Source organism: Rhinoraja longicauda, chromosome 1, assembly GCF_053455715.1.
Source record: "Rhinoraja longicauda isolate Sanriku21f chromosome 1, sRhiLon1.1, whole genome shotgun sequence".
Lineage (NCBI taxonomy): Eukaryota > Metazoa > Chordata > Chondrichthyes > Rajiformes > Arhynchobatidae > Rhinoraja > Rhinoraja longicauda.
Genome location: NC_135953.1, coordinates 76,035,251 through 76,179,429, shown reverse-complemented (window position 1 = coordinate 76,179,429; position 144,179 = coordinate 76,035,251). Strand labels below are relative to the sequence as shown.

The window sequence follows — 144,179 nt, the reverse complement described above, 5'->3', positions numbered from 1 at the left end:
CATTGTATATTTTCAGTCACCATACTTTTTTGCTCACTGTGGCATCCAGCTGTCCACTTTCAATCCCTGCTTGTGTACCCTCATCGCGTTCTGATCCGTGGCCATGTACGAGTACTTTATCTCATTTTTCCATATGGGAAACGACTAACTTGTTAATGTGGTTGATGTTGACAGGAAAAGGATAAAAAAATACATGCACACACAAACACCTGTCATGCACCTTGGACCTCCCTGTTACTTCTGTAGTAATATCCTAGAACTTTCTATTTTTGACTTGGGAATCTCGAACAATTCATAGAATATACTGGAAGCCTGCGTCCTTGGTCAAATCTCCAGGTATTAACATGCAATGCAAGCTCTGGGTCTACTAATGCCCACACAACCCAGGACATACAGGAAGCACCTTGTAATTGTGGCATGCGGATCTGTCATCACAGGATAGTCTTATTAAAAGCAAGGGCTGAACATGCCACATCAAGGGAGCAATTTAAGGGATAAATTAAACATAGGATGTTGAATGTTGTTATTGAGCTCTTTGACAGTACAGGGCTTAGTATTGGTCTAGTTTTCCTCCGAAGATGGTGATGAGCTAAACAGTAATTTCTTGCGGGACATCGCCAATTCTTATGCTCCAGAACACTGAACATAAACGCTTTGGTTTATTCATCCGCCATCCCTTTACATCCTGGCAACATGTGTCCTCTGACCTTTCTGACTCAATCTCCATTAGCTTGCGGCCACTTTGATGCAACTTAGTGATGGTACACACCTGTTTTTTCCTCATGTAGTCGGCAAATTTCTGAGAAATTAACTGAGGCCTATTGTCTGAATATAATGTCACTGATCATGTCTTGTGAAGATTTCTATCAAAAATGCTACGCTCTTTTTCGATGTTGTAGACTTCATTATCGTATACTCGTAATATCTGCTGTAGTAATCAATTACAGCATGTATTGACTCTCCTGATGAAAGTGGGCCTAGAAAATCTACAGCAACATCTTCCCAAGGACCTGTCGGTAACAATGATCTTCGTATTGGCTCAGGTGGATTGATTCTGCTTACCATCAGATATCCATGGCATGACCTCACATGTCGTTCTATATCTTTTTCCATCCCTGCCGACCAAACTTTTATACAAAGATATCGTTTAGTTTCAACAACTCCTAAATTTCCTTCGTAAGCCAACTCGATCATCCTTGATCTCAGCTTTGTTGACACGACGATCCTGTTTCCTCTCAGCACACATCTTCCAAATATGCATAGTTCATCTCTGATTGCTGCATATGTCCTGTGTGGGCACTCCTCCCAGCTAACATCTTGTAGTTCTGGATCCTTGTCCGACTCTTCTTCTATTTCTCTTGTTCTCATTGCTCTTGGTGTAGAGTGTACTGCGACAAACCTTACAAACGATTCTGCTTCCGTCTCCAGTGTAGACCCTTGCGGCTTGACTACCTTTCTGACTCATAGTAACACCTGACACATTTAAATATGACGTCAGTTACCAATGACATCCCCCCCTTATCAAACAAAAAGGATATCCGCATCATCACATTGTAAACGGAACATTCCAACACCATTTAGGATTGGGCATTCGTTGCATCTCATAGTGCTTGTGTCTCTTGGGTAGTCTTGTCTGACATTTTGGTCTGACCACTGCCTCTGTTTGCACTGGGACTGTATTCTGATCTGTCATGTCCTGTTCCACGAGTTCATTATCTCAATTCTGGTTTCGCAGAGTCTCCACCTCAGACTCGTGCATGCCTGGCTCCTCAATTTGGTAGTCCTGAGTGTGATCCCCCACAGTCACAACTTCAGTTTGCAATGTCCCTGGACTATCACAACGGTGATACTTTTTCACATACGATATGTTTCTATCATATTTGACTCCTTCTGGTGATTGGACCGTCACCGTATTCCCTTGTCTGGACACCACTGTGTATGGTGAAAGAAGGGTGTGTCCATTTTGCGTCGAGTTTCTCTCCTCACTAGAACCTCATCTCCTGTCTGCAAAGAACTTTGATGCCCCTTTCTTTTCTGCATCACGATCTTGAATGTTGAAGACTTCATTATCGTATCCTTATAATATCTGCTGTGGTAATCAATCACAACTTGTATTGACCGTCCTGATGTAAGTGGGCCTGGAAAAACTACAGCAACATCTTCCCATGGACCTGTCGGTAACAATGTGCTTCATATTGGCTCAGGTGGATTGGTTTTGCTTACCATCTGACATCCATGGCATGACCTCACATGTCGTTCAACATCTCCTGCCGACCAAACTTTTTTATGAAGATAGTTTAGTTTCAACAACTCCTAAATTTCTTTCGTAAGCCAACTCGATTATCCTTGATCTCAGCTTTGTTGACACCACGATCCGTTTCCTCTCAGCACCCATCTTCCAATTGTGCATAGTTCATCTGTAATAGCTGCATATGGCTTGTGTGGACACTCCTCCCAGTCACCCCTTTGGATCCGCTGTCTAACATCTTATAGTTCTGGATCCTTGCCGACTCTTCTTCTATTTCTCTTGTTCTCATTGCTCTTGGTGCCGAGTGTACTGCAACAAATCTTACAAATGATTCTGCTTCTGTCTCCAGTGTAGACCCTTGCAGCTTGACTACCTTTAACAACCTGGATAGTGAGTCAGCTATATTGTTCTTTCCAGCGATGAGGATCGCTCTGTATTTGTTCTGTTGGAGACTAAGCATCCATCTTTCAATCTGGGCACACGGTTTGGATTGAACGGTGTAGATTGTCTCCAACGGTTTGTGGTCTGTCCATAACTCAAACTCGATACCATACAGGGTATGCATGAAAGTGTTCACATGCCCATACCAAAGCCAAAGCCTCCTTTTCTTTCTGGGAATATCTGGTGGATCTGACAAGAAGATTTGTCAAAATGATACGCATACAAAAGGATAAGAAGAAAAGCATTTATTTAGACTTCAAGAAATTGGTATAAAAGATATCTTATTCAATAAATAGTTTTTTCATGTAACTCATACAAAGTTAGTTTTCATTTAAGGCAGCACGGTGGTGCGGCGATAGAGTTGTTACCTTACAGCGTCAGAGACCCGGGTTCGATCCTGACTAATGGTGCTGTCTGTACGGAGTTTAGGACTGAGATGAGGAAAAACTTTTTCACCCAAAGAGTTGTGAATCTGTGGAATTCACTGCCACAGAAGGCAGTGTGGACCAATTCACTGGATGTTTTCAAGAGTTAGATTTAGCTCTTAGGGCTAAAGGAAACAAGGGATTTGGCGAAAAAGCAGGAATGGGGTACTGAATTTAGATGATCAGCCATGATCATATTGAATGGTGGTGTTGGCTCGAAGGGCCGAATGGCCTACTCCTACACCTATTTCTCTATGTTTCTGTTCTCACCATGTCTGCATAGGTTTGCTCTGGGAGCTCCGTTTTTCTCCTACATTCCAAAGATGTACAGGTTTTTCGGTGAGGGAAGGGTCTCGACCCGAAACGTCACCCATTCCTTCTCTCCAGAGATGCTGCCTGACCCGCTGAGTTACTCCAGCATTTTGTGTCTACCTTCAGGTTTTTCGGTTATTTAGTTTCAGTAAAAATTATAAATTGTCCCTAGTGTGTAGGATAGTACTAGTGTACAGGGATCGTTGGTTGGTGTGGACTCGGTGGGCCAAAGGCCCTGTTTCTGCTCTGTATCTCTGAACTAATCTAAACTAAACTGGCCCATGGATAAATCTGAAATTTTACAAACACACTTTTTCAGATGAGTTTGTTTTGTTTGCCTTCTTTAGTGAATCATTCCCAAAATATTTGCTGCATTTGAATTGACACAATACCAGGAAATTCAAATTAGGGGAAATTATATTTAGTCTTCAATATGAATCATGAACTTTCAAACACAATACATATAATCATAGGATTACTGAGTCATAATGTTGACATGTGTTTGAATATTCTCACAGCAGTGGTGGCAGGCAGCACAAAAATAAACATGAGGGTATAATCTACTTAACTTGTTCAGGAGTGCTCACCATATAGTTTTTGAGGCACAGTATCATCCACATACAAAAAACACCTTACCCCTCACGTTGGTCTATTTGCAGTGCTAAGTGGAAAAGATTCGGAGCAGTTGATTGGAACACTTAGTTTTGCTTTTATTTAGCATGCATAAAATCCAATTGGCAATTCACGTTAGGTTATGCTTATTGCTACGACTGCCATATCCTATCTCACTCTTCCTTTAAATTATAATCATTGAGAGATACAACTTTTCAGATTCATTAACTACAGAGGAAATAATAAGCTGTTCTTGATGAACGATGATTTGAGATATTATAGGAAATTAAGTATTTTGAGGCGGCCAGCTGGGTTGGTGATTTTGGTGAAAACAGGCAGCTGTGAATTGGCTTTACTGAATCAAGCTTTTGCTCATTATATGATTTCAGTCACCATACCTTTTTGCTCATAGTGGCATCCAGCTGTCCACTTTCAATCCCTGCTTGTGTACCCTCATCGCGTTCTGATCCGTGGCCATGTACGAGTACTTTATCTAATTTTTCCATATGGGAAACGACTAACTTGTTAATGTGGTTTATGTTGACAGGAAAAGGATAAAATATACCACGAGATTATGACATTAAATCCGAAAGGTTCTTCAGATTCTTAGGATTTTTAAACTACTACCCTTCACTCCTTTGACGATCTGTACCATGACAATAGACAATAGACAATAGGTGCACGACTAAGCCATTCGGCCCTTCGAGCCAGCTCCACCATTCAATGTGATCATGGCTGATCATTCTCAATCAGAACCCCGTTCCTGCCTTCTCTCCATACCCCCTGACTCCGCTATCCTTAAGAGCTCTATCTAGCTCGCTCTTAAATGCATTCAGAGAATTGTCCTCCACTGCCTTCTGAGGCAGAGAATTCCACAGATTCACAACTCTCTGACTGAAAAAGTTTTTGCACATCTCCGTTCTAAATGGCCTATCCCTTATTCTTAAACTGTTGCCCCTGTTTCAGGACTCCCCCAACATTGGGAACATGTTTCCTGCCTCTAACGTGTCCAATCCCTTAATAATCTTATATGTTTTGATAAGATTCCCTCTCATCCTTCTAAATTCCAGTGTATATAAGCCTATATATAGTGTATATAGCATGCACAGCAGTGCTGCTAGTGCAGCTTCAGTATCTCGGGTTCAGTCCTGACCTCTGCTGCAGTTTTTGAGGTGTTTGCTCACGTATCCTGGGACAGTTTGTATTTCCTACAGGTGCTCTGATTTCCTTCCATGTGCGAATGATGTGCAGTTTGGTAGTTCAGCATTGCTCCTGGTGCACTGGTGTAAGGTAGAACTGTGGGGGCTGGGGTAATGAGAACGAGGGGAGAATAGATTACAGGAAAAATTATTTGGGGAAATTAGATTGTACAGCAAACTTGCTCAGTTTCAAAGGGCCAATGGCCAACTTCTACATCACATGTAAATATAGAAATTCCCCCACAGGAAATGATGTGCTAGGAGATAGTTTTGCACTGTGAAAAAATAACTTGTCCTAGGTACGATGGCAGTATCGTACACACCCGATTCAATTTCCCCTCTGGGTATTTAACCTTAGAGAAGTGTGAAAGATAATATGAACTTACATTTCTTGGTCATATTATTCACACTTCTTATTTGAGCGTCTTATTTAAACAGTATTCACCATAAGCACTGTTAAATAAAATTATATTTTTATGTTTGCTAGCTGGATTATGAATATGTGATTATTTCTCAAATTCTAGCTGGAAAAATACGAACTCTTTCAGAGCCTCGTGCCTGAATCTGAACCCACACAAAGTACTTTGAGTACCCCTATCATCAGAGGTGTTCAATGGTTCCCCACTTCCGAGCCGGAGTTGTTTTAACACCTTTGTTCCCTGCACAGTCCTGGAGGTTCTCAGACCTCAAACAATTCTGTAATCAATTAAAATGCACTATGTTTTTAATTCTGGCCACTATAGATCCTTCACCTGATTCACCATCGCCTGCAAAAATGTACAAGCACTATTCTGCCCCACCCCCATCCACCCAGCAAAACAAATAAACAAACACATGTGCGCACACACACCTGTCTTGCACCTTGGACCTCACTATCCTTACTTCTGTAGTAATGCCCTCGAACATTCTAGGTTTGACTTGGGAATCTCTGACAATTCATAGAATATACTAGATGCCTGTGTCCTTGGTCAAAATCTCCAGGTATTCACATGCAATCCAAGCTCTGGGTCTACTAATGCCCACTCAACCCAGGACAGACAGGAAGCATCTTCTAATTGTGGCACGTGGATCTGTCATCACAAGATAGTCTTATCAAAAGCAAGGGCTGTGTACATGCATTAGAGTCCATGTTTTGAAAGGTGATAATGCTGATAAAGGTCCTTGTCACAGGGCATGCCTCAAAAAATTGCATTACCCTGTATCAATAGACTTCTGACTATAAAGCACCACTTCAAGGGAGTAATTTGAGGGATAAATCAAACATAGGATGTTCAGTGTTCGTATTAAGCTGCTTGACAGTACAGACCCTAGTATTCAATTAGATTTGCTCCGAAGATGGAGATGAGTTAAACAGTCATTTACTTTGGGATCATCGCCGATGATAGAGCACTAAGAGATCATCTGTTCCCTCTCGATATTGTATCAGTAATCAGAGCAAACGGAGGAGGGATAATTGATGAAAGAAGAAGGGGACTTATGAAGAAGATTTAGTTATGATATGGATTTTTATTCCATGCATAGGAAGCAGATTGAATGATATTTAGTAAAGACTCTCATCTGTTTCCTAAGACCAATGCTGCATGACTCTCTGTACCAGATCCTTCCACTTCACATTCTGCTTGTAAGCAGGGAGTTTAAGTTCAGCCAGATTGTCAGATTTACCAAAATGTGGTCAGTGGGTTTAGCAGTAGGCATCGTTGATGGTTGTGTAGCAGTGGTCAATGGTCCTTGGGCCTATGGTTGGGCAGGAGATGTGCCGATAGTATTTTGGTAGCACACTCTTGAGGTTGACCTGATTGAAGACCCTGCTATTATGAACAAAGCCTCAGGGTACTTTGTTTCAAGGCCATTGGTGACTGTATGTGGAAGTTTAGCGTCAGCATTGGTGGGACATAGACTGCTGTCAAGCTAACCAAAGCGAATTATCATGGTAGGTAGAAAGGACGCACTTTACCCAATTCTGTACCTAATTATCTGAAATCTGCTTCTGTTCGTTATTAAATCTCCTGCCAATGGAAATAGTTTCACTTTATTCACTCTCTCTAATGACTTCTCATAATTTTCAAGAGCCCCATTAAATCGTGCCCTGAACTTCAGTGGTCTCCGGAGAGTAATTCAGGATCTGCAATCCCCCCCAGCTCTGAACCAAAGTCCTGCAGTTTTATATCATGCATTATTTAGCCAATGAGGTTATTTCACCTGGTGTCACGGGTAGATAGGCTGGTGAAGAAATCTTTCGGCACGCTGGCCTTCGTCAGCTAGATAATTGAGTATAGAAGTTGAGACATTATGTTACAGTTGTACAAGACATTGGTGAGGCCACACTTGGAGTATTGTGTTCAGTTTTGGTCACCCTGCGATAGTAAAAATGCACTTTGCGAGAAATAATGCGGAGAAGATTCATAAGGATTTTGTCATGCTCCTCTGGTATAGGGAGAAGTTGGGGAGACTATTCCTTGGAGTGCCGGAGGCTGAGAGGTGATCTTATAGAGGTGTACAAAATCATGAAGGGGGACAGAGTGAATGCACAGAGTCTCTTTCCTAGAGTAGGGGAAGCAAGATCTAGAGGACATAGGTTTGAAATGAAAGAGGAAAGATTTAATAGGAACCTGAGGGGTAACATTTTCACACATGCGGTGGTGGGCATATGGAATGGGCTGCCAGAGGAAAAAGTTGAGGCTAATGCAGTAACAACGTTTAAAGTGCATTTGGACAGGTGTACGGATAGGAAAGGTTTAGAGGGTAGGTCCTTCCCTCTAAACCTATGCCTCTTTACTCTATGACTCTAAAATGTAGTTGGTATTACAAAGAGCACTGCATAGTCTTGGGAAATGCCAAGGAACAAGGTCCAGATCATCTGTCCTAGTGATGGTGGTGGATTGACTGCTGTTGGTCCCGCACCAAGAGTGAACAATGCTGTTGCACTCTAAACTTAATTGTGCCATTCTTAACTAATATTTCATCAAAAAGACAGGACATTTTCAACATTACAAAGTAGTGTTGACCTACATTTTGGTTTTCAGTCTCATGGAATCATCCCTTGGGCTTTTGACTCACATGTGACAGTAATGTCACTGAGTCATGGAGAAAATAGCTCAGGTGCAAATAAAATGCCTTGAATTGTTTATGAAAACAATCAAAAGTAGGACAGTTAACAATTCGATTAAAGTTGACTTGCTTTTAAATTTTACCAGCAGAGCAACTCATGTTGACAGACAAGAATGCAGCTACTGGAATCTGGAGCAGAAGGCTTGCAGGTTTGTAGGCTAATTGGCTTGGTATCAGTGTAAATTGTCCCTAGTGTGTGTCAGATAGTGTTAGTGTGCAGGGATTGCTGGTCGGTGTGGACTCAGTGGACCATCGGGCCTGTATCTCTAAACTAAACTGAACTCATCTTTGTGGTCCAGCAGTATGCGGTGAGGCAAAGGGATGGTTGATGTTTTGGGTCAAGACCCTGCAGATCAGATATTTTTACTGCATATTTTAAAATATTTTATATTATAGAGATATTTCTGGGAAGCCCAGCTGGTAAACCCAATCCATTGAGATGGTGACAATATGCCCCCTTCCTTCTTTGGCTCCAGTCCATTTGGTGCCGGCAAGCCCAAGGCTTTGTTGAATAGAAGGTTCCATAATAGAATGCTAATATACTCAGAAGTCAGAATGTTGTGCCTCTTGGAGGTCAATGGTTCAATAGTGCTTTATTTATCACATATGCAGTGAAAATCTTTTACATATAAGGCGCCGCCATGTTTTGCCGCCATTTCCACAGTCCAAAGTCTGGTTGGCCTGCGTGCCCAGAGCAGTTCCCATGAATCATCATCCATCTCCTCATCCGGCCATCTTGTGTCCCGGGGGTGCGGGCATTACCCCGATTCACCCTCCTATTGGCCCACTCCCAGCGTCCGACGTTTCCAGCTCCCTCCCGGTTCTGCCATCCGCTGTGCCTTCGATACGAATGTTCATGTGGCCCATGCCCCTTCATTGAGGTAGAAGCCATGGGTTTGGGACATGATCTTTAGGAACCCCTGATGAGTCAATGGATTGTATTTTGTGGATTGCAAATTGAGTCGCAGAACATCAGTGGTGGAGAGTTTGAATATTTAGTCTGGTGTAAAGTGTGCAGCTGTTAAGCCACCCCTGGTCTGCACTAATTATGTGATCTACACTATTTCTGTGTTAAATTTCTGTTTATTTCACATTTAATTACCTTTTTTCCTGATATTATTACGTGGACTATACATATTAAAATCTATATTGGAGAATATCTACTACAAGAATAAATAGTTCTAATTGCTTTTATCCATTTTATTCCCAATCCGTCCACATCATCTCCTTCAATTATGTATCGAGTCTATTTTTGAATTTTGCCATCCAATATTGTGTTCCAACTGTGCCCTGGCACCTGACCGGCCAACAAGCAATAGCGGGATGTCTATTCATTATGAAGGAAAGATGTTTGATGCTCCTGAGCCTTTAGACTACTTTAGACTTTACAGCGTGGAAGCAGGCCCATTGGCCCACTGAGTCTGCGCTGACTATTGATTACCCTTTACACTAGCACTTTCCCACACATTATGGACAATTTACAATTTTACCGAAGCCAATTAACCTACAAACGTGCACATCTTTGGAATGTGGAGGGAAACTGGAGCACCCGGAGAAAACCCATGGTCACAGGCAGTACGTACAAACTCTGTAGACAGTACCCATAGTCAGGATCAAAACCCTGGTCTCTGGTGCTGTAAGGCAGCAACTCTACCGCTGTGTCACTGTGCCTCCCTTGGCCTGATCTCAATGGGTTATTCTTTAAAAGAACAATGATTTATGAGCATTGTCACTGATGAGTATTGATTATTGATTAATGCAGATAATTTATCTTCCAACATAAGAGTTGGCAAAAGAAATCCACAAGTTGCATCCACAGCAAACCTTAGCAGGTTCCTCAAAACGCAGATAGTGTCCTACTGACTGACTGATGAAGGATAACTTTAGCAACAAGAAATCAGAAAGAATTTCTGCTGGCATTAGTGACGTCCAAAATGGAAGCTTTAAGTAAATGTGGAATAGGAAATTGTCACAGAAATTCCAAAGGTGCAATTGGGTCTAGATGTCAGTAACTGCGTTTAGCACTAATGGGGATGCAAGTTGTGGTACTGATGTGGCTGTTCTCCTGGTGATTGGTTACCTTTCCTATTCCATCTCATTTCATCACGTGAGGGAGGTTTAAGTATAAGCTCAGCACTTCTTGGTATTTTAAGGTCCACAACAACAGTTTTAGTTTCGAGATACCGGCATGGAAACAGGTCCTTTGGCCCACCAAGTACATGCCGACCATCGATCCCCTGTTCACATTAGTTCTATATTATCCCTCTTTCACAAGGTCCTCATACGCACTGAGGGCAATTTTTAAAAGGCAATTAGCCTACAAACCTGCATGTCTTTGAGATGTGGTAAGAAACTGGAGCACCGGGAGGAAAACTGCATGGTCACAGGAAGAGTGTACAACCTACAGACAGCTCTCGGTCAGGATCGAACCTGGGACTCTGCTGCTGTGAAGCAGCAACTACCGGTTGTGCCACTGTGCTGCCTCTTTCCTTTTAATTATTTTTCCTGTTGCCACCTCCAGTTCCATCACATGTGGGATGATGTTCTGATCAGAATCCCATGATCAGTGGCAGAGGTTTGGGTGCTGGGTCTACTGTCGTTTATTATCGACATTAACAATTTGGATGACAATGTAGTTATCATTATAAATAGATTTGTAAATAACACCAAAATTGTGGACACCAAGAAAGGATATCTAAATTTGCACAAGAATCTAGATTAGTTGGGTAGTTGGGCAAAGGAATGGCAAATTAATTTAACTCTGACAAATTTAAGGTGTTGCACTTTGGTCTGTACAGTAAACCCTCATTTTAATGGACCTCTTTATAATGGATTTTGGTTCCAGCGGACAAACGTATCGACGGCTGCCAATGGCTTACCCGGCTCGCACCATCTCCCCTGCCGCTTACAGCCCTGGTTGCTGATGCCATCCCTGGTCAGCACCTCCTCCGATTGCCTCCAGCCCCGGCTGCCCACGCCACCGCCGACCCACAAAGCTTCCTCAGCCACTTCCAGTCTGTGCCTAGGAAGCCACCATAGAGTTATATATCTATAACGCTCTAGTTACTGTTATTATACAGTGTCTTGGTCGCACTGAGAGGCAAGCTAATTATTTTCATATGTTCACAACTTTTCAGATTCATTAACTACAGAGGAAATAATAAGCTGTTCTTGATGAACGATGATTTGAGATATTATAGGAAATGAAGTATTTTGTGGGGACCAGCTGGGTTGGTGATTTTGGTGAAAACAGGCAGCTGTGAATTGGCTTTACTGAATCAAGCTTTTGCTCATTGTATGATTTCAGTCACCATACTTTTTTGCTCACTGTGGCATCCAGCTGTCCACTTTCAATCCCTGCTTGTGTACCCTCATCGTGTTCTGATCTGTGGCCATGTACGAGTACTTTATCTAATTTTTCCATATGGGAAATGACTAACTTGTTAATGTGGTTAATGTTGACAGGAAAAGGATAAAAAATACCACGAGATCTTGATATTAAATCCGAAAGGTTCAATTAAAATAGGAGCTATCTTGGGGAGTAGTGTTGACCTACATTTTGGTTTTCAGTCTCATGGAATCAACCCTTGGGCTTTTGACTCACATGTGACAGTAATATCACCGAATCATGGAAAAATGAGCTCAGGTGCAACCAAAATACCTTGAAAGGGATTTTCCTCAGGAAAAGGATAAATATACCATGAGATCTTCACATTAAATCCGAAAGGCTCTTCAGATTCTTATGATTTTTAAATTTCTACCCTTCACTCCTTTGACGATCTGTACCATGCACAGCAGTGTTGCTAGTACAGCTTCAGTATCTCGGGTTCAATCCCGACCTCTGCTGCAGTTTTTGAGGTGTTTGCACATGTTCCCTGTGACAGTTTGGATTTCCTACAGGTGCTCTGATTTCCTTCCATGTGCGAATGATGTGCAGTTTGGTAGTTCAGGATTGCTCCTGGTGCACTGGTGTGAGGTAGAACTGTCGGGTCTGGGGTAATGAGAATCAGGGGAGAATAGATTACAGGAAAAATTGTTTGGGGAAATTAGATTGCCAGCAAACTGGCTCAGTTTTAATGGCCAATGGCCAACTTCTAGGTCACAAGGAAATATAGAAATTCCCCCACAGGAAATGACATGCTAGGAGATTGTTTTGCACTGTGAAGAAATAACTTGTCCTAGGTACGATGACAGTACCGTACACACCCGATTCAATTTCCCCTCTGGGTATTTAACCTTGGCGAAGTGTGAATGATAATATGAACTTACATTTCTTGATCAAATTATTCACATTTCTTAATTGAGCTCTAAATTAAAACAGTTTTTACCATAAGCACTGTTAAATAAAATTATATTTTAAGTTTGCTAGTTGGATTATGAATATGTGATTATGCGATAAACATGAACTCTTTCAAAGCCTCATGCCTGAATCTGAACCGACACAAAGTACTTTGAGTACCCCCATCATCAGAGGTGTCCAACGGCTCCCCACTTCCAAGCAGGAGTTGTTTTAACACCTTTGTTCCCTGCAGTCTTGAAGGTTCTCAGACCTCCACCAATTCTGTGATCAATTAAAAAGGACTATGTTTTTAATTCTGGCCTGATTCACCATCGCTTACAAAAAGTACAACAACTATTCTGCCCCCCCCCCCCCGAAAACCCCCAAATAAACAAACACATGCACACACACACACACCTGTCATACACCTTGAACCTCCCTTTTACTTCTGTAGTAATATCCTAGAACTTTCTATTTTTGACTTGGGAATCTCGAACAATTCATAGAATATACTGGATGCCTGCGTCCTTGGTCAAATCTCCAGGTATTAACATGCAATCCAAGCTCTGGGTCTACTAATGCCCACACAACCCATGACATACAGGAAGCACCTTCTAATTGTGGCATGCGGATCTGTCATCACAGGATAGTCTTATTAAAAGCAAGGGCTGTGTACATGCCACTAAAGTCCATGTTTTGAACGGTGATAATGCCAGAAAAGTTCCTTGTGACAGGGCATGCCTCCAAAAAGTTGCATCACCTTGTATCAATAGACCTCTGACTACAAACCACCACTTCAAGGGAGCAATTTAAAGGATAAATTAAACATAGGATGTTGAGTGTTCTTATTGAGCTCTTTGACAGTACATGGCTTAGTATTGGTCTAGTTTTCCTCCGAAGATGGGGATGAGCTAAACAGTCATTTCTTGCGGGACATCACCAATTCTTATGCTCCAGAACACTGAACATAAACGCTTTGGTTTATTCATCCGCCATCTCTTTACATCCTGGCAACATGTGTCCTCTGACCTTTCTGACTCAATCTCCATTAGCTTGCTGTTACGTTCTGAGGCACACAGGAACTGGACTCAAACGCACGAATCACACACAAGAGTCAATTTGGAGAAAAAAAAGGCGTTCTTTAATTTCCAAATTAAAGAACACTGCGATACAAACCAAAAACCCTAAACTTACTTAGCTACAAAAACATTAGTTACAAAAATACTTACTAGCTATACTACGCTTGACAAGGACTTGGAAACAATGCGGGTAAGTCAAGAATCTATGACCGAGAGCACATGAATCACAAGACGAACTGGCACAGGACAAAGGGAGGCGTGGACTATATATACATGAGGTAAGGGCACACAGGTGGAAACAATCAAGGCGGGGCTGACAATTACAATGGCAGGAAGTCAAGGGACCTGAAATGAGATAAGAGGTAAGTTTCACCTTAAAACAGGAAGTGAGCACGAGACTTGACATGAGTGATTGTAACTTGACGAACCGCACTAAGGACAAGACGTGGACATGACGTGACATGGGAATCTAAACACAGAACATGACACAAGACTAACAGATATGACGGGACATTACAGTACCCCCCCCCCCCCTTTAGGACCGACTCCTGACGGTCCAGGCTGGTCAGGATGAGTCTTGTCAAAGTCCTTGATCAAAGTTTTGTCCAAAATGAAGCTGGCAGGAATCCAGCACCTCTCCTCAGGACCGTAGCCTTCCCAGTCGACCAGAAACTGGCGACCGCGACCTCTCTTGCGGACTGCAAGAAGTGCCTTAACTGTGTAGACCGGACCACCGTCGAGGAGCCGGGGGGGTGGAGGGGGCTTGGAGGCGGGCACGAGTGCACTTTCCTTGACCGGTTTTATTTTGCTGACGTGGAATGTAGGGTGAACCCTTAATGACCTGGGGAGTTGTAGACGGACCGAAACAGGGTTAATGACTTTCGAAATGGGAAATGGACCCACGAACATTGGAGCCAGCTTTCTGGCGTGGACGTGAAGTGGCAAGTCCTTTGTAGACAGCCATACCTTCTGGCCTGGGCGATAATGCGGAGCGGATCTGCGGTGGCGGTCGGCTGCCGCTTTCATCCGGGACTGACCCCGGAGTAGAACCCTCCGAGCTCCGTCCCAGATTCGGCGACAGCGTCGGATCATGGCGTGGGCAGAAGGCACCGTCACCTCACCCTCATAAGCCGAGAACAAGGGGGGCTGGTAGCCATAGGCACACTGGAAGGGTGTGAGTCCCGTGGCAGCCGTAGGAAGCGTGTTGCGTGCGTACTCGACCCAGATGAGATGGTCGCTCCAGGTGGTCTGGTTCTGCGCGATCAGACAGCGCAAGCAGGTCTCGAGCTCCTGGTTCATCCGCTCAGTCTGGCCATTGGATTGCGGATGGTAACCAGAAGACAGGCTGACGGTGGCACCTATGAGGGAACAAAACTCACTCCAAAACTTGGACACAAACTGAGGGCCTCGGTCCGAGACAATGTCTGTAGGGAAACCATGGATACGGAAAACGTGAGACATCATTACCTCTGCCGTCTCTTTGGCAGAGGGGAGCTTGGCCACAGCGATAAAATGTACCATCTTTGAAAATCGGTCTACCACCGTCAGGACAGTTGTGTTACCTTTGGAGGCCGGCAACCCAGTAACAAAGTCAATGGAGATGTGGGACCAGGGCCTCTGAGGGACTGAAAGTGGGTGCAGCAGGCCCGCTCGGGCTTGTCTGGAGGGCTTGCTCCTTGCACAGACAGGGCAGGAGGCCACATATTCAATAGACAATAGACAATATTCAGCTACATCCTTCTCAAGTGAAGGCCACCAAAAACGCTGTTTAACCACAAAAACAGTTCTCTTGGCACCTGGATGGCATGTGAGCAGGGACGTGTGAGCCCAGTGGATTACCTGGGGGCGCAATGTCACAGGAACAAACAAACAGTTAGTAGGACAGCCACTCGGTGCTGGAGTCTCATCATTAGCCTGCTTCACATCTGTTTCGATCTGCCAAGACACCGCTCCTACCACACGGTTAAGTGGCAGGATGGGTTCGGGTTCTCTGGTATCAGGTTCAGGGTCATAAAGTCGGGACAGGGCGTCTGATTTTGTGTTCTGGGAACCGGGCCTGTAAGACAGAGAAAAGTTGAACCTACTAAAAAACAGAGTCCATCTGGCCTGACGTGAGTTGAGTCTCTTGGCTTTACGGATGTATTCCAGGTTCTTGTGATCTGTCCATACCAGAAAAGGCTGCTCGGCCCCCTCCAGCCAGTGCCTCCTCTCCCCCAATGCGGCTCTGACCGCCAGCAGTTCTTTGTTTCCGACATCGTAATTCTTTTCTGCTGGGGTCAACTTACGTGACAGGTAGGCGCAGGGATGAATCCGGTTGTCCTTCTCCGCTCTCTGGGAAAGTACCGCCCCAATCCCCTCGTTGGAGGCATCCACCTCCACAATGAACTGTCTCTGGGGATCTGGGATGGTCAGAACAGGAGCGTTGGTGAACAATGTTTTGAGGCGCTGGAAGGCGGCTTCGGCCTGAGGATTCCACTGGAACTGGGTCTTGGAAGACGTGAGAGAGTGCAGAGGAGCAGCAACAGCACTGAAGTCTCTAATAAAACGTCTGTAAAAGTTTGCAAATCCGAGAAACTGTTGCACCTTCTTTCTGTTAGTGGGGGTGGGCCAATTGGCCACCGCACTGACCTTACCAGGGTCCATCTGGATGTGGTCGGCCGATATAATGTAGCCCAGAAAGGACATTGTGTCTGCGTGGAAGTCGCACTTCTCGGCCTTCACATACAGACGGTTAGCTAGGAGCCTCTGCAACACTGTTTTTAAATGTGTTATACAAATAAAATTGACTTGACTTGACATGACGCTCATGAGACTGTATGTCTGGAGAGAAGATAAGAATGTCATCAAGGTAGACAAAAACACACTCATTGAGAAATTCCCTGAGGACCTCGTTCATAAAAGCTTGGAAGACTGCGGGGGCATTGGTTAACCCGAACGGCATCACCAAATACTCGTAGTGCCCGTTAGGGGTATTAAACCCAGTTTTCCGCTCATCCCCCTCTCTGATTCTCACTAGGTGGTATGCATTCCTTAAGTCTAGTTTAGTGAATACTTTGGCTTTGTGCAACAGTTCAAAAGCAGAAGACATCAAAGGAAGTGGGTAACGATTCTTGATCGTAATCTCGTTTAGGGAGCTGTAATCTATGCAGGGACGAAGTGACCCATCTTTCTTGCCCACAAAGAAAAACCCCGCGCCTGCTGCCGAGGAGGGCGGGCGAATAATGCCCGTCCTCAGGGAGGACTCAATGTACTCATCCATCGCCTTCCTCTCGGGGCCGGATATGGAGTACAGTCGCCCCTTGGGAATAGGGGCCCCCGGCAGCAGGTTGATAGCGCAGTCGAAAGGTCGATGAGGAGGTAGGGTGGTGGCCCTGGACTTGTTGAACACCTCCTTCAGTTCATGGTAACAGGGTGGAACCTTCGACAGATCGGGATAATCATCATCATCATTAGAAATCTTTATTTCTTCAGATTTAAGAACATTTATTCCCAAAACCGCCCCGATCTTCCCGTAACTCACCCCTTTGTTCACTGGTTCAACAAGACACGATTGTGTGCACTCAACCCCCCATCGTCTGATCTTACCAGATCGCCAATCAATCTGAGGATTGTGTTTCTGCAGCCAGGGGAAACCAAAGACCAAGGGATGTTGAGCTGAGTCAAACAAGTGAAAAGACATTATCTCCACATGGTTAGCATTGAACATGACTTTGACAGGTTCTGTACGATGAGTTATCTCAAACAACTGACGTCCATCTAAAGCGCTCGCCACAATAGGTTGCAACAAGGGCACAGATTTAACCTTACACGATCGAGCTAGAGTCCAGTCCATGAGACTCTCGTCGGCTCCGGAGTCGATCAAAACCCCCCGAGTCACAATTTGCTGATTCAGAGTGAGGGTTGCCTGTGTCAGAGGTCGAGGAGGTAAGTCCGAAACGGGGAATTGGCTCACCAATGTCCTCCTTTTCACTGGTGAGCCACCCCTTTTACCGAGCAGTCGGCCAGACGGTGTCCTTGTTGACCGCAGTAAAAGCAGGCTCCGTCCTTCAGGCGGCGCTGTCGCTGCTCCGGAGTCAGCCTGGTTCGTCCTAGCTGCATGGGTTCCTCCGACGGCTGAGAGGACGCTGTTTTCTCCAGCCAGCGATGGACAGGGAACGATGACTTCTTCGGTGTGAAGGACCCGGAGGAGCGCCCCTGGTGATTGGGAGGACGATCAGCAGCCTGGTGTCTTTCCTTTTCCTTTATCCTGTTATCGACACGAGTAGCCCTGGTAATTAATGTCTCTAGATCACTGGGTAACTCAAAAGGTGAAAGTCTGTCCTTTATAGCCTCCAACAACCCATTCATGAATGCATCCACTTGTGCAGGCATATTCCACCCACTGTCTGCTGCAAGGGTTCGGAAGTCAATGGCATAGTCTATCACTGGGCGAGTGTTCTGTTTTAGCTGCAGTAAGACTCGGGAAGCTTCCCTAGCAGAGGAAGTGTGATCAGAAATACTGCTAAATGTTCTTTGGAAGAGGTCTAGATCCTGACAGACTGTGGAACCCCGAGACCACTCCGCAGTGGCCTATGCTGCGGCTCGTCCCGTCAAATGGGACACAATAAATGCTACCCTGGCCTGGTCTGAGGGGAAGTGTGCAGGGTTATGCTTGAAGTGGAGATCACATTGTACAAGGAATGATCTACAATTCTCCGAGTCTCCAGAGAACTTATCTGGTGAAGCCAGGCGTAGAATCAGCGTGGGGTTCGCAGGCGTGGCTGGAACAGCAGGCGGATGGCCGGCTGAAGGTTCAACGTGAGCCAGTGGAGAAGCTGCCGAGGTTGGGTCGAGACGAGCCAGAACCTGATGGAGTTGTACAGCAAGGTGGTTAATCTGGGTCGTCACTGATGACTGGAACTCGCCTTGTCTATCGTTCATCTCGCGCACCCCGTGACTGACTAAGCGCAGCTGCTCCTCCTGGTGCTGGATCTTAGTGCCCTGGTTGGCAAGGGCTGATTTCCAAATCTTAGAGTCGGCTGAGTCCATATTACGGCCAGTTCGTTCTGTTACGTTCTGAGGCACACAGGAACTGGACTCAAACACACGACTCACACACAAGAGTCAATTTGGAGAAAAAAAAGGCGTTCTTTAATTTCCAAATTAAAGAACACTGCGATACAAACCAAAAACCCTAAACTTACTTAGCTACAAAAACATTAGTTACAAAAATACTTACTAGCTATACTACGCTTGACAAGGACTTGGAAACAATGCGGGTAAGTCAGGAATCTATGACCGAGAGCACATGAATCACAAGACGAACTGGCACAGGACAAAGGGAGGCGTGGACTATATATACATGAGGTAAGGGCACACAGGTGGAAACAATCAAGGCGGGGCTGACAATTACAATGGCAGGAAGTCAAGGGACCTGAAATGAGATAAGAGGTAAGTTTCACCTTAAAACAGGAAGTGAGCACGAGACTTGACATGAGTGATTTTAACTTGACGAACCGCACTAAGGACAAGACGTGGACATGACGTGACATGGGAATCTAAACACAGAACATGACACAAGACTAACAGATATGACGGGACATTACACTTGCGGCCACTTTGGTGCAATTTAGTGATGGTACACACCTGTGTTCTTCATGTAGTCGGCAAATTTCTGAGAAATTAACTGAGGCCTATTGTCTGAATATAATTGTCTGAATGTAATATATCAATTACAGCTTGTATTGACTCTCCTGATGAAAGTGGGCCTAGAAAATATACAGCAACATCTTCCCATGGACCTGTCGGTAACAATGATCTTCGTATTGGCTCAGGTGGATTGATTCTGCTTACCATCAGACATCCATGGCATGACCTCACATGTCGTTCTACATCTTTTTCCATCCCTGCCGACCAAACTTTTGTACAAAGATATCGTTTAGTTTCAACAACTCCTAAATTTCTTTCGTAAGCCAACTCGATTATCCTTGATCTCAGCTTTGTTGACACTACGATCCGTTTCCTCTCAGCACCCATCTTCCAATTGTGCATAGTTCATCTGTAATAGCTGCATATGGCTTGTGTGGACACTCCTCCCAGTCACCCCTTTGGATCCGCTCTCTAACATCTTATAGTTCTGGATCCTTGCCGACTCTTCTTCTATTTCTCTTGTTCTCATTGCTCTTGGTGCCGAGTGTACTGCAACAAATCTTACAAATGATTCTGCTTCTGTCTCCAGTGTAGACCCTTGCAGCTTGACTACCTTTAACAACCTGGATAGTGAGTCAGCTATATTGTTCTTTCCAACGATGAGGATCGCTCTGTATTTGTTCTGTTGGAGACTAAGCATCCATCTTTCAATCTGGGCACACGGTTTGGATTGAACGGTGTAGATTGTCTCCAACGGTTTGTGGTCTGTCCATAACTCAAACTCGATACCATACAGGGTATGCATGAAAGTGTTCACATGCCCACACTAAAGCCAAAGCCTCCTTTTCTTTCTGGGAATATCTGGTGGATCTGACAAGAAGATTTGTCAAATGATACGCATACAAAAGGATAAGAAGAAAACATTAATTTAGACTTCAAGAAATTGGTATAAAAGATATCTTATTCAATAAATAGTTTTTTCATGTAACTCATACAAAGTTAGTTTTCATTTAAGGCAGCACGGTGGTGCGGCGATAGAGTTGTTACCTTACAGCGTCAGAGACCCGGGTTCGATCCTGACTAATGGTGCTGTCTGTACGGAGTTTAGGACTGAGATGAGGAAAAACTTTTTCACCCAAAGAGTTGTGAATCTGTGGAATTCACTGCCACAGAAGGCAGTGTGGGCCAATTCACTGGATGTTTTCAAGAGTTAGATTTAGCTCTTAGGGCTAAAAGAAACAAGGGATATGGCGAAAATGCAGGAATGGGGTACTGAATTTAGATGATCAGCCATGATCATATTGAATGGTGGTGCTGGCTCGAAGGGCCGAATGGCCTACTCCTACACCTATTTCTCTATGTTTCTGTTCTCACCATGTCCGCATAGGTTTGCTCTGGGAGCTCCGTTTTTCTCCTACATTCCAAAGATGTACAGGTTTTTCGGTGAGGGAAGGGTCTCGACCCGAAACGTCACCCATTCCTTCTCTCCAGAGATGCTGCCTGACCCGCTGACTTACTCCAGCATTTTGTGTCTACCTTCAGGTTTTTCGGTTATTTAGTTTCAGTAAAAATTATAAATTGTCCCTAGTGTGTAGGATAGTACTAGTGTACAGGGATCGTTGGTTGGTGTGGACTCGGTGGGCCAAAGGCCCTGTTTCTGCTCTGTATCTCTGAACTAATCTAAACTAAACTGGCCCATGGATAAATCTGAAATTTTACAAACACACTTTTTCAGATGAGTTTGTTTTGTTTGCCTTCTTTAGTGAATCATTCCCAAAATATTTGCTGCATTTGAATTGACACAATACCAGGAAATTCAAATTAGGGGAAATTATATTTAGTCTTCAATATGAATCATGAACTTTCAAACACAATACGTATAATCATAGGATTACTGAGTCATAATGTTGACACGTGTTTGAATATTCTCACAGCAGTGGTGGCAGGCAGCACAAAAATAAACATGAGGGTATAATCTACTTAACTTGTTCAGGAGTGCTCACCATATAGTTTTTGAGGCATAGTATCATCCACATACAAAAAACACCTTACCCCTCACGTTGGTCTATTTGCAGTGCTAAGTGGAAAAGATTCGGAGCAGTTGATTGGAACACTTAGTTTTGCTTTTATTTAGCATGCATAAAATCCAATTGGCAATTCACGTTAGGTTATGCTTATTGCTACGACTGCCATATCCTATCACACTCTTCCTTTAAATTATAATCATTGAGAGATACAACAAGGAAACAGGTCCTTTGCCCTCCACCCCCAAATCTGTGCTGATCAACAAATATCCATTTACGCTCATCTACCATAATCCCATTTTTAAATTTTCCTTATTTTATCACTAATTCCAAGATTCCATAATTTATCTAAAATACTAGTACTTTACAGCACTCATTTAATCAACCAACTCATACATATTTGGAAAGTGGGAAGAAATCGGATAACCTGGAGGAAACCCACACTGTCACAGAAGAACATGCAAACCCCACAAAGGCAGAATTGAACCCTGGTCTCTGGTGAGGCAGTGTAAAGTAGTGGCTCTACCGGCTGTGCCACTGTGCTTCCCTAATGAAACATTAACTGCTTTGCTCCTCAAAAATACTGACTACCCTGTTGAGAAACTGTAATGATTTTTAAAAAAAAATTTCACATCAGATTTCCAGTTTCTGCAGTATTTTCTCTTTGGATAACAGCTATAGGCATTAAACAAAGAAAATGTGGTATACTTGGATTTTCACAAGACAATTTTTAAGATGCCACATCAAAGGATATTTAGGAAAATAAAAGCTCATGATAGATGTTTGGCAGGCTAATAGGAAACAGAGGATATGTGAGTCAATTTTGGGTTGGCATGATATACTATACGGAGTTTGTTGCTGGGGCTGAAGATATTTACAATTTATATAAATAACTTGGATGAAGACAGCTGCTACATTTACTGATGACGCAACTTTACGAAAGTTGTGAAGTCATAAGAAGTTCAAGCAAATGTGGAAAGATAAGTGAGCTGGCAAAGACTTGGCAAATGGAGTATGAGGGAAAAATATAAATTTATGCATTTTAGAAGGAAAACAAAAAAAAGAAGCACATTATCCAAATGGTGGGAGATTTCAGAACTCTGAGGAGCAGAAGGGTCTGATTGTCTTTATGCTGATTTGTAAAATGTTAGCATAAAGGTATTTCAGGCATGTGTGTGAGGTAAACAAAAGAGGAAAAGAGCCGAGCGCTTGCGCGAGGCGTACAGCAAGGGGTCAAAAAATTGGAAAACTTTTGAAAATTTACACACAAAATTACCAGTTTCAAGCCTCTTTTAGTGCATTTCAAAGTAAAAACGGACATTACAAAATAATGTAAATATGTCAGTGTATACTAATAACATTTTTATTATTTTTATTGACTTTGAAAATGTTTATACTTAGTGATTTATCAAATTATTCTTTTCCTTCGCCATGCCTTTTTGTTACCTTCATGGTGCGTTTGTGTTTTGGTTTAGCTGCTGCTAATAACAAGTCCTTCTTGGATTGGGCTTTAGAGGTGGGGGCTGAATTTGGGGGCTTTGTAATCCCAATAACGTTTCTTTTTTTCTCTACTATAGCTTTATCCTTTTCCTTCGCTGCTTCTTTGTTAGCCCGTTTCATGTTTCTACAACGTCTTTGATCTACTGGGTCATGCAAGAAATCTTTCCGTGCAAAGTACTGACAGGCAGTTTTTTTTCTCACTCTTCAGATGATACTTGATGATTTGTATGGATTCTTTTTCAAATAATCATAATGCTGCGGAAAGGTACGTAAGCTTAGCCTTAACTTACCTGGGAGCAATGTGTTTGTTTTTCTGAGCTGCAGCATCTTCTTGTGTGCCTCTTTTTCAACATGGTCAACCAGCGCTACACATCCCCGACCTCCATTCTTAATTTCTTTGTCACACAGTACACACACGGCGAAGCCAGTTTTTTTTATTAGCCTTATACAGTCCAATAATTTCTGTCCAGTTTCTTGGTGGACGAAATCGAGCCATTCCCACTTCCAGTGATTTTTCACGACTTTCTTTCAAGAATCTAAGCTAATGTAGCACGCACAACCACACAGGAGAAATTTCGCGAAACTCTGCATGCGAAGGCCCCGCTGCACTGCAGATGCCGCTATGCGAAGACGGCGATGCATGATACACACAGCGAAACATACTCGTAACCACACCAGCATACACCGCACCGATCGAGCGCATGATTTGATAGTCTCGCGCGTGAGTCTTCAATACTTCTGAATCATAATTTACAGCACAAAAGAAATATGGGGCTGCAATGCGGAAAGCAATACTTTTTGATGAAGCGCACGTTCACCGAGTCTAGAGCAAATGTACAATTAGACTCGTTTACCAGTAGTTTTACACATGCTTTGTCTAGTGCATATGATAGGTTATTTATTGCAAGAGAAAGAGTCATAAAAAAACAGTCATTACAAGTCTATACATCATTTCTTTTCTTTTTTTCTTTCTTTTTTTGATCCGATTTCACTGTTGGTAAACGCAATTTTGGCAGTGAAAAAAACGGAAATCATGCAAAAACAAGGAAAATTGATTTTAAAAACGCGGAAATCCGTGGAAACAAAGAAAATTCACATGGCTGCTATTTAAGTAATTAAGAAAGCAAAAGAATGTCATTGCCAGATTAATTGATTATAAAAGAAGCATGGTTTTGCATCAGTTATACGGAACATTGGTGAAGCCACATCTGGAGTATTGTGTACTCTACTGGCCTGCCTATTTCAGGAAGGATGTTAATGTATTGAAAACAATCCAGCAAAGTGAAATAGACTGATTGACAGGAGGAAAATTTGGATAAGCCAGGTTTAGTCCTGCTAGAGTTCACAAGAGAGACAGAGGTTTGCCTGAAACATACAAGATCTTTACCGAGACTCGACATGTTTGCTCTTGCAGGATAATCGAGAACGAGGGGATCAGTGTTTCAAAATAAAGAATAGTCTATTTAAGATTGTGTGTTTATCTCTCAGAGGGCCATGAGTCTTTAGAACTCTCTCAAAGGTTGGTGGAAGTGGAGCCCTTGAGGATTTTTTAGGTGTAGAATCATAAAGCTTTACAACATTGAAACAGGTCCTTAGGGACTGTACCTGATTTTTAAATCTTTTCAGTGTCATAATCCGCCACTTCTATTCCCAGTGGCATCTTGTTCCTTATATGTATCGCACTCTGTGTGGGACAGGTTGTCCTCAGGTTCCTTTCAAATGTTCCGCTTCTCACCTTAAACCTAGTTTAAACTCCCTTACCATGGAGAAAAGACTATGGCTATTCACCTTATCTATACCCCTCATAATTTTATAAACCTCTGTAAGATTACCTCTTCAGCTACCAAGCTCCAGGGAAAATAACTCTCAGCTTATCCAGCCTTGTAAATCTTTGTTTGCACTCTTTCCAGTTTAAAGATATCCTTCCTCTGGAGGGGCGACAATAATTGTGCTCAATACTAAATTTGGCCTTACCAACATTTTGTACAGCTGTAGCATGATGCCCCAACACCTGTACTTAGTATCTTGACTGACACATCTTCACCACATTGTCTACCTGTTGCGCCACTTTCAAGGAACTATTGTTTTCAATGGTGGGGAGAGTTGCGCTCGTGATGGACTGGGCTGTCCAACTTCCTGCAGCCTCTGCATAGGAATTACTGTACCACTCCATGATGGAACCAGTCTAGAGGGCATCTTTAGAAATTTATTTGAGTAAATCTCTTTAAACTTCTAAGTAAAGGTGTTATTTGCCTTCTTTGTGGTTACATCTATGTACTAGCCCCAGGAAAGTCATCCAATATGTTAATGCTCAGGAATTTGAAGTTGCTAATTTTCTCCACCACTGACCCACCAATGAAAACTGGCACATGGTCTCCTGACTTCGCCTTTCTGAAATCAACGATTAATTCCTTGCTTTCAATTATGACATTAGTGACATCATAAGTTTTCAGTCACCAGGATCTTCTTGGGCACCAGTGTGATAGATGCCCTTCTGAAGCAGGTAGGAACTTAAAACTGCAGAAGCAAGAGGTTTAAGATAGACAATAGGTGCAGAAGGGGGCCATTCGGCCCTTCGAGCCAGCACCGCCATTCAATGTTATCATGGCTGATCATTCTCAATCAGTACCCCTTTCCTGCCTTCTCCCCATACCCTCTGACTCCGCTATCCTTAAGAGCTCTATCCAGCTCTCTCTTGAATGCATTCAGAGAATTGGCCTCCACTGCCTTCTGAGGCAGAGAATTCCAGATTCACAACTCTCTGACTGAAAAGGTTTTTCCTCATCTCAGTTCTAAATGGCCTACCCCTTATTCTTAAACTGTGGCCCCTTGTTCTGGACTCCCCCAACATTGGGAACTTGTTTCCTGCCTCTAACGTGTCCAACCCCTTAATAATCTTATACGTTTCGATAAGATCTCCTCTCATCCTTCTAAATTCCAGTGTATACAAGCCTATAATTATAGGTTTGAGTCAGGTCATTGTGCTTGAGAATTGGGTCATTTGAATCTAGACATGATGTCAGACACCATCGTGGCCATATTGTCTTGAAATCTAAACACCTATTTCCTGTTTTGCAATAGAAACATATATGTCACTACTGTGCTTATGTTTTTGTTACAAATGGCAATAGTGAGGGGAGGAAATATTGGGATAAATAAAATTTAGCAATTCTCCCCATCTTGATTTCTTAGCATTAAGTATGGTAACAATAGACTATCCACATAGTGATTGACGAGTCAGATAATTTAGAATAATTCTGAAACAAAACAGTATAAAATACGAAAAATATGATAAAGGTGATGAACAGGGAGAGCTGGTTTAATAACACATTTACAGGACTGTTGTCGGACTGCATTTGGAGTATCGCATGTAATTGTGGTTGGGCCATTACAGGGAGAATGTGGAGGCTTTGGAAAGAGTGTAGATGAGGTTTACCAGAATGATGCCTGGATTAGGGGATATTAGCTACAGGGAGAGGTTGACAATAGACAATAGGTGCAGGAGTAGGCCATTCAGCCCTTCGAGCCAGCACCGCCATTCAATGCGATCATGGCTGATCACTCTCAATCAGTACCCCGTTCCTGCCTTCTCCCCATACCCCCTCACTCCGCTATCCTTAAGAGCTCTATCCAGCTCTCTCTTGAAAGCATCCAACGAACTGGCCTCCACTGCCTTCTGAGGCAGAGAATTCCACACCTTCACCACTCTCTGACTGAAAAAGTTCTTCCTCATCTCCGTTCTAAATGGCCTACCCCTTAATTCTTAAACTGTGGCCCCTTGTTCTGGACTCCCCCAACATTGGGAACATGTTTCCTGCCTCTAATGTGTCCAATCCCCTAATTATCTTATATGTTTCAATAAGATCCCCCTCATCCTTCTAAATTCCAGTGTATACAAGCCCAATCGCTCCAGCCTTTCAACATACGACAGTCCCGCCATTCCGGGAATTAACCTAGTGAACCTACGCTGCACGCACTCCATAGCAAGAATATCCTTCCTCAAATTTCGAGACCAAAACTGCACACAGTACTCCAGGTGCGGTCTCACCAGGGCCCGGTACATCTGTAGAAGGACCTCTTTGCTCCTATACTCAACTCCTCTTGTTACGAAGGCCAACATTCCATTGGCTTTCTTCACTGCCTGCTGTACCTGCATGCTTCCTTTCATTGACTGATGCACTAGGACACCCAGATCTCGTTGAACTCCCCCTCCTCCTAACTTGACACTGTAGCGACCATAGAGAGTGGTCCTGGTCGTCGAACCCTCAGATTGGCCGGCAAGGTCACGTGTGGGCGCGACCGTAGGGATTGGTCCAGAGAGCGACATCGCTGATTGGACAGCGAGGTCATGTGCGCTTTTGGCGCCCGAAAAGAGTTAGTTCGGAGACGTCTTCGAAGAAGACAGTGAGTTTTTGATGGTTGTCCGTTACCTTGTTGTTTAACCTTTGTATTCGAATATTGCTGTCGCAATAAAATTCTTCTACAACGAACAAGTTTCCGGACTCGCCATATTGGTGACCCCGACGTGATTTGGACGATCACCGACCATGAACGAACACGACGCCCCGTTGTTGGATGCTGCGCCTGGCACACCGGAGTTAAGCGCAGTAAGCGTTCACCTTCCGTCGTTTTGGACACATCAACCGCAATCTTGGTTTGTCCACACCGAAGCCCAGTTTCATTTAAGAAACATATCGGCCGACGCGACGAAGTATTACTATCTCGTCAGCGCTCTATCACCGGAGACGACCACACGCGTGATGCGGTTCATCGTAAATCCACCTGCGGAAAGCAAGTACGAGGCAATGAAGACACTGTTACTACGAACCTTCGGGTTCCATAGGCACGATCGCGCTAAAAAACTTCTGCACCTACCGGATCTCGGAGATCGACTGCCATCCGTTCTCATGGCCGAGATGATGATGCTAGCCGGTGAACATACGGATTGCCTCATGTTCGAGCAGGCATTCCGAGAGAAGCTTCCCGAAGATGTCAGACTTCTGCTCACGGATTGTTCTTTTAAGGACCCCGAAGCATATGCAGAAAAAGCGGATGCGCTCATAGCGGCCAAATCGAAGGGAAGCGGTTCGATCAACAAGGTCTCAACATCAGTGACCACGCCACAGCGACATCAAGATGGCGCCGCGTCTCCCGCCAGTTCTCCAAAAGCCCGCCAAAAAAGATCCGCACAAGCGCGGCTGGTGCTATTATCACCTACGATGGGGTAGAGAATCCCGCAACTGCCGCTCACCTTGTACTTTCGCGGGAAATGCCTCAGCCGATCGTACATAGGGGCAGTTGCAATTGGCCAGAACCGACGCCTCTACGTCCGAGATCGATTCACGGACACAGAATTTTTGGTGGACACGGGAGCCATTGTCAGTATAGTGCCGCCGACCGACCTCGAGACCAGATCGGGTAAGACAGGTCCCACCCTCATCGCGGTTAATGGCAGCCCCATTCGCACGTTCGGTACGCGGAAGATGTCCCTTGTGTTAGGCCTCCGCACGTACGAATGGCCATTCATCGTAGCAGACGTCAGACAAGCGATCCTAGGCTCTGGGCCTTTTCACTGGTCCCTGATGTCCGCGGTAACGGCCTCCGACCCTCCGCCAGCGAGGAGCCTGTCGCTCCGACAATCGCCTCCCCGCTCAGCCCTACTGTCCAGGCCGTTGTCGCGGCCCCTGACTCGTATGCTGAGGTCCTGGCGGAGTTTCCAGAGCTACTCATCCAGCGTTTTGACGCCCTTTCGGCCAAGCATGGCGTGGTCCACCACATTCGCACCGAGGGGCCTCCCGTTTTCACTCGGGCCAGGAGACTACCGCCAGACAAACTGGTGGTGGCGCGGGCGGAATTCAGGAAAATGGAGGAAATGGGCATTGTCCGTCAGTCCGACAGCCCGTGGGCCTCGCCGTTGCATATGGTCTCCAAAGCATCTAGGGGGTGGAGACCATGTGGCGATTATCGGCGTCTCAATGCTGTCACCACGGCTGATCGCTACCCCATACCGCACCTGCAGGACTTTTCGTCTGGGCTGGAAGGGGCGGTGGTTTTCTCCAAGATCGATTTGGTGCGAGGATACCACCAAATTCCTGTGTGGCCGGAGGACATACAAAAAACTGCCACGATCACTCCGTTCGGGTTGTTCGAATGGTTGCACATGCCTTTCGGTTTAAAGAACGCGGCACAGGCTTTCCAGCGACTGATGGACCGTGTGGGTCGGGGTTTACCCTTTGTGTTTATTTATTTAGACGACATCCTGGTCGCCAGCCCCTCAGTGCAGGAACACCAGGTCCACTTGCGGACTGTGTTCCAGAGGCTCCAAGACCACGGGCTCATTATCCAACCCTCCAAGTGTCAATTCGGCCTTCCTTCTCTCGATTTTTTAGGGCACAGAATCACTCCTGCCGGAGGCTATCCGGGCATTTCCCAGGCCCACCACAGTGAAAGGGCTGCAGGAGTTCGTAGGTATGGTTAACTTCTACCATAGGTTCGTTCCGGCAGCTGCGCGGGTCATGCGCCCACTCTTCCAGTGCCTTGCGGGTAAACCGGTAGAGTTGATATGGTCCCCGGCCGCAGAGTCGGCTTTTACAGCAGCTAAGGCAGCCTTGGCAGACGCCACCATGCTGGTCCACCCGAGCCCCTCCGCCCCCACGGCCCTGACGGTTGATGCGTCTGACGTGGCGGTGGGTGGGGTTTTGGAGCAGCAGGTCGGTGGCCTTTGGCAGCCTTTGGCGTTTTTCAGCCGGCAACTTAATTCGGCTGAGCTGAAGTATAGTGCATTTGACCGAGAGCTTCTGGCCCTCTATTTAGCTGTTCGTCATTTCAGGTATTTCCTTGAAGGCCGCCCATTTGTGGCCTTTACGGACCATAAACCATTAACATTTGCATTTTTCAAATTGTCTGACCCATGGTCGGCCCGCCAGCAGCGGCACCTGACTGCCATCTCCGAATTTACCACCAATGTCCGTCATGTCGCGGGTAAGCTTAATGCCGTTGCTGACGCCCTGTCTAGGCCTGCTTGTTCCCCCATTTCGGCGGTGGACTGCGAGGTGGATCCCCAGGAGCTTGCGGAAGCACAGCTTCTGGCGGATACCGCCTCGGCATACCAGTCCACCACTTCGGGGTTGAAGTTGGCTCAGTTAGCCTGCGGGTCGGAAGGCACAAAAGTCTGGTGTGATGTTTCCCTTCCCCGTCCCAGGCCGGTAGTGCCGCCCTCCCTTCAGCGCCGGGTTTTCGATGCCATTGACGGGCTGGCGCACCCGTCCATACGCTCCACCTCTGCGTTAGTAGCCGCTCTGTTTGTCTAGAATGGCCTGCGCAAACAGGTAGCTGGTTGGGCCCGTTCCTGCGTTCCCTGCCAGACCGCTAAAGTCCAGCGACATGTCCAGCCCCCCGTACAGGAGTTAGTGGTCCCAGCAGTTCGTTTTTTCCACATCCACGTGGATTTAGTCGGGCCCTTACCTTCCTCCCGGGGCTACACCCATCTCCTCACGGTGGTGGATCGGTTCACCCGGTGGCCAGAGGCTTTCCCATTGTCTGATATCTCGGCAGCCTCTTGTGCCAGGACTTTGGCCCTCCATTGGGTAGCACGTTTCGGGGTCCCGGCAGTTATTACCACTGACAGGGGGCCGCAGTTCACTTCGTCCCTCTGGGCCGCGCTAGCAGAGCTGTACGGTTCCAAGTTACAACCCACTACTGCATACCACCCCCAGGCAAATGGACTTGTAGAGAGGTTCCACCGTCAACTTAAAGCGTCCCTCAGTGCGAGGCTTGAAGGCCCGGACTGGGTGGACCAACTCCCCTGGGTCCTTCTGGGCATCCGGACTGCTCCTAAGCAAGATCTCGGTACTTCGTCCGCGGAGCTAGTATATGGCTCGCCACTTAGAATACCCGGGGATTTGCTTCCGGACCCCCCCGACCAGCTGCCTCCAGTCCCATCAGTCTAAGCTTCGCTCCGGGCACGGGTGGGTTCCCTGGCCCCAGTTCCGACTTCACGTCATGGGTGTCCCAGGGTACACGAACCACTTTCCCTGAAGGACTGTGAGTTTGTGTTTTTGCGAAAGGATTCCCATCGTGCCCCGTTGCAGAAGGTCTACGAAGGGCCGTTCCGGGTTTTGCGTAAGGGGACGGCTACCTTCACCTTAGACGTGGGCGGCAGGAGTGAGCTCGTCTCGGTGGCCAGGCTGAAACCTGCACACTTGGATCCGGACCAACCAGTCCTGGTTGGCCAACCACCTAGGAGAGGCAGGCCTCCAGCAGTCCCGATCAGTCCAGAACCCCCCGCTCAGGCTGTTCCACCAAGCACGGAATCCCAGGCTCCTGTGGTTCAGGCTGCTCCTCTCCTTACTCGTTCTGGTCGCGAAATCCGGCTCCCTACTAGGTTCCGTACCTCGGGTTCTGGGGGGGGTCATGTAGCGACCATAGAGAGTGGTCCTGGTCGTCGAACCCTCAGATTGGCCGGCAAGGTCATGTGTGGGCGCGACCGTAGGGATTGGTCCAGAGAGCGACATCGCTGATTGGACAGCGAGGTCATGTGCGCTTTTGGCGCCCGAAAAGAGTTAGTTCAGAGACGTCTTCGAAGAAGACAGTGAGTTTTTGATGGTTGTCCGTTACCTTGTTGTTTAACCTTTGTATTCGAATATTGCTGTCGCAATAAACTTCTTCTACAACGAACAAGTTTCCGGACTCGCCATAACACCATTCAGATAATAATCTGCCTTTCTATTCTTACTTCCAAAGTGAATAACCTCACACTTATCTACATTAAACTGCATCTGCCATGTATCCGCCCACTCACACAACCTGTCCAAGTCACCCTGCAGCCTTATTGCATCTTCCTCACAATTCACACTACCCCCCAGCTTAGTATCATCTGCAAATTTGCTAATGGTACTTTTAATCCCTTCGTCTAAGTCATTAATGTATATCGTAAATAGCTGGGGTCCCAGCACCGAACCTTGCGGTACCCCACTGGTCACTGCCTGCCATTCCGAAAGGGACCCATTTATCCCCACTCTTTGCTTTCTGTCTGTCAACCAATTTTCTATCCATGTCAGTACCCTACCCCCAATACCATGTGCCCTAATTTTGCCCACTAATCTCCTATGTGGGACCTTGTCGAAGGCTTTCTGAAAGTCGAGGTACACCACATCCACTGACTCTCCCCTGTCAATTTTCCTAGTTACATCCTCAAAAAATTCCAGTAGATTTGTCAAGCATGATTTCCCCTTCGTAAATCCATGCTGACTCGGAATGATCCCGTTACTGCTATCCAAATGCTCAGCAATTTCGTCTTTTATAATTGACTCCAGCATCTTCCCCACCACTGATGTCAGACTAACTTGTCTATAGTTACCCGTTTTCTCTCTCCCTCCTTTCTTAAAAAGTGGGATAACATTTGCTATCCTCCAATCCACAGGAACTGATCCTGAATCTATAGAACATTGAAAAATGATCTCCAATGCTTCCACTATTTCTAGAGCCACCTCCTTAAGTACCCTGGGATGCAGACCATCAGGCCCTGGGGATTTATCAGCCTTCAGTCCCATCAGTCTACCCAAAACCATTTCCTGCCTAATGTGGATTTCCTTCAGTTCCTCCTTCACCCTAGGTTCTCCGGCCCCTAGAACATTTGGGAGATTGTGTGTATCTTCCTCAGTGAAGACAGATCCAAAGTAACGGTTTAACTCGTCTGCCATTTCTTTGTTCCCCATAATAAATTCCCCTGCTTCTGTCTTCAAGGGACCCACATTTGCCTTGACTATTTTTTTCCTCTTCACGTACCTAAAAAAACTTTTGCTATCCTCCTTTATATTATTGGTTAGTTTACCCTCGTACCTCATCTTTTATCCCCGTATTGCCTTTTTAGTTAACTTTTGTTGCTCTTTAAAAGAGTCCCAATCCTCTGTCTTCCCACTCTTCTTTGCTATGTTATACTTCCTCTCCTTAATTTTTATGCTGTCCCTGACTTCCCTTGTCAGCCACAGGTGTCTCTTACTCCCCTTAGAGTCTTTCCACCTCTTTGGAATAAATTGATCCTGCAACCTCTGCATTATTCCCAGGAATACCTGCCATTGCTGTTCTACCGTCTTCCCTGCTAGGGCCTCCTTCCAGTCAATTTTGGCCAGCTCCTGCCTCATGCCTCTGTAATCCCCTTTGCTATACTGTAATACCGACACTTCCGATTTTCCCTTCTGCCTTTCCATTTGCAGAGTAAAACTTATCATGTTGTGATCACTGCCTCCTAATGGCTCTTTTACCTCTAGTCCCCTTATCAGATCAGGATCATTACACAACACTAAATCCAGAATTGCCTTCTCCCTGGTAGGCTCCAGTACAAGCTGTTCTAAGAATCCATCTCGAAGGCACTCTACAAACTCTCTTTCCTGGGGTCCATTTCCAACCTGATTTTCCCAGTCTACCTGCATGTTGAAATCTCCCATAACCACCGTAGCATTACATTTTTGACACGCCAATTTTATCTCCTGATTCAACTTGCACCCTACGTCGAGGCTACTGTTTGGGGGCCTATAAATAACTCCCATTAGGGTCTTTTTACCCTTACAATTTCTCATTTCTATCCATACTGATTCAACATCTCCTGATTCTATGTCACCCCTTGCAAGGGAATGTATATCATTCCTTACCATCAGAGCAACCCCTCCCCCTCTGCCCACCTGTCTGTCTTTTCTATACGTTGTGTACCCCTGAATATTCAGTTCCCAGCCCTGGTCCTCTTGTAGCCATGTCTCAGTGATCCCTACAACATCATACTTGCCCATGACTAACTGAGCCTCAAGCTCATCCACTTTATTTTTTATACTACGCGCATTTAAGTACAACACTTTAACTTCTGTATTTACCTCCCCTCTCACATCGGTCACAATTGGCCCTGCCCTTAATTTCTTTTCCCCTCTAGAACTTCTGTTCCCATTCTTCCGAGAGTCTTTTGCAATATCTCCTGTATTCCCTTTTACCTCATCTTCATATTCACAATTTGTTAACCCATCCCCCCCCCCCCACTACTTAGTTTAAAGCCACAGGTGTCACACTAGCAAACCTGCCTGCCAGAATGTTTGTCCCCCTGCTGTTAAGATGTAACCCGTCCCTTTTGTACAAGTCACCCCTTGCCCAGAAGAGATCCAAGTGGTCCAGAAATCTAAATCCCTGCTCTCTGCACCAGCCCCTCAGCCATAAATTCATACCCTCTATCTCTCTGTTCCTGGCCTCACCAGCACGAGGTACCGGTAACAGTCCAGAGATAACCACCTTCGACGTCCTACTTCTCAGTGTTTTTCCCAACTCTCTAAACTCCCGCTGTAGCACCTCCTTCCTCTTCCGCCCGACGTCATTCGTGCCCACATGCACAACGACTTCAGGTTGATCGCCTTCCCTCACTAGGATTTTCTGAAGCCGGTCCGTGATGTGTTGAACCCTGGCACCAGGGAGGCAACAGACCATCCTCAAGTCCCTCCTGCTGCCACAGAATCTTCTGTCCGTCCCTCGGACGATGCAGTCACCGACCACTACGGCTCTTCCTGACTTCGGTCTCCCCTGTCGAGTATCCTTGCCAACAGGTCCGCCACTCGGACTGGAAACGTCTTCTGCCCCGACAGTTCCCAAGAGGGTATACCTATTTGCAATAGGCACAGCCACTGGGGTCTCCTGTAGTCCTTGTCCACTCCCCCCTGAAACAGTCTCCCACCTTCGCTCGACCTGGACCCTTGGCGAGACAGCCTCACAATAGGTCCTGTCGAGGAAACTCTCGCATTCCCGGATGGCCCTGAGGTCATCCAACTGCCTCTCCAACTCCACCACACGTCCCTTCAGGAGCTGCACCTGGACACAGAAGCTCCAGCGACGTCCCTGTTCTCCCACATCCTGCAGGAAACACACTGCACCAACTTTTCCGCCATTACCTTGTGTCTATAACCAGTTCTGGCTTAAAACAATTGTATCCTCCTCACCTCAGCCTCCTCGCCGAAGACTCGCAGCCAAAGACTCGCACTTTTCTCACTGGGCTGCACCTGAACAGGGCTGCACCCTTTTGCAAGTCTTGCTTATCACCAATTAAATTGCCTGATTGTCCAATTTACCTGACTTCTCACTTAAATTAGCACTTACTTTTCTTCTCAGCCAACGGGCGTCCTTGCTCTGCTCCCGGACTTTTCAAACTGACTACTAGCGTCCTTTTGGCGCTCTTTTTAAACTGCCTTTTCCACTGTAATTAGCACTTACTTTTCTTCTCAGCCAACGGGCGTCCTTGATCTGCTCCCGGACTTTTCAAACTGACTACTAGCGTCCTTTTGGCGCTCTTTTTAAACTGCCTTTTCCACTGTAATTAGCACTTACTTTTCTTCTCAGCCAACGGGCGTCATTGCTCTGCTCCCGGACTTTTCAAACTGACTACTAGCGTCCTTTTGGCGCTTTTTAAACTGCCTTTTCCACTGTAATTAGCACTTACTTTTCTTCTCAGCCAACGGGCGTCCTTGCTCTGCTCCCGGACTTTTCAAACTGACTACCAGCGTCCTTTTGGCGCTCTTTTTAAACTGCCTTTTCCACTGTAATTAGCACTTACTTTTCTTCTCAGCCAACGGGCGTCCTTGCTCTGCTCCCGGACTTTTCAAACTGACTACTAGCGTCCTTTTGGCGCTCTTTTTAAACTGCCTTTTCCACTGTAATTAGCACTTACTTTTCTTCTCAGCCAACGGGCGTCCTTGATCTGCTCCCGGACTTTTCAAACTGAGTTGGACAGAGTTGGATTGTTTTCTCTGTAATGCAGGAGGTTGAGGGGTATCCTGGCAGAAGTATATAAAATTATGACAGGCATAGAGAGTTAGAACCTTTTTTCCAGGATCGAAAAATCAAATACTAGTGGGCATAGCTTTAAGGTAAGAAGGGCAAAATTTAAAGGAGATGTGTGGGACTAGTCGCTCCAGTCTTTCAACATATGATAGTCCCGCCATTCCGGGAATTAACCAAGTAAACCTACGCTGCATGCCCTCAATAACAAGAATATCCTTCCTCAAATTTGGAGACCAAAACTGCACACAGAACTCCAGGTGCGGTCTCACTAGGGCCCTGTACAACTGCAGAAGGACCTCTTTGCTCTTTACTCAACTCCTCTTGTTATGAAGGCCAACATTCCATTGGCTTTCTTCACATCCCCCTAACATGCTGAGTAATGTAGAGCCATGGAAAAAAAAACTTAGTAAAGTTTAATGGATTAACTTAATACCAAGCTCATACCATGCTGGACTAGTTGTTCCCCTCTTACAAAAATGATTTTATTGAAATCTTCAATATTCTTTCCATGTGGATATCGTTTGAATTAGATAGATTACAGATAACCAGAGACGTATATAAATTGTGTCAAAGTAGTAGGTTCATTCCTGGGAAGCTTCTCTTTGTGCAAAGGGTTATTAACCTTTGCAATAAGTTGCCAGTTGGTGCAGTATATTGTTACACCAATGGAGGAGAGCTTTGGGCCCTGTTCTAGTTAAGAAATTAAAACATGAAAAAATAAAGTAGACTTTTCACTTTGGGCATTATTGTTGGTTCTGAGACAAATTGTGCTTCAAAATCGCACTAATTTACACAACAGTTTTCTCCAAATTTCCATTCAAGCTTATTAGCACATCACAAAACCAACAAAACCAAGATAATACCTTAACATGCAATTTTAAAATGTCACATCAACATTTGTTGATAAATTATTGAGTGGTAATGATAGTTTTATTAAAACAGTGGATTTCCCACACAAAGATTTAGAACTTTAATTAGAATGCATGGGATCCTCTGAGTATCCTGATTTTGCATGACATATTTTATTACATCATATTTAACAACTTATTTATTACACTGATCAATTTTGTCCGTGAATTAGGAATGTAAAAGCTTTTAAACTTTTCCTGTTAGTGCCCTTCTGTTTATTTATTTAATACTTCATTTAAAAGACACTTTGATGGCAACACATATGAAATTGATAAAAGCTTCCGAGTGGAATTGTTTCATTCTGGGTGGGGCTAGATTCCAGCATGAATATTTTAAAATCTATTTATTTCTAAATCAGCTGAAATCTGATTTTTAATGAGTCACATTTTTTTTCAGGGCTATCCTATCTGTCTTCACATAATTCAAAGAGATTCTGAATTGATATTCTAGGGCACCAGCTATCCACCCAACAAATCTGCCCCGAGCAGACTGTAGAACAATCAGTTCATAGGAAGGAGACAGAAATTAAAATAATATGATTGACACTAACTGTGACACACCTAATTATATATCAGAAACAGCAGTCACCACGTGAGTGAAGATCAGTAGGGTAACACTATATTTGTTTCTCCCACCAAAATATCATTTAGAATTAGTTTAGTTTAGATATACAGCGCAGAAACAGGCCCTTTGGCCCACCGAGTCCATACCAACCAGCGATCCCTGCACACTTACACTATCCCACATACACTAGGGACAATTTTCAATTTATACCAAGCCAATTAGCCTACAAACCTGTACGTCTTTGAAGTGTAGTAAGAAACCGGAGCAGCTGGAGAAGAAACCAAGCAGGTCACGGGGAGAATGTACAAACTCCGTACAGACAGCACATGTAGTCAGGGTTGAACCCGGGTCTCTGGCTCGGTTAGGCAGCAACTCTACCGCTGCCCCACTGTGCCATCCTATTAGTGATGAATTTTGAAGCAGACGACAGAAACGGCACGAAGGATGATATCAAGCACATTTGTTTGGCAGATTTGTTTGGATGTTATCAAGCACATTTGGCTAGCTGTATTAAAACTGATTGTGTGCACTTCTTGAACCCATTTCTCCTACTTTTTCCTTTCCGGCAACCTTATGTTCCCACCCGCTCTAAACAAATTGATTCCTACATTCCTCAAGAAAAATACATTTGATGCAAATGATTTTTGATAATGTTATGGGCAGGGCTATAATTTATTTGTCTAGATGTGACAATTGCTTCTTTACAATACAATACAATATATCTTTATTGTCATTGTACAGGGGTACACTGAGATTGAGAATGCGCCCTCCTTACGATGCAATAAATTAATTAGCTAATCAGTATAAATTTAGACAACCCAGTGAAACAAAATTAGAAACAGTTTTAAAACAGAATAAGTTTAAGTAGGTCTGTGCCGGTTCACTGTGCGATGTGACCATACGGCTCAGCAGGACCGGTTCATAGCAGCTATGGCCCTGGGGATGAAGCTGTTCCTGAGTCTGGAGGTGCGGGCGTAGAAGGCCTTGTAGCGTCTGCCCGATAGTAGAATTTCGAACAGATTATTGCAGGGGTGTGAGGAGTCTTTGTGAATGCTGGTGGTTTTTCTGAGGCATCGTGTGTTGTAGATGCCCTCCAAGGCTGGTAGCTGTATTCCGATAGTTTTCTGAGCTCTATGGACTACCCACTGAAGAGCTCTCCTCTCTGCCTCCTTGCAGCTGAGATACCACACAGGGATGCCATGCGTTAGGATGCTCTCTATGGTGCAGCGGTTGAAGGTCGTCAGCAGCTGTTGGGGCAGACCAGACTTTTTCAGTGTTTTCAGGTAGAACAGTCGTTGCTGCGCCTTCTTGACCAGCGCAGCGGTGTTAGTGGATCATGTGAGATCCTCCGAAATGTGAGTGCCCAGAAACTTGAAACTGGACACTCTCTCCACACTGTCCCCATTGATAAAAGATTGGAGAGTATTCCCCGTTGTGTGATCTACGGAAGTTGATGATCAGCTCCTTGGTCTTGGAGGTGTTTTGGGACAGGTTGTTATCTGAGCACCAGTCCGCCAGGTTCTGCACCTCCGCTCTGTAGTTTGTTTCATCACCGTTGGTGATTAGCCCGATCACCGTTGTGTCGTCTGCAAACTTGACAATGGTGTTGGTGTCGAATGCAGGAACAGTCGTGTGTGAATAGGGAGTAGAGCATGGGGCTCAAAACACAGCCCTGTGGTGTGCCGGTACTCAGGGTGATAGTGGAGGACAGGTGCGGGCCCATTCTCACTGCCTGCGGTCGCACCATCAAGAAGTCCAGGATCCAGTCGCATAACGACGAGCTGAGGCCTAGCTGGTGGAGTTTGGTGATGAGCTGGGTGGGGATGTTGAAGGCAGAGCTATTGTCAATGAATAGCATCCTCATGTACGTGCCTTTCTCTCCAGGTGAGTCAGGACAGTGCAAAGAGCCAGAGAGATGGCATCCTCTGTTAACACCTTGATGATAAGCTTTATAAGAATCTGTTAGTTATTCCTTGTTAGTTATTTCGCACATCGTCAGATATTGGACTGCTCGATAGCCAGGACCTACAAGAGGGTTCCTGATCCCTAAATATCTGTCCATTTGGTTGCTCATTGACTTATTAGTGTATACTGTGATGAAAATGTCATCAATGGTGGTCTGAAATAAGTCAGTGGCATGAGAGTTGAACCACCAAAGATAGGATTGTCCCAATGTAAAAAGTGGTCGTCGTCGTCGTGGCTATCCCTCGAGGTCGAGGATGATGGTCTACGTTCCGATGTCAGAACGAAGATGCCTGTGCGTGTTTGTTTAACATGTACTTAATGTTTCACTCCAAGAAGCACATGGTCCTTCACAAATCAATCATCTAATTCCAATGGCAAGGTAACCAAGACGGTTGGAGCTGATAAGATTTGTTGCAGCCTTCATCCGCCTTCACAGCCGGAGTTCAAGATAACTTTGTCCGCCTGGTCTGCCGTTGAGGTCGTGTACGTTGGATTGTTCTTAGTCTGGACCCTGATCCTCGACCTTACCGCCATGGGTGACCCTAACAGAAGCTAGTGCTTCCGATGGATTCGCTCTCGGAATCATGGGGGCAAGCAAGCCTCTTCACCACAATAAGGTGAAGAGGAAGAAGTGGTACAAGGACACAATTCAGTCCATTGAAGTGCAGGCAATGAAAGCTGGTCTTTTCTGCCAGAGTTCAGGCAGATGTATGGGTTGTATACAGCAGTTCCTAACCTGTTTAAAAATGTGCGCCATTAGCTTCCGATATTTGCCTTCGTTATTTCCTCCAGGAATTTTCTATATCTAAAAGCGGCGCAGTGGTAAAGTTGCTGCTTTATAGCACCAGAGACCCAGGTTTGATCCTGACTACGGGTGCTGTCAGTACAGAGTTTATGCGTTCTCCCTGTGACCACGTGGTGTTCTGGTTTCCCCCCACATTCCAAAGACGTGCAGGTAGTTTCTGTAAAATGCTCTTAGTGCTAGGATATGAAACTGGGATAACATAGGTAAACAGTGTATGGATGACCATTGGTCGGCGTGGGAAAAGTGGGCTAAAGGGCCGGTTTCCAAGCTGTACCCCTGAACTAAACTACAGAAGGTGACAAGAACTAACAAGCCAAGCAGAAATGAGGTCCCATGCATTTCCCATATTGGGATGGCCCTTCTTTTGTGAATCAACTTTCCTGCTACTTATTTTTGGCTACCGTTGGCAAAACTTTCATAATAGATGGTTGTGAAAAATTGCAGCAGGATCTTGATTGATTGGTTCAGTGGGCTGAGGAATGGTTGATGGAATTTAGTACAAAGAAATGTGAGTTGTTGCATTTTGGGAAGTCTAACATGGGCAGGACCTACATAGTGAATGGTAGGGCTCTGGGGAGTGTTGTAGAGCTGAAAGATCTAGGAGTGCAGGTACATGGTTCCTCTAAACGTGGAGTCGCAGGTAGATTGGGTGGTCAAAAAGGCATTTGGCACATTGGCCTTCATCAGTCAAGAGTATTGAGTATAGAGGTTGGGAGATCATGTTGCAGTTTTATAAGACATTGGTGAGGCCGCATTTAGAATATTGTGTTCAGTTCTGGGCACCAAGTGATAGAAAAGATGTTATCAAGCTGGAAAGGGTACAGAGAGATTTACAAGGATGATGCCAGGGCTAGAGGGTCTGAGCTAAATGGAGAGGTTGAATAGGCTGGGACTCTTATTCCTTGGAGCGCCAGAGGATAAGGGGTGATCTTATTGATGTGTATAAAATCATGAGAGGAATAGATTGGGCAGATGCACAGAATCTCTTGCCCAGAGTAGGTGAATCGAAGACCAGAGGACATAAGGGGAAAAGATTTAATAGGAATCTGAGGGGTAACTTTTTCACACAAAGGGTGGTTGGTGTATGGAACAAGCTGCAGGGGAGGTAGTTGAGGCAGAGACTATCCCAACATTTAAGAAACAGTTAGACAGGTACATGGTGTAGATCAGTGCATGTTCCTTTAACATAGTGACCTCACCACTACTAACCACTCCCCATGGTCTCTTGTATAATTGTAGCTTCCCCACCTCCAGCTCGCTCTCTAGTTCCGGTGATGACCACGGACAGCTAGGGCATAATGTGTGTAGTGCAATTAATAAACCTATTCAGTAAAAGACTCTGCGTACGAGGGACATCCTTTTACATGGTGTCAGAGCGGTAGACTTGCGTCTCCTGTTGATCGGTTTTTATTTTATTATTTGTTCCTCCCAGTTGTGTCCCCTCCTTCCACTTTGCCATGGCTCACTCGTGTCGTCGTCCGGACACGCTCGTTTTTGATGGGGACATAGTGCACCGCTGGACTGTCTTCCAGCGGGACTACGAACACTATATCGCGATTGCCCATCCTGATGCAAATCCTGCGGTACAGGCTCACCTGCTCCTCAACCTGGCTGGTCCGGAGGCAATGGAACGCTATGCTTCGTTCGATTTCGTCCCTCCGGAGGACCGCAACGACCCGGCATGTCTCATGGCCAAGTTCACTGCCCTGTGTGATATACCCACCAATAACATTATTGAGCGTTTTAACTTTTTCACGCGTCGTCAGACTCCAGGGGAGCACGTTGACGCCTTCATTGCTTCTTTGAGGCATATGGCTCGGCGGAGCCGCCTTGAAACGATCACACCCGACGAGATGATCAGGGACGTCCTGGTCAACGGTCTCCTAAACTCCAAGCTGCGTGACGAGCTCCTGATGAAGCCTGACCTGTCGCTAAAGGACGCCGTACATGCCGCACGCATGGCCTCTGCTGTTGCCTCAGTATCTCGGCCGGCATCCCATGACATAAATTTCACCGGCCGCCGGCGGCTAAATGCCCCGCCGGCCAGGGTCGCCCCCTCCGCGCCCACTACGGTCACCCCTCGCCGATGCCCAAACTGCAACTTCTCGTCACACCAGTTTAACGTTTGCCCAGCGCAGGGCAAAACTTGTAATTCCTGCGGGAAACTGAACCACTTTTCTGCAGCTTGTCGTTCTCGTGGGAGACCTGTCCCTGCTCCTAGAAGGAGTCTAAACAACCTTGCGAACAGTGATAGCGCAACCGGTTCCCAGTACCAACACGAGGAACTCCCCGATCCAGATACAGTGTTTTCGCTTTTGGGTGCACCTGCGTTGATAACGGATCCTTCCGTGCATGTTACTGTCAATGGACACTCCTTCCCTGCGAAGGTCGATACTGGTGCTTTTGCAAATGTTATGTCTGTTGGCCTCTTCGAGCAGATAAGCTCGGGGGAGAGGGTTACTCCTGACGACTCCCGCCTTCATGCCTATGGGGGAGGTGTTCTGGTTGCCGTGGGGAAGGCAACGGTTATCTGTACTGTTCTGGAGACCTCTCGGCCCCTCACGTTCCTCCTGCTAGCATCTGACAACGTCACCCTGCTGGGCGCCCGTGCATGCCAGGACTTTGGCTTGGTTTCATTCCACCGCGACATCCACCTGGTGCAGGCCCCCATGGACCCCCTGATCGAGTATCCCGACCGATTTGATGACGTCCTGGGGAAGCTGCCCTGTGCCTACAAGATCGTTGTTGACCCGGGGGTCAACCCGGTGGTTAGACCGGCCCACCGTGTGTCTTTTGCCATGAAGGGCCGCGTGGAGTCCACACTACGTGGCATGGTGGACATGGGCATCCTCAAGGAGGTGAGTGCCCCCACCCAGTGGGTCTCCACCATGGTGGTCGCTGCCAAGAAAGATGCGAGCGAGATCAGGATCTGCATCAACCCAAAGGACCTGAACCTGGCTATCAAACGCCCGCACTACCCCATGCGGACGGTGGAGGACGTCGCGGCACAGGTCGGTCCAGCCACAGTTTTCTCGGTCCTAGATGCCAAGAGCTCCTTTTGGCAGATCCCTTTGGATGCACGTTCCTCCTTCCTGACCACCTTCAGCACACCTTTTGGCAGGTTCCGTTTCCTCCGCATGCCTTTTGGGATCAACTCAGCAAGCGAGGTTTTCCAGCGTACAATGGAGCAGCTGTTTGCCGGGTTGCCGTGCGCCATCATTGTGGATGACATCCTGGTGTACGGGAGGGACGTCGCTGAGCACGACCGACACCTCCGCCAAGTCCTGGACAGGGCTCGTGAGATCAATCTCAAACTTAATCAACGGAAGTGTCGATTCCGCGTTGAGGAAGTCACCTACGTTGGCCATGTTTTCACGGCGGGGGGCCTGAAGCCAGACCCCGAGAAGACGGCGGCGATCACCGAAATGCCCGCTCCCACTGACGTGCCCGGCCTGCAGCGCTTTCTGGGCATGGTCAACTACTTAGGCAAGTTCATACCCGACCTCAGCGAACTGAGTGCCCCCCTGAGGGAGCTGGCCAAGAAGGACCATGCCTGGGTCTGGCTCCCGCACCACCAGTCGACCTTCGAGGCCCTGAAGTCCAGACTCGCACGGACCCCCACTTTGCAGTTTTTCGACCTGAACAGGCCAATCGTCCTCACCTGCGATGCATCTCGGTTCGGCCTTGGTGCTGCCTGCCTGCAGCTCTATGACGACCGGCAGCTGCCCGTCTCCTATGCCTCTCGCACAATGACCCCTGCTGAGCAGCGCTACGCCCAGATTGAAAAGGAGCTCCTTGCCGTGGTATTCGCGTGCTCCAAATTCAAAGACTACGTTCTGGGCAACACCTTCACCATCGAAACTGACCACCAACCGCTGGTCTCTATTTTAAACAAGCCCATCCACGCAGCCTCGTCCCGTTTGCAGCGAATGATGCTGCAGCTTCAGCGCTTTACCTTCGATATCGTGTACCGCAAGGGCAAGGAGATGTTCGTGGCAGACACTTTGTCCCGTGCCCCACTACCTTCCATTTCCCGCCATCCGTACGAATCGGCTGACCTGATGGTGTTGAATGTCAACATCGTTCCATCTTGGCAGATGCAGTCCCTGGTCACACACACTGCCGCTGATCCTGCCCTGCAACAGCTTGAGAGCGTCATCCGCCGTGGCTGGCCTGACCGACGGTCTTCCCTGCCGGCTGGTGCCGTGCCCTACTTCCTGGTTCGGGATGAACTGGTGCTGCACGCGGGCGTGGTGGTGAAGGGTCACAAGGTCGTGGTGCCGGCCGCGCTGCGAGATCACTACTTTCAGACTGCCCACAACGGACACCCCGGGGTGGAGGCCACTTTATCCCAGGCCCAAGCACAATTTTACTGGCCTGGCATGGTTCAGGACATCCGGGACAGGGTCTCCGCCTGCGCTGCCTGCAACCGCCTACTACCTCATCAGCAGCGCCAGCCTCTCCTGCAGCAGCCGGCTCCCGAGTTGCCGTGGATGGCTGTTGCCGCCGACATTTTCGAGTGGCGTGGCAAACACTACCTGGTCCTGGTGGACTCCTACTCCAGCTGGTTCGAGGTGGACCTGCTGCCGTCCCTCACGTCTGCTGCCGTCATCGGGAAGCTTCGCCGCCACTTCTCTACCTTTGGTTCCCCGGTATCTCTCCAGTCCGACAACGGCAGCCAGTTTACCAGCGCGGAGTTTACCGCTTTCGCCACCCTGTGGAACTTTCGCCACATCACCAGCAGCCCCGAGTACCCGCAAAGCAATGGACTTGCAGAGCGCGCTGTCCGCAGCGCGAAGGAACTGATGGAACGTTGTCGGCTTGCCAGTTCTGACTTGTACCTTGCCCTCCTCAACCTCCGCAACATCTCCCGGGACCCCGCGCTCGGTTCCCCTGCCCAGCGCCTCATGTCCCGCACCACTAGACCCCCCATCCCCGTCTCCCAGCAATCCCTGAAACCAACGGCTCGCAGCCCTGCCGCTGTCAAGGAGCGCATCATCGAAAAGCAAGTCATTCAGAAGCGCTCCTTTGACAAATCGTCCCGTCCCCTTCCCCCTCTGTTCGCTGGCCAGGTTGTCCGGATGGAGTCCGCCTCGGGTCACCACCGGGTGGTCGTCGGCAATGCTGACTCTCCACGGTCGTACCTGGTTAATTACGAGGGCACCGTGTACCGTCGTACCCGCCAGCACCTGATGCTGGTCAACGAGCCTGCACCGCCTCCCGCGGTCCCGTATTCACCTCCCGTCCAGTCCCCGGTGCCTGATGTGCCTCCTGCTCCCGTCCATCCTCGCATGCCCCAACCTTCGCCGTCTCGGCTGTCTGTGCCCGGCTCGCCCCAGCCCACTTCCCCTCCTTCGCCTGCGCGTTTGCGGGTATCGCCGCCCCGTTCTCCTCCTTCCCCTGGTTCCCCTGCCTCGGTACCCGCACCCGTCCCTGCTCTTCCTTCGACCGAAGGGGATGGGGGGTTGCGCACCCGCTCTGGGCGACTGGTCAAGCCGCCTGTCCGGTACGGTGGGTACGAGTAGTCTGTGTTGTGCTGCATTCTATCTGCTCCCTGCTTATAGTTTAAGTCTAGCGTATGAGCCGTGGTCGCTCTTGTTTCCAAGAGGAAGGATGTAGATCAGTGCATGTTCCTTTAACATAGTGACCTCACCACTACTAACCACTCCCCATGGTCTCTTGTATAATTGTAGCTTCCCCACCTCCAGCTCGCTCTCTAGTTCCGGTGATGACCACGGACAGCTAGGGCATAATGTGTGTAGTGCAATTAATAAACCTATTCAGTAAAAGACTCTGCGTACGAGGGACATCCTTTTACACATGGATAGGACAGGTTTGGAGGGATATGGACCAAACATGGGCAGGTGGGACTAGTGTAGCTGGGACATTTTGGTCGGTGTGGGCAAGTTGGGCTGAAAGGCCTGTTTCCACACTGTATTACTCTATGACTCTAGTACATATTGTGTCATATGTCAACTTCAATCCAAAAAGCAATAGTTAATAATCTTTACTCAGTAAAATGATTATTAACAGCTTTAAATTATAGAATTATTCTATAACTTTCTAGGCCTTTGACTGCCTATTATTTGCATGTTCACATGAAATGAAGACTATCCTATAGAACTGCACTGCAAATCTAAAGTAGCGTCAACTTGCATAGATTAATATTTGGCATAATGTTGTTGACTTGAAACATTAACTCTGTTATCTAGATAACACCATAGTCCAGGTGAGACCGCAGTTGGAAGTACTGTGTAGTTTTTGTCTTCTTACCGAAGAAAGAATATATTTGTCATAGTACAGTGAAGATTCACTAGACCAGTTTCAGGGTTAGGTTTGTCGTATGAGGAGATATTGAGCCGAATCTATCCATCAGAGTACAAAAGGATGAGAGAAGGTCTCACTTAACTGTACAACATTTTTAAAGGGCTCGGCAAGCTGAATGCAGGGAGGATGCTAAAAATGTTTTCACAAGGAGGATGAGTGGGATGCTCTATCCTTCAAAAAGGTTTGACAGATTTTTGGGCATTAGGAGAATCAAAGGATATGGAGATAGTCGGACAAGGGATAAGGAGATCAGTTTGAAGGTATTGATTTCTCTAACTTCAAGTAACACCTTGCATTCCCTCCCAATCTGTCCCTCCCCCACCCAAGTTCTCCTGCTAGTTTCACTGTGCTCCTGATTAATTTGTGTTTGGATCCCTCTTTATCACTTTCCCCTCAGCCAACAATGTACCATTGTACATTTCCTTGAGCATCATCTGCTTTGATCTGTCCTTTTTAAAATTACCCATTAGTCTCCCTCTCCCCTGACTGTCTGAAGAAGGGTCTCGAACTGATACGTCACTAATCAAGTCAAGTCAAGTCAAATTTATTTGTCACATACACATACTCGATGTGCAGTGAAATGAAAGTGGCAATGCCTGCGGGTTGTGCACAAAAAGCATCCTTTCCTCCAGAGATGCTGCTTGACCCGCTGAATTAATCCAGCATTTTGTGTCTATCTTCAGTGTAAACCAGCATCTGTAGCTCCTTCCTACACTCTTTATCGACTGCACTACGAAAACTCTTCAAGGTTTGCCTACTTTGACTAAGTTCTCCTCTGAGCCTCAAGATCCAGATCTCTCCAGAGATGCTGCCTGGCCCGCTGAGTTACTCCGGCATTATGTGTCTGTCTATGGAGTATCATCCTTGATCTCAGCTTTGTGGACTCTACGATCCTGTTTCCTCTCAGCACACATCTTCCAATTGTGCATAGTTCATCTCTGATAGCTGCATATGCCCTGGACACTCCTCCAAGTCACCCATTTGGATCCGCTCTCTAACATCTTGTAGTTCTGGATCCTTGTCTGACTTTTCTTCTATTTCTCTTGTTCTCATTGCTCTTGGTGTCGAGTGTACTGCGACAAATCTTACAAATGATTCTGCTTCTGTCTCCAATGTAGACCCTTGCAGCTTGACTACCTTCAGCAATCTGGATAGTGAGTCAGCTATATTGTTCTTTCCAGTGATGTGGATCACTCTGTATTTGTTCTGTTGGAGTCTAAGCATCCATCTTTCAATCTGGGCACACGGTTTGGATTGAGCAGAGTAGATTGTCTCCAGCGGTTTGTGGTCTGTCCATAACTCAAACTCGATACCATACAGGGTATGCATGAAAGTGTTTGCATACCCATACCAAAGCCTCCTTTTCTATCTGGGAATATCTGATGGATTTGACAAGATTTGTCAAAATGATATGCACTGAAAAGGATAAGAAGAAAAGCATTTATTTAGACTTAAGGAAACTGAATTAAAAGATATCTTATTCAATAAATCGTTTTTCATGTAACTCATGTAAAGTTAGTTTTCATTTAAGGCAGCATGGTGGCCTGGCGATAGAATTACTGCTTTACAGCGTCAGAGACAGGGGTTCTATCCTGGCTATGGGTGCTCTCTGTCTGGAGTTTATCTGGGGAGGCCATTTAGGACTGAGATGAGGAAAAACTTTTTCACCCAGAGAGTTGTGAATCTGTGGAATTCTCTGCTACATAAGGCAGTAGAGGCCAATTCACTGGATGTTTTCAAGAGCAAGTTAGATTTAGCTCTTAGGGCTAAAGGAATCAAGGGGTATGGGGAAAAAAGCAGGAACGGGGTACTGAATTTAGATGATCAGCCATGATCATATTGAATGGCGGTGCTGGCTCGAAGGGCCAACTCCTACACCTATTTTCCTATGTTCTCACCACGTCCGCGTAAGTTTTCTCCAGGAATCCCGTTTTTTAGTGCCTGCCATTTAATTCTGACCTTATCCAAATGATGTCGTTCCGGCAAATAATTAAGAGATAAAAACGTGAACAAATAACCCGTGTAGATGTTTCACTTTGGGCACTGTTGTTGGTTTTGACGCAGCATCTGCAGCAGCGCCTTCCTGTGCACTGGGTGCCGGGGGGAGGTCGGAGGTCGGTCGGTCGCGCGCGTGACGTCGCGCGCTGGTGACCGTTGGAGAGGGAGCGGGGCTCGCGGCCTGGGCCGACCAACGAGCAGCGACCGTCATGGCGGCGGCGGGCATCGAGCTGCTCCTCAACCAGGGAACCGAGTCCCCAGCTCCCCTGTGCCCACATGGTAAGGAGAGAGAATGAAGGGGGAAGCTGCACAATCCCAGTGGGCGGGTGGGTCTGGGGCTGCTACTGCCGCCGCCGCCGCCTCTGTACACACGGCGGGCGAGGGAATGTGGAAGCAGGTTTACAAACACTGGGTGTGCAGGAAGGAACTGCAACCAAATGCTGGTTGCACGTCGAAGTTAGACACAAAATGCTGGAGTAACTCAGCGGGTCATGCAGCATCTCTGGAGAGAGAGAATGGGTGCCGTTTCGGGTCGAGACGCTTCATCAGACTGAAGTGTCTGGACCCGAAACGTCGCCATTTCATTCTCTATAGAGATGCTGCCTGTCCCGCTGAGTTACTCCAGTATTCTGTGTGTTACATAAACTGGATGTCAGGAATAAATGCATCATTGGTTGCCAGATTTTTAGAGGCGCAAGGAACTGCAGATGCTTGGATCTTAAGTAAAACACATAGTGCTGGAGTAACTCAGCGGGTACCGGCTGCCACCTGTCTCCATCCATCTACATCCCTCCCATTGGCTTCACATTTAACTCCACTCCTTATCGAACACCCTTTTGGTTCCATTTCATCTCACCCACCTGCCAATCAAACCCCCCTCACCTATATGCACCCATCACTTGCATGGTTATGTCTCATAGAAACATAGAAAATAGGTGCAGGGGGAGGCCATTCAGCCCTTCGAGCCAGCGCCGCCATTCATTGTGATCATGGCTGATCATCCACAATCAATAACCCGTGCCTGCCTTCTCCCCATATTCCTTGATTCCACTAGCCCCTAGAGCTCGATCTAACTCTCTCTTAAATCCATCCAGTGATTTGGCCTCCACTGCCCTCTGTGGCAGAGAATTCCACAAATTCACAACTCTCTGGGTGAAAAAGTTCCTTCTCACCTCTGTTTTAAATGGCCTCCCCTTTATTCTTAGACTGTGGCTCCTGGTTCTGGACTTGCCCAACATTGGGAACATTTTTCCTGCATCTAGCTTGTCCAGTCCTTTTATAATTTTATATGTCTCTATAAGAATCCCCTCTCATTCTTCTAAACTCCAGTGAATACAAGCCTAGTCTTTTCAATCTTTCCTCATATGACAGTCCCGCCATCCCAGGGATCAATCTCGTGAACCTACGCTGCACTACCTCAATTACAAAGATGTCCTTCCTCAAATTAGGAGACCAAAACTATACACAATACTCCAGATGTGGTCTCACCAGGGCCCTATACAATTGCAGAAGAACCTCTTTACTCCTATACTGAAATCCTCTCGTTATGAAGGCCAACATGCCATTAGCTTTCTTCACTGCCTGCAGTACCTGCACACCAACTTTCAATGACTGGTGTACAAGGTGTACAATGACTGCATTACTGAAATAAAATCTTGGCTTCAATCAAACTTCCTCAAACTCAATTGCAACAAATCTGAAATCATCATCATTGGTCCAAAAATGCTCACCAAATCCACCCAAAACTTCATCCTCAACATTGATGGTCTCCCAGTATCCACCTCACCTCACATCCGGAATCTTGGAATCATCCTTGATCAAACCCTCTCCTTCGACAAACACATCAAACACATCACAAAGACAGCCTTCTTCCACCTCAAAAACATTGCCCGTCTCCGTCCATCCCTCTCCTCCACAGCTGCAGAAACCCTCATCCACGCCTTCATCACCTCCCGTCTGGACTACTGCAACAGCCTCCTCTATGGCGCACCCTCAAAAATCATCAATAAACTTCAATACATTCAAAACTCCGCTGCCCGTCTACTCACACACACCTCGATCCGTGACCATATCACCCCCGTCCTTTATAAACTCCACTGGCTCCCCATCCCCCAGAGAATCCAGTACAAAATCCTCCTCATAACCTACAAAGCCCTCCATAACCTGGCCCCATCCTACCTGACCGACCTCCTCCACAGGCACACTCCCACCTGCACCCTCCGCTCTGCCGCTGCCAATCTCCTATCCCCCCACATCCGGACTAAACTCAGATCCTGGGGGGACAGGGCTTTCTCCATCGCTGCTCCCACCCTATGGAACTCACTACCCCAAACCGTTAGAGACTCCCCCACACTCACCACATTCAAAACATCGCTGAAGTCTCACCTGTTCAGTACTGCCTTCAACCACTGAAGGTCACCTCACCTACTGTCTCCTTTCTCTGTTCATTTATTTATTTACTTATTTATCTATTTATTAATTTCCCGATGTTCTCAAAATCTCTGTAAAGCGTCTTTGAGTATATGAAAAGCGCTATATAAATAAAATGTATTATTATTATTATTATTACAAGGACACCCAGGTCTCGCTGCACTTCCCCCTTACCTAACCTGACACCATTGAGATAATAATCTGCCTCCTTGTTTTTGCTGCCAAAGTGGATATAATAGTGGATATTAAAATGCATCTGCCCACTCACTCAACCTGTGCAGGTCATCTTTCAACCTCCTAACATCCTCTTCACAGTTCACACTGCCACCCAGCTTTGTGTCATCCGCAAACTTACTAGTGTCACTTCTAATTCCTTCATTAAAATCATTAATATATATGGTAAAGTTGCAGCCCCTACTCCAAGCCTTGCGGCACTCCACGCGCCACTGCCTGCCATTCTGAAAAGGACCCGTTTACTCCTACTCTTTGCTTCCTTTCTGCCAACCAATTCTCTATCCATGTCAACACCCCACCCCCAATACCATGTGCTCTGATTTTGCTCACCAATCTCCCGTGTGGGACCGTATCAAAGGCTTTCTGAAAGCCTAGATACACTACATCCACTGGCTCCCCTTCATCCATTTTACTTGTCACATCCTCAAAAAATTCCAGATGTCTCACCCCAACATCTTTTCCAGCTTTCTCCCCACTACTACAATCAGACTGAAGAAGGGTCCCACCCCAAAACATCAACCATCTTTTTTCCCCAAAGATGCTTCCTGACCTGAGTTACTCCAGTCTTTGTGTCTATCTCCCGACCTGAAATGTCGCCCGTCCAGTTCACTTGAATCCATGCCTTAAACTACAACTCCATTCAGACCAGGAGTCCCAGAATAAACCACAGACCCTGTCAAAGTCCAGGTGCCCAGCTAAAAGCAGTTAGTTGCGCTATGTTGTAGAGCAGGGTTGCCTGTCAACACAAAGATCAGGTGATATGAACACCCAGCAGTACATGAAGAGCCAATGCAGGGAGAGGAAGGTGCGGCAAACACTGCTGATCTGGTGACTGACCATAAAGCTAAGTGGCAATACTCTAATAATTGACAATTGCAGATTGGACAATCCAGCACACTGTTTTTCATTTTATTCACAAAATGCTGGAGTAGCTCAGCAGGTCAGGCAGCATATCGGGAGAGAAGGAATGGGTGACGTTTCGGGTCGAGACCCTTCTTCAGACTGATGTCAGGGGGGCGGGACAAAGGAAGGATATAGGTGGAGACAGGAAGATAGAGGGAGATCTGGGAGGGGAAGGGAGGGACACTGTTTTTCATGATCCCCATCAAAATGAACACATTTCCGTTTCTCAGCATATTCCCAACTGAATCATTTCTCCCTGAGGCAGTTTCTATCACGTTGAATAGTGGCAGACACAAAGATCTGAATGGCTTACTTCTGTCTCTTTGTATGTTTGATTTATAACACATTCTGACTTGCGGACATCTATCACTACAAACTATGGACACAATTTTTAAAGAAGTAGCAGTAACTGTCCGATCAACTGTCCGATCAAGGGCATGGATTTTAGTGAACTTTTCATATAAAATCCTGCTTGCGACTGCGGATATCCAGACCAGACCATCCCACACATCGTGAATGACTGCTCACTGAGGCTTTTCCCTGGTGGCATCAAGGCCATCCACCCAGCAACTGATGCTGCCCTGGCCTAGATGTGTACCCTTGACCTACAACTTTAGGCTGTGCACGCCATACGCAAGAAGAAGAAGAAGATATAAAACTGTGATAGGGGTTTGTGAAGCTGGGTGGAGGTGTGGCGGGACATAGTCACCTCCTACCCAACCTCTCCTCCCAAATAATTCCTAACCAGGTTAAGATGGTGGCAAAGAGAATTGATGAGCACATTAATGACTTAGACGAAGGGATTAAAAGTACCATTAGCAAATTTGCAGATGATACTAAGTTGGGGGGTAGTGTGAATTGTGAGGAAGATGCAATAAGGCTGCAGGGTGACTTGGACAGGTTGTGTGAGTGGGCGGATACATGGCAGATGCAGTTTAATGTAGATAAGTGTGAGGTTATTCACTTTGGAAGTAAGAATAGAAAGGCAGATTATTATCTGAATGGTGTCAAGTTAGGAGGAGGGGGAGTTCAACGAGATCTGGGTGTCCTAGTGCATCAGTCAATGAAAGGAAGCATGCAGGTACAGCAGGCAGTGAAGAAAGCCAATGGAATGTTGGCCTTCGTAACAAGAGGAGTTGAGTATAGGAGCAAAGAGGTCCTACAGTTGTACCGGGCCCTGGTGAGACCGCACCTGGAGTACTGTGTGCAGTTTTGGTCTCCAAATTTGAGGAAGGATATTCTTGCTATGGAGGGCGTACAGCGTAGGTTCACTAGGTTAATTCCCGGAATGGCGGGACTGTCGTATGTTGAAAGGCTGGAGCGATTGGGCTTGTATACACTGGAATTTAGAAGGATGAGGGGGGATCTTATTGAAACATATAAGATAATTAGGGGATTGGACACATTAGAGGCAGATAACATGTTCCCAATGTTGGGGGAGTCCAGAACAAGGGGCCACAGTTTAAGAATAAGGGGTAGGCCATTTAGAACGGAGATGAGGAAGAACTTTTTCAGTCAGAGGGTGGTGAAGGTGTGGAATTCTCTGCCTCAGAAGGCAGTGGAGGCCAGTTCGTTGGATGCTTTCAAGAGAGAGCTGGATAGAGCTCTTAAGGATAGCGGAGTGAGGGGGTATGGGGAGAAGGCAGGAACGGGGTACTGATTGAGAGTGATCAGCCATGATCGCATTGAATGGCGGTGCTGGCTCGAAGGGCTGAATGGCCTACTCCTGCACCTATTGTCTATTGTCTATTGTCTATTGTCTATTGACAGTAGATGTTAGTTGAGGGTTGTTGTGGAGGACTGTTTTTCAGATGGGAGGCCTGTGACCAGTAGTGTGCTGTTGTGATCGGTGCTGGTTCCACTGTTGTTTGGTATTGACGTTAACAACTTGAATAGCAATGTTATTAACATGGTTAGTAATTTGCAGTTGACACCAATGTTGGTAGAATACTGGACAGTGAAGAGAGTTATCTAAAATTACAATGGGATTTAGATCAACTGCGAATGTATGTTGAAAGAATGTAAGATGGAATTTAACTCGGAAAAGTGGAAGTGCTGTAGTTTGGTAAATTAAACCAGGTCAGAACTTGTACAATAAATGGTATAGGGCCCAGGGAAGTATTGTAGAATGGAGTGATGTAGGAGTGCAGTTGTGCATTTTTGCTACAATGCAGTTTAATTGTAGATCCAGCTGAAAGGGCTTCCTGACCCACCTCTTTCTTCTTTTCTAAACCACATGCTTTGGTAGGGAGCCTCAAAGAATAACTAAGATTCAACCAATAAAGGGGGCGCAACGATAGAGTTGCTGCTTTACAGCACTTGCAGAGAAATGCTAAGAAATCAAGATGGGGAGAATTGCTAAATGTTATTTATCCCACTATTTTCTCCCCTCGCTATTGCCATCTGTAACAAAAACATAAGCACAGTAGTGACAAATATGTTTCTATTGCAAAACAGGAAATAGGTGTTTAGATTTCAAGACAATATGGCCACGATGGTGTCTGACATCATGTCTAGATTCAAATGGCCCAATTCTCAAGCACAATGGCCTGACTCAAACCTATAATTATAGGCTTGTGTACACTGGAATTTAGAAGGATGAGAGGAGATCTTATCGAAACGTATAAGGTTATTAAGGGGTTGGACACGTTAGAGGCAGGAAACATGTTCCCAATGTTGGGGGAGTCCAGAACAAGGGGCCACAGTTTAAGAATAAGGGGTAGGCCATTTAGAACTGAGATGAGGAAAAACTTTTTCAGTCAGAGAGTTGTGAATCTGTGGAATTCTCTGCCTCAGAAGGCAGTGGAGGCCAGTTCTCTGAATGCATTCAAGAGAGAGCTAGATAGAGCTCTTAAGGATAGCGGAGTCAGGGGGTATGGGGAGAAGCCAGGAACGGGGTACTGATTGAGAATGATCAGCCATGATCACATTGAATGGCGGTGCTGGCTCGAAGGGCCGAATGGCCTCCTCCTGCACCTATTGTCTATTGTGAAACCTACAATTATGTTTCTGGATTTGCGTGGTTATTATTTTACTTTTGTTCAAATTTTCCTGAAGTGCAGCATATTTGTAAACTTGAAACATATAATAAATTTTGGACAATGATCAGCTCACTGGCAATTTGTAACTTTTTCATATTCAGATTATTGTCATTAGCAGCAGGATGTAATGAAATTCACAGTTAGCATGAAGCTTATAGAATACACAGTATACGATGATAATAGATGCAATAATAAATACAACTCTTTTCTGAAGAAGTAGAAACAAGGAACTACAGATGCTGGTTTACATAAAACCAGTTTTTAGATTTTTCACATCCACAATTTGCTTGAATCACACAGATTGCTTTAAGCAGTAGGATGTTCAATCGTTGGAATACCGTACTTCTTGAGTTTGATCGAGGGCTGCTTTTGGGTATTCGTCCATTGAAGCTAGTTATACTAAACATGCAATCTTGAACTGGCAGTGGAGAAAGATAAATCACATTATTACACTCAGAATATTGAAATGTCCATTGCATTATACTACATATTTGAAATTATGTGCAGTAAATTGTTTTTTAATAATTCATTATTTTATTTTTAACGTTAAGAAATAAATATGCTGGTTGTGTTGATGTTATTACATAGGAAAAGTAAAGCTTCTGAAAAGACCCTCTCATTTTGTTTTTAACCTGTGAGTTTTCATCCCTTTGATCATTAGAATTATTTATTATGTATCTTTGCTACCATATGTAAATTTGTTATTTGTGCAGCATTGTATGCAAATAATTGTAAAATGAACAGACATACTCCCAGAAGAGAAACACTTGTGTTAAGCCACTATTAATCACTGTGCATAACTGCCCTCTTTATCCCAGACAGTTTTTACTGCAACTTTCAGTGTCCTTAATTCATAGCTCTTTAAGTGTTGCCACTAGTCTCCTTTGTGGTAATTTGCAAATTAATTTGTATACCACTGTCTCCCACCAACCCACCATCATTCCCGCAGAATAGTTAACGTAAACCAATGTCAGAAAATGTTGCTCAGACCTTTGCTCCTGTCCTACGATTTATTATCAAAACATCACTAATCTATCGTGTAAGAAAGAACTGCAGATGCTGGTTTAAATCGAAGGTAGACACAAAATGCTGGAGTAACTCAGCGGGTCTGGCAGCATCTCTGGAGAGAAGGAATGAGATGCTGCCTGACCCACTGAGTTACTCCAGCATTTTGTGTCTATCACTAATCTATTGCTAATTTCCATTTACACTCCTTTGATCCATATCCTCGGATACCTCATAAAGATGCATCAATCAATGATCATGCTGGATAATATGCCGGCGAGCATCCATGGCTTTGGTAAAGAATATTACAAATCTTCACTACCTCAATCCATTTTGGCTTCTAATTAATTTCCCCATCTACTTATGCTGTAATATCAGTTGCATTGGGATTAATTGCAATTTAATTGCTGCAGCCTATGCTTTATTCAATTACTAATGCTCTTACCCAGCAGGCTGCTTCAGGGTTGAAGGAGTTTACTGGACTATAATTTACCCTGTAGATCCAGAAGGGTTTGCATGGTGTAGAATGCTGGAGGAGACATTGGTTAAATCCCAACTGAGGATATGCATGATCCATGAATGGAACCTGCACTGCTGATGCACATGCTTCCCAACTTGTGCTTGCTGGTGTTTATATTAAGTTATCGCTTCCATTTTGCTGACTTTCTTCTTTCTCTTAGATAAATGTGAGTGGGTTTTGTCTTGTATTGTTACCAAAGATCATATTCAAGATTATGTTGGTGTTTCTTTTATCGAGTTAAAAAGTACCAATTGAGCAAGCGCTGAATTAATCTCCAATTTTTGTACCACCTCTATGATCTTCTCAGTACTCTTCCCCAAATACATTGAAGTTGCGCTATTGAGATTTTTTGGATCTCATTCAACTATTCCATGATGTGATCCACTTTTTCACCAACGATAAATTATTGACCTCCTTTTTGTGCACTGGAAATATACTGACCTACTTCTCATGTATTTTTCTAAGAGAGCAATACAAGTTGAACTCTATTGTTTAAATTTTTTTATTTCTTCTTTGTCTTGGTTTCAGGTCCAACTTTGTTGTTTGCAAAGATAAATTGTAAGGAACAAGAAACCAGGAGGTTTTATGCCTGTTCAGCCTGCAGAAACCGAAAGGATTGCAATTTCTTCCAGTGGGAAAATGAGAAGGTAGGGAAAAATATTAAACTTGCCACACTTTCAGAACAAATTTAGTCAGGCTACTGGAGAAGTAATCTATTTTTCCCAAGTCTGCAAAACAGGAAACACTTTTATCCATGCCCAAAGTCTTGCATCATAGAAACACAGCTCTGAGTGAAAGAGTGCCTGCATCATCTCCTGGGACCTTAAATGGGGAGCCACCATGGACTCAACAGTCAAAAAGGCCCAACAGAGGATTCACTTCCTGCGGCAACTAAGGAAACACAATCTGCCATAGGCAATGATGGTCCAATTCTATACTGCTATCATTGATCCGTCCTCGCCTTCTCCATCATGGTCTGGTTTGGCTCAGCCACCAAGCACGACATCTGGAGGCTGCAACGGATCGTTCGATCAGCTGAGAAGGTTGTTGGCTGCAACCTTCCCCCCCTTTGACGAACTGTACACTGCAAGAGCCAGGAAGCGAGCGGGCAAGATCATCTCTGACCCCTCTCACCCTGGCCACAAAATCTTTGAAGCACTTCCCTTTGGAAGGCGACCCCGGACTGTCAAAGCAGCTACAGCTAGACATAAAAACAGCTTTTTTCCACGAGTAGTAGTTCTACTCAATAACCAAAGTCTGTAGTCTCTTTTTTGCTCTGGTTTATTTTCACCCACATGTTTAGACCGTAATGTTGTATCCTTATTGTTTTGATGTGTTTATACTTTGTTCTTAATTGTTAACTGTATGTTTGTGTTATAGACAATAGACAATAGACAATAGGTGCAGGAGTAGGCCATTCAGCCCTTCGAGCCAGCACCGCCATTCAATGCGATCATGGCTGATCACTCTCAATCAGTACCCCGTTCCTGCCTTCTCCCCATACCCCTTCACTCCACTATCCTTAAGAGCTCTATCCAGCTCTCTCTTGAAAGCATCCAACGAACTGGCCTCCACTGCCTTCTGAGGCAGAGAATTCCACACCTTCACCACTCTCTGACTGAAAAAGTTCTTCCTCATCTCCGTTCTAAATGGCCTACCCCTTATTCTTAAACTGTGGCCCCTTGTTCTGGACTCCCCCAACATTGGGAACATGTTTCCTGCCTCTAATGTGTCCAATCTCCTAATTATCTTATTCCAGTGTATACAAGCCTAATTGCTCCAGCCTTTCCACAGACGACAGTCCCGCCATTCCGGGAATTAACCTAGTGAACCTACGCTGCACGCCCTCAATAGCAAGAATATCCGTCCTCAAATTTGGAGACCAAAACTGCACACAGTACTCCAGGTGCGGTCTCACCAGGGCCCGGTTTGTGAGCGGAGCACCAAGGCACATTCCTTGTATATGCACATACTTGGCCAATAAACCTATTCATTCATTCATTCATTGGCTTCTTGTATATTGCCAAAGTTAATCCTGCCACAATGGAGGTCAAGCCTGAAGTTATGTTTGTTCTAATTTCTTCCCCTTACCTGTGTACTCTTCTTTGCTCCTTTAATATTTTGCTTACCTCCTCGAAACATGTTTCTTTGGCTGAGCTTTGATCACCTACCTTCATATTTTTCCTCATGGATGAATGTCAGGTTTTGTTTCATTGCAATATTTTTGAAAGCACATGCGATGTTGCTGCCACATTAGAATATAATAGGATGTGGATTTAAACTTATATCATGGTGCAGCATTTTTCAGTGCTTGGTTGCAAGAAGACACTAAATGTAGACTTGGTCCAACCCACAGAAAGTCAGAGATTTGGGGGGTAGAGGAAAGATGTGTATTTGGCCACCTCTCAGATGGTTGCAGGGTAGTTTTGATTTCCATGATAATGAAGACCAAATATGTTTTTAAACTACATTATTTTGGCCCTCTGAGCATCTTCTCCACACTGAGGTGTAAGCAATTCATTGCTGGATTTCTTGCTTGTACAACAGTGTGCAGTAGCAAGGCCCACCTTACTCACCATTCCCCTGCGGTCTCAATAAATCAAGTTTTGTTACTTTTTAAAAACAATTAACTTAATAAATGCGCCCCCCCCCCCCCGGCTGGGAGGACCAGCGAGAAGACTGGCGCTTGTCCAGGCGTGCAACGTGCCTGACCTTCCTCCGGTGGTGCAGCGCGGCACAGAGGGTCCAACAAGATGGCCGTCGCCGCTGAACTGCAGGGGAGGATTCGGGTCCAGGGCTCGCTCTGGCAGCAGCACTGGCCGCACTGGGAAGAGGTGAGTGCCTCCCTCTCCCCTTCCCTGATACTCCCCGGCCAGCAACGGGTACACGGATCGTCAGTTCGGGGAGGGTTGCTGGGTCAGCAGGAGATGTTTGCACCCAACGGGGACGGGGGTTGCCGTGTCCGCAGGATAGGTTTTCACGGAGTGTTGCCGGGCCCACAGGAGACTTTTTAAACTTTAATATTTACGTAAGATGGCCACCGATCACTTTTTAAACTTTAATACTTACGTAACATGGCCGCTGCATCCGCGTGTGCGCAGTTGGAGCGTTATGCTCGAATGGGGACGAGACCCACACGAGTGTCGGGAGTGGCGGTCAATGAGGGGGGGGGGGGGTGAGGAGAGCTCTCCTGCTGCTGGAAAGTTTTGGATTAGTTGGGGGAGGGTTGCCGGGCCTGCAGGAGAGCTTTGCACCCAATGGGTGTTGATGCGCCTGCAGGAGCACTCGCATGAGATTTGGACCCAACGTGTCCACACCCGTCTAGTCTCTCTTTATTATGCTAGAAAGATCCCTTTTAGTGGTATTCCATAAACACTCATTTCTGAAGTGGATTCTGAACAATAATTGGGATATCAGTGTCCATTCAGATAATTGCAAAAGATGGGGATTTGGTGAGTATTTACTGTAGAGAAGGAGATGTAAAAACAACAGTAAATAACTTGCTAAGTAAATAAGTACATGAATTAAAGTGTTTATTTCATTTTATGGGGATATATTTAGCATTTAACTAAGTGGAAGTTATCAACACAAAGGGGTTTGAATAGCACTAAATAAAAATCTGACATGTAAATAATTGAATAACAGAAAAGTTGAGAGGTTGCACTAACTAAGCTTATTAGGGACAGTCAGCATGATTTTGTGCAGGGATGGTCATGTCTTACAAACCTGATTGAGTTTTTTGAGGAGCTGATGAAGATGATTTATGTGGGTAGAGCAGCGGATGTTGGATACATGGACCTCAGTAAAAGCCTTCAACAAGATCGCTTATGGTGGGCTGATCCAGAAGATTTAGGTAAATGGGAATCTCTAGAGTTGGTAGATTGGATAGAAATTTGGCATGGCCATAGAAGACAGGGTAGGTGTGGAGGGATGTCATTCTGACTGGAGATCTGTGACCAATGGTATTCAACAAGGATCAGTGCTGGGATCTCTGTTGCTTGCAATAAATATAAACGATTTGGATAAAAATATAAGTGGCCCGATTAGATAACACAAAAATTGACGCATAAAATGTGTAGGCAGGAACTGCAGATGCTGGTTTATACTGAAGATAGACATAAAATACTGGAGTAACTCAACAGGTCAGGCATCATCTCTGGAGAAAAGGAATAGGTGAGGTTTTGGGGCAGAACGAAATCTGAAGATTTCGAGAAGAGTTACTCCAGCATTTTGTGTCTATCTCCACAAAAATTGGCAGTTGTGGATAGTGAGGAAGGTTGGGATTCAGCAGATATAAAGCATTTGGAAATATGGACAGAGAAATAACAGATGGTGTCACAAAATGCTGGAGTAACTCAGCAGGTCAGGCAGCATCTCAGGAGAGAAGGAATGGGTTGTAGTGGGTCTGGACGCAGTAGGAATCAGGCAAGACGCCAGGTAGGTATTAACAGTAATTTAATCCAGCAACAGAACATCCACACTCTCTTCAGTCTCAAGCACGAGATATCTCTCTAGCCCCTTCAGGCAAACCCCGTAGCACTAGTCCCTTCCCCAGCCCTGTCCAACCCATGCCGAGGGGGATGATCCAGGGAGTGGCCTAATCCCCGGGTACCGCCACAGGACCACTCCCCCAAGAACCGGAGGCACGAAACGGACAGGGGGACGTATGAGACGACCAGCCCGTGTGCGCACCATGGCGGTCGCAGGAACCGGAACCACACTGCCAGGCGAAGAAAGCTGAGGGGACGCTGGGGGTAAGGGCCAATAGGACCGGCTGGCTAATGTCCACGTGCGCCGGCTTCAGCCGCGCAATAGAGACCGTTTCAGGACGACCCCCCATGTCAAAAACGAAGGTGGCAGAGCCATGCTCGAGCACCTTGAATGGTCCTTCATAAGGACGCTGAAGGGGCGTTCGGTGTGCATCCCGGCGTGGGAAAACAAACAGACAGTCCTGCAGAAGGGAAGGGACATGCAGCCGAACCGAACCGTGGCGAGACGTCGGCACCGGTGCCAGTTTGCCCACCATCTCCCGAAGGTGTTGCAGGGCGGCCGATGGTTGTTCCGCCTGACCCTGGGCTGATGGAATAAACTCACCGGGCACTGTCAGCGGGGGCCCGTACACCAATTCAGCCGAGGAGGTGGCCAAGTCCTCTTTGGGCACAGTGCAGACGTCCAGTAAAACCCACGGCAACGCGTCGACCCAGTCCGGGTCAACGAGCTCTCCACCAGGCCGTTCGCCTGCGGATGGTATGCCGTGGTGCGGTGCAGGTTAACTCCAAGTAGGTGAGCCATGGCTGACCACAGTCCGGAGGTGAATTGCGGCCCCCGGTCAGACGTAATTTCGAGCGGCACTCCAAATCTGGCAATCCAGTGTGCCGCCAGGGCACGGGCACAAGTAGCAGCAGAAGTGTCTGGCAGTGGAACTGCTTCCAGCCACCGCGTGAAACGGTCGACCATGGTCAGGAGGTGCGTGAAGCCCCGAGAGTGCGGTGGCGGCCCCACGATGTCCATGTGGATGTGGTCGAACTGCTGGCGAGGGACGATGAATTCCTGGAGCGGCGCTCGCGGTAGCGCAGCGGTAGAGTTGCTGCTTTACAGCGAATGCAGCGCCGGAGACTCAGGTTCGATCCTGACTACGGGTGCTGCACTGTAAGGAGCTTGTACGTTCTCCCCGTGACCTGCGTGGGTTTTCTCCGAGATCTTCGGTTTCCTCCGACACTCCAAAGACATACAGGTATGTAGGTTAATTGGCTGGGTAAATGTAAAAATTGTCCCTAGTGGGTGTAGGATAGTGTTAATGTACGGGGATCGCTGGGCGGCGCGGACTTGGTGGGCCGAAAAGGCCTGTTTCCGGCTGTATATATATGATATGCCGCTGTACTTTGGCAGTTTGGCACGGGATGCAGGTGCGCGCCCAATGCCCAACCTGTTCACGTAACCTGTGCCACACGAAACGGGAAGCCACGAGGGCCGTCGTCGCGGGTCAAGACAAGGTGTCGGCCACTGTGTTGTCTTTGCCCCCGATGAAACGGATGGAGGTAGTGTACTCCGAGACGAAAGCTAACTGCCGCTGCTGGCGAGCTGACCACGGGTCGGACACCTTGGCAATACAAAGGTGAGGGGCTTGTGGTCAATGTACGCGGTGAAGGTTCGCCCCTCGAGGAAGTAGCAGAAGTGACGGACTGTGAGGTAAAGGGCAAGGAGCTAGCGGTCAAAAATAGTTCCACTGTGCGCCGCTGAGGTGCCTGCTGAAGAAAGCGAGAGGCTTCCAACACCCATCGATCTGCTGTTCTAGCAACGACCCAACCGCCACATCCGAAGCGTTGACCATCAGGCTGGTTGGTGCATCTGCCCGTGGGTGCACGAGCATCGTGGCCATAGCCAGGGCTTCCTTGGCGTGTTGGAACGCTGCCACTGCATCGTCAGTCCATTCGACCTCCTTGCGCTTGCCCGCCATGAGGTGGAACAGCGGGCGCATGATCCGGGCCGCAGACGGCACAAATCGGTAGTAAAAGGCCACCATCCCAACGAACGGTTGAGGCCCCTCATGGTGGTCGGGCGTGGAAACTGGCGCACCACGTCCACCTTGTCCGGGAGCGGCAGTGCCTTATGCGGAGTCACGTGGTGGCCCAGGAAATTGATGGACGTCACCACGAAACGGGATTTGGCTATGGTGATGGCCAGCCCATGATCGCTGAGGCGCTGGTGGAGATGGGTAGCATGCTCCTGTCTGCTTGCCACCAAAATGTCATCGTGGTAAACGTAAACAAAGTCCAGGCCACGGCACACGCAGTCCATAAGCCGCTGAAAGGCTTGCGCTGCGTTCTTAAGTCCGAACGGCGTACGGAGGAATTCGAACAGGCCAAATGGTGTCACGATGGCCATCTTGGGGACGTCGTCTGGGTGGACGGGAATTTGATCGTAGCCACGCACCAGATTGACCTTGGGAAACACTGTGGCCCCAGCCAGGTGCGCGTTAAAGTCCTGAATGTGGGGGACCGGGTACATTGGGTACATGGTAGCACCGTTAAGCCGACTAGTCTCCGCAAGGGCGCAAGCCACGGGGACCATATGGAGCAGGGACGCCCACGGGCTTACTGAGCGGCGCACAATACCCAGCGACACCCTAAGGTGGAACTCCTCCCGAGCGAGACGGAGGTCGTCCGGTGGAAGACGCCGCGCCCGTGTGTGCAGGGACGGGCCAGTGGTGGGAATGTGATGCTCCGGGGCAGAGGAGTGGAACTGGGGGTCGAGGATTTCGGGGAACTTGGCCAGAATGCGCAAGAACGTAGCATCCAAGGACGACGTCCCATCAGGCAGCACGGCCAGGTCGCCCACGCAGGGGGAAACAACAGGCTGCAAGGTGACGGAGTGCACCAAACGCTGCCGCTTGACGTCCACGGGCAGGGAATGTGCTCGTAGAAAGTCCGCGCACAGCAATGGCTGGGACACATCCGCAATGACGAATGGCCAGGAGAAGTGGCCCTCTCCGAAGTTGAGGGAGAGCGTGCGGATTGGTGTCCCGTTTGCCAAGGTGAGGAGGGGGCCGCGTTTACCATAGCGGATGTCATCATTCGAAGGGGGAAGAAAGCTCACCTCAGCCCCTGTCCACAAGGAAACGAGCCCCGGTACGGTGATCCCATGCAAAAACGTGATGAATCTGGCCGGCCGCTGAAGCAATCACTGACGGCCGGCCCCTGCTATTCCCGGGAACAAGCAGGGCTGCCGGCATTGACGGGCTGTAGGTCCCCAGCGGCGGTGAAAGTAGCACCAGCCCCCTCTGCTGGCGTCTGTGCAAAGTGGCGGCTGTGCAGGCTGATCCGACCACCAGCGACCTCTGTGCCGTGTGTGCCGGGTGTGCCGTGGCAGCCGGGTCCCGCCGCAAAGGACGTTGAGGAGCGGTGGAAACGCGGTCGATCGAGGCACTGACCTGCGGATCATCGTCGGACATCGGAGGAACATCCAGCGCGCCGAGGGCCAGCTGACGGGCCATCCAGAGTTCATCGGCGCGCTCGCCCACCGCCTGCATGTCGGTGAACGGGTCGTTGGTGAGCTGCTGGCGGCGATCCGACAGCAGCTACTGCAGGTAAGTGTGTTTAAATAAAAAGCAGAGGTCGTGGTTGCCCATCAGGGCCAGCATATCGCCCTGCAGTACCGACGGGCGGCGGTCACCCAGGCCGGTCATCCATGGGATCTGGGTCGCCCGCTCGGCCTCGCTGAGGCTGAACTTCCTTAGGAGAAAGGCCTTGAGGCCCTCGTACTTATTACCCGCCGGGAGGGCGCGGAGGAAAGGTCTGACCCGTCGTTGCAGTGGCCTGGTCGAGGGCGCCGATAACGTAAAAGTACTTGGTTGCATTGCCGGTCACTCCCCGCAGTGCAAACTGCGCCTCGGCCTAGTCAAACCAGAAATCAGGGTCATCGGTCCAAAGGGGAGGCAGCTTCAATGCCACGGTGTGGAGAGCGGCGCGGTCGGCAAGGTCCACGGGGTGGGGTCCGGCAGGGTCCAGAGGCAGCTGACCGTCAGGGTCCAGAGGCGGCTGACCGGCAGGGCCGGGTAGTGCCTGTTGAGGAACGTTCGGGTCCGTCGTGACTTGCGAGGAAATGTCCAGGGTCACCAGTGTAGTGGGTCAGGACGCAGTAGGAATCAGGCAAGACGCCAGGTAGGTATTAACAGTAATTTAATCCAGCAACAGAACATCCACACTCTCTTCAGTCTCAAGCACGAGTTATCTCTCTAGCCCCTTCAGGCAAACCCTGTAGCACTAGTCCCTTCCCCAGCCCTGTCCAACCCATGCTGAGGGGGATGATCCAGGGAGTGGCCTAATCCCCGGGTACCGCCACAGGGTGACGTTTCTGAAGAAGGGTCTCGACCCGAAACGTCACCTATTCTTTCCCTCCTGAGATGCTGACTGACCTGCTGAGTTACTCCAGCATTTTGTGATACCTTCGATTTGTACCAGCATCTGCAGTTATTTTCCTACAATGACAGATGGTGTGTAATTTGGACAGGTGTTGCTCTTTGGGAGGTCAATTGTAAGAGTAAATTATACCGTAAATTGCAGGACCCTTGGGAGCAACGACATTGAATGATCTTGGGGTGCACTTCCATACTCGCCTTCATCGTTCAGGGTGTTTAGTATAAAAGTTGGGCAGTCATGTTACAGATATATTAAACTTTGATGAGGTTACATTTGGATATTGTGTGCAGTTTTGGTCACTGCATTACAAACTTTAATTGTCCCAATAAAAGTATATGAAATTACGAGGAATAGATGGGATAGATAACCAGTCTTTTAGCCCAGGATGAAAATGGCAAATTCAGGCATAGCAGATATGATAGCAATGTTTAAGCGACATTTTGACAGAACGTGAATTGGCAGAGAATGGAGGAATATAGATCACGTACAGCTAGATGTGTAAGCTTAAATTGGCATCATGTAATAACAAGGAACTGCAGATGCTGGTTTATCAAAGAAAGGCACAAAATGCTGGAGTAACTCAGCGGGTCAAGCTGCTTCTCTGGAGAATTTGGATAGGTGACTTTTTGGGTTCTGACCTGAAACCTCACATATCCACGTTCTCTAGAGATACAACCTTACCCACTGAGCTACTCCAACATGTTTTCTTAAATTGGCATCATGGTTGGCAGAGACATAGTGGGTCAAAAGGCTTTACTGTTCTATTTTATGAACTTGTGTGATTTGTGATGTGACATCTGTGTGTTATCTGCAGTTCCTATGCTTTGTGGGAATCCAAAGTTGCTTCTTATTGAGGCAGAAAATACAGAAGTGAAATAGGAGATAAATCAGAGATGAAATTTATTGTTGATCAATTTGAAGTGATTATATAGGACAGGGAAAGTATGCTACTTTTTTAAAGTGTGCATAAAGACAGGAGGTGTGCGAGCACTGGATATTTTGTACACCTGTTCAAAAGCAATAAAAGTTATAAGGTAAGCTGTTTTATTGTACAAAAAGATTTGGTAACTGGAAAATGTGAGATGATTTGAAGAGCCATGGATAAAGAAAACAAACTTGCCTCATCCAGGACAACTTATTGTGTATAATCTATTGACTGAAATTATAAAATGAGATTTAATAATTCAACTGGATGACTAACTGAAGGGTGAAATTTGCAGCAATATGAGGAAGGAGCATAGGGAAAGTATATCATTTATTAATGGAATGAATGAATGAATGTTGTGACAAGTCACAGTGATATTCTTTGTTTTGCATACCCAAGGTATGCCCCCTCATGGCGGTTCCCCCATGCTGCATCCTCATTTGTTCTTTCCCCTCCCAACCCCCCCCCCCCCCCCCCCACCTCATGGCAATTCCTCCAAACTAATGCTAATATCTGATTGTCATTTCCAGGTGTCAGTAGCCCGGCTGTTAGCAAGAGAAGAATTTAATCAAAGCCGACAGCCACCATTTACTCACAAGCAATATGTGGAGAGGTAATGAATTTTATCCTGATAAAAAAATTACATTATCAAGTAAGGTTCTGAGCAGAGCACAAGTCTAAGGATCAAATTTGTACGTATACTGCCTCAAAAATTCCAGTGGAGCTCAGCAAATACCATCCACTCTCTTTCACTGTTGTTTCTCCTTAAATATATGTGGTGTTTTTCCCCACGAAAAGCTGGGAGTGCAAAAAAGAAATGACAAAATCTCTATAAGCTTGAGGGATAGGTGTAACAACTTTGATGTTAAATGTTGAAAACTGGCTTTTGTGAAAAGGGAGAGATGATTAAATCTAGGGGAAAATAATATTCCATAAAACCGCACCCCTCTTGTGCTGACACAATTTATAGGTTCAAATCTAGGAAGAGAAGATTGGAGAGAGATGTTAGCGAGATTACTCTAGCATAGAACCTACAGAGATTAGTTGAGCTAAATGGCCTCTCTCTGTGGTGTTACCTTTCTGTAAATTGTGATTCAAAATTTAGTTTTTTTGTTCAACAAAGAGTTATGCGGCACGGAAACAGGCCGTTCAGCCAAACTTACCGACCAAAATGCTCCATTTACACCAGTCCCATCTGCCTGCGTTTGCCCCATATCTTTCTAACCCTGTCCTATCCATGTACCTGTCCAAATATTTTTTAAGCGCTGTGGTAGTACCTGCCTCAGCTACCTTCTCTGGCAGCTCACTCCACATAACCATCACCCTTTGTGTAAAAAAAGCTGCACCTCAGGTTCCTATTAAATCTTTACCCCCTCACCTTAAACCTTTGTCCTCTGATTCTTAATTCCCCTCTGTGCATTTAGCCTATCTATTCCTCTCGTGATCTCATACACCTCTATAAGATCACCACTCATCCTCCTGCCAAGGATTAAAGTCCTAGCTTGCTCAATCTCTCCCTATAGGTCAGCCCCTCGAGTGCTGGCAACATCCTCATAAATCTTCTCTGCACTCTTTCCAGCTTAATGGCATCTTTCCTACAATGGGGTGACCAAAACTGAACACAATACTCCAATGTGACCCCACCATTGTCTTGTACAACTGTAACATAATTTCCCAACTTCTATGCTCAATACTCCGACTGACGAAGGCCAATGTGCTAAAAGCCTTCTTGACCTACCTATGACGCTACCTTCAAGGCATTATGTACCTGCACTCTTGGATCACTTTGCTCTGTAACGCTCACTAGAGCCCTGCCATGCACTGTGTAGGGCCCACCCTGGTTGGATTTTGCAAGATGCAACACCTCACACTTGTCTGTAATGAACTCCATTATCCATTCCTCAGTCCACCTACCCAACTGGTTAAGATCCTGCTGCAAATTTTGATAACTGTCTTCGCTATCAACAATACTACTCACTTTAGTGTCATCTGCAAACTTACTAATCTTGCCTTGTACATTCTCATCCAAAGCAACTCGTTCTTCCTTTTTGCCCTCCTGATTTCCTTCTTTAGCGTGTTCCTCAGTTCCCAAAACTGTACCAGGGATACACTTGTTCCCATCTGCCTATACCTGTTCCATGCCTCCTCCTTATTCTGAACCAGAGCCTCAATTTCTCTTATCAACCAAGCAATAAATTAGGGAGAAGGTATATGGTTTCATTTGAGTGAGGGATTTGACTTGGAATGAGCAGAGAGAGGACTTGTGAACCTATGGCATGATTTACATTGCAGCAGCTAACTTCTTTCACTGTCCTCACCTACATATAGATGTGTGGACTTACTGACATTACAATTATTTTTCAGTGTTTGTCCTTTGCTGCCACCCAGTGGATTTGACCCAAGGAGAGTTTTATATTTTTTTAATTTAAAATCTTTAATTTTTTTTAATTTATTTTATAAGACTTCCCACTGGAAGTCACAAGGCCATCCAGCCCCTCAGACATGTTCTACCATTTAAGTAGACAATACAATGCAATACAATATATCTTTATTGTCATTGTACAGGGGTACAACAAGATTGTTGAGACAATGGTCGACTTGTATCTTGACTCCATATTGCTTCGTCAATCCTTAATAACTGTCTAAGTGAAGTCAGTTTAAAAATTTTCTTTTCATTCAAACACAAAGGCAGTTTGTGGGAGAGAATTTTAGATTACCACTAGACCAAGTGGACCCGTTGGGCCCAAACATCTCCTGAATTGGTGCAGCACCCTCTCCTCCCCCCCCCCCCCTCTCCTTCCCCCCCCCCCTCTCCTCCCCCCCCCCCCCCTCTCCCCCCCCCCCCCTCCCCCCCCCTCCCCCCCCCCCCCTCCTCTCCTCCCCCCCCCCTCTCCCCCCCCCCTCTCCCCCCCCCCCCTCTCCCCCCCCCCCTCTCCCCCCCCCTCTCCTCCCCCCCTCTCCTCCCCCCCTCTCCTTCCCCCCTCTCCTCCCCCCCTCTCCTCCCCCCCTCTCCTCCCCCCCTCTCCTCTCCTCCCCCCCCTCTCCTCCCCCCCCTCTCCTCCCCCCCTCTCCTCCCCCCCTCTCCTCCCCCCCTCTCCTCCCCCCCTCTCCTCCCCCCCCTCTCCTCCCCCCCCTCTCCTCCCCCCCCTCTCCTCCCCCCCTCTCCTCCCCCCCTCTCCTCCCCCCCTCTCCTCCCCCCTCTCCTCCCCCCTCTCCCCCCCCCCTCTCCTCCCCCCCCCTCTCCTCCCCCCCTCTCCTCCCCCCCCTCTCCTCCCCCCCTCTCCTCCCCCCCTCTCCTCCCCCCTCTCCTCCCCCCCCTCTCCTCCCCCCCCCTCTCCTCCCCCCCCTCTCCTCCCCCCACTCTTCTCCCCCCACTCTTCTCCCCCCCCCTCTCCCCCCCCTCTCCTCCCCCTCTCCTCCCCCCTCTCCTCCCCCCTCTCCTCCCCCCTCTCCTCCCCCCTCTCCTCCCCCCTCTCCTCCCCCCCTCTCCTCCCCCCTCTCCTCCTCCCCCCTCTCCTCCTCCCCCCCTCTCCTCCCCCCCCTCTCCTCCCCCCCCTCTCCTCCCCCTCCTCTCCTCCCCCCCCTCTCCTCCCCCCCCTCTCCTCCCCCCCTCTCCTCCCCCCCCCTCTCCTCCCCCCCCTCTCCTCCCCCCCCTCTCCTCCCCCCTCTCCTCCCCCCCTCTCCTCCCCCCCTCTCCTCCCCCCTCTCCTCCCCCCCTCTCCACCCCCCCTCTCCTCCTCCCCCTCTCCTCCTTCCCCTCTCCTCCCCCCCTCTCCTCCCCCCCTCTCCTCCCCCCCTCTCCTCCCCCCTCTCCTCCCCCCCCTCTCCTCCCCCCCCCTCTCCTCCCCCCCTCTCCTCCGTCCCCTCTCCTCCGTCCCCTCTCCTCCCCCCCCTCTCCTCGTCCCCTCTCCTCCTCCCCCTCTCCCCCCCCCCCTCTCCTCCTCCCCCCCCTCTCCTCCCCCCCCCCCCTCTCCTCCCCCCCCCCTTTCATAACCAGCATAACAACGAACCTACATAATCTCAGAGAAAAACCTATGGATGCGAAACATCAGCAAAATTGGTCTTTGTGATAAAAAAAGTCAACGATTTAATTCATGATAAATGCTACATGTTCAAACCCAGCAGTGATCATGTTATTTAATCAGTTTTATAAATGAGCAGATGAGAAGTTTATTAATTTGATTAAAGTATGTGAAAATAATATTTCAGAAAATCTGTATTTCTGTAAGATCTTGTAATTCACATTTCAAACCAAAAGACAGCGTAGGAACTAGAATGATTGAAATATGTTAAATTTTTACCTGAAAGTTGCCATACTTGCAGACAGAATTTTTGTGATTTATACAGCTTCTTAATGTTATTCAATAGCAATTATGGTTTATGTATTTTGTTTTTCTTGTAGATATCAGCACTTTGTGTCTTTACACCTGGCAAAGAGGATATTCTGTTTGGATTGCCAGCTTCTATTGTTGCCCGCAGACTGGGATAAGCACACATCTCACCAACAGCTGGGGGATGTGTCTCTTCATCAGCTGAAAAGACCCAGCCAATTGCTGCTCCCACTTGAGAACAAAAAGACCAATGCTCAGTACTTGTTTGCTGATCGCACATGCCAATTCTTGTTGGATTTAATTGTTTCATTGGGATTCAGAAAAGTGCTGTGCGTTGGAACACCACGGTATGTTCATCTGTCAAACGTCACTGACAACAAAGTCTTTGCAGTTACAGTTCATTCATCTTCCTGCACTTAAATATCCCAAGTCTGATCAATGGTGATGACAATTTCCATGATGCATGACTGACTGTTAACCTTGGTTCCTGTAGGATTCTGAATTTAATGTCTGTGCAGTATTTTAGAATTAAATGATGAACAGATTTGGACCCGAGAATAATTTTCCGGGGAGCCTTGCCTTTTACTTAAGGTAATGCTTACGTCCTCAGTTAGCCAAGACTGAACACCATGAAGGCAGGATTAGAAATTGGAGTCCACTAGACAGATCTAGATGGGATCCAAAGTCTGTTCCACTAGCTTCTGGTCATCATTTGCTGCAACTTGGAACATGGGTCTCATTACAGAGGTAAAATATAATTGATGGAATAAATGATTTTGGTACTGTACACTGCTTCTTGCAAGTCATTGTGGAGTAGTATTCCATGAAGCTGAAGGTAGGATTGATTTTAAGTGCTTGATAGGCTAGAAAACGATAAAAGGATCATTTAATTTTTTTCTGCTGAACTGTTCTTACCTTAATGAATAATGGTGTTTTGATACAGTTCCTTAGGCATTAGATATCATCTGCACTCCCATTCTCCCACCCACTCATATTAAAATCAAATAGAAAAAAACAATGCAGGAAAATTGGAACATTTCATTGACATAAACGTTTAATGTTTCTCCTTATTTCCAGCCAGACCTGTTGAGCATCTGCAGCATTTTCTATTTTTAGTCTGTTCTCCAAGTCTGGCTGTGAGAGTCACATGACACTTGACTTAAAATGAGTATTTTACTGTTTCTTTAAAAATATTCATTATGGATGCCATGAAAAGGAGTATTATTAAAGCTTTTGCCTGGTAGAAGTGAATAATTCTTGAAATTTAACATTCACAATTCTGTTGCGTTGCACTAGTTTGTATGTCAAATATTTTAAATTTTCCCAGATATAATTATTTTTACAATGAAATTATTTATTGGGAGTTAGAAACATAGAAAAATAAGTACAAGAGTAGGCCATTTGGCCCTTCGAGCCAGCACCGCCATCAATATGATCATGGCTGATCATCTAAAATCAGTAACCCATTCCTGTTTTTTCCCCATATCCCTTGATTCATTTAGTCCTAACTCTCTTGAAAACATCCAGTGAATTGGCCTCCACTGCCTTTTGTGGCAGAGAATTCCACAGATTCACAGCTCTGGGTGATGACGTTTTTCCTCATCTCAGTCCTAAATGGCCTGCACACACCTTATTCTTAAACTGTGATCCCTTGTTGTGGACTCCCCCAACATCGGGAACATTTTTCCGGCATCTAGCCTGTCCAATCCTTTAAGAATTTTAATCATTTCTATAAGATCCCCTCTCATTCTTCTAAATTCCAGTGACTACAAGCCCAGTCGACCCATTCTTTCATCATATGTCAGTCCTGCCATCCCGGAAATTAACCCGGTGAACCTACGCTGCACTCCCTCAATAGGAATAATGTCCTTCCTCAAATTAGGAGACCAAAATTGCACACAATACTCCTAGTGCGGTCTCACCAGGGCCCTGTACAATTGCAGTAGGACCTTCTTGCTCCTAAATCAAATCCTCACACAATGAAGGCCAACATGCCATTAGCTTTCCTCACTGCCTGCTGTACCTGCATGCTTACTTTCAGTGACTGACGTACAAGCACACCCAGGTCTCGTTGCATCTCCCCTTTTCCTTATCGGACACCATTCAGATAATAATCTGCCTTCCTGTTTTTGCCACAAAGTGGATAACCTCGCATTTATCCACATTAGCCATGCATCTGCCCACTCACCCAACCTATCCAAGTCACCCTACAGCCTCATAGCATCCTCATCCGCATCCTCATCACTGTTTGCCATTCTGAAAAGAACCCGTTAATTCCTACTCTTTGCTTCCTGTTTGCCAACCAATTCTCTGTCCGTGTCAATACCCAACCCCCCATACCATGTGCTCAAATTTTGCACACCAATCTTGTGTGTGACCTTGTCAAAGGCTTTTTTGAGAGTCCAGATACACCACATCCACTGGCTCTCCCTTATCCATTCTACTTGTTACATCCTCAAAAAATTCCAGAAGATTAGTCGAGCATGATTTTCCCGTCATAAATTCTTACTGACTTTGACCGATCCTGTCACTGCTTTCTAAATGTGCTGCTATAACATCTTTAATGATCGACTCAAGCATCATCCCCACCACCGATTACCGTTATTTTAGTTTATGTCACTAATATCTATTATATCTAGATAACTAGCTTTGACTTTCTTTGAGTAAGAGTATGCATATAATTGATTAGGAAACATAATTTCACTTGTTAGATTCTGTAAAATACCAGGTGTCATACTAAGTGGATTTGTTAAGATAGTTGGTATCTCATTCATTGTAAAGTTAATGGGAATTTGTTGTATAATTTTCAGGCTTCATGAACTAATAAAGTTGCGCCAATTTGAAAAGAACAACCCGGTTATAAAGAGTCAGCTGCTGGATATTGATTTCAGGTAAGTTTTTTTCAGTTCAAACTCCTATATTCAATGCTCTGACCAATGAAAGCAAGCATGCCAAGAGCCTTTTTCATTAACCTGTCTTCCTGCATCATCACTTTCAGGGAACAATGTACCTGCACCCCTAAGTCTCTTTATTCCAGACTCTACGCTCTCCCAGGACCTTACCATTTACTGTGTAAGTTCTGACCTGATTTAATTTTCCATAGTGCATCACATCACACTCGTCAGAACTGAATTCCATTTGTCATTTCTTACCCACTGCCACAGCTCATCAAGAATCCATTATAATCATAGATAACCTTTTTTACTGTCCTCTACATCACCATTTTTGGTGTCACTGTATACTTTGAATCCTCGTTAACAACATTGTTGCCCACACCGTTAATATGATGATAAACAATGGGAGACCAGGCATCAATCCCTGCAGTACACCACTGGTGACTGGCCTTCAATCTGAATAATAACTCTGCACTACCAGCCTCTGAATCCTTCCACAGCCAATTTTGTATCCAGTTGATTAGTTCACCTATGTGATCTGACCTTGCAGACCAGCCAACTCACAGTACCTCGTCAAAGGGCTTGCTAAAGTCCATAAAGGCACCATCTTAGCGCCCCTTCAAAAACTTCAATCAAATTGTGAGATATAATTTTCTATGCAGAAAACCATGCTGCCTATCTGTGATAAATTCATGTCTTTTCAAATGCGTATAAATCCTGTCCCTCAAAATCCCTTCCAGTAACTTTCCCACCGCTGATATTCAGCTGCTTGTGGGGAGTGTAGGTAGCTTTGCTGCATGAAAGATGGGAATCAGTAAGATCTTTGAGTTTGCCCTAGGAGGTTGCAATTAAGTGCATTAAAACAAATATTTAAGTTATTGCCTTTTGTTATGGTTAGTACATAAAATCTAACTAATTTGTCCTCTCCATTTCATTCGGTATTTTAATGTTAAAGCCTCAAGTCTGTTTTTAAAACGTACAATTTACCAAAGAGAGGCAGTGAATAGTAATTGCTTTTTAACATCTCCTGTCAATTAGAACAATATCCATTCTTGCATGATGCAAGTTATTAACACTGGTTCATGAAGAGACCTTCGGTTTCCTTCCACACTCCAAAGATGTACAGATTTGTAGGTTAATTGGGTTGGTGTAAATGTTTTAAAAAATTGTGCCTGATGTAGGTAGAGTAGTGTTAATGTGTGGGAATCGCTGTTCGGTATGGACTCGGTAGGCCGAAGGTCCTGTTTGGATTGGGTCCCGTTGGAGGTGGTGAAAATGTCGGAGGATTATGTGCTGTATGTGATGGCTGATGGGGTGAAAGGTGAGGACTGGTGAGAGAGGAGCAAGAGCGGAGTTGCAGGTCGCTGAGGAACCCCTGTGAGAGCCTCATCTATGATGGAAGGGGGACATACCTATTCCCTAAAGAATGAGGACATTTCAGATGTCCTGGTTTGGAACACCTCATCTTGGGCGCAGATGCGGTGTAGACGGAGGAAGTGGGAGTCTTTGCATGAGGTAGGGTAGGAAGAAGTGTAGATAGCTGTGGGGGTCGGAAAAATAGTCTCCTGTGATGGAGACGGCGAGATCAAGAAATGGAAAGGGGATGTCTCAGATGGTCCAAGTGAATTTGAGTGCAGGATAGAAATTAGTAGTGAAGTTAATGAAGTCTGTGAGTTCTGCATGGGTGCAGGAGGTAGCCCCGATGCAGTCGTCAATGTGGCAGAGGTAGAGTTTGGGGATAGGGCCAGTGTACGCCGGGAACAGGAATAGTTTGATGTACCCTGCAAAGATACAGGTATAGTTGGGGTCTATACGAGTGCACATGGGTACTCGGATTTGGAGGAAGTGTGAGGAATCGAAGGAGTTGTTAAAAGTAAGGACCAGCTCCGCTAGGTGGAGGTGAGTGTTTATAGAAGGAAATTGGCTGGTTCTGCAGCCAAGAAAGAAATGGAGGGTCTTCCTGATGGGGGATGGACATGCAGAGTAACTGAAAATCCGTAGTAAAGATGAGGGAGTGGGGGCCTGGAAAACAGAAGTAATTGAAGAGATGAAGGGTGACATAGGTTGGGAGGGATAGGACCAGGATTGAACCTGGGTTTCTGGGGCTGTGGTGCAACAGCTCAACCAGCTGTACCACTGTGACAGGTATTGAACCTCCTATTGTTGCAGGGTAAAGTGCTCAGGATAGGGAGGGATGAGCAAGTCATGGAGGAAGTGGATGCTGCGGAAATCAGAAACGGATAGGGAAGGGAAGATATGATAGGTGGTGGAATCATGTTGTAGTTGGCGGCCAAAGTGTTTTTCTGTTCCAGTTGTTGACTTTCATAAATAAAACTATAAATTTGATGAAGAGTGGGCTGGGATTAAATGGCAACCTGTTGCCTTTATCTTCATGAATGGGAGCGCTTTATTTCATTTCACTGCTTCTTATCATATCAAAATTTGAACCTTCGTGAATTATAGCATATAATGTAGCATACAATACAGCATTCAATATATAATACCATCAATTTCAGACTAATACAATATTTTTATGGCTGCTTCCTAAACATCAGACTTGCAAATCTCCAAATTGTCAGAGTAAACAGGAGCAGTAGCTATGGGAAAGAGACGAAAAGCAGGGTAGATTGGTTCAGTGAAGTGATGATGCATTCTGTCAAAAAGACTTGTTGTGACGCTGGAGAATTCTTGTATCAACCTCATGCTATCAACATCATAAAATGCCGCAAGTCCTTTCTCATAGTCAATGTACACCCCTACTTTATCCAACTTAGAGGGTTTCATGCTGCAGTTGACATTTCTGTCGTTATGCCATGCGAATAGCTGACTGGCCTTGAGTTCAATGCACCAGGATTGTCTGTTTCTTCCAAGTTTTGTGGATTTGTGTTTCCCTTTCCTTTCTATTGATCCATATGCAATTCCAACAGACCATTGGGAGGAAGACTTGACCTGCACCTCCCAATAATGCTTTCCTCTCATCAGCCCTTTGGCGGCCAAGATATTGTAGACCTTGTCAAATCGCAAAGGGCTCTCAGGAACACTCAGTGCTTCACTGGTCACACATACACTGGTTTGATACTTTGAAACCAGCATATTCTTGTGTGCTGATGCAATATCAAAGATGACTGGTGAATACTCTGGAGAAAAGGAAAAAGGTTAAAGTTAGCATTCCCATCAAGATCAAGTAACTGGTGAACTGCTTTAAAATGAAGTCAATCACTGTGTTGAAAGTTATTGTTGTGAGATAATTCTGAGCCACAATATGTGCTAGAAGTCAAAGTTTTCATATCAGACCTCTTAATCTATGAAACAACAGCAGGAAAGAAATTGTAATGCATCTTTACAGGGGCACCATATGATCTTTGTGCAAGCTTTAGTTCATTCTAAGTTCCTAGGCTGGAAGCGTAATCAGAAGATTGAGTCCAGCGTTAAGGTTGTTGTTGGCATTTAAAGCCCCTGGGACCTTGGAGAGTTAGAGCACTTATTTCAGGGATCAGAGGGTGAGGCATTGGGCTGTTACCCTGATTGGAGATTTAGAGTCAGGATGTGAGATGGTGCTGAAGTGAGGATTGTTATTAGAGGGTCAGATATTGGCAGTGATCGGAGCAGGTCCTCAGGGGTGGACGGCTGGAAATTGGGGCTTCATTTGGGAACATTACAGATGGATGACTTCTGGGTTGGGGTCAAAAGAAAGTTGCCTTGAACCTCTGCCATCTAATTTTAGACACTCCTACACATACTGGATACCTAACCTGCATGTGCATCTTGTAATTTTATATGCCTCTATCATGACACTACTCAACCTCTTTATCTTCAGGCTAAACCTGCCCTATCTCTCTTGATAACTCAAGTTTTCCCACCTGGGTAACACTATTGTGAATATTTTTCTGTGGCCTTTCTACAATGTGGTGGCCAGAACTGCACACACCAATGCAATTGCATCCTCAGCAATGTTATGTATAAGTGTGACATGGCATCCCAAGTCTACACTCAGTACCTCAGCAAGTGAAGGCAACCATGCCCTACACTGTCCTCACCACCTTGTCTACCTATGTTCTCAGTTTCATGGAACAATGTACTTGTACGAAAGGTACCACCAATTTTAGTGCCATCTATAAACTTACTAATCGTGGTACAAAATAATCCAGATTATTGATATATATAAAACAAAGAATAGAGGACCCTTCGCTCGTCCATAGGCCACTAATCTGAAAAGCAGCCCTCCGCTGCAACCGTCTGACTTTTTCCACCGCTAATTTTATGGCCGTTTCGCTAGCTGACCCTGGATCTCAATGTCTTCTAATTTATTAGACCAGCTTACTATACAGGACCTTGTTAAAGGCTAAAATCCACATAAACAGTAACAACCACCCTGCCCTTGTCAATCCTCTTTAAAAAAACATCAGTCAAATTTGTGAAGCATGATATCCCATGCACAATGCTATCGTAGCTATTCATAATCATCCAAGTCTTTCCAAAAGTAAATAAATCATAATCCCTTCCAACAACTTTCCCAACATTGACGTAAGGGTCTCCGGCTTATCTCTGCTACCCTTCTTAAATATAGGCACAAGATTATCTTTCCTTCCATCTTCCCATACATCTCCTGTGACTAATGAAGATTCAAAGATTTCTGCAAAGACTCCAGCAATATTTTCTCTTGCTTCCCATAACATCTAATATACACCCAGTCAGGCTTTTTGTGTATTTCAATACTTCCAACACCACCTCTTTTTGTAATGCGCATGTGCTCCAAGATAGCACTGTCCCTCGTTCTGAAATCACTAAATTCCATGTCCTTCTACACAGTAAACACAGATCAGAAGTGTTCATTTAAGACCTTGTTGATTTTTTGTGGTTTCTTATGTAGATCACCACATTGATCGTTAAGGGGCCTATTCTCTCCCAAGCTACCCTTTTGCTTTTGGAATTTTCCTTTATTTTGTCATTAGAATGTAGTGCTCGATGATTTTGAGTGAGGAGGAGCATCATGAAAACAGTTGTTCTGGGAATGCCCAGAGGTGGTCAACATGACCTATATTTATTTTGGCAACACATAGCAAACAAATGTTGATTTTTAGTAAATCAGAGATGTGATTATCGCCACCTCATTTATGCTGCTTTGTTGTTCCTTTTTTAACATTCTGCTGGGGCAACAAATAGTTCTTGGCCTCAAACATTCCTCACTAAATTAAGTGTTATATAATTCTTCTGTCACCTGGGGTCTTTCTGAAATGTGGTACTGTCAGTGTCTATTCCTCTCACAGTCCAACTTCCAGTTAGCCAATCCCTGACCCCCCTCACATGCCAAACCACCAATTGTCTGCTTGTCCTTAAGAGGATGTGAAATAATTTTCATGTCACAGTGTCACTTAATGGGGAAATAATAGCTAAGGGAAGATATTACTGCATCACAAATTTAAGAGTTTTTTTGAAGAGGGCTAATGAGAGCATTTGATGAGAGTAACAACAGTATTTGATTAATTTATCCCAATGAAGAGATACCATCATTAATTTTGATGGCCCTCCATCCTAATTCTGGAAATTGATAAAGGTCTCTACAAAATCTTTATTTTAAACACTGCTATTTCCCTTGGACTACTGTCGCCCTTTGATCCAACCCTTAATAATGGTGTTATCATTTGTACGATGAAAAATCAATTGCTAATAGATCGACCATAATACATCAATTATACAGTGCTTATCTTCTTCAATTTTTATCATGGTGTATTGGAATAGAACAGATATTTAGACCATATGCCGTACTGCCTGAATTGATTGTAGTGTAAGTGACACAGTTCACCAATATGATTTCTGGAAAATTACTTTTCTGCTCTTTCCACTTGTTTTTCCTGATCCATTAAGTGGAATAAATGTTTAGGCTGGTTCACATGTACCTGTAGATATGACTATATTATTAAAAAAATAACATATAGTATACTGTACCTAATAAAAGTATCTTCCTTTGCAATTGTGAATGCAGATTGGTAGAAATGTTTCGTATGAATTTCGATATCTTCTGAAATTTGCCTTCGTCTAATTTAATGGCATATATTTCATTCTCTGTTTTCTTTGAATAGCTGGTTGAAGATGGAAATATAGATTGTAGTCAAAAATGTATCGTGTTAAATTGCAATAAATAAATATGTGTAAATACATTAAACACAGTGGCATAATGTCACAGCAGTTAATGCTACTTCCTCAGAGCTTCTTAGACCCGAGGACCTTATGATCCTGAGCTTGGGTGCTGTTTGTGTGTTCACACATTCTCCCCATAAATGTATGGGTTTCCTTTCAGTGCTTGGGGGATTCCTCCCATGTCTAAAAGATGTTCTTAATTGGCTGCCATAAATGGCACCTGGCATAGATAGGTGGCAGGAGAAACCGGGATGGGCATGTAAAAGAAAACATGAGATTGGTGTACATAGGTACTTGATGGTCAGCATGGTTATGGTGGGCAGAGAGGAAACAAGCACACAAAAAAACAGATGGGTTGAGGTGTGAGGTATGATCAGGAATGTGCAGGCTGAAAGGATGATAGTATTTGCGGTAGATAGACACAAAATGCTGGAGTAATTCAGCGGGACAGGCAGCATTTCTGGAGCGAAGGAATGGGTTTTGGGTTGAGACCCTTTAGTTTAGTTTAGAGATACGGCGTGGAAACAGGCCCTTCGGCCCACCGAGTCCACACCGACCAGCGATCCCAGCACATTAACGCTGCCCTACACACACTAGGGACAATTTACACGTACTCCAAGCCAGTTAATCTACATACCTGTACGTCTTTGGAGTGCGGGAGGAATCCGAAGATCTCGGGGAAAAAAACCACACAGTCACGAGGAGAACGTACAAATTCCGTACAGACAGTACAGTAGTTGTACAGTAGTCGGGATCGAACCTGGGTCTCTAGTAATGCAAGCGCTGTAAGGCAGCAACTCTACCGCTACGCCACCGTGTCGTTTTTCAGTCTGAAGAAGGGTCTTGACCCGAAACGTCACCCATTCCTTCTTCCAGAGATGCTGCCTGTCCTGCTGAGTTACACCAACATTTTGTGTCTATCATCGGTTTAAACCAGCATCTGCAGTTCCTTCTTACAGTATTTACTGTATATGGACTCTGGAAGGGCCTATATGCAGCAAATACTGCAAGGTCCATGAAGCGAACGGGCAAGATCATCTCTGACCCCTCTCACGCTGATCACAAAATCTTTGAAGCACTTCTCTCTGGAAGGTGTCTCCGGACTGTCAAAGCAGCCACAGCCAGACATAAAAACAGCTTTTTTTCCACGAGTAGTAGTTCTACTCAATAACCAAAGTATGTAGTCTCTTTTTTGCTCTGGTTTATTTTTACCCACATGCTTAGACCTTAATGTTGTATCCTTATTGTTTTGATGTGGTTATGCTTTATTCTTAATTGTTAACTGTAAGTTTGTGTTATCATTTGTGAGTGGAGCACCAAGGCACATTCCTTGCACATACTTAGCCAATAAACGTATTCATTCATTCATTCATGATAATGAACGGAAACTATTTTTACAAGACGATTTGGCCACAAGTCGAAAAAATACACAAAAATTGCTCAATATGATAACTGTACTACCACAGTATTGCAATGAATGGTATCAAAAGCACATCTGATAAGAAAGAGCAATTACTAAAGGTGGAGAAAGGAGAATAGATTTTTCAAAGATAGACACAGTACTCAAAATGCAGTCTGACCAGCTTCAGCATTGCATCCCTGGTTTTATATTCTGGTTCTCTCAAAATAAATGGCAGCATTACCGATTCAACTGACAAATGAACCTTTTGGGAATTTTTGACCAGTCTCCCAAGTTCAATGGTCCTTTATTGTCACGTGTACTGAGGTACAGTGAAATTTAATTTACCATACAGTCATACCAAAAAAGCAACAAGACACAAAATTACATAAAGATTAAACATAAACAGCCACCACAGCGGTCGGTGTGTGAGAATCCCTAGGGCACACAGCATAAACGGTGACTCACAGCCATCAGTTCAATGTTCGGGCCACACAAACACGTGCTCCTTCACCGTGATGTGACCAGAGTTATACCGATCACTGTCACTCTTTCTGTAGTCCCTGTCCGTTTTGCTTGATGCACAGAAAATCTTCGAAAGATGCTAAAAAACCAAAACAACCAAATTTTTCTGTGCCTCTAGCAAAACGTAAATAAAATGTATTCCTGTACCTGTTCTGTTAATGCCTCTATCCAACCCCCATCCCTCCAATCAATACTAAACTCTTATCTGGGACTGGAACAAAATATAATTGCATAACAAGCTGATCACAAGAATTTCTGTGTTGTCAACACAATGACACACTGCCTATTGTGAGCTTTGATTTATGTTTCTAGTCATTTAAGATGAACATTTCCCTGTACTGGAAATATCGTGTATCCTTGCGCAAATACATATGTAACCGGTTTCTGTAAACATAAGAAGTGCAGGTTGGTCAGATGACTAGTACAATTTGCTTCACCATGCAGTAATATCATAGATCTTTTTATTGAGTCCACATCACTAGATTAGATATTGATCAGCCAGAGCTGAACACAGATAATCTGATGATGATCAACATATCACAGATGATCTGATAGTTAGCTTTATCTCCATTTTCCTACCTGATCTTATAAATTATTTCTCAATAGAAGAGTGTAACCAGGGACATTGGTATCATTTGAGGCAGCTGTGACTGTCAAAATAATTATTCTAGTTATTTGTTTCTTTGTGCTTATGCCTGCTCTGAGAGAGCTATCTATTTGCTTCAGATTCCTATTCCCCCCATCACACTCTAGTGATCAAGATAAGGCTCTGTGCTTGGGTCAAAGCAGAGTTAATATTAGATAAGTTACTTAGTCCCAGGTCTTGTGGCAAGGGAAAGTAGGAGACACAAGGGAAAGGTGACGTTATGGATCGAGGCTGAGAGTCAGGGGAGAGGGAAATGAGAGAGATATAATGTGAGAGACTGAGAGAGATATAGAACAAATGAATGAAAGATATGCAAAAAAGTAGCGATCAAGGGAAGGGTCTATTGTTGGCTGTGGCCAGGTGATAACGAGATGCAGGGACAGCAAAGAAGAGGTTGACAGTCACACTTGATTGTTGCAGATGCTCCAATGGATGAATGTAATGGTTGGAAAACATGATGAGTAAGTACAGATGGCTGTCTCACAAATGACCATTGCAGCTGAAACATAACAGTTTCCGTATAAAGTTGTGATGCAGTAAAACTTTTGCTTCTGAGGAGAACTGAAGGAAAGTATAATTTATTTATTTCTTTAAAAATGTGGCATCTTACCCATGTGCTGTTAGCTTCATATCCTGGAAAGAAAAGAAAATGTTAGTGAAATAGTGAATCACATTTTTATAACATCAATGCCTGGTAAGTCACCCCAGTTTCACATAACCAAATGTACTTTGGAATATTGTGCACTGTTCTAAAATTCATTCTATTGAATTCAGTGGAACGGAATTACAGAATTAAGACAGTCATCAATATTTTATTCAGTTTTCTTTGGGAGATTTTCTAATCTGCCTTTCTAAAAGCCTCTTAAATGTCACTATCTATCTGTGTCTACCGCCACCCCAAGCAGCATGTTCCATGCACCCACTACCCTCTGTGTAAAAAAACATGCCCCACCCATCCTCTTTAAACTTTGCTCTTTCACCTTAAAGCTATACCCTCTAATCTTTGGGATTTCCTTCTTTGGGAAAAAGGTTTTGGCTGCTTACCCTCTCTGTGCCACTCATGTCTGTATATACTTCTATCAGGTCTCCCCTCAACCTATGACACTCCAGAAAAAAAGATCCAAAGCGGTCTAACCTCTCGTAGCTAATGCTCACTAATCCTGGCAGCATTATGGTAAACCTCTTCTGGACCTTCTCCAAAGTCTCCACATTCTTCCTGCAATGGACAACCACAACAGCATGCAATACTCCAAATGTGGTCTAACCAAAGTTTTAATAGAACTGTCATTACTTCCTGACTCTTGTACTCAATGCCCCAAACAATGAAAGCAAGTGTACCACTCTATCTATTTGTGTTTCCACTTTTAGGCAGCAATGAATATGGACCCCAAAACCCAACTATACATCAATGCTGTTTGGGGTCCTGCCATCAATGTATACTTTATCCTTCTATTCGGCCTTTCAAAGTGCAACACTTCACTGTTGCTCGGTTTATACTCCATGTGTCATTTCTCTGCCCATTTCTTTGACAACCTTCTCCACTGTCAGCAACTCCAGAAATCTTGGAGTCATCTGCAAACTTATTAACCTTACTAACCATCTACATTTTTATATAAATTAGATAAATTAGTAAACTAAGGTGTGGTGGAAGGATATTATTCTGGCTGAAGGCCTGTGACCAGTGAAATTGTACATATTATAAAGGACAGAGGCCCCAGCACAGATCCCTGCAGAATTCCACTGGTCACAGGTCTTCAACCAGAAAAACACCTTTCCACCACACCTTAGTTTTTAAGTTTATACTAATTGATCTATAAGCTAGAGCCTAATTATGCTTTTATGCATCAAAGAACCTTTAGAACAATACTTTAGAACTTTTGAGGATATTAGGAGAGTTTGAAGCATGACACGAGTGTCAAGCAAAGCCAATGAAGCGGGACACGTGTCAAGCAAAGTTTTCTTTATTCCTCAAGCACCATACAGCTCCCCAAACCCCCAACCAGTTCAACTCCTCCTGGAACTCCCCTACAACTGCCACTCCTCCCCATTCCAAGTTCCGTGACCCCACCCCCCAAGCCGAGGATTCGCGCGGCTCACCACCAGGGACCACTACAAGTTACTTAATTGATACCTTGAAGGATGTCTTTTGTGGTGTAGGTAATATTCTATTCAGTCTGTTTTGCATGTGTTCACTTTTATAGCTTTATACTAAAACTTTGAATTACATTTCTATCTTTTCCGCAAATTAAAATAATCTAAGTACATTTAGAATGACAGAAAAATGTTTATATTCTGGTGGCAGCAGTATTGCTGCCTTACAGCGCTTGCAGCACTGGACACCCAGGTTTGATCCCTACTACAGATGCTGTCTGTATGGAGTTTCTACGTTCTCCCCATAACCGTGTGGGTTTTCTCTGAGACCTTCGGTTTCCTCCCACACTCCAAAGACGTACAGATTTGTAGGTTAATTGGCTTGGTATAAATGTAAATTGTCCCTAGTGTATGTAGGATAGTGTTAATGTGCAGGGATCGCTGGTCCATGCGGACTCACTGGGCCGAAGGGCCTGTTTCCGCATTGTATCTTTAAACTAAAGTAAACTATGCATTCAGTAAGATTGATATTGTGCTGCGTGGCACTTAATAAACTTAAACACAATGTAGTTTAATTATACAGCTGGTTTTGGACTGGTAACAATTTGGAGGATTTTAATGGGAAACATGAAAACATACGAAAGACATCAAGAAAGGGACTTACCGTGGCTTCACTTGGGCTGCTTTGACTTTCTTCTCGAGCATCTCTTGATTGGATTTGGCTTTCTTCTTGACCTTCACTTGACTGCAGCTTGCTCTCTCCTTGGTCAATGATCTTCTGGGTTATTTTGATTGATTTATTTATTTCATCCAAGTCGTTAGTCCATTCCTTGACGATCTTTTGGATTTTCCCCAAAGCAACCCTCTTTTCATTGTCAATGAGTTCCATTGTAGCTCTCTCATCGTTGTTCAGGACTTTTCTAATTGTTTCATACTGATCAGAAATCTGCTGCTTGATGTGTTCTGCTGAGCTCTGGACAAAGATGGGGATGTGAATTTGAATTTCAGATTTTAAAAAAGACACTGAATCGCACAATACAACCTGATTCAGAAGCAGCTGAAAGTCATATGGGTAGCAGCAGTCTTAGATTCTGCTGGGTATTGCATATTTGTACTACTCAAATGATGCTTGATTTCTGCTGCCTGGGAAAGAGCGTTGTTCATGTTGCCAGACCTGCTGCCCTGGCAGCAAAGCCAACACTACTCAGTTTTTTAAACATTTAAAAATAATTCTAAATGACTACCAGTGCAATCCTGTATCACGTCCTGATACTTTATACATACAGATTGGAATTATGCTACATGCCATGTCAGAATAGCACAAGAGTCAAAGTGTTTAATTGTCAAATGTAACGGCAACAGAACAATGAACAATCCCATTAACACACTAAAGGGCCTTATCCCACTTAGGCGACTTTTTTGGCGACTGCCGGTGACTGTCAAAGTCGTAGCAGATAGCCGAAATTTTTTTTTACCCGACGACAATGACCACGACAATGCTGAGTCAGGTTGAGATTACACCTTCTTCGGAAACATTGCGAAATTCCCACGCTGTCAATGCTTCTCCGGCGTCCTAATTTTCGCTGAAATCACTGACAAGTCAGTAAGTACGAGAGTTTTGAAATATAACATCTTGCCCGGGTTACTTGAAAACCAAGCTTCACTGAAACAAGGCATAAACTGGATTTACTTCCAGTTTACTAATAGCTGTATTTAAAAAAGAATTAAGTGGTTAAGTGGATTTTTGTGAAAGGTGTGTGGGCATTCTTTGAAAATGTACGGGAGATGCATATCTGGTTTCTGGGTTGCATATCTGGGTTGGGAGCCCACTTTAAATGTAATGGCTGATGGCCATAAACATTGCAAAAATACCCATGCTTACCTGACCGTCAAATGTCCTGACGGTAAATAAATTGGTTAAACACAAGCATTTTATGGTATTTTGAAACGACTTTACATTTTAATATTATGTGCTTCTAAATGTATCTAAGAGAACCTATCAAACCTGGGGACAGCATGCGACAGCGCCTGCAATAAGCAACAATGCCTGCCGACAAGCCAGCTGTCGCCGAGAAATTTCAAACCGGATGATTTCTCAGCGACGCGCCGAGATCCAATACGATTTTTGGAAGACTCCTCACGATCATGCCCGCGACACCCCGGCAAACTGTCAGCGACAGCCTAGTCGCCGGCAGTCGCCTTAAAATCGCCTAAGTGGGACAGGCCCTTAACACCAAAATAAATGTACAATAATATAGTAAGTTAATAATCAGTATGTAACTAACATAATAGTGCAAAATTGAAGTTCATAGTGCAACCAAAATAAAGAGCACATCGGATCATATTTGCTGAAGTAGTGGTTAACGTTGTGCAGTATTCAAGAGGCTGATGATTGCTGGGAAGAAGCTGCTCTGTACTCTAGAGGTCGCATTTTACAGGCTTATTAACCTTCTGTCCTCCAGGATGCACTAATGTTGCGTTTAACTTTACCATTAGTATGAAGCTATGATACAAATAGACAATTTGGATCTTTTACAGTCTGAACCAATGTGTCAAATTTAGATGAATGCAGATAAATCTTTGCAAGGTAAAAATGTATTGGTAGTAGTGTCCTGAATATAGATTTTTTAGTTTCTAAAAGCTACTTTAACATTGGTGCTGTTTAGATTTACAGATTCCAAATTTAAGAGTGACCATAAAAGTTGTTAATTGAAACTTCTGATACATTGCTCAGCTGCATAAACTGCCAAGCGAATCAAGTCATGAATTGCTTCTATCCAGGTATTGGTCAGTTTCTTGATTTGTACGGGTGTCAGATGTTATGGGGAGAAGGCAGGAGAATGGTGTTAGGAGGGAGAGATAGATCAGCCATGATTGAATGGCACAGTAGACTTGATGGGTCGAATGGCCAAATTCTTTCCCTATCCCTTATGACCTTTTGACAATTCTATGATTCTTAGACAATAGACACTAGGTGCAGGAGGAGGCCATTCGGCCCTTCGAGCCAGCACCGCCATTCAATGTGATCATGGCTGATCATAAAAGGGTTAATTCCCGTGGAAGTAGTTTTAAGTACATAGTTTTGTGTTTTGCATATGTACTTTGGAGTTGGCCTTTATCCCATTGTTGTCACGTCTTGTTCGACCTTTGCTTCAGTTAGGTTTTGCAGGCAGATCTTTGGTCTGCATTGCGTGTAGATATTAGGGATTTAAATTCCTGTTAGTGGCACAAGTCTGAATTATAATGATGCTCTTTAATTGACGCTTCCAGCTCTAGTTCATGATACTTTTTATGAATTCATCTTGTTCGTCACCCATCAACATTTTTGTTCCATCTCATACATTTCTTCTGTGATCATTGTATAATAAATATTTGATTTTGAGAGAAATTATTATTGCAAATGTTTTTGGTTTTTTCTGTGTATGAAACCTAGACTAATATTTTTTCAGTGGTGTTGAATTTCATCTGTGGGTTGCATATTAATTTGTAGATTATTAATTCTGCATTATATTGGTGCACTTACTGTAATAACAGTGTTCCTAGTCTTCAGAGATTGAAGACATGCCTCCACTTTATCGCTTTTGGTGTAAAGGTCCAGAAGGCACTGCTTTGGAGACACCTGCATCATATATGAAAACAAAACTAATTAACTTAAAATAAAAGAGAATATACTGGAAATGCTCATCAAGTTGTGAAAGATACAGTAGTGGCATTTAAGATACTTTTTGAATAGGCACATGAATATGCAGGGAATGGACAAATATGGATCACGATGTAGGCAGATAAGATTTGGTGTTGGCATTATCTTCGGCATAGACACTGTGGGCCAAAGGGCCTGTTTCTGTGCTGTATGGTTCCCTATTCTATGAAAGTTAGCATTCTTATGAAAGGTTCAAACCTGAAATATTAATTTTTCTTTTCACCACAAATCTTGCCTTGACCAGCTATTTTCAACATATTTGCAGTATTTTCACTTCGCGTTAACTTATTAAAATTTATCAATTTTGACCTTGAAAACATAAATTTAGCTGCCTTCAAATTAAATTTGGGCAGCAGTGTGGTGCATGGGAAGAGCTGCTGCCTCACAACGCCAGAAACCCGGGTTGATGGGTGCTGTCTGTGCTGAGTTTGTACACGTTCTCTGGGTGCTCCGATTTCCTCCCACATTCCAAAGATGTGTGGGTTTGCAGGTTAATTGGCTTCTGTAAAATTGCCCCTAATGTATAGGATGTGAAAGTGGGATAACATAGAACTGGTGTACGGGCGATCAATGGTCAGCATGGACGTGATGTGTCAAAGGGCCGGTTTCCTCGCTGTATCTCTAAACAAAATGTTAGTCTGCCCTTCTATAAGATAAATGATAACAAAAATTTGTAATGCTGGCATTGTATAATTGGTCACTTTCTTCATGTAGGATGGTGCTTGATTTCGTGCCACTGAGTGTTTCAGTCCTGCTCTGAGCCTTGAATGGACAATGGGTAATCTAACTTGTTCATCAGTTTGCAGAAGTGAGACTTGTGTAATTTAAATTCTGAAATTTGTACACATCAATGCTAGAAATAACGTATGTTTGAACAGGGCTTGACCCTGATGAACTCTCTCACACTTGCCATGCAGTGGTATCACATTTGGAGCTTAAATTTCACTGTTCTACACTTGGCATTGTTGGGAAAGATTTTCAAACAGCTGCCATTTTGTTGGCTGGAAGTCTTAAACATGGTTGGTAAATCTGTCACGAATACTATGTAACACCCCACACAACAGTGATTGTGTCTTATCCAGCTCTTTTTGAAGTGAAGCGTATATAGAATTGGCTGAAATCACCAAAATGCCAGCATGTGCTGTTGAGGCGCAGTAATCCTTGTATTATTCAATTAATTTAAAATAAAACATGGAAACATAGGAACATAGAAAATAGATGCAGGAGGAGGCCATTTGGCCCTTTGAGCCAGCACCGCCATTCATTGTGATCATGGCTGATCATCTACAATCGGTAACCTGTGCCTGCCTTCTCCCCATATCCCTAGCCCCTAAAACTCTATCTAACTCTCTTTTAAATTCATCCAGTGAATTGGTCTCCACTGCCTTCTGTGGCAGAGAATTCGATAAATTCACAACTCTCTGGGTGAAAAAGTTTCTTCTCACCTCAGTTTTAAATGGCCTCCCCTTTACTCTTAGACTGTGTCCCCTGGTTCTGGACTCCCCCAACATTGGGAACATTTTCCCTGCATCTAGCTTGTCGTCCTTTGATAATTTTATACGTCTCTATAAGATCCCCTCTCATCCTTCTAAACTCCAGTGAATACTAGCCTAGTCTTTCCTCATATGGCAGTCCCTCCATCCCATGGATTAACCTTGTGAACCTACGCTGCACTGCCTCAATAGCAAGGACATCCTTCCTCAAATTAGGAGACCAAAACTGCACACAATACTCCAGATGTGGTGTCACTAGGGCCCTACTACAACTGCAGAAGGACTTCTTTGCTCCTATACTCAAATCCTCTCGTTATGAAGGCCAATATGCCATTAGCCTTCTTCACTGCTTGCTGTACCTGCACGCCAACTTTCAGTGACTGGTGTACAAGGACACCAAGGTCTCGTTGCACTTCCCCCTTTACCTACTCTGACACCATTGCGATAATAATCTGCCTCCTTATTTGTACCGCCAAAGTGGATAACTGCACATTTATCTACATTATACTGCATCTAACATGCATCTGCCCACTCACTCAACCTGCCCAAGTCACCCTGCAACCTCCTAACATCCTCTTTGCAGTTCACACAGCCACCCATCTTTGTGTCATCCGCAAATTTGCTAGTGTTACTTCTAATTCCATCATCCAAATCATTAATATATATTGTAAATAGTTGCAGCCCCAGCACCGAGCCTTGTGGCACTCCACTCTCCACTGCCTGCCATACTGAAAAGGTCCCGTTTATTCCTACTCTTTGCTTCTTGTCTGCCAACCAATTCTCTATCCATGTCAATACCCTACCCCAAATACCATGTGCTCTAATTTTGCTCACCAACCTCCTGTGTGCTACCTTATCAAAGGCTTTCTGAAAGTCTAGATACACTACATCCACTGGCTCTCCTTCATCCATTTTACTTGTCACATCCTCAGAAAATTCCCAAAGGTTAGTCAAGCAGGATTTCCCCTTCATAAATCCATGCTGACTTGGACCAATTCTTTTACCGCTATCCAAATGCGCCGTTATTACCTCTTTAATAATTGTTACCACCACCGATGTCAGGCTAACTGGTCTATAATTCCCTGTTTTCTCTCTCGCTCCTTTCTTGAAAAGTTGGATAACATTAGCTACCCGCCAATCCACAGGAACTGATCCTGAATCTATTGAACATTGGAAAATGATTACCAATGCGTCCACGATTTCTTGAGCCACCTCCTTGAGTACCCTGGGATGCAGACCATCAGGCCCTGGGGATTTATCAGCCTATCAGCCTACCCAATACTATTTTTCACCTAATGCAAATTTCTTTCAGTTCTTCTGTCTCCCTTGATCCTCTGTGCATTGGTACATCTGGGAGATTGTTTATGTCTTCCTTAGTGAAGACAGATCCAAAGTACCTGTTCAACTCTTCCGCCATTTCCTTGTCACCCATAATAATTTCATCCGTTTCTGCCTTCAAGGGTCCCACATTTGTCTTTACTAATCTTTTTCTCTTAACATACCTAAAGAAGCTTTTACTTCGTACCTCATCTTTTCAGCCCGTATTGCCCTTTTTGCTATCTTCTGTTGTCCTTTGAAAGTTGCCTACTCCTCTGGCTTCCCGCTACTCTTTGCTATATAATACATCTTATCTTTTAGTTTTATTCCATCTCTAACTTCCCTTATCAGTCACAGTTGCCTCTTACCCCCCCTTAGAATTTTTCTTCCTTTTTGGAATGAAATGATCCTGCATCTTTGGATTATGCCCAGAAATTCCTGCTATTGCTGTTCCACTGTCATTCCTGCTAGGATCCTTTTCCATTTGACCTTGGCCAACTCCTCTCTCAAGCCTTCATAGTTCCCTTTGTTCAACTGCCACACTGACATTCCTGGTTTAACCTGCTCCCTCTCAAATTGCAGATTAAAACTAATCATATTATGGTCACTACCTCCGCGGTTCCTTTACCTTGAGTTCCCTTATTAAATCTGGTTCCTTGGACAACACTAAATCCAGAATTACCTTCTCTCCAGTAGGCTCCAGTATAAACTGCTCTAAGAATCCATCTCGGAAGCACTCTACAAACTCCCTTTCTTGGGGTCCAGAACCAATCTGATTTTCCCAGTCTACCTGCATATTGAAATCCCCCATATCTACAGTGGCATTACCTTTGTTACATGCCAATTTTAACAGGGCCTGTTTCCACGCTGTATCTAATAGGCAAATAATGTCCTAAATGTTGGGTCTACTGGGAACACCATGTGTAATTAGAAGGGAGATGAGGAAAAACATTTTAAGGCAGGGAGTTGTAAATCTGTGGAATTCTCTGCCTCAGAAGGCAGTGGAGGCCAATTCTCTTGATGCTTTCAAGAGAGAGCTAGATAGAGCTCTTAAAGATAGCGGAGTCAGGGGGTATGGGGAGAAGGCAGAAATGGGGTACTGATTGTGAATGATCAGCCATGATCACATTGAATGGCGGTGCTGGCTCGAAGAGCCGAGTGCCCTATTCCTGCACCTATTGTCTATTGTCTATTTTGCCTGATGGAAGAGGGGAGAAGAAGGAGTGGCCAGGGTGTGACTCGTCCTTGATCATGCTGCTGGCCTAGCCAAGGCAGCAAGGGGTATAAATAGAGGGGTGGTTGATTTGTGTGATGGTCTGGTCTGTGTCCACATTTCAGTGCAATTTCTAGCGGTCTTGGGTGGAGCTATTCCCAAACCAAGATGTGATGCATCTTGATAAAATGCTTTCTATGGTGCATCTGTAGAAGTTGGTGAGAGTTGTAAGGGAACATAGTACCATAGAAAATAGGTGCAGTGTAGTCCATTCGGCCCTTTGAGCCAGCACCGCCATTCAATATGATCATGGCTGATCATCCAAAATCAATACCTTGTTCCTGCTTTTTCCCCATATGCCTTGATTTTGTTAGCCCATAAACCTATATCTAACTCTCTTGACAACATCCAGTGAATTGGTCTCCACTGCCTTCTGTGGCAGAGAATTCCACAGATTCACAACTCTCTGGGTGAAAAAGTTTCACATCTCAGTCCTAAATGGCTTACCCCTTATTCTTAAACTGTGACCCCTGCTTCTGGACTCCCCCAATATCGGGAACATCTTTTCTGCATCAAGCCTGTCTAATCCCTTAGGAATTTTATATAAGATCCCCTCTCATCCTTCTAAATTCCAGTGAATATAAGCCCAGTTGATCCATTCTTTCATCATATGTCAGTCCCACCATCCCGGGAATTAACCTGGTGAACCCTCAATGGCAAGAATGACCTTCCTAAGTCTTTTCAGGAAGTGGAGGCGTTGGTGTGCTTTCTTGGTCATTGCTTCTCTGTGGGTGATCCTGGAGAAGTTGTTGGTGATATTGACTCCTAGGAATTTGATGTTTTCAACCATCTCTAGTTTTTCTAGTCAAAAAACACAACTCTCCCTCCTCTCTTACAATCATCTCTATCTCTCCTGTAGCATTAGTACCCCAGAACATTGTACCGCCAGTCATATCCCTTATCTGCCATATTTCTGCAATAGCTATAATATCCCAGTTCCATGTTCCTATACGTGCCCTAAGTTCATCTACCTTACTTGCCAGGTCTCTTACTGTTTAATCCACAAGATTTCCTCCACTCCCTGCCCTGCTGCTGCTGTCTTATCTACTGAACTTCTCTCTTTAACTTCTGTATTTGGTTCAACTTTCTCATCTGTCTCATTATTGCTTTTGAGTCCCTTCCCCTGCTAGACGAGACTTACCCTCATTAAACAGCTCTTTGAATTAGTTTTCGTCCTCTGATTCATTTAAGTTCCTTTGGAAATGTTTCTTTTGCTGCAATATCTGTACCTGGTGATGCCCCCAAATGCAAATTCACTTCATGAAATGTTCAAACCAGCCAGGGCCAACACTTGCAGATGATCTAACTCTCCTCGCAAGATTTCAAGTCTTGTCATAAAAATGTTGATTTCCTAGTTTACCATTAGTGTACCAGATGACATTACTCTGCTGCTGTTTGATGTGTTGTGCCTGAATTGGCTGCTTTTTTATATTCTTGTGAAGTTTCTGTAATTTTACATTAGATGCAAAATGAATTTGGGCATAGAAATTTATGTTCATCTACAAATAACCATTAATATTTCAATTATTTCAACTGCTAATGGAGGTGAAAATTAATGTAACCATGATATTTCATTCCTTTGGTAAAATATAGTAAATTAAAAATGCAAATTAAAGTATTTTCCTTTCTTTCTCCCTCCATTAATTGAATTTTTCTTTTCCTTGTTTTTTCTCTTTTTGAATATTATTGATATTGAATACAAGATTACACTTTTCTTCCAATCCCTGTACTGTTTATTTCAGTCTTTCTGGTCTGATTGATTAAGGAGTTGCCTGCTCGCTGGTCTCCCAGTTCCCAGATATCTGATTTCCGTCAATGTGATGATATCAGCTAAAACATTTAGTAACTTGAAATGCAAATAAAGTTAAAGACAAGTATTCAGGGCAAATGTGATTCATCATTGAGGTTGTTAGAGCCCACACTGGCCAACATGTCCCAGCTACACGAGTCCCATCTGCCTGCATTTGGCCTATATCCCTCCAAACCTGTCCTATCCATGTACCTCTCTAACTGTTTCTTGAAAGTTGGGATAGTCCCTGCCTCAACTACCTCCTCTGGCAGCTTGTTCTAAATACCCGTCACCCTTTGTGTGAAAAAGGTTACCCCTCGGATTCCTATTGAATCTTTTTCCCTTCACCTTGAACCTATGGTCTGTGATTCACCTACTCTGGGCAGGAGACTCTGTGCATCTACCCGATCTATTCCTCTCGTGATTTTGTACAGCTCTTGTCTTGTTGATACTGCACCAACCGCCACTGTTGGGCTATAAACGTGCAGTCCCTCATGCATGCAGTTGCAGATTTAAAATTTAGTGTTTGCAAGCAACAGTTTAAAAGATTTACTATCAGCAGCAGATTTTATATGACGTGACAAAGGATTCCAAACAGGGATGGTTCTGGGGTACAGTGAGTAGCGGAAACCGTCTTTGTTGGTCTGGATGGTTATATAATTCAAGGATTGGTTTAGTCAAGTTCCTGGTCTGTTGTTACGATTGTATGAAAGATGGGCAATGTTGGATGGAGCTAATGAGTGGGTTTTTTGTAGACTGCAGTAAGCCTGGTTATTATACTGCGTCTTTGGAGGGTGTCCCAATTGAGTTCATGAAGCATTTCTGTGACACTACTAGTCCTAAGGTCACCAGTTACAAACCTGGCAACCCTTCTCTGGACCTTCTCAAGGTTGTTAATGTGAGTCGCTTGGTAGGGATCCCAAATGGCACTACAGTATTCCAGTATTGGACGTACTAGCCTTTTGTAAGCAATGTCCTTTGTGGATTTTGTACAGTTCCAGAAATTTTGTCGCAGGATACCAAGGATTTTGTTTGAGCTTGAGATAGTTTGGTTAATATGTTTTACCCAGCTGAGGTTGACAGTTCGATACCCAAATAGATGTGATGTTTTACCTCCTGGAGTGCAGAGTTTCCCATGAAGTACTGATAATGCTGAAAATTCTTCTTGTGGGTCATTCTCATGACATAGCACTTGAATTTGTTGAATTTCATCTGCCAAGAAGATTCCCACTTATGGAGTGAATTGATGTTTTGTTAAAGGGTATCACAGTCATTCAGAGAGTGTATGGGTCTGTAGAGAATCAGATCATCTGTGAATAATCTGACCTCAGATGTTACACAAGTTGAAAGGTCATTTAAATAGTTTAGAAAGAGCAGGGGGCCCAGGACAGTACCCTGGGGTACTCCTGAAGATACTGGACAGCTGGATGAAGATTGACTGTCGACTAATACCTTCTGGTGTCCTTTGGTTAGAAAGTTTTCGATCCATTTCTTGATAGGACCTCGGATGCCAAGATGGTCAAGTTTTGCTAAAAAGCGTTGGCGGGGCACCACATCAAAAGCTTTACTAAAATCCATAATGCAAAGGTCGACTTGACCCTTTGCATTCAAAACCTGGGCTAGGTCATTGACCAATCCAACTAGCTGAGTTTCACAAGATCGACTTCTCCTAAATCCATGCTGTCTGTCACAGAGAAGTGAGAATCTCTCCAGATGCCCCATAATGTTGCCATGCATAATATGCTCCAATTGCTTGCTCGCAATACAAATAAGTGACACTGGACGGTAGTTAGATGGTGAAGACCTGTCCCCTTTCTTAAAGATTGGGGTAACATTTGCATAGAGCCAGTCTTCCGGCAAGGCTCTAAGATCACCCCTCACCCTCCTGCGCTCCAAGGAATAGAGTCCCAGCCTACTCAACCTCTACCTATAGCTCAGACACTAGTCCTGGCAACATCCTCGTAAATCTTCTTTGTACTTGCTCCAGCTTGACAATTTCTCACAACATGGTGCATGGAACTGAACATAATATTCTAAATGTGGCCTCACCAACATATTATACAACTGCAACATGACCTCCCAACTTCTATACTCAATAATCTGACTGATGAAGCCTAATGTGCCAGAAGCCATTTTGACCACCTTATCTACCTGCAACTCCACCTTCAAGGAACCATGCACCTGCACTCCTCGATCCCTCTGCTCTACAACATTCCCCAGAGCCCTTCCATTCATGGTGTAGGTCCTGCCCATGTTAGACTTCTAAAAATGCAACAACTTACATTTCTCTATTAAATTCCATCAACCATTCGTCAACCCACCTGGCCAATAGATCCAGATCCTACTGCAATTTATTACAACCGTGTTTGTAACATCTGCAAACTTACTAATCTTGCCGTGTATGTTCTCATCCAAATCATTGATATAGATGACAAACAGTAACGGGCCAAGCACCAAACCCTGAGCACACCACCAGTCACAGGCCTCCAGTCCGAGAATCAACTTTCCACCATCTCCCTCTGCTCCCTTCCATGAAGCCAATTTTCTTTCCATTCAAAGGTAGACACAAAATTTTGTGTTGTGTCTACCTTTGATTTAAACCAGCATCTGCAGTTCTTTCCTACACATTTCTTTCCATGCAGCTATCTCTCCTTGGATCCCATGCATTCTAACCTTCCAGAACAGCCTCTACCATTTGGAACCTTGTTGAATGCTTTGCTGAAATTCATATATACAACTTACATGAATATGAACTTGTATAGAGACACAACATTTGCCACCCTCCAGTCTCCTGGCACCTCTCCTGTATTTAAAGACGACTCGTAAATTTCAACGAGGGCTCCCACAATTTTCTCACTATTTTCCCACAATGTCTTCGGATATGCCTGATCAGGCCCTGGAGGTCAGTCTACCTTCATACACAATAGTACCTTCAGCACCTCTTCGACTCTAACACTGACTGTTCTCAAGATGCTTCCATTGATTGCCCCAAGTTCCTCCATCCTCCTGTCTTTTTCCTCGGTAAATTCAGAGGAGAAATACTCCTTCAGGGCCTTGCCCATCTCTTGTGGCTCCACACAGAACTGACTGCTTTGATTCCTGAGAGGTCAACTCTCCCTCTAATTACCCTTTTCCCCCTTATGTATTTATATAATCTCTTAGGATTGTCCTTAATGCCATCGGCCAGAGCTATCTCCTGGTCCCTTTTTGCCCTATGATGAAATACTCTTCACATTCTTGGATAGATGACAACCAACAACTACACTCGATAAGATGAACTCTATCCCAAGGAAAACATTATTTTTAACTGTTACTTTTTTCACCATTTAGTTTAAAACATTGCTAGTTTAAAATCCTGCATTAAAGAAGTAACTTCAGCACATGTTCTTCAGATAATTTTAAATACTTTACCAGGGGAACCAGGAATGGACAGAATAATTTGGATGTTTATATTGTCACATGGATAGGTAATGTGTAGGAAAAAAACTGCAGATGCTGGTTTAAATCGAAGGTAGACACAAAATGCTGGAGTAACTCAGCGGGTCAGGCAGCACCTTGGGAGAGAAGGAATGGGTGACGTTTCGGGTCCAGACCCTTCTTCAGACATGGATAGGTGATGGGATCCTCCTTATGTTTTAATATACACAATAAATTTACTAGTATTGCATGTCTGAACTAGCAAGCATACATTTCTGATCATGTTATCCTGGTTGGAATTTGTTTGTGTCTGGACATGTCATTAAAAGGGGCAATTTGATGTTATCTACAGAAATCCAGATCATCAGTGATGTTGAAATTAGAGTGGGGCCAGATGTAATTCAGCCATCTTTAAAATCATGACATTTAACGTTGTTAGGGTATAATATAAAAAATAATGTATTATCACAATTTCTAAGAAACAGTCATATAGAAACATAGAAAACAGGTGCAGGAGGAAGCCATTCAGCCCTTTGAGCTAGCACCGCCATCCATTGTGATCACGCTGATCATCCACAATAGGTAACCCGTGCCTGCCTTCTCCCCATACCCCTTGATTCCGCTAGCCCCAATAGCTCTCTCTAACTCTCTTTTAAATTCATCCAGTGAATTGGCCTCCACTGCCTTCTGTGGCAGAGAATTCCACAAATTCACAACTCGCTGGGTGATTCACAACTCTCTGGGTGATTCACAACTCTCTGGATGATTGACCACTCCCTGGGTGTTGGAAACACTTCTGTTTTCTCACTCACATGTTTCCCTTGGGATTTTTTTATTGAGTTACATTTAAGTGAATGCACCATGGCTGTAGAAGTGAGAAACCAGATTTCCTTGGAGGTGTTAATGTAAACTGAGACTTGAAAACTATCTCTATCGCATATATTGACAATGAGTAAAGCCAAGGCTAGGGCAAACTCTGACTTTACACTGGAACCGAACACTTGCACTCAGTCCACCAAGGCCTACGGGATCTTCCGGTTGCCAACCATTTTAACTCCACTGTCCGTTTCCATACTGACCTTTCTGTCCTGGGACTCCTCCATTGCCAGACTGAGGCCACATGCAAACTGGAGGATCAGCACCCCATATTTCAGATGTAGAAACAAGGAACTGCAGAAGCTGATTGACAAAAAAAAGTCACAAAGTGCTGGAATACCTCAGTGGGTCAGGCAGCATCTCTAGACAACATGGATAGGTGACGTTGTTTCGGGTCGGGACCCTTCTTCAGAACGTATATTCTGCTTGGGTAGCTTATAACCCAATGGTATAAACATTGCATTCTCCGATTTTAGGTACCTATAAACCCCACCCAACCACCAACTCTCCCTTCCCCACCTTATTTTCCCTTCCCTCACTCCCCTGTGCCCCAACTGGATTTGCACCTATTTCTCCCCTCCCTTCCCCTTCAGCCTACATTTCCTCTGAGCTTCACAATTCGCAACTCTTCGACCCTTTGATTCGCATTATCTGCCGTTGTACACCATCTACCTATCAAAACACCCCCTCACCTGTTTCAAACTATTACCTGCCAGGCTTTGTCCTGCGCTTCCATTTCTAGATTTCTAACCTTTGAAAATGTGGTTTTCGACTGCATTTTTTGACATAGCTCTTCAGTCTGAAGAAGGGTCCCAACGTGAAACATTACCAATCTATTTCTCTATGCTGCTGATGCTGCCTGATCTGCTGAGTTACTCCAGCATGCCATGTCTGACTTTACACTGTTGTACAACCTGTCAGCACTGACTCTCTGGGTTCATCTCCTTAAGCATGAAGCATCCAAAAATTTTGGTAGATGCACCTGCTTGTGTAGATCAAAAGTAAATGTAGTTGTACATCACTTACATTGTTGTGCTGCATTAAATTCTATTAATTTAACATGGAATATATTAATATTTATTCCAACCAGGAAAGGGAATTATGTCAATCTTCCCGATGATAGATTCCATAACATTGTGGGTTCTCACAATATTTTAAAGTAGTTATTTTCTCTCTTTTGAATTTGAACCTTCTGCTTATAAACTATATAAAATAAACTTCAGTATTTCAATACATCATTGTGACACTGACAAAAATAATGTATTTTGATCAATTACCTGTGGTAATAGTTGCTCTGCATTCATTTCTGCAATGTTCTGAGGTACTGCTGAAAATGTGGACTGCTGCCACTTTTGTCAAGCAAATCCAGTAGTTGCTTCAGTAGTTGCAAATAGACTGGAGATGTATTTTTTCCATTTTCATTCTGTATGCTTCAATTAAATTAGCTGCATTTTCTTGTGCCAGCATTGGACGAGGGCAGGAAATATATAATATCCTGTGTTTAAATAGAAGACAAGTAAACACCTCGACGTGGATTAGTTTTGAGGAAAAGGTATGATACTATTAGGATTTTTAATTAAAAATTGAGTCAGTTTTAAAGTTGTTCCTCTTCTGTCTGTTTCTTAATTTATCAATAACATTTCACAGAGTAGAGCTGATCAGCACAGCTAGAGTTTATTAATAGCCTTGAACAGTTTATTAATAGCCTTGAACAGTGACTGGTATTTTTGTGTTCAGTCACAGGTTTATGGTCCATTCAGCATCTCATTGGTTTTAAATATTCACTGCTGCACAGGTTAAGTAGTCCAATGTAATGTATGCACATTAAGATGGCATTGTTTGCCTCCTCCAGTTTTCTCTCTCTTTCCTTGCTGTAAATTGTATTTGAATCAAAGGCAAATAGCTAGCCTCTATTGGAAGATAATTTGAGTACAAGAGTAAAGACATTGTTCTGCAATCACTGAGAACCCTGATGAGATAGCATCTAGAGCATTGTATATAAGTCTGGTCCCTGCATTCAAGGAAGAATATAGTTGCAAAATAGGGAATAAAGTGAAGATTTTCTAGATTAATTCCAGGAAGGAAGGTGTTTTGTATTAGGAGAGGTAAAAGCAGGATAGGTCTAAATTCCCTTGAGTCCAGAAGAGTGAGGTGATCTTGTGGAAATGGATAAAATTCTAGGAATGACACAAAGGGCTGGAGTAACTCAGCGGGTCAGGCAGCATCTCTAGAGAAATGGATAGGTGATATTTCGTGTTGGACCCTTCAGACTGAAGGGCTATGTCAAAAAATGCAGTTGAAAACCAGACAACATGGCAAGAAGGATTTATTATAAACATAGCACAAAAAGTAAGGAAATTTGTGTTTGGTAGATTATTTCTGAGCTGAGTATGTGGGTTGCGCCCATGACAAATCTGCCAAATCTTCTCTGCCAATGCCAAACAGCTTATTCTGCCATTGACTCTTGTTCGGTGTTGTTTGGTGGATTGGATGATTGAAGTCTGAAGAAACAAGACATATTGGCAATTTAACAATTTATTCATTTAATAAACAGGAGCCTCAATAGCGTGTGGAAGAACCATACACAGCCACAACAGCCTGGCACCTCCTCCTCATGCTGGTCACCAGCCTGGTCACACACTGTTGTGGGATGGCATCCCATTCTTCAACCAGCATTTGTCGCAAGTCAGCCAACGTGGTTGTGTTGGTCACTCTGGCACGAACAGCACGCCCAAGCTGATCCCACAAGTGTTCAATGGGGTTGAGGTCAGGACTGCTGGCAGGCCATTCCATCCTCTCCACTCACAAATTCTGGAGGTAGTCTCTGAGAAACCCTGCTCTGTGGGGGCGAGCATTGTCATCTTGGAGGATAGAGTTCGGTCCCAGACTGTGGAGATATGGGATTGCCACTGGTTGCAGAATCTCATCTCGATATCTTTCTGCATTAAGATTGCCTCCAATGATGACAAACCTCATTTTTCCAGAGGGAAATGCCGCCCCACACCATCACACTGCCTCCACCAAAAGATGTTACTCTATCGGTGCAGCAATCAGCATAGCGTCTTCTCCACACTTTGACCCTATGATCCAACTGCCGTAGGCAGAATCTAGACTCATCGCTGAACATAAAGTTCCTCCACATGTTCAGGTTCCAGTGCACGTGTTGCCGACACCAGCGCAAACGGGCCTGACGGTGAAGGGCAGTCATGGCAGGCCTCCTGGCAGCCCTATGAGACCGGAGATCGGCTGTGTGCAGTCTGTTCCGAATTGTCTGGGCAGAGAGCCGTCGGCCATATCGTCCTGCAAACCTTGACTGCAAATCTGTAGAAGACCTCCTACGGTTCCTAAGTGCTGACAGGGTGAGGAAACGGTCTTCTTCGGGTGTCGTCTTCTTGGGATGCCCACTTTGCGGCCTGTCTCTGACATCCCCCGTTATATGGAACTTGGCCTTCACTTTGGAGATGGTACTAGGGCTCACTCCAAATAATGTCGCAACTTGGTTTTGCGGAACACCAGCTTGAAGTTGCCCAATCGCACGAGCCCTATCCAGATCAGTCAAACGTGGCATGCCGATTCTTGGAGCAGACACCTACTGACCACTGTAGCAGGGCCCATGCTCACAGATGCTGCCAATCAGGTGCCAATCAGGCACCTGATTGTCAACACCTGGGGGTACCAGAAGCTCAAAACAAGAGTCAATAGCAACAGCAGAATAAGCTGTTTGGCATTGGCAGAGAAGATTTGGCAAATTTTTCATGGGCGCAACCCATATACTCAGCTCTGCTGCTCATCCCACAAATGCATGTTCCTTACAAATGTGGCACCATTTAAAAGGGAAATAAACAGGCTTGCCAATGGTATAAGATTTATTGCCAAGAAGCATTGTTACAACAAAGAAATAATCTACCAAACACAAATTTCCTTACTTTTTGTGCTATGTTTCTTATTTAATATCAATAGAGATCATGGCGAGAAGGTAGTGTATAATTTTGGCCAGTTCTAACATCATGAGAATTAAAAGTAATATTTTATTTAAATCTAGATAATAGCAAGTTTTGAAATAATAGAGGTACAGAAAATTTAAAGTCCGTTGTGATTTGCTGTTGAAGACCACTGGAGCAAGTATGTCTTCAATTAAATTAGGTATGTGCAGTTTTTTAAATGAAACTCTTCATAACTTAGTCGTACATTTTATGACCATTGTTCTTTTATTCAATACCAAGAAAATTGGGATGTGTAAGGAAAAAGCAAAATAGAAAAAACAAAACAAAACAATTTTTTCTTTGTTTTCTTTGTTATAGAACATTTCTATAATAGTAGAATATACTCATGATAGGCCTGACATTGTACATGTAGTCCAAGAACTACAGACTGTTGGAAATAATAGTCGTTTTTCACATGTGAATGTAGTGCAACGCCTACGAGCATTTGGCGTGCATACCTTTTTTTGCTGAAAAGTTGCATTATGAGCCATATTATGAATTTTGATGTAAAATTCTGAATTTTGGACCTCAAAATTCTGAATTTGTAAAATCAAATGTTGGGAGGTCTGCACCTTATCTACCTGCGACTCGACCAGCAACAATATACGCAGAGAATGTATCCCCTTGTGAGAAAGTAAAATTAGAGATCATTGATACTAGATCACCACCAAGAAATCAAACGTGAATTCAAAAGATATTTGACCTAGATAGTGATGATAATGTAATGTTTGCTGTCACCAGGAGCAGTGAGGATAATCAAGAATATCAATCGCTGCTTAAAAAATACCCAATGGCTTGACCTTCACAGCTGACTGTGGTAATGAATTCCACAAATTCACCTACCTTTCACTAAAGAAGTCCCTCCTCATCTCCATTCTGATAGGCACATGGATATGAGGGAATGGAGGGAAATGGATGATATGCAGGCAGACACAGACATTGTGGGCCGAAGGACCTGTTCTTATGCTGCACTGTATTTTTGTTCTCTGCCATCTGGCTGATTGAATGGCCAGATCAGCCATCAACCATACTCTTTAATTGTATGTCAGCGATAAATACTTATGTTGGACTTTTCCATTTGGTACATTATTGAACTGGAAGAGTTATCATGAGAATGTTATGGGGGTAGGGGATGGGAGTAGGATCTAGGTAAATGGGCTGGATTTAATCAGTTTAGATGGTGTTTATAAATAGTTAATAATTGGAGCATAAACTTATACAGGAGAAATGTGCAAGATAAAAAATGTTAAATAATATTTAACAGCAATTTAACTTTTATTATGTTTCTTAACACCAGTCCTCTTGACCAAACTTTTATCTATTCCTTCAGCTTTGCTTTTGCAATATCAATTGGTGTGCTTGGTAACCGAATGATCTATTTTTCACAGGACATCAGAACCCCCCCCCGATAGTGCTAGTAAATATTACTGAATAGGATTATAGGCCCTTCTTTACCACTTCATTACCAGATTGAGTTTAAATTCAGAAGAAAGATTGTTGATTGACAGTGGATGCAAATTGGCAATATTTAAGAAAAATCCATTTACTAGTTTGAGAAAATTTAGAAATTCCTCCTCTTTGTTCCTATAAATCCTGCATTATTGTTCAAGAGCTATCCAATTTAATCTTCAGATTTCTGATTCTACAACTGATGTGTATGATTTGAAAAATTTACTTTGAGTTCTCTTTTGTTTTTTGATATTAGGTATTCCCAATTTTATTCAGAGGAGGAGTTCTGCCACTATAATATGTTTAATCATCATTTCTTTGGAGAAAAGGTATGTTGCAACGCATAAAATGTAATTTCTAGTTATATTGATTCTAATGCAGAGATGTAAAAAGGCAATGAAAGTCAAAATAAAGTTTTTGTTCGGTTGTTCTTCCCTTCACCTATTTGATTATGTTAAAATTCTGTTTTTGTTTTATGAGATGTAATTTGTGGAAATTCAGCATGTCAAGTGTGTGGCCTATTGGAGTGATAAAGCAGCCTTGGAGCAAATTCACCCAAGTTAGCCAGCAACTAATCCTCGTAATACTCAAGAACTCAAGTGCTTTTGCATCAACCTAACCTCTTCCCTACCAAAACATTATCGACAAATGCTCACATTCAGATGTAAATTCATCTGTATTTTTTGTAATCCTAAACAAATCATCTCATAAAAAGTAAGACTCATTCCAAAGTAAAATGAATGCTATAATTGACAAAAGGAGACTGTTGAAATGTAACCTTCTGCAAAATACCAACAGAACATGCATTTTGGTATTATATTCAAAATTGGGATTAAATTAATTAATTAGATCTGTATTTTCATTTAATGGCCCCAATAACATTTATCCTTTTCTTAACAAACATAACTACCAAGGATGTCATTAAACTAGAAAGAGTACAAGAATGATTTACAATGATTTGCCAGGTCTGAACAGTTTAAGTTGTAAAGAGAGGCTGGATCTTTTTTCTTTGGAGCAGAGGAGGCTGAGGGGTGATCAGATAGCGGTTTATAAAACCAAAAGGGGCATAGAAGATGGATAGCCAATTTGTTCCCCAATGTAGGGGAGTCGAAAACTAAAGGGCAGAGGTTTAAGGTGGAAGGGGAAAGAGTTAAAAGGAACCTGAGGGCAACATTTTTTCAGAGAGGATGGAACATACATGGAACAAGCTGCTAGAGAAAAAGATTGAGGTGAATACAATCACATCATTTAAAAGACATTTGGACAGGTATATGGGTAGGAAAGGTTTGGAGGCATGTGGGGCAGGCACGTGGACAAGTTGGGGTGAAGGGCCCATTTCCGTACTCTGTGACTCTAATTTTGATTTGTGAGGCTTTTTTATTTACGATTATTGGAAGTTGGTGTTATTTGCAATATTTAAATTCAGCTAATTCTGGAGGCAGACATGTGAACGTCATTTATCTTGAGTCTATGACTTCCCTAGCTTAAGAGGGAGGGAGATTTCACAGATAATATCAAACACTCGGTCATGTTTATCAAACGCTTAAAAAATAATAACCTAGCCCTTCAACCACATTCCTTATCCGATGTAATTGTTTTTTAATGCTCTAAATAGTATTTGCCATTTATTCTAGTTTATCTATTTTCCTATTATTTAAAGCCGGGCAATTTGCCATGTAGGCTAAGTGCATGGTTGTGTCGATCTCCGTCCTAGCTATTGTTATTGACAATTAGCAACAAAATAACTTGCAGCAGAATTAAAAGCAGCCTAATCTTGTTTGTATGCCCCTATCAGTTACTGTACAATTAATAACTAGTTACTAATTATTGTATGTTATAGACTGTAAATATTTACAATAATATATTTATCATCCAATTCAGGACTTCTTGCCTCTAGTTGATTTTCAAAAGATTCAAAGCTCTTTTTAGCATTCATATCTGGCCTATAATTTTGTCAGTTTTGTCTGTTGTATTGAAATTCTTAGATTTCTACAATCAGGTTGAGGCTTGTGTCTCTTTGCCCCTTGTACTTTCATGCATTGTATTCTGCTGCCAGTTCCTATTTTGTTCTTCCCTCTGCCTCCAGAGCAAAGGGAGATTCCTCCTAGGAGCACGAATGAGGGTGGAGCTCTGAAGGATAATATGGAGTATATAAATTTCATTACAGTTAGATTAAAGTTGATATGATAGCAACTTTCAAAGTTTATATTTTGAATTTGTTTAAGGAAATTCAACATGCAAACTGCCTTAGCTACAGGTTTTATTTGATTAGAAACTCCTACCTGCTCTTTTACATTATTCTTTACAATTGGCATTGCTTTACAAGCAACATGATAATTGGCATTCATCTCCTGTGCCGCTGCCTGGTGAATGGTGGAAATCATTGCAGGACTTCCTCAGGGTAGTCTACTTGGTTCAATCATCTTAAAGTCAAAATGGGTATGCTTGTGCAACATTTGGTCAATAGACAATAGACAATAGACAATAGGTGCAGGAGTAGGCCATTCAGCCCTTCGAGCCAGCACCGCCATTCAATGCGATCATGGCTGATCACTATCAATCAGTACCCCGTTCCTGCCTTCTCCCCATACCCCCTCACTCCGCTATCCTTAAGAGCTCTATCCAGCTCTCTCTTGAAAGCATCCAACGAACTGGCCTCCACTGCCTTCTGAGGCAGAGAATTCCACACCTTCACCACCCTCTGACTGAAAAAGTTCTTCCTCATCTCCGTTCTAAATGGCCTACCCCTTATTCTCAAACTGTGGCCCCTTGTTCTGGACTCCCCCAACATTGGGAACATGTTATCTGCCTCTAATGTGTCCAATCCCCTAATTATCTTATATGTTTCAATAAGATCCCCCCTCATCCTTCTAAATTCCAGTGTATACAAGCCCAATCGCTCCAGCCTTTCAACATACGACAGTCCCGCCATTCCGGGAATTAATCTAGTGAACCTACGCTGCACGCCCTCCATAGCAAGAATATCCTTCCTCAAATTTGGAGACCAAAACTGCACACAGTACTCCAGGTGCGGTCTCACCAGGGCCCGGTACAACTGTAGAAGGACCTCTTTGCTCCTATACTCAACTCCTCTTGTTACGAAGGCCAACATTCCATTGGCTTTCTTCACTGCCTGCTGAACCTGCATGCTTCCTTTCATTGACTGATGCACTAGGACACCCAGATCTCGTTGAACTCCCCCTCCTCCTAACTTGACACCATTCAGATAATAATCTGCCTTTCTATTCTTACTTCCAAAGTGAATAACCTCACACTTATCTACATTAAACTGCATCTGCCATGTATCCGCCCACTCACACAACCTGTCCAGGTCACCCTGCAGCCTTATTGCATCTTCCTCACAATTCACACTACCCCCCAACTTAGTATCATCTGCAAATTTGCTAATGGTACTTTTAATCCCTTCGTCTAAGTCATTAATGTATATCGTAAATAGCTGGGGTCCCAGCACCGAACCTTGCGGTACCCCACTGGTCACTGCCTGCCATTCCGAAAGGGACCCATTTATCCCCACTCTTTGCTTTCTGTCTGTTAACCAATTTTCTATCCATGTCAGTACCCTACCCCCAATACCATGTGCCCTAATTTTGCCCACTAATCTCCTATGTGGGACCTTGTCGAAGGCTTTCTGAAAGTCGAGGTACACCACATCCACTGACTCTCCCTTGTCAATTTTCCTAGTTACATCCTCAAAAAATTCCAGTAGATTTGTCAAGCATGATTTCCCCTTCGTAAATCCATGCTGACTCGGAACGATCCCGTTACTGCTATCCAAATGCTCAGCAATTTCGTCTTTTATAATTGACTCCAGCATTTTCCCCACCACTGATGTCAGACTAACTGGTCTATAATTACCCGTTTTCTCTCTCCCTCCTTTCTTAAAAAGTGGGATAACATTTGCTATTCTCCAATCCACAGGAACTGATCCTGAATCTATAGAACATTGAAAAATGATCTCCAATGCTTCCACTATTTCTAGAGCCACCTCCTTAAGTACTCTGGGATGCAGACCATCAGGCCCTGGGGATTTATCAGCCTTCAGTCCCATCAGTCTACCCAAAACCATTTCCTGCCTAATGTGGATTTCCTTCAGTTCCTCCATCACCCTAGGTTCTCCAGCCCCTAGAACATTTGGGAGATTGTGTGTATCTTCCTCAGTGAAGACAGATCCAAAGTAACGGTTTAACTCGTCTGCCATTTCTTTGTTCCCCATAATAAATTCCCCTGCTTCTGTCTTCAAGGGACCCACATTTGCCTTGACTATTTTTTTCCTCTTCACGTACCTAAAAAAACTTTTGCTATCCTCCTTTATATTATTGGCTAGTTTACCCTCGTACCTCATCTTTTCTCCTCGTATTGCCTTTTTAGTTAACTTTTGTTGCTCTTTAAAAGAGTCCCAATCCTCTGTCTTCCCACTCTTCTTTGCTATGTTATACTTCCTCTCCTTAATTTTTATGCTGTCCCTGACTTCCCTTGTCAGCCACAGGTGTCTCTTACTCCCCTTAGAGTCTTTCCACCTCTTTGGAATAAATTGATCCTGCAACCTCTGCATTATTCCCAGGAATACCTGCCATTGCTGTTCTACCGTCTTCCCTGCTAGGGCCTCCTTCCAATCAATTTTGGCCAGCTCCCGCCTCATGCCTCTGTAATCCCCTTTGCTATACTGCAATACCGACACTTCCGATTTTCCCTTCTGCCTTTCCATTTGCAGAGTAAAACTTATCATGTTGTGATCACTGCCTCCTAATGGCTCTTTTACCTCTAGTCCCCTTACCAGATCAGGATCATTACACAACACTAAATCCAGAATTGCCTTCTCCCTGGTAGGCTCCAGTACAAGCTGTTCTAAGAATCCATCTCGAAGGCACTCTACAAACTCTCTTTCCTGGGGTCCATTTCCAACCTGATTTTCCCAGTCTACCTGCATGTTGAAATCTCCCATAACCACCGTAGCATTACATTTTTGACACGCCAATTTTATCTCCTGATTTAACTTGCACCCTAAGTCGAGGCTACTGTTTGGGGGCCTATAGATAACTCCCATTAGGGTCTTTTTACCCTTACAATTTCTAATTTCTATCCATACTGATTCAACATCTCCTGATTCTATGTCACCCCTTGCAAGGGAATGAATATCATTCCTTACCATCAGAGCAACCCCACCCCCTCTGCCCACCTGTCTGTCTTTTCTATACGTTGTGTACCCCTGAATATTCAGTTCCCAGCCCTGGTCCTCTTGTAGCCATGTCTCAGTGATCCCTACAACATCATACTTGCCCATGACTAACTGAGCCTCAAGCTCATCCACTTTATTTTTTATACTACGCGCATTTAAGTACAACACTTTAACTTCTGTATTTACCTCCCCTCTCACATCGTTCACAATTGGCCCTGCCCTTAATTTCTTTTCCGCTCTGGAACTTCTGTTCCCATTCTTCCTAGAGTCTTTTGCAATATCTCCTGTATTCCCTTTTACCTCATCTTCATATTCACAATTTGTTAACCCCTCCCCCCCACTACTTAGTTTAAAGCCACAGGTGTCACACTAGCAAACCTGCCTGCCAGAATGTTTGTCCCCCTGCTGTTAAGATGCAACCCGTCCCTTTTGTACAAGTCACCCCTAGCCCAGAAGAGATCCCAGTGGTCCAGAAATCTAAATCCCTGCTCTCTGCACCAGTCCCTCAGCCATAAATTCATACCCTCTATCTCTCTGTTCCTGGCCTCACCAGCACGAGGTACCGGTAGCAGTCCAGAGATAACCACCTTCGACGTCCTACTTCTCAGCGTTTTTCCCAACTCTCTAAACTCCCGCTGTAGCACCTCCTTCCTCTTCCGCCCGACGTCATTCGTGCCCACGTGCACAACGACTTCAGGTTGATCGCCTTCCCTCGCTAGGATTTTCTGAAGACGGTCTGTGATGTGTTGAACCCTGGCACCAGGGAGGCAACAGACCATCCTCAAGTCCCTCCTGCTGCCACAGAATCTTCTATCCGTCCCTCGGACTATGGAGTCACCGACCACTACGGCTCTTCCAGACTTCGGTCTCCCCCGTCGTGTATCCTTGCCAACAGGTCCGCCACTCGGACTGGAAACGTCTTCTGCCCCGACAGTTCCCAAGAGGGTATACCTATTTGCAATAGGCACAGCCACTGGGGTCTCCTGTAGTCCACGTCCACTCCCCTCGGAAACAGTCTCCCACCTTCGCTCGACCTGGACCCTTGGCGTGACAGCCTCACAATAGGTCCTGTCGAGGAAACTCTCGCATTCCCGGATGGCCCTGAGGTCATCCAACTGCCTCTCCAACTCCACCACACGTCCCTTCAGGAGCTGCACCTGGACACAGTTCTTGCAGGTGTAGCTCCCAGAAGCTCCCGCGACGTCCCTGTCTTCCCACATCCTGCAGGAAACACACCGCACCAACTTTTCCGCCATCACCTTGTGCCTATAACCAGCTCTGGCTTAAAACAATGGTATCCTCCTCACCTCAGCCTCCTCGCCGAAGACTCGCAGCCAAAGACTCGCACTTTTCTCACTGGGCTGCACCTGAACAGGGCTGCACCCTTTTGTGGGCCTTGCTTATATCACCAATTTAAATTGCCTGATTGTCCAATTTACCTGACTTCTCACTTAAACTGCCTGTTGAACTGTGATTAGCACTTACTTTACTGCTCAGCCAACGGGCGTCCTTGCTCTGCTCCCGGACTTTTCAAACTGACTACTACTTCCTTTTGGCGCTCTTTTTAAACTGCCTGTTGAACTGTGATTAGCACTTACTTTACTGCTCAGCCAACGGGCGTCCTTGCTCTGCTCCCGGACTTTTCATATTGTAAAGCACTCCCCTCCAAGCCACACCATCCCCACTTGGAAATATAATACTATTCTCTCATTAATTCTGTCTCTAAATCCTTGGACTTCTTGTCCAGCAGCATTAGGGGATTGCCACCATATTGAGTGCAATTGTTTAAGGTAGCAGTATTCTAACACCTTCTCAAGGGCTATCAGAAATAGTGATAATCTTTGGTCTTGATAGTGAAATTGCTCCCATAAATGGCATAAGCCCACTCTACCTTTTAGATAGTGCATTCCAGACCGTTGCAACTATTGCTTAATGATCTTCATCTTTCGCTTCTGTTTACTTATCCCTACCATCTGTGAAAGCCCTTCTTGAGATTGATCAGCTCCCTGTTAAATTTCTCCTTTACCACCTCTGCTTTATCAGGCAAAATCCCAGTTTACCCAATTCCTTCTTGTAAATAAATTGTGTTGTTCCTGATTTTTCCTGACCTCCTTGTTTTTCTCTTAGCTTTTGCACACATATGAACAATTATAGAGTAACAAGGCATAAAGGTTAAACAGTGCATCGGTAAACCTTGCCCTGCATCTCCAACTTATATTTTACTCCATTAAGATAGGAATTAGAATAACATAATTAACTAGTTGTGAAATGATTTTTTTTGCATATTGCCGAATGTTTCATATATTCTGTCTCGGACATTGAATTGAGAATTTTAACATATTGCTTTGTAGGAAAACATTTGGAAATCATTTTAAAATAAAGTAGTTTACATATTGTTCTGTATAATATTGTCATATTGTTTCCAACACTTGTAATCATCATATTTCCCCTACATGTTTTAATATGTATTAATAGTGCTGCCAGTGAAAGGGAAAGGTAATGGCCCTATTTTGTAAAATATTCCAGAATAAATGTACCAATATACAGTGTTTGTTTTGCATACTTACATTTTTTAAGTGCAATTGTCAGTGAAGTTGTAAAACCTGATTGAAAATTGAGGCCAGCACCTGGACACTCACTCACTCTATTTTTCTTAGTTTGCCTTTGAAGCATTTCAAACGTTCATGTGTCAGGAAAACGGAATGCCTATGATTATGGTGACTGACCCACCATTTGGGGGCCTGGTGGAGGCACTAGCTCACAGTTTTAAAAAGATTGTTGCCACGTGGAAGACCTCACAGAATGAAGGTACAGATGGCTTTCAATTATTTGGAGGAAGAATGTTTTGTATGAAACAATACAGGGTCATTTGAATTGGAGCAGATCATTTCTCAGCTGAGATCAGTTTCTTCAAAGTATAATTGCTACATGAAAAATCCCATTTGTTTTCCTTGTCTAAACCTCAACTCCATTTGCTTTGCTCCAAAACTCTTTAATACGCGTTTATGGGTGGTTGAGGGGGGGTGGAGTGGGTAAGGGGGGGGAGGAGGGGAGATGTCGGGTTGAGGGGGCATGAAGTGGGTGAGGGGGGAGGGGAGGAGGGGGGAGATGGGGATGGGGGTTTAGGAGGGATGGAGTGGGTGAGTGGGAGGTGGAGGGGGGGGGAGTGGAGAGTGCTAGAACAATGCGGGAGAGGCCTGGGGGTTGAGAGGAATGGATTGGGTGAGTGCCTGAGGGGGAGGGGAGGGGGGTTGAGGGGGGATGGAGTGCGTGAGTGGGGGGAAGGGGATAAGGGGGGTTAAGGGGATGGAGTGGGTGAGGGTAGGAGAGGGGTGTAAGGGGGGATTGAGTGGGTGAGTGGAGGGGGAATGGGGGATTGAGTGGGGATAAGGGGGGTTGAGGGGGATGGAGTGGGGGGGGTTGCACGGAATGTTGCCGGGGTCGCAGGAAAGATTTGGACCCAACGGGTCCACGCCCGTCTTTTATATTAAATATGTTGTTAATAAAATAATGCTTCCCATTCAATGCAAGGCTTTTTATTCTGACCAAATTTCCACTCACGTGACTTATGTTTTATTTTCATTCTGCAGATGATGAATTGCCAATATTTTGGATTTTTCCATACTTTTTTGAACCTCGCATTCTACAGTGTTTCCCAAAATTTAGCATGCTTGATTACCAAGTGAGTCACTTCTTGATATGTATAGTTTTTACATTGCTTCAGAGGGTACATTTCATAAATGTGTAAAACAAGATCAAATGGTAAATCAAGTTTGTGTCTTTCTTTTTGCCTCTCACCAAAAAATTGCATTAATCAACAGAGGTTCTGACCCAGGACACTGTTTGCTCAAGTCCCAACATACCATACCTTGTACAAGTAGTTTTGGGAACTTTTAAAGATCTGGAGTTTAGAGATACAGCATAGAAGCATAGAAAATAGGTGCAGGAGGAGGCCATTCGGCCCTTCGAGCCAGCACCGCCATTCATTGTGATCATGGCTGATCATCTACAATCAATAACCTGTGCCTGCCTTCTCCCCATATCCCTTGATTCCACTAGCCCCTAGAGCTCTACCTAACTCTCCCTTAAATCCATCCAGTGATTTGGCTTCCACTGCCCTCTGTGGCAGAGAATTCCGCAAATTCACAACTCTCTGGATGGATGGATGGATGGGTGGGTGGGTTGGATGGATGGATTGTTTCTATAAGGTCCCTTCTCATCCTTCTAAACTCCAGTGAATACAACAAGCTCAACTACAGTGAAATCAAAAGTTTCCCAGTAAGCATGGATTTGCTATTCATTGTGAAAAGCTGCTAGTTGTGAACAGAACTGTGCAATGTAATTACCTTTGCCGGTCTACCTCTGATCCTATTGTTCTTTCTTCCTTACTTTCAGCTAGATACAATCATTAACTTAGTCAGTGACCATAAGCCAAGCAACTATTACCTCTGTAATTGGAGGGAGAACTTCAGCCCAAAGGTTCTAAACTCTCTTCTTGAGGCAGGATAATTAGTCCTCAATTCTCAGCAGTCACTGTGCTCCCCACTTGTATTGCTGTACCAGCTACGATCTACCACATTGAAGACCCTTGCACTATCTTTAATCGGACTTTACTGGACTTGCACAAAATGTTATTCCCTTTATCATGTATCTACACTGTGGATGGCTCGATTGACAATCTTTTTGCAGTCTTGTTGGCACGCATCAGAAGCTTTTCACTGTACCTTAGTAGTCATGACAATAAACTAAATTAAACAAACCTATTCTTCAACTCTAATGATTCCCACCAAAATGATCTATTTTGGGAAAACAGCATTCCTTTAAAAGCTGCTATAGTTGTATCTATTCTGCAATCCCCAGCCAAGCTTGCTGGGCAAGTTTTTCCCATAGTATCGAGTTCAAGATACATAGTAAAATTGTTTGGCATTTTTACTGTGCTGTGCCCTGACATGAACCTACCTCCAGTAAGATGTTGAAATTCGGGCTGATGTATTCTTCCATTTCTTATATCACCAGTGCTTTAATCTCCAGATATGAAGTTCTCATTTCCCACTGAATTTTGAAGGGCTCTCTATTGTGGTCTCGCATGTAGTTGCACGTTAGGGGCTGGTTTTTTTTTATGCCAATTGTCTTGTATCTTCACTTCCTTTTCACTGAAAATATTGACTTTCATTTGAGACAGTATGTTCCATTGTTTTGGTCATTTTTCACGTGTTTGAGGGTGGGGAGCTACTTTAATGACCTCAACTTGGGTTGGGGAGCGAAACGAGTTGCTTTTCTAGGTATGTGGAAGAACTGGAATTTCCGCATGGTGCTTAGTGCAAAGGATGGCAAGCCATGGAAAGGAATGTTGTCCTTCAGCAATATGCAGCTTTTTAAAAACTCGGTCAAGTGGAGTTTGTTATTTAATCTTGTGGACAAACTTTCTTCTTTTGAATCTGATAGAGTTTTCTTTGTGGATATTACAAGTATTCAAACAAAATTTAAACTGTCACCAAAGATGAATAATGTTTTAAATTACTGTAGTATTTCTTCAACAGGATGTATGATAGCAGAGACATAAGGAACTGTAGATGCTGCAATCACAAGCAAAACATAAAATGTTGGAGCAACTCAGTGGGTCAGGCAGTATCTGTGGAGGGAATGTAAGGAATGAATCAGCCTGAAGAATGGTCCTGCCCTGAAATATTGCCTATCCATTTTACTCCACAGCTGCTGCCTGACCCGCTGAGTTACTCCAGCACTTTATGTTTTGCTCTTGTATAATGACGTGTTTAAAAGATGTATTTATACTCTGTAGCTTGTACAAATGGAGACTAGATGGTAGATTCATTTGCTTCAGAGAAATTAAAAGAATCAGAAGTGTCCATCACAATTCCGCTGATAAAATCATGATTTTACAGGTGGATTACGATAACCATGCACTCTACAAGCATGGGAACAGCGGACGTAAACAATCTCCTGTACGCATATTTACCAACCTTCCGCCTAAAACAATCGTATTGCCTGCAGAAGAAGGATACACGTAAGCCTCAAATTCAAAAATGCTCCCTAATGAAAATGTTTAGCTGTTCTAATAAGATTTTTCTCCTTTTTGAATATATTGAATCTGAGAGAGAAACCGAGATGGTGGTTCTCAAAGTAATCATGTTAGCAACCTTTAAAGTCTTAATAATGGTTAAGACTTTTAAGAGGTGGCATATGATGAAAGAATGAGTCGACTGGGCTTGTATTCATTGGAATTTAGAAAGATTCTTATTTAGAAAGATTCTTAGAGAGGATCTTATAGAAACATATAAAATTCTTAAGGGATTAGACAGGCTAGATGCAGGAATCCAGAACCATTGATCACAGTTTAAGAATAAGGGGTAGGCCATTTAGGACTGAGATGAGGAAAATCCATTTCACCCAGAGTTGTGAATCTGTGGAATTCTCTGCCACAGAAGGCAGTGGAGGCCAATTCACTGGATGTTTTCAAGAGAGAGTTAGATTTAGCTCTTGGGGCTAACGAAATCAAGGGGAAAAAGGAACAGGGTGCTGATTTTGGATGATCAGCCATGATCATACTGAATGGCAGTGCTGGCTCGAAGGGCCCTATGGCCTACTCCTGCACCTATTTTATATGTTTCTAGATGTTTCTAGCTGTTGGAGTAATTCAGTGGGTCAGGCAGCATTCCTCAAAAACATGGATAGGTGACATTACAGATCGGGGCCCTACTTCAGGCTGATTGTAGTGGAGAGGGGGGGCAGGGAAGAAAAGAAAGCTGGAAGAGAGGGGAGGGGGGCTGGACAAAGCTTGGTAGGTAACAGGTAAACACAGGTGGGGGTTTGATAGGCAGATGGTTAGACAAAGGCCATAGATGAAAAAAACAGGTGTGAGACAAAAGGATTGAGGAGTTCTGAATTGTAAGGAAGGAATGTAGGTGGAAGGATGCGGGAGTAAAGGTGTGAATCCAGGTGGGGCACAGGGGAGGGTGGAGAGAAAGGGCTGTGGGGGAAGCCACACACTCTTGACCTTCCTCAATATTCACTCTATGCTTTCTAGCAGTGAGGGTACAATGCTCAGGAATGGGAGTTTCGGTTAAGCTCAGAGGCGTTTGTGTCAGTTCTCATTTGTTTTACTGCTCCTGCTGAAAGCAGGTAACTGTTAGACATTGGTTAGGTTTGATCTTTATTGTTCCGAACCACATCCTTGACAGCTTTTTCCCAATGAGTTATTGAGAATGCAGATCATGTTTTGTTCTGTGAAACTAATAAATACTAAGCAGAAAGTCCTCATTGTCTCCTTGTGTCATCTGATAATGATTTGCTCCAGGTTGCTGTCATTGGTAGCAAATCAGTGAGCAGAGGAAAACCATTTTCAAAATCAATAACGATATATAATTTTTGTATATTTATTCCCTGCATGATCCAACAACTCTATTTTGTGTTCGCAAACTGAACGTTTTTGTACAGCCTTCAAATGTTATCTTTTCAACATGATGTATTCAAGAAAGTAAACCATTTAAGCAAGTCAATGAAATAATTCCACACCAAAAATATGTGTCTTGTTGGGCTCTAAATTATATCTTTACAAATTCCAATCTTTATTCCTAGGTACTGTTCAGTTTGTCAGCGATATGTATCCTCGGCAAATAGGCACTGTGAGATATGTCAAGCCTGCACATCTAAAGTAGGCAACGTTTTACTGTGCGCACTAGATTGAAGATGCATTTTGCCTATTGTTGATGACTTAACACTGTGTATGATTTTTGTAAAACTGGTCTAGAACGTGAAGCTATATGGTCAACAAACGACCATTTGATCAAAAGTGAGTTTGATAACGGCCTCGAAAAGTCATAAGATTTAACCACTTTGGATTTTTATATTTTGTAAGTCTCTGTGACAACAAAGTTTAAATCATGGCACTTTTGCTAATTGATTGAATGCCTTGAATTGAAAAAAAGAAAAGTAAATCTTTAGTCCAGGTTAAAATTCCTGCACAGGCAACGTCACAGATCACATCATATATTGATCCAGAGTATCTGCTGCTTCCTCCTTACCTAGTCTACCCACTGAGCCATCTAAAAGATTTTTCATTCTTTTTGGGAAGTTTCTTGGAAGTGAGCATAACGTGCTTGTAATCCAGGCAGGCAGCTGATGAAGCCAAGTCAGAAATTGTAGATGCCTGATGGGGTCGGCAGGTAGTTTGTCAAGTGTTGAGCTTCTTTCACTGTTTAGGTGTTCCTGGTACACAGACATCAACATTATCTCAAATGCTCCCTCTCCATTTTGAATGGTCATGGTATAGAGATTCCTAGAAGCCAGATCTTTGTACCATAGGTGTTTAGTGTAAGACGCATCCTCTTGTAAGCTTAAGTGAACAAGTTGTGAATTGTGCTGTCAAGGCCATCTGTTGGCCAAGCACTCAAAGTCCTAACCCACTGAGAGCCAAGAAAGGAAACATGCCCACCAGGAGCAAAGAAGCAGTCAAAGTCAGTTGGAAAGAACATTTGTAAGACCTCCTGCAATTCTCTCCATGACATGAACACCCTTGATTTTATCCATGGCAAGCTGCCTGGCTAACTTCTCCTGACTGACAAGAATTCAAAATGGCCTTATCCCAACTAAAACATGGGAACAGATGGCATACCCGCTGAAGTTCTGAAATGTGGTGAAGTGCTTTAGTCGCAACAATAAGCAACAATCTCATTGCCAACATCTGGGAAGAAGGGGCCTCAGACCTGCGTAATCATGAGTTCCTTCAAGGAAGGAAACAAAACTTGCCATGGTAACTATAAAGAGGTTTCTTTCCTTTCTGCCACAGTGGTATTCATTGCTTAGGTTTTTCTCAACCACCTCTTCCCAATGCTGTGTGGATTCCACGTGGACATGATCTTCAGCATTCAGCAGTGAACAAGGAGCACCATCAGTCACTATACCTAATCTTTTTAAGGTCACAAATACTTTTGACTCCTTAAATCGGAAGTGCCTGTGAAATTCCCCTGTCACATTTGGCTTCCCACAGAAATTCATGTCATGATACAGGGACTTGTTGAGACCACACCTGAAATATTGTGTAAGATTTCTTCACCCTACCCAAGGAGAAATATACTTGCAGTGGATAGAATGCAATGAAGGTTTACCAAATTGATCACGGATATGAAGGCGTTGGCTTTGTAGATGAAACTAGGCCTTTGCCCGACAGATTCAGAAGAGAGGGAGGAGCTCAGCGAAATATACAAGATTTCTTAAAGGGCTCTTGCAGAGATGATTTTTCTGTGGGGAGCACAGGCTCAAAAGGGAGTCTGCCACTCAGGATTGAGGTGAGAAGAAATGTTCCTCTCCCAGAGGGAGTGAATCTATTAAGTTCACCCAAGAGAGGGCTTTGTGGGCTTAATGGCTTATAGTATTTCCCAGGCAGAGAATGTTCGGCTTTTGGATATTAAGGGAATCGAAGGATATGGGGTAATGTATCAAACGCTTAAAAGAACAGATTCTGTTGCCATTTTATCCCTTTTAATCCTGTTATGGGAATATCAGCCTGTAAAAATTCTAGATTATGTCATTAGTGATTGTGTTTCTAAAGTTTCGTGATTAGATTAATATTGTGTTAAATTCCCAACAGGATGGAAAGGAATGGAAACACTGTCATATCTGCAACAAGTGTGTAAAACTATGTGAGTAGAACTCCTTAACCAGCTAAAGTGTGTTAATGTTTAATGAGCCTGTTTTATTGATCACTGGCAGTTAAAGCAAAACAATACTTCGTTCACAAGTACAATACGTCTGGAAAGTCGCTAGCTCGTGTAAAAACAAATAGACAATAGACAATAGGTGCAGGAGTAGGCCATTCGGCCCTTTGAGCCAGCACCGCCATTCAATGAGATCATGGCTGATCATTCACAGTTCCCCGTTCCTGCCTTCTCCCCATACCCCCTGACTCCGCTATCTTTAAGAGCTCTATCTAGCTCTCTCTTGAAAGCATCCAGAGAATTGGCCTCCACTGCCTTCTGAGGCAGAGAATTCCACAAATTTACAACTCTGACTGAAAAAGTTTTTCCTCATCTCCGTTCTAAATGGCCTTTCCCTTATTCTTAAACCGTGGCCCCTGGTTCTGGACTCCCCCCAACATTGGGAACATGTTTCCTGCCTCTAATGTGTCCAATCCCTTAATAATCTTATATGTCTCAATAATAAAGTCAAATGTTTGAATTTAAGTATAATTATACTCTGATCCTTTTCATTTGATATATCTTCTGATAAATATTGACCTCTTTTATTCCTCATGTACTCTTGGGATGTGCGTAACACTGCCAAGCCCACATATATTGTTCTTCCGTAGATGCCAGGAGAGAGTAGTGATGACCCTCTGAATAATCCATATTGATTTAAATTCAACACAATTGTAATTTCATGAGGAAGTATTTTGATTTCTGCACATGATTCTCTAATAATTTGTTGGAAAGGATAATCTTGTGGTGGTTCAGGATGAATTCCTTGTCTGGAGTGATATATGCAATCCCTCTGGTGATATTTATATGTAAAAACTGACTTTATATATTTACTTATCCTGGAACAGTTGGAAGCCATTCATCCCATTAGATCCATGTTATACTGTGATACGTAATGTTCACAAGAATTTATTAAACCATTTAATATAATGACAGATATGCATGTTCTGCATTTTTAAAGAAGTGCAAATTCTCAAGGATTTTATGTTAAAGTACAGATGTGTTTTTTCAGCTTGGTTTCACTGTGAAACCTGCAGTCATTGTGTGCTTCGGGATCATTCTTGTGGTGGGGCTCGAAGTGGATGTTTTATCTGTGGAAGTACTGACCATAAACGCAGAGAATGTCCTGATACCCTTGCCCAAAACAAGATCACGTGAGTGTGGTGACATTTAATACAAAACCTTAACTATTTAAAGGAATGTTAAAAGCCATTTTGAACTATTGATGTTCCTGTTGCCCCATAAACTGCCTGACAGAATCAATAAATAGTATCTATTGTTTTGAAAGCATTGAACAGTTTATAACTATGATGAGCATACGGTGTACCAATTCCAATACTGATCTATGTTTTTCTGTTCTCCAATTCCCTTCATTGTTTTTCTCAGCCTGTCACTCCTTCGTAATTTATTTTGTTAGGAATCTGCTCAATCTTTCTTCTCATGTTCTGTGTGATTTATATAAGTAGAACAACGAAGACCTAACACCTTTCCACAATCAAACAACAATCTGCATCCTACCAACTGGAATGAAACCCATTTAGCTCAGCTTTTACTTTCTTAATTCTTCACTATCTCTTTGCTGTTGCACTTTGTTTAATTTAATTTCTTTTCATTTTCTCAAATTTCTTACGTGATATCCCCACCTTATTAAACGTCTCCTGACATTCTAGAAACATCCTTTCTTTGCACTTTGCCTCAGAAATCTAATGAACTTTGTGCTGCTATCCTTGGTTTATGAATGGCCACTAACTATATTGATGGCAAAACAATTATTGCTCCAGTCTCCACCTTCATTTTATTTAATTAAATTATGGTTAATGCTTCCTGATGACTTTCTTTATGGTCCTGTTCATTTAGTTTGCTATTGAAATATTCAATATCACTGTCAGGGGCCAATTTTAACAGCTGCTCTACAAACTGCCCATATTATTAGTGAGATTAACCATTACCTTAATAGTTGAAGAACAACCTAGAGGTCAGTGCCTTGGATGCAACGTCTTTATTCATTTATTCTTAGTACAAGCAGTTATACAATAGACAATAGGTGCAGGAGGAGGCCATTCGGCCCTTCGAGCCAGCACCGCCATTCAATGTGATCATGGCTGATCATTCACAATCAGTACCCCGTTCCGGCCTTCTCCCCATACCCCCTGACTCCGCTATCCTTAAGAGCTGTATCTAGCTTGCTCTTGAATGCATTCAGAGAATTGGCCTCCACTGCTTTCTGAGGCCGAGAATTCCATAGATTCACAACTTTCTGACTGAAAAAGTTTTTCCTCATCTCAGTTCTAAATGGCCTACCCCTTATTCTTAAACTGTGGCCCTTTGTTCTGGACTCCCCCAACATTGGGAACATGTTCCCTGCCTGTAACGTGTCCAACCCCTTAATGATCTTATACGTTTCGATAAGATCCCCTCTCATCCTTCTAAATTCCAGTGTATACAAGCCTAATCGCTCCAGTCTTTCAACATATTTCAGTCCCGTCATTCCGGGACTTAATCTAGTAAACCTACACTGCATGCCCTCAATCGCAAGAATATCCTTCTCAAATTTGGAGACCAAAACTGCACATAGTACTCCAGGTGCGGTCTCACTAGGGCCCTGTACAACTGCAGAAGGACCTCTTTGCTCCTATACTCAACTCCCCTTGTTATGAAGGCCAACATTCCATCGGCTTTCTTCACTGCCTGCTGTACCTGCATGCTTCCTTTCAGTGACTGATGCACTAGGACACCCAGATCTCGTTGTACATCCCCTTTTCCTAACAATGGAGATAGAAGAAGCTCTCAAAAATCGAATATGTTGTAATTTGTAAAATAATTGCCAGCCTTTCCTAAATTACCCTAACTCCCTTTGGTAAGTCTATGTGCAAAGTAACTGCTTAGGACCTTCCATCATCTAAAGCGTGAGTTGAGACAGATGGCTTTGTGTTTAAATGATGCTAAATATCTTTACTCAAATATTAAGCAGTTATAATGTCTGGACCATTCATTTCTGGATTCCTTATATTGATGACTGCTCTCAGACACCTTGAACATTTCACATATCTCTTGATCTCCCTTGTCTTGATTTCAATTTATTATGGATTGTATATTCAGTGCGTCTCCCAAGATGTTAATTGGAATTCAATTGGCACAACTCTTTGTCTTACTGTCTGTTATGCCCATTATGTTCCCTTATCTCTGAGATTTATGTCCTCAAGGATGGCACCTTGGTGCAGCTAGTACAGCTGCTGCCTCACAGCACCAGCAGCCCAGGTTCGATCCCATCCTTTGATGTGGTCTGTGTGGAGTTTGCACATTTACCCTGCGATTGCGTGGGTTTCCTCCAGGTGCTCTCCTACATTCCAAATATGTGTTGTAGGTTAATTGGCTTCTCTAAAATTGCCCCAAGAGTGTAGGTAGTAATTGGATGGGAAAGTAGAATAACATAGAGCGAGTGTGACCAGGTGATCGATGGTTGGTGTGGATTCGGTGGGCAAAGGGCCTGTTTCCATGCTGTATCTTTAAACTAAACTTAATTATTTGTGATTTTTTTTTTGTATTCAGTGAAAAGTCAAGGCCACATAAACGTAACCATTTCAAACTAAATAAATCCAAGCAACAGGCCCAGGCAAGGAGTACAGGAACGAAGAAAACTATGAAAAGGATAACTACAAAATCAAAGAGAAAGAAGAAGAAAAAGAGTAAATAATGATGCTGATAACTGCAAGATGAAGAGGTATTCCTGGATATATAGAGTTCAGTTTCAGCCTTCACAAGAACAGTAAACCTTGGAGTATCTGAGAAAGTTGGTGAGGTAGATCTTTGTACAACTCCATTGCTTGTCTGCTGTGCAGTACTTCTGATTCCACCTTGTTTACTATTGATCAGTAATCAGTCTCTGCCAGAAAATATCTGCATCAAACTAATTTAATAGATTTTGGAAATCCAAAGAAAGATATAAAACAATTCTCAATTGTTTGTATTCATCCACAAGGATAAAAATCTGAGTAAATTCATTCGAATTGTGAAATATCTGAATGTACATTTTGATTTACCAACACAATTCTTCTGAAATGTAAATTTCAAATTTGAAGCATATTTTTCTGAATGTAATGTTTTAAAGTTATAATGAAAGGAAAATTATTTGAAATAAACATGACCTTTACATAATAAATTCTAATTTTCTTTCTAATTTTGCTTGGAAGTAAAGCCGTTTGAATAGTATTCGGCCTTATCACATTCTCCCCAGAGGATAATGATGCTAAATATTCATCAATGTCGATTGTAATAGGTCTGCTCAATCAATTTGAGTTTGTGCTACTTTATTTGACTTTGGAGAATAAATACAAACTGGCTCTCATGTTTTGTTTTCCATTAGATTAACGTTGCAGTTGAATATGTGGCCTGGTACAGAATTGTTTCAGGCTTAAACAAAATAACGGTTGAAAAATATCAAAGGAGTTACATCAAAGACCTGGCTTCTTAAAAGTAAATGAAATGCAAATATCTCGTTCAGCATAATAGATATGTTAAATTGCAAATAGAAGATGGTATTTTCTAACAGACAATATATCCAGCCATTTGGATATGAAGCTTTGTTCTTTTGTTTACTTCTCTGCACTTTAAACCCTTTATTATTACAAAGAACAGACTTATGTTTTAAAAATCCATTAGATTTTCATCAGAGTTTTAATCTTACGCCGTCCGGATAGGCTTTTTGCATTTTATTACTTGTTATAACTAGTTGGGCTCAATTGGAAGGTCAGTCTTCTGGCTGAAACAACATATTTAGGTGGATATTAGATATTCCCTGGGTTACTTTGAAGAAGAGTAATAAGTTCCTGAGTGTTCCTGTCTAACATTTACTTCTCAGATGAAAACTCCCAAATGTGTATCATTTATTGTTTCGGATGTCCTGAAGATAGAACATATAACAGAAGAGCACAAGAACAGGCCCTTCAGTGTCTGTGCTGAACATGGTGCTTGCATGTGATCTATATCTTTCCATTTCCTGCATATTCATGTGCCTATCTAAATGTGGTAAGATCCTACATAAATGCAAACTTTTACGATGTAATGTTTGGGAAACATTCCAACTCACTTTGTATGTGAAGTACTTTTAATTGCCGTGATTGTTGAAGGATGTGGGATCACTATGAACACAGTAAGATTCTTTGTGTAGGAATACGATTAATGACCTGTGAAATTATTGCTGCATTGGAAGATTGTTGAAGAAGATTATGAATTTGTGGTATAGTCTTCACCATTTTTGGGCAGCACAGTGCTGCAGTGGTAGAGTTGCTGCCTTACAACGTCAGACCCGGGTTCGATCCTGACTACGCTGAGTTTATAGGCGTAGGAGTAGGCCATTTTGCCCTTCGAGCCCGCACCGCCATTCAATATGATCATGGCTGATCATCCAAAATCAGTACCCCGTTCCTGCTTTTTCCCCATATCCCTCGATTCAATCACCACTAGGAGCTAAATCTAACTCTCTCTTGAAAACTCTCTTCTCCCCGTGAGTGCACGGGTTTTCCACAGGTGCTCTGGTTTCCTCCCACACTCCAAAGACATACAGGTTTGTTGGTTAATTTGGCTTTGTAAAAATTGTAAATTGTCCTGTGTGTGTAGGACAGTCCTAGCGTACGAGGATCGTTGGTCGGCACGGACTTGGTGGACCGAAGGGCTTGTTTCAGCGCTGTATCTCTAAACTAAACTAAAATTTCCAGACTGCTTACTTTCCACATAATCACCATACAGCTCTTCATTCCAGCTTAGTTTAATAAGTTGGAAGTTTATTTAGTGAGTAAGAACTTCCACACCCAACAATTATAGCTCCCTAAAACATGGTGATAATCTCATTTATATGTAATAAACACAGATTCATTCAGGTAATTCAGATGCCAAAAATAAAATTAAAAAACTACAGGGTGATGAAAATTTGAAATAAAGATAGAATGCTGGAAATGCTGAGCAGATCTGACTGCATCAATGGAGAGAGAACAGCTGATGAAAGTTATGACCTAAAAATGTCTTTCTCCACAATGCGATGTATTTCCAGTTTGTTATGTATTGCTCGGAACAATAACAACGACGGAGTATGTAATTAAATACTCATTTACTAACTGTCCTGGCTGAGTCCCGCGCAAGTCCCGTGCCACCGTCCTCTGATTAAACAGTGTTCCCAATCTACGGCGCACGCGTGCACCCATGACATTCTTGGCTGAAAGTGGTGCTGGTGCAGATACACGCAAGATGCTGGCACACGTGAGTGTAAATTAACCATTCACGACAATGCAATAGTCAAATAGCTACATGGCAATGGAAACAGGGCCTTTGGCTCGATTCATCCATGCTGACCAAGTTGCTTAGCTGTGCAAGTCCCATGTGCCTGTGCCTGGCCCATCATCCCTCCAAATCTTTCCTGTCATGTGCTGTCCAAATGTCTTTAAATTCATAATTGTATATGCATCAACCTTTTCCTTTGGTAGCTTGTTCCATATACCCACCACGTTCTGTGTAAAGAAAAAAATTGCCTTTCAGGTCTCTTCTAAATTTTTCCCCTGTCACCTAAACATATGTCTTTTTGTTTTAGACTCCCCTATCCTAGGAAAAAGACTGGCTATTCACCTTACCAGCGCCCTCGTGATTTTATAAACCTCTACAGGGGCACCCTTCAGCCGTATATGCTCCATGGAGAAAAAACCCTGCCTCCCCTTATAACTTGCATCCTCTCATTTGCCCCTATCCAGTTTAATGATGGTCTTCTGATAGCAGGATAACCAGACTGTACACGGTTCTCCAAATGTGGCCTTATCAACATCTTGTACAACTGTAACATGACATCCATGCTCCTGTACTCAATGCCTTAATTGGAGCTAAGTGTGCCAAACATCACTTTCACTGTCTTGTCACCTTTGTTGTCACTTTCATGGAATTATGTTCCTGCACCCACTCTCTCCGTTCTACAACATTCCTTAGTGCTCCCTTTTACTCTGTAAATCCTGCCCTAGTTGTAATCTTTGATAATCCTTCACTGTCTACTATATACCAATGTTAATATAATCTGCAATGTTACCAACCATGCCACTTACATTAATATCCAAATTGTTAATATAAATAACGGACAACAGTATACTCAGCAGCCCCTACATCACATCACTTACTGCAAGCCTCCGGGGCTGCTGAGTATACTGTTGTCCGTTATTTATATTAACAATTTGGATATTAATGTAAGTGGCATGGTTGGTAACATTGCAGATTATATTATTATATTAACATTGGTATATAGTAGACAGTGAAGGATTATCAAAGATAACACCTCTACCACCATCCTCTATCTCGTACCTTCAGTTGAATTTTGTATCATATTGGCCTGCTTGCTCTGGCTACCATGTGATCTACCCTTCCAGACCTATCATGCAGTACCTTGTCAAAGGTTGTAGACAACGTCACTGCCCTCATCAAACTCCTTGGACACCTCTTTTAAAAAAAACCATCAAATTCGTGAGACAATTTAGCACACACAAAGTCATATCGTTTATCAGTTCTTGTCTTTCTCCGAATCTCTTCCAATAGCTTACCCACCACTGATGTAAGGCTCATTGGTCTGTCATTCCCAGAATTTTCCTTGCAGTCTTTTTTTAAATAAAGGTACCATATTAGTCACACTCCATTCTTCTAGCACTTCACCCAAGGCTATTGATGTACAAAATATCTCTGCCAGGGTCCTTGCAATTTTTTCCCTTGCTTCTAACAACATCCTTGGATACACTTGATCAAGTCCTGGGGATTTATCTGCTTTTTATGAACACCTTCACCGTATCTTCTATAATGTGAACTCTTCAAGACACCATTATTAACTTCCCCGGGTTTCCTAGCATCCGTGTCTTTCTTCATGAATACAAATGAGAAATATTTACCTTGCCCATCTCTGTGCCTCCCTGTGTAGATGACATTGTTGATCTTTATGAGGCCAAGTTCTCTCCCTAATTAGTCTGCATTGCCCTAATACTGTAGAATCTCTTTGGATTCTCCTTTCGAAAGCCAGATTGCTGAAGACAGGAGATTGTTTAAAACACATTGAAAACAAATATAAAATCTATGCATCAAGCTTGAAAGTTCTTTAATATAAATTTAATTCCCTAATTTTGAACCAGCCAAAGTCAACGGGAAGTATTTTCCAGGTAATTGGTCAATCACTTGGCAGATGATGTGGATAGATGTTTCCTTCATTCTTTGCACTGTTAAAAAGCTGCTGCATGTTTTTTTCAACAATTATCTGAAGAAAGTGGCGTACATTCCATTTCCAGAAAATTGTTCAACACATTGGATGAAGGGTGTATGAACAAGTCAAAACCTGCTAAGCACAGTGACCATGTGTCCTATTTTTGTCATGGTACATTAGAGTTAGAGCTGTAGGTATTCAATTGTTGTACATGCAGGTTTTGAAAATACAGTTTACATTACGCTTATAGAGGAAAGCTGTTTGTGGCTGCCTCTTCTTTCCCTTGCTGAGTGGATCCCATATTGTTGCAGGCACAATGTTTCATGAGACATGATTGTTGAATTGACTTTGATGATGCTAAGTATATAATGGAGATGAGGAGAAGGAAAGATGCAGCTGCAGCGACTATTATGATGCCAATGATCCCTGGTAAAACGCAAAAAAAACACATCAGTTGAAGTAAATATTAATAATATGATAAAGTAAAAATCTATAACATAATAACGAAACTATAGACTAATCTCTAAATGTTACCTTTCCCAAGAAATGAGTGTGCCACAGCAGTTTTGTTTATGTGTGAAGCTTTGGGTAGAAATGCAAAATTAGGCTCTTTTACACAGTTAAAGTCAGTGAGCAATAGCTGGGTCATTAAGTGTCCTTTGAGACTCTCGGGGCTGTAACACGTCATGTCGAGCCGCAGGCGCATCTGTCAAGAACAAGAGTCAAAGATTACACACTGTGTTAAATCTGGGAGATACCCAAATAGGTGTGCCATAATCAGTTTATATTGCCTCGTTAAAGAAAAAACGTTAGCTTATTCTCCAATTAAAATTATGAGAGTGCCTCTGGTTCTAGCATATTTTAGAGAATCGTAGCACAATATAGCATGGAAACAAGCCTTTCGGCCCACCTTGTCCATGCCATTCAAGTTGGTGTACTGGGCTAATCTACTTTGCTTGCATTGGCCCATAGCCTCTAGACCCTTTCTATCCATATATCTGTCAAACTATCTTTTCAAAGTCATATTTGTATCCAAGTGGAGCTTCCTCTGGCAGGTCAACCCAGCTGCGGACAACTCTCTGGGTGATAAAGTTGCTTATGAGGTGTTTCTTAAATCTCTCCCCTTTCACCTTAAGCCTATATCCTCTAGTTTTAGAATCTTCTACTCTGGGGCAAAAAAAGAGTGTTTACTTTATCCATGCACAGGATGATCTTCTACACCTTAGTAAGGTCATCCCTCAGCTTCCTATGCTCCAAATGCAAATCATATGCATACCATGCAGTACCTAGTCAAAGGCTTTGCTAAAGTCCAGTAAAACAACATCCACTGCCCTGCCTTCATCAGTCCTATTGGTGACCTCTTCAAACAATTCTATCAGATTTGAGAAACCCAATTTCCCACACAAAAAAGGCAGGCTGACTATCTCTAATCAGAATCAGACCTTCCAACATTTGATTTTACAAATTCATAATTTTGATGTCCAAAATTCAGAATTTTACATAAAAATTCATAATATGGCACGTAATGCAACTTTTCAGCAAAAAGAAGGTATGCATGCCAAATGCGCATACGTGTTACACTACATTAATGTGTAAAAAACGACTATTATTTCCAACAGTGTAGTTCTTGTACTATATGTTTCTTCCGAGATGCTGCCCGACCTGCTGAGTTACTCCAGCACTTTGTGAATAAATACCTTCGATTTGTACCAGCATCTGCAGTTATTTTCTTATACTATATGTACAATGTCAGGCCTATCACGAGTATATTTTGCTATTTATAGAAAGGTTATTGAACAGAGATACTTTTTGCAACACAAAGAAAAAATAGTTTTGTTTTGTTTTTTCTATTTTGCTTTTTCCTTACACATCTCAATTCTCTTGGTATTGAATAAAAGAACAATGATCATAAAATGTATGACTGTTATGAAGAAAGAGTTGGTATATGCGAATCGACTAAGCATACGGAAGTACTTGTTGAAGTAAATTCGCACATTAATTGATAATCAGCCCAAAATGGTGGTAATTGGCTTTTCTGCGGTGTTTTATATTTTAACCCCGTCTTAATTAATTAATATAGTTATATAATCTTGCACTTAAATTTAATATTTACTCATTACAGTTCCACCACTGATTTTCTGGCACTCTTGGTTCCAGAGCTTTGCTGGTTTATCCAGCTGGCCAAGAAAGGCGGCTATAGGGATAGATGTGCTGGCTTTAGCTGGGCAGGAGTTCCAGAGCTCCGGCTGCAGGTTGGAAATTTAGTGCCACCAATCGGCCATGGAAGGCCCGATGTGGTTGAAATTGGCTGCCTTGCCCAGTCTGGGTGCCACATTTTCGGGGAGACTTCCAGGGCGGGAGGATTTCTCGCGGAACCCCTAGTGGCCGAATTGACAAATTGGCCATGGAAGTCCCAATGAGGTTGAGATTGGCTGCCTTGCCCAGCCTAGCTGCCACATTTTCAGGGAGGCTTCTAGGGTGGAGGGATTTCTCGCGGAACCCCTAGCGGCCGAATTGACAAATTGCAATTACCGACTGTTTTGCAGAAAAATATGAGGCGAAATCGGAATGGCGGAAATGAAATAAGAAAGCAGAAACTTTTCGCCAAATTCGGAAGGGTTGGGAGGGGTGCAGAATGTACCTACCCAAATGCTGATAGATCCTATCCCCAAGAATGCCTTCCAACAACTTTCCCATCACTGAAGTCAAGCCCACTGGTCTGTAGTTTTGTGGCTTGTCTTGCTGCCTTCTTGAATAATGATACAATATTAGCAACCCTGCAGACCTTCAGACTTCACCTATGGCTAAAGTTGACGCAGATATCTCTGGCAACAGTCTCTGCAACTTCCTCCCTAGCTTTCCACAAGGTCCAAGGATGCATTTAATAGTCTAATGATTAATCCTTAATGTGCTTTAAAACTGCCAATGCCTCCTCTTTTGTAATTTACATTTGAACTAAGATATCTTAACCTGCTATGTCTCAAATCCTAAGCTCCCATGATCTTCTCAACATTCACGGATGAGAAGTATTAATTTAATATCTACTCTTTCTCTTGGGCCTCGATACAAAGACCATGCTGATCTTCAAGGGAACCTGGTGTAGGAAAATAACTGTAGATGCTGGTACAAATCGAAGGTATCACAAAATGCTGGAGTAACTCAGCAGGTCAGGCAGCATCTAGGAGAGAGGGAATGGGTGACGTTTCGGATCGAGACCATTCTTCAGACTGAAGGGTCTCGACCCGAAACATCACCCATTCCCTCTCTCCTGGATGCTGCCTGACCTGCTGAGTTACTCCAGCATTTTGTGATACCTTCAAGGGAACCTATTCTTTTCCTGGCCATCCATTTAAATATACCTATGGAAACCCTTGAGATTTTCCTTTACTTTGCCCACCAGATCAATTTCATACCCACTATTTGCCCTCCTGATTGCCTGGTTGGGTGTACTCCTACACCTCTTACACTCATGGAGAGATTTGTTTGACCCGAAATGCCCAAATCTGGCGTATGCCTCGTTTAAAGCCATATATACCAGAGCCACAACATCTCTTGCCATCAGGCTTCTGTAATCTTGCCAGCCTTGTGCTTAATCCTAACATGAACATGCTGCCCCCATACTCTTGCTATCTCACTTTTGATAGCCTCCCACCTGCAAGAAACTGCTTTCCTGCGAACAGACTGTCCCAATTGACCTCTTCAAGTTCTTGCCTAATTCCTCTAAAATCGGCCTTGCCCCACGTTAGAACCTTAACCTGTGGGCTATCCTGTCCTTTTCTGTAACTATTCTGAAACAAAGAAAATTATGGTAATTGGTCCCAAAGGACTCCCCTATTACCACTTATTTTATATCCCTTATTTGATCACTCATTCTCAGCACTGTATCCTCTCCATCTCTTCAAGCAATTTTGAAAGTCACTGAGCTGCGCCATCGTGCCGTCCGTAAACCTCAACAAGGTCCCACATAGGAGATTAGTGGGCAAAATTAGAGCACATGGTATTGGAGGTAGGGTACTGACATGGATAGAAAGTTGGTTGACAGACAGAAAGCAAAGAGTGGGGATAAATGGGCCCCTTTCAGAATGGCAGGCAGTAACTAGTGGGGTATCGCAAGGCTCGGTGCTGGTAATGCAGCTATTTACAATATACATTAATGACTTGGATGAAGGGATTAAAAGTAACATAGGCAAATTTGCACATGACACAAAGCTGGGTGGCAGTGTGAACTGTGAGGAAGATGCTATGAGGTTACAGGGTGACTTGGACAGGTTGTGTGAGTCGGCGGATGCATGGCAGATGCAGTTTAATGTGGATAAATGTGAGGTTATCCACTTTGGTGGTAAGAATAGGAAGGCAGATTATTATCTGAATGGTGTCAAGTTGGGAAAAGGGGATGTACAACGAGATCTGGGTGTCCTAGTGCATCAGTCACTGAAAGCTAGCGTGCAGGTACAGCAGGCAGTGAAGAAAGCCGATGGAATGTTGGCCTTCATAACAAGAGGAGTTGAGTATAGGAGCAAACTGGTCCTTCTGCAGTTGTACAGGGCCCTAGTGAGACCGCACCTGGAGTACTGTGTGCAGTTTTGGTCTCCAAATTTGAGGAAGGATATTCTTGCTATTGAGGGCGTGAAGCATAGGTTCACTAGGTTAATTTCAGGAATGGCGGGACTGTCGTATGTTGAAAGACAGGAGCAACTGGGCTTGTATACACTGGAATTTAGAAGGATGAGAGGGGATCTTATTGAAACATTTAAGATTATTAAGGGATTGGAACATTAGAGGCAGGAAACATGTTTCCAATGTTGGGAGAGTCCAGAACCAGGGGTCACTGTTTAAGAATAAGGGGTAGGCCATTTAGAACGGAGGTGAGGAAAATCTTTTTCAGTCGGAGAGTTGTAAATCTGTGGAATTCTCTGCCTCAGAAGGCAGTGGAGGCCAATTCTCTGGATGCTTTCAAGAGAGAGCTAGATAGAGCTCTTAAAGATAGCAGAGACAGGGGATATGGGGAGAAGGCAGGAACGGGGTACTGATTGTGAATGATCAGCCATGATCACATTGAATGGCGGTGCTGGCTCGAAGGGGATGGCCTCCTCCTGCACCTATTGTCTATTGTCTAAACTTAGTACATTTCATACTTTAAGGCTACTGTAACAATAATACAACGTACTGAGCATTTGCTTTAAAAGGATATGTATAAAGTATCATTTTGCAATTAAATCCTTTAACTAGGTTCACTTGTATCTACTATCAATTTTTGCACTCAGTGTTCTCATCCAGTACCATGTTTGCACTTATGTTGCAGGTAGATAACAGGGAACCTTTTGTTCAGCAACCTGGACAGTCTTGAATCCCAGGTCCTGTGCCTGAACCCCAGAGAGATAGTTCTTGATGTGAAATGAGGATGTGAAGATTCCCCTAGAGGTCAAAACAAAGGATTCTGGAGCCCGAGGTTTGCTGAGTGTGTAAATAGTTTCAAAAGAATAAAAGAAATAGGAGCAGAAGACAATCCAATCGCCTCCCATGTTTCTTAATACAGATGAGTAAAGGTCTAACCTCAACTTTTTCTCATTAGATAACTCCATTATTCCAAGACCCAGTCTAGTGAGTATTCTGAGCTGGTTGGGATGCTTACATATCCCTCCTTAAATTAGACGACCAAAACTGTAAGAATTTCACTGAGTATGGTCTCGCCAGTTGTAGAGCAGCCGTACTAGTCACTTGAACAGTTCAAGAGAGCATGTTTAAAGAGTGATGATTATATTTAAGGATTGAGTTAATTAATGTATACACTGAGAGACGCAGGACTGCAGATGCTGGAATCTGGAACAAAAAGCAAAATGTTGGAGGACTCCAACTGAGCACTGGTTAGTCAGTATATGTGGACGCAGAGGGATGGTCAACGTTTCAGGTCAAGACCATCCACCTGGACTGTGACTGTAGACAGTCTAAAGAAGTGAGGGGGTGGGTGAGGCAGGACCTGGTAGGAGTTAGGTCCCAGCCTCACCCAACCCTCTAATTTGTGTAAACAAGTTACGTTTGAACTTCTGTGGAGTGGACTGGAGTAAGAGTGAAATGATTAGCAAGGGGGTGGAATAATTTGCAAAAATGTTAACATTCGTACTTTGTGAAGAAACTTTAATATCTTATTTTTTTGAACAAAGATGGCTTCAATATAGAACATAGAACAGTACAACCCGAAAAGCCCCTTCAGTCCACAATGCGAACCAAGCACAATTCCAAGACCATTTCTTATCTATCTACTCAGAATCCATATCCCTCCATTCCCTACATATGCCTGTCCAAAATTCTCTTAAATATCACTATTGTATCTGCACAATCAGGTCCTGCGACAACTGGCGATTACCTTAGAAGGTAGGAGAACTACCACCAATGCCCTCCCTCCCCCAACGCCTGGTTTCTCGAAAACCACCCCTTTTGTGAAAGCAGGACAACTTCCAGAGAAGCCATTTGCAAGAAAGGAACCGACCCTCCTGGACACTGCCTGGGACTGGAAAATGCAGGCTGATCTAGACCAGAAGCTCATCTTCCCACCAGAGATCATCACAACTAATCTCAGGCCGGACCTGATCTTGTGGTCAACCTCACAGAAGTCCCTGTACATCGTGGAGTTAGCTGTGCCTTGGGAGGCTGCAGTTGGTGAAGCGCATGAATGCAAATGTCTGAAGTATTCAGACTTAGCAGCCGAGGCAGAACAACGCGGCTGGCGTACCCAGGTGCTCCCTGTAGAGGTTGGTTGTAGAGGGTTTGTAGCCATGTCAACAACCTGACTCCTGAAGGGAATGGGAGTTCGAGGACAGGCCTTTCGGCAAGCCGTCAGGTCGTTGTCAGAGGCTGCCGAGCGAAGCAACAACTAGCTGTGGTTGAAGAGGAAGGACTCCAACTGGGCTGCAAAATGACCAGCAAGAGGGGTAAAAATGGAGGGAAGCGCGCGCATCAAGATGAAATGTTGTTTACAGTAATGAGTAAGCATGCTCGTACCTTTACAGTGTCCAGCCATTGCTTCATCAGGCACATGCTGGCATCACAGTGAAATGAGTTCTGTGCCAATAAAATGACCACAGCACTACCTCTTGACCCAATAATGGGACTGAGTGCTTCTTTCGAAAGGGTGATCAGCTTGTTCCTGGACAGATCCAACAGCCGCAGGTTCTTCTGAGAGCTGAAGGCTGATTTGCTGATAAATGTAATCCTAGAACCTGCAAAAAGAGTTCAGTTTTGCTCAAGATACTAAGATATATGGAAGGTATAGCAGGGGTTCATGTATTAGATAGAACATAGAACAATACAGCACAAGAGCAGACACATCAGCCACAATGTCTGTGTTGAACATGATGCCAAATTAATCTCATCTGCCAGCACGTGATCCATATCCTTCAATTCCTTACAAATCTATGTCCTTATTCAAAAGCCTCACAGACGCCAATTTGTATCTGCTTCCATTATGAAACTTCAAAATGAAGCAAACAATGAAGCAAAAAATACAGCAACTCTAAATGACCATGCACAAAGTAAAGGCGTGGACGAAAACTGAGATAGTGATAAGCAATAGCTTGTTGTATGCGGTCACTGTTGTACTTACTGTACAGCCACTGCACACGACTACGCTGCCGGACGTAGATTTGAGCGCATTATTTCGAAAATACGAGCACATAAATAAGGCTTTGGTATTAATTAAACAAATATGTCATTCCACAATTGCATAACTCTAACATGCATACAATGCAAGGTGTATTGAAATTGGAAGTTAGTGGACAAGATAAGAGACCTTGGGGGCGAGATTTTCTGTCATCTTACCCCTCCTGGTAACCAGAAGCATTGCTTGAAAATTGTATGGCCCACAGGTAGTTTTCTAGACTCTAAATTTAATCTTCGTTGCCAATGCTTGGATTGCCTCACTCAGTAGGTCAAAGAGGGAGCAGAGCAGAAATCGGTGATGGAGTGAATGGAAAATCAAATTTTACAGATGTGAACTCAGTGGTCAACAGTTACAGAACAGTTACAATCAACTTCTGCATGTGTTTGCTGTCAAGCTGGACATTGCAGTATAAAGGGGTGAATACCGTTCCAGTGCAGTTATATTGGAATATGGTAGGACAAGAACAGCTGGCAGAGGAAGAAGATTAGACTTTATTGCCTTTCATCACAGTGAGGAATGTGGGGAATCCACTGCGGTTGATGTTTATGTTAACTTTTCTGTAGTTGTGTGTCTTGTTGCATTTTTTTAGTAAGGCTGTATGGTAATTTGCATATCACTGTTCCTTAATTGGCACACATGACAAAAGACCTTTGAAACCTTTGAAAGTATTCTGGAAGAACAGCTCCTCTGGGACATAAGGAGGTGAGGTGAAGAGAGGGAAAGATAATGTGAGATTATGTAGTAAGTAGCATATGTTTAGCTGGTGAGTTCGTCTGATGGGACTGAAGCGCAGTATGGTGAACGGAGGAGGGGTGGGGGTGGGGGTAAAGGTACAGGAAATGGAAATGTGTCGTGCATCACATTGCCTATTGACAAGAACCTCAACTGCAAAAAAATAGTTCATCAATATTCCAGATTTTAGCTCTTAATTCCAATGAAAGTTAAAACTGTCTTATTTTGTATTTCTCTTTCAAGTTTTTTATATATCAATCTAAAGCCAGGATATGCGCCAGAATAACACTTATCCATATAGGAGAAATGGCGATATATGGTGTCAATCAATTAGAAGGTTCATAGAAACATAGAAAATGTAGAAACATAGAAAATAGGTGCAGGAGGAGGCCATTCGGCCCTTCGAGCCAGCACCACCATTCATTGTGATCATGGCAGATCGTCCCCAATCAATACCCCGTGCCTGCCTTCTCCCCATATCCCTTGATTCCACTAGCCCCTAGAGCTCTATCTAACTCTCTCTTAAATCCATCCAGTGATTTGGCTTCCACTGCCCTCTGTGGCAGAGAATTCCACAAATTCACAACTCTCTGGGTGAAAAAGTTTTTTCTCACCTCAGTTTTAAAATGGCCTCCCCTTTATTCTAAGACTGTGGTCCCTGGTTCTGGACTCCCCCAACATTGGGAACATTTTTCCTGCATCTAGCAATCCTGCATTCAAATATCTTCGACAATATTATAAGACGTAAAACACTATGTCATATGTTACCTGCCAATTGTAGCATCTGGAGTCCGGTAAGATTATAAAAATACTGTGATAATACTCTATCAATCTGATTATCAGATAAATCCAAATCCTGAAGCAGCTGCATTTGATTAATGACAGGCACGAACGTGAGGTTGAGGCCCCTGAGAATCAGCACCTGAAGGAAATAATTTTACATCAGTCTTTTTGAGCACTCTATCAATTTTCCCTCCCCCCATTACCCTGCTCCATACACTCATCTACCATCCCCAAGTCCCCCATCTCCCTTTTATGCCTCCTCTCCCCCCCCCCCCCCACAACCTTTTCTACCTAAATTCCCCCTCCAGCTTTACATTTTACTCCTATTCTTTCCTTGTGAGACAACCTCTAGCCTGTCACTTATCCATTCATCTGCCAATCAAACACCCATCACCTATCACTTGCCAGGCTTTCTGCTGTCCCACCTTTCTTTTACGGCTTTCTCCCTTAATAGACAATAGACAATAGGTGCAGGAAGAGGCCATTCGGCCCTTCGAGCCAGCACCACCATTCAATGTGATCATGGCTGATCATTCTCAATCAGTACCCCGTTCCTGCCTTCTCCCCATACCCCCTGACTCCCTTGTATTCCAATCAGTCTGAAGAAGGGTCCCGACCCCAAACATCGCCTGTCCATTTGCTCCACAGATCTGCCCGAGCTGCTGAGTTCCTCCAGCACTTTGGGTTTTGCAACATCCAGGCTTACCATCTCTTCCATGAAAACTCTCAGGGTCTTCACCTTCCTCATTTTTGTGTGCACATCTGCCAGACAACTGTGTGTTTTGTGGTTGCTGACGAGCAAAACCGACTCATATCAGCACAAAGATTTACGAGTTCTTTACAACACCCCGTGAATGTAGCTTCAAAGACCTTGGAAGGTGCAATTGGTGCAAACTGGAGTTTTATCACAGTCTGTGTAGAATGTTTGTGGTCAATTTGACCCGAGTAAAGGAGATGCTGGCATTTCCAATTTATTGGATTTATTATTGGCAGTTTTGCAGCATTTATTTGATAGAATTCCCTGACAGTTTGTCCAAACTAGTAAAACAGACCAATTATATACATTGGAAAGAATGGCGAAATCGTGAGTGATTTTGTCACTGCTGATGCACATTAGTCATCTGCAAATAATGTATGATCATTGCAGTGTCTGAGTAGATGGTATCAGAATGAGCTGCCAGAGGAGGTTATATTCATACTATGAGGAAACAGTCTCTATGGCCCATCTTGTCCATGACGACCAAGATGCCCCATCTATGTTCGTCCTATTTGCCCTTATTTGGTCCGTATCCCTCTAAACCTTTCCAGTCCATCCACCTGTCCAAATGGTTTTTAAATTCAGTTATAGTACCTGCCTCAACTATCTCTTCTGGCAGCTTGTTCCATACACCCATCATGAATGAAAGAAAATCACCCTCAGGTTCTTATGAAATCTTTCCCCTTTCACCTTAAGGTGGTAGAAGCAGGGGACAGTAATAACATTTGAGTGATGTTTGGACAGATAGTTGAATGAGCAGTACATGGAGTGATATGAAATTAATAAAAACAAATGGGATTAGAATAGATACGCATGATAGTCAATGTAGATACAATGGACCAAAGAGCATGTTTCTTTGCTACACAACTTTATGACACTGGTCTGAACTAGTCAAGTGATGCTCAGACATTGTGTCAGGAAAATGCTTTGTAGCTTTCAGGCTGTGTCTAGACAATGATTAAATAGCTCTGGCAGAGATGGTGTATGCGAAGGTTTGGTCAAATGGTACATGTTAAATTTATTCATCTTTCAGCCTCTGTCACATTGTAGGGTAGCATTTGGACTCTGTTTCATTATGTGCTATTTCAGTTTATTTCAAATACTAAAGATGATGTAATTTGTTTAGACATGCACTGGCATCAGACTCTTATTCAAGTGAATATCACTGTTAAATGAAATTGCCTACATTTCTAATGATGCTGCTGGCTACAATCATAAAACACTGAAGGGTCATCCTTGATAAATGCATTCTCTTCTGAGTGATCTTGAACTCCTGGTAGTGATGGGACTATAGGAATAACTTGCTATAGATCAAAGAGACATCTGAAACCACCATCCCACTATTCAACTCATTATTCCCCAAGAAGCATAACTCACCTTAACCTTTTTCAGAGGAAGCAGGGCTTGATAATCAAAGTTTTGAAACTGCACCTGGGGCCCCAGGTGAAGCTCTTTGAGCTCCTTCAGCTCTTGAAAGGCATCTATTCAGAAGAAATGTTCAGAATGTCATATCCCTCCATTCCCTGCATATCCACATGCCAAAGCTATCATCCACCACTAATGCTAGGCTCACCAGTCTGCATTTCTCTGGCTTGTCTGTGCAGTCCTTTTTAAATAAAGGCACAACATGAGCCACCCTCCATTCTTCTAGTACCTTGCATGTGCCACTATCATATGTGCTTCCACTACCACTCGTAGCAACAGTGGCAAATTGTTTCGGACAAATTCACGAGCGGAAACAATTTAGAGATGATAAAACTCATGGTGATGTAAGGTGTTTCTCCATTTATCACACTCCTTTCAACATCTCGAGGCCCCGGTTCCCATACTTCCATGAACCTACTGAGTTACCTGGAAAGCTTATTGTATTACCGTGAAACACCTCATACATAAAAAATAGGGAATTAAAAGAGGGTTGGCGTATTAACAGGAAAATCACCCTACAATCCAGAGAATCTGCTAGTCTACTATCATCAAAATCCAGAATGTGCCAGATTACCTACAATCTGAAAAAGGGTCCTGACCCAAAACATACCCCCCCCCCCCCCCCCCCCCCAGATGCTGCCAGACCCGAGTTCCTCCAGCATTTTGTGGTTTGCAAACTTACTTTTATCGCTGTTAAGTAAGAAAAAATCTTAAAATAAAACTTTTCAGCCCAGTGTGCCTGTGGCTTTGCAGGTACAGTGTGTTAATTGTGACCATCTGCTGTTTTCCATTCTGTCGCCCCCATCTGCATTCGAGTGGTGAGCTGTAGAACCTGTTTCCACGCTGTCTCTAAGCTGTTGCAGGGAGAATGTCCACAAAGACAGCACCTGAGGTCAGGATCAAACCCAGGTCTCTGGTGCTGTGAGGCAACAGATCTACTAGCTGTGCCACTGTGCCATCCGCCAGTTGTTGAAGGTCTAAAGCATATTAAGGTGGTTAAATCCCTGGGGCCTGATCAAGTGTATCCTTGAACGTGTAGGTAGCGAGAGAAGAAATTGCAGGGGTCCTGCAGAGCATCATATTTAGCACAGGTGAGGTACTAGAAGACTTTATTTAATAAGGGCTGCAGGGACAAGTCAGGGATTGCAGTCTGGTGAGCGAGTGGTGGGCGAGTTATTGGGTTTTTTGAGAAACAGGGTCGAAATGCAGTTGAAAAGGCAGGAACTGATTAGGGATAGTCAATATGGCTTAGTGCATGGGAAATTGTCTCATAAATGTGTTTTTTTTAAAAGAGATTATAAGGGCTGGGTGTTAGATGCTGTCTACATGGACTTTTGCAATGCCTTTCACAAGATACTACATGGCCCAGAAGGTTGAAGAAGGGTCTCGACCCAAAACGTCACCCATTCCTTCTCTCCTGAGATGCTGCCTGACCTGCTGAGTTACTCCAGCATTTTGTGAAATGCCCAGAAGGTTAGACATTATGAGATCCAGTGTGGGGTAACCTATTAGATACAAAATTGATTTGGTAGAATAAGTCAGAACAAGGTAATTGAGGGTTGCTATTCTGCCTGTAATCATCAGTGTGCTGCAGGGATCAGTATTTGTTTGGTTTATTGTATCAGGGATCAGTCCACTGTTTGTTCAATATATTAGTGAATTGGATGAGAATATAATTGGCATGTTTGTGAATTACATCAAAATTATTGGACAGTGGAGAAGGTTATCTTGTTATATAAGATTACAATGGGATCAGTTTGGATGAACTGGGGAAGTGGGCTAAGAAATGGCAAATGGAATTTAACTTGGACAAGTATGAGGTGCAGCATTTTGGTTAAACCAGGGCAGAACCTACAGAGTAAACTGTAGGGTCCTGGAGTGCATGTAAAATAGAGAAACTGAGGGTGCAGATACAATGTTTCCTGAAAGTAACAACACAGGTAGACAGGATGGTGAACAAAGTGTTTGCTCTGCTGGCATTCGTCAGTCAGGACACCAAGTGCAGGAGTTGGAATATCATGTTACAACTGTACAAGTCATTGGTGAGACTGGACTTGGAGTATTGTGTGCAACTCTGGTCACCCAGGAACCTAGTCACCTAGGAACATTGTTGTTAGGCTGGGAAGTGTGCAGAAAGGATTCTTAAGTTATAAGGAGAGGCTGAGTAGGCTGGGGCTGTTTCCCCTGCAACATAGCAGGTTGAGGGGTGACCTTATAGAGGTATATAAAATCATGAAATACAAAGATAAGGTGAATGGGCATTGTCTTTAACCCAGCGTAGGGAAGTCAAAAGATTTAAGTGAGAGAATAAAGATTTAAAAATATCCAGAGAAGCATTTTTTTCACAAGGCAGGTAGTAGGTGTATGAAATATGCTGCCAGAGGAAGCTGAAGAGGATGTATAATTACAATGTTTAAAAGACATTTGGACTGGTACGTTTATTCCAAATGTGTAGAGGGATAAGGGCCAAACACAGGCAAATGGGACCATGGAGTAACTCAGCGGGACAGGCAACATCTCTGGAGAGAAGTAATGTGGGTGATGTTTCGAGTCTGAAGAAGGGTCTCGACCCGAAACCTCACCCATTCCCCTCCAGAGATGCTGCCTGTCCCGCTGAGTTACTCCAACATTTTGTGTCTACTTTTGATTTAAACCAGCATCTGCAGTTCTTTCCTACACAAATGGGACCATCTCAGGTTGCCATCTTGGTCGACATGGATGAGTGGGGGAAAACGGCCTGCTTCTGTGCTGTATAACTGACCATGACTTTAGCTGTATAAATACCAATGTAACATAGCCCATTTAATCTGGTCTGCATTACAACAATGTCTATACTTGAAGCTGCAAAGTACTTTTGGAAGTTCTCAGGTCTTGAAAGATAGTAAATGAAAGATAATTATTTATTTGGCATTAAATAGGTCTAAATATGTGAACATAAATAATTAATAACTAATTATGAAGGAAACTATTGATAACTGGTATTGTGATCTGGAAAGTGTTATGTTTCTGATCTCTACAAGAAACAGCCCAGGCACAATGCCTCCCTTTCTTTTGAACCAAATATACTCATTTTCTATAACAATACATATTTTTGGTTAAGTAATTCAGTATTTGAAGATTAATTTGTTGAGATTAGGTTGTGGTAAAGTTCACTTCACCACATTGCGATATTTCTTGGCAGTCCAACATTTAATTGTATTCAATTAAAGGTATTTTATTTCATTATTCTCTATCGATAACATTACATAGCTGGGATATAAACTATTTTCAAAGCAGAAAGACAAAGGGGTCATACCTGGCTTGATCTCCTTGATGTAATTGTTATTGATAACTAAGACCTGGAGCTGAGTAAGTGGAACCATTGGTTTGGATGGAAACTCTATTAGCCTGTTGTCTTGCAGATAGAGCTGTTTAAGACTAGATATGTTTGAAAATGCTGAATCATCCAAAGTCTCTAAATTGGAAGTGTTCAGAAGTAGGACCTGGAACAAACAGAACCAAGTTTATTTGATTTTATATACATCATATTTGAACTTGAATGATTAATAACTGTGATAGGGAATTGATAACTGATATTGCGATCTGGAAAGTACCTTTATGTTTTTGAACTCTGCAACAAACCGCTTAGACATAATGTTGTATGTCTTTCATTATTACTGTACTGTGTGTGTGTGTGTGTGTCGGGGGTGGAAAGAGAAGACTAATGAGTTATAGAGGCAGGATTTGTTCTAATTTTCAATGCTGATTGCAGTTTTGCAACATTTTCCTTCCTCTAAGGTGAATGAATCTCATGCGCCAGGACTTTAACTGAGCATGAATCTTCATGAATGCATATATTTTGACTTGCTTTTTATAAACCTGTGCATTGAAGGAATTCTTCTGTAAGCAGGTGGATAAAAACTTACTTTTGAAACCGTCCATTGGAAAATTGACAAAACGATCAATGCAGCAGCTTTGTAATAAATTCTTTTGACTCCAATTTTTCCAGGATTATTATCCAGTTTATTTTAAATTGGCTTATGCATGCATTAAACTAACAAGCAAAATAATCTGATCTGAATGTTTTTTGTTATATGCAGCAATCATAGATTAACTTATTGGGATCTGCACTGAGACTTTAGAAACATAGATAGAAACATAGAAAATAGGTGCAGGAAGAGGCCATTCGGCCCTTCAAGCCAGCACCGCCATTCATTGTGATCATGGCTAATCGTCCCCAATCAATAACCCGTGCCTGCCTTCCCCCCATATCCTTTGATTCCACTAGCCCCAAGAGCTCCATCTAACTCTCTCTTAAATCCATCCAGTGATTTGGCCTCCACTGCCCTCTGTGGCAGAGAATTCCACAAATTCACAACTCTCTGGGTGAAAAAGTTTTTCTCACCTCAGTTTTAAATGGCCTCCCCTTTATTCTAAAACTGTGGCCCCTGGTTCTGCACTCGCCCAACATTGGGAACATTTTTGCTGCATTTAGCTTGTCCAGTCCTTTTATAATTTTATATGTTTCTATAAGATCCCCTCTCATCCTTCTAAACTCCAGTGAATACAACCCCAGTCTTTTCAATCTTTCCTCATATGTCAGTCCCACCATCCCAGGGATCAATCTCGTGAACCTACACTGCACTGCCTCAATTATAAGGATGTCCTGCCCCAAATTAGGAGACCAAAACTGTACACAATACTCCAGATGTGGTCTTACCAGGGCCCTATACAACTGCAGAAGAACCTCTTTACTCCTATACTGAAATCCTCTTGTTATGAAGGCCAACATTCCATTAGCTTTCTTCACTGCCTGCTGTACCTGCACGCCAACTTTCAGTGACTGGTGTACAAGGACACCCAGGTCTCGCTGCGCCTCCCCCTTACCTAACCTAACTCCATTGAGATAATAATCTGCCTCCTTGTTTTTGCCGCCAAAGTGGATAACCTCAGTTATCTATATCCACTGGCTCCCCTTCATCCATTTTATTGTCACATCCTCAAAAAATTCCAGAAGATTAGTCAAGCATGATTTCCCTTTCATAAATCCATGCTGACTTGGACTTATCCTTTTACTGCTATCCAAATGCACCGTTATTACCTCTTTAATAATTGACTCCAGCATCTTTCCCACCACCGGCTAACTGGTCTGTAATTCCCTGTTTCTCTCTCGCTCCTTTCTTGAAAAGTGGGATAACATTAGCTATCCTCCAATCCATAGGAACTGATCCTGAATCTATTGAACATTGGAAAATGATTACTAATGCATCCACTATTTCTAGAGCCACCTCCCTGAGGACCCTGGGATGCAGACCATCAGGCCCAGGGGATTTATCATCCTTCAGTCCCATTAGTCTACCCAATACTATTTCTCGCCTAATGAAAATTTATTTCAGTTCCTCTACCCCCCTAGATCCTCTGTCCTCCAATACATCTGGGAGATTGTTTGTCTTCCTTAGTGAAGACAGTTCCGAAGTACCTGTTCAACTCTTCTGCCATTTTCTTGTTACCCATAATAATTTCACCCCTGTCTGCCTTCAAGGGACCCACATTTGACTTTGCTACTCTTTTTCTCTTAACATATCTAAAGAAGCTTTTACTGTCCTTTATATTCTTGTAAAGAATATTTGATAGAGGAATATATAGTTGTGTCCATTTTGTTGTGATTTTCTGTTGGTTGAATGGCAAAAGTTGTTTTAATTATAACTTTATAATAGATTCATAATCCACTTTCAAATAGAACTCAAAATAAGCAGCACATTCCTGGATAATGCACCGTTTTCTGAGTATGTCTATTATTCTGACAGGAAACATTACATTAATGTTATTTGTAATTTTTTAACTAGACAATAATTCAACAATTGATGAATATTCTCATCAAAAACCTAATCATTATTTCAGTTGGTTGTAATAAAATTCCTTCTAACTTTGGAGAATTAAGTTCCAATGTCACCTAGTTTCCATAATTTTAACCAAAAAATGAAGCCTGTTCGTTAATTGAAATTAAAAAAATGCTCAATAATTAAGTACATTCGTTAAGATGACGAGACTCCAAGCTCTTACCTGTAGTTGGTTGTAGTGCCTCAGGCAATCGAGGTAGCTTCTTCCAAGACTGAGACCACTGAGGTTCAGGAAAGACACATTTTTTGTGTTGATCTCATTCAGAACTGTTGGATATTGTGTTGAATCTGTTACTG

At 43.9% G+C, this 144,179-nt stretch overlaps 2 protein-coding genes across 3 annotated transcripts; one reads left to right on the top strand and one right to left on the bottom strand.

Moving 5' to 3' along the window:
- The first annotated feature begins 48,366 nt into the window (after positions 1-48,366).
- zcchc4 (zinc finger, CCHC domain containing 4) lies at positions 48,367-122,510 on the top strand. Of its 2 annotated transcripts, XM_078410780.1 has the most exons (13): positions 48,367-48,509; positions 56,892-57,010; positions 66,737-66,819; positions 70,609-70,884; positions 73,348-73,428; positions 103,784-103,856; positions 111,382-111,532; positions 112,315-112,406; positions 114,628-114,749; positions 116,321-116,396; positions 118,332-118,383; positions 119,450-119,591; positions 121,987-122,510. In XM_078410780.1, the coding sequence occupies exons 1-13, from the start codon at positions 48,440-48,442 to the stop codon at positions 122,129-122,131; spliced, it is 1,482 nt and encodes a 493-aa protein (XP_078266906.1). In that variant the 5' UTR covers positions 48,367-48,439; the 3' UTR covers positions 122,132-122,510. The 2 variants fall into 2 exon arrangements, with proteins under 2 accessions (XP_078266906.1, XP_078266914.1); XM_078410788.1 differs by lacking the exons at positions 116,321-116,396; positions 121,987-122,510 and having other exon boundaries at positions 119,450-119,588.
- Positions 122,511-126,536: 4,026 nt separating this feature from the next.
- On the bottom strand, positions 126,537-133,742 carry LOC144599633 (uncharacterized). The gene is made up of 3 exons (XM_078410766.1): positions 133,649-133,742; positions 127,184-127,355; positions 126,537-127,075 (listed from the first exon to the last, which is right to left on the bottom strand). Exons 1-3 carry the CDS (start codon positions 133,682-133,684, stop codon positions 126,894-126,896), a joined length of 390 nt encoding a protein of 129 aa, XP_078266892.1. The 5' UTR covers positions 133,685-133,742; the 3' UTR covers positions 126,537-126,893.
- Between the last annotated feature and the right edge of the window lie 10,437 nt (positions 133,743-144,179).

What these genes read in the sequence shown, in the direction of transcription:
- zcchc4 (XM_078410780.1), top strand. Translation starts at nt 48,440, where the DNA reads ATGGCGGCGGCGGGCATCGAGCTGCTCCTCAACCAGGGAACCGAGTCC. An exon ending in GAAGACCTCACAGAATGAAG is followed by an intron (nt 111,533 to 112,314) that starts GTACAGATGGCT and finishes TTCATTCTGCAG; the next exon opens with ATGATGAATTGCCAATATTT. An exon ending in TTAGCATGCTTGATTACCAA is followed by an intron (nt 112,407 to 114,627) that starts GTGAGTCACTTC and finishes ATGATTTTACAG; the next exon opens with GTGGATTACGATAACCATGC.
- LOC144599633 (XM_078410766.1), bottom strand. Translation starts at nt 133,684, where the DNA reads ATGTGCCTGATGAAGCAATGGCTGGACACTGTAAAG. An exon ending in AATGGCTGGACACTGTAAAG is followed by an intron (nt 127,356 to 133,648) that starts GTACGAGCATGC and finishes TGTTCTTGACAG; the next exon opens with ATGCGCCTGCGGCTCGACAT. An exon ending in ACACTCATTTCTTGGGAAAG is followed by an intron (nt 127,076 to 127,183) that starts GTAACATTTAGA and finishes GCGTTTTACCAG; the next exon opens with GGATCATTGGCATCATAATA.